The sequence below is a fragment of the Zootoca vivipara genome, chromosome Z (assembly GCF_963506605.1).
Source record: "Zootoca vivipara chromosome Z, rZooViv1.1, whole genome shotgun sequence".
Lineage (NCBI taxonomy): Eukaryota > Metazoa > Chordata > Lepidosauria > Squamata > Lacertidae > Zootoca > Zootoca vivipara.
Window position 1 is genome coordinate 32,014,674 of NC_083294.1, and position 144,179 is coordinate 32,158,852.

The following is a 144,179-nucleotide window of genomic DNA, read 5'->3' on the forward strand; positions in this document are numbered from 1 at the left end:
GTTCCTAAATATAGTATTTTAATATTTCGTGGGAAGCCACCCAGAGTGCCTGGGGAAACCCAGCCAGATGGGCGGGTTATAAATAATAAATTATTATTATTCCTCATACTGTATTAAAAACTGTTTTTATTATATGTTTTTCAATTATTTTGAGATGTATATAAGGGTGAGTCATAAATGTAATAAGAAGAATAAGAATATTATCATCATCTCTGAAAGGCCAAGCAATTTTTCCCCCATCTGAGAAAGTGATTAGCCACTCTGAAAATCAGAGCTCACAAGGAGTTCATTAGTCAGACTCGGAGCATCCAGATACCATCTAACATGGCTACAGGTGAGCGTGCTGAGATTAGCTCACCAGTTTCTCACTGAGACCACCCACAGTTAATGCAGAGAAAGTTCGGGACAGTCCTAGCTTCCTAACTCTCAGGAAGTTCTCTCAGTTATCTTTGTAAGAGCAATATGGGCATATGGCCGTAATAAAGTATTTGAGCATTTTATCTTCGTAAGAACCCCCAATGTGTTTTTTTAGTTCTACTGAAGAGTGTCCACATTCAGAGGTGGCTAATGTCTTACTAAAGCAGATAAGAAGAGATCAGCTTAATATAAAATGGTATTATAGAAGAGCTTTATTGATTTTGGCAGAACGAAAGGCCTGAGCCTATGCTGTTTATGCACAGCTCTGTATGCGCTTAGGAAGGATGTACAGAAGGAGATGCTATCTCTGCCTTGGAAACCCATTGGATGTAATGAACGTGATCCTTAATTTTCCAATGTGATCCTTCAAGTGGGACTTTGGACCAGGGTATTTTGCACAACATATTTTGCACATGCCATTTGATTTCTCATTGCTTCATTACTCAATGCCTCACCACTGAATGTGTGAAGGGAGCACAGTGAATTTTTTTTGGCATGAATACTGTAGATGTGTTACCTATAGGCAGTTCTTTCCCCCCTCTAGAAAAATAGTGTAGGTACTCATCATGAAGTTTTTACAGTAAGTGTCACACTTTTTAATCCAAAAAGAGGTGCTGGTACTGCATACCGCTGAGTACCCCCTGGGGAAAAAAGCACTGCCTAAGGTGTGGCTGTGTGTCCTACTTTATAGAGGAGAACCTTTCATTTTAAGGTATCTTCTATTTCAGTGGTGGGTAACCTTCAGCCTATGAGCTTAATTAGGCTTGTCAGACCTCCCATTTGACATGTGAAGCTGTTGTGACCAATTCACCTGACATCATCTGCAGGGCAGGTAAAGGTGGGGCTTGCATAAAAGAGCCCTTACAGGCATTCTTGATCAGATGATTGGAGGTGACCATAAAACACTTCCCAAACTCCAATTATCAGCTGAGCTTGATTGGCCAATGGGCTGACTCAGTATAAGGCAGTTTCCTATATTCCATTTGGGGTAGTTGTTGTTGTTTAGTCGTTTAGTCGTGTCCGACTCTTCGTGACCCCATGGACCATAGCACGCCAGGCACTCCTGTCTTGCACTGCCTCCCGCAGTTTGGTCAAACTCATGTTCGTAGCTTCGAGAACACTGTCCAACCATCTTGTCCTCTGTCATCCCCTTCTCCTAGTGCCCTCAATCTTTCCCAACATCAGGGTCTTTTCCAAGGATTCTTCTCTTCTCATGAGGTGGCCAAAGTATTGGAGCCTCAGCTTCACGACCTGTCCTTCCAGTGAGCACTCAGGGCTGATTTCCTTAAGAATGGATAGGTTTGATCTTCTTGCAGTCCATGGGACTCTCAAGAGTCTCCTCCAGCACCATAATTCAAAAGCATCAATTCTCCGGCGATCAGCCTTCTTTATGGTCCAGCTCTCACTTCCATACATCACTACTGGGAAAACCATAGCTTTAACTATACGGACCTTTGGGGTAGAGCTGTAGTTAAAATATTTCTATGGCAATTCTAATTTACCTTTTCTGTTTATTATACAAATCATAGTGCTTGGACACACACCATGTTAATTTTCTTTCATAACATAAAAATGCCGTAAAACATCCCAGACTTTCCTGGTAAACAAATCTCAGCAGGGATGGTGATGCACTGCTGCCCCACAAGTAAAGAAGAAATACTGTTTAATTATCCTCCATATAAAATCCAATAAAACATTCCATCTTTTCTTACTTTTCTGTACCAGGGATTAACAACAGCCTCTTTGTGAGGCAGAATCAGTATTCATGGCTTCTCTGTTTTGACTTTAATGGGAATTATAGTTCTTGGCAGATGAGAGAACTACTTCAAACATCATTGCTGATGTGACAGGTAGCTAATGCATTATTTGGTAAACACACAGCCCATTTAACCATTGCCTTAAGTAACCTTTAAAAAAGTGTGTGTATGAATACACACACACACAGGAATTAAGCATTTGTTTGGGTCTTTGCTTCTGTCACCATGAATCAAAATCCCTCTGTTTCCAAGTATGGTCCCTCAAGCTGCATTAAGTAATCCAAGAGTCGTTCCCTTTCTCAGTCTAATCTCCCTGCTTTGGGAGAGTTTAATAACTTGGTGGGTTGGAACTGGACAGAGGTAAAATTGGTCATGCTTCTTATAATTGTGGATGCTAATTAGTGTCATAGGCATTGCATTATTTAGCTGCCAAATCTCTTTTCTGGGTTAAGCTGTGCTTGAAAATTAGAAAATTGCAAAACAAAACTGAAAGGCATCCTCCTTGTTTCATTTCACTACCTCTCTTTCTACACTTGAAACAAAGTGTAAAGTTCATGGAGGGCAAGTTATGCATCAAATAGGATAAAACCTTTGAGCAATGGTAGGTGGCTGGGGTTGGGAATCTTTTTTATTCTGAGGGCTGCATTCCCTTCAGGGCAAGCCTCTGGGGTACATTTTACCTTTGTGCAGTAGGCTACAGTCTACACGTTCTCATTTAACCCTCTCTGTCCTCCTCCTCAATGGGCAAGTGGCCTCATCAGAGCTCAAGGTTTATGCAAAACACTTAGGTGCAAAGCAGGATAAGCAGACCCTCCAAGTGCCCCTTATTTTCCAGGGACAGTCCCAGATTTACAGAAGCTGTCCCAGTTTCTGATTTGATCATGGAATGTCCCACTTTTCCTTGGGATGTCCCTGTTTTCATCGGAGAAATTTTGGAGGATATGGAGTTATGTGACCCCCTAAATCAAAGAGATAAGTAACTATACAACCTTTAGAAGAAATCTGAAGGCAGCCCTGTATAGGGAAGGTTTTTTTTTAAGTGTTCAATGATATAGTATGTTTTTATATATGTTGGAAGTAGGGTTGCCAGACTCAATAGTGGACAGGACTTCTGTGCCTTTAATTGCCCTGCTCTCTCTTGAGTCTGGAAACCTTAAAGAGAAACCAGCAGACCCCTTTGCTTGGAAATTAAACAAAGGGTCTGCTGGTTTCTCTTTAAGGTTTCCAGGCTCAAAAGAGAGCTGGGCATAAAGGCACAGAAGTCCTGTCCACTATTGAGTCTGGCAACCCTAGTTGGAAGCCACCCAGAGTGGCTGCAGCAGTCCAGTGAGATGGGCAGGGTATAAATACTAAAATTATTGTTGTTGTTGTTGTTGTTATTATGGAATAGGACATCCCTATTTCCATTGGAGAAATGTTGGAGGGTATGGGGATGAGAATGTGGAGTGTGGCCTGGGAGAGGGGTGATGGTAGCTTGGGAATAGTTATGAAAGCCAGATAAAGAGGCATGGGAGACTACATTCAGTCCGTAGGCCTAAGGTTCCCAATCCAATATATGGAACGCATACCAAGCAATCCAGCTACCTGGCCAAAGACAAGACTCGGACTCATACAGACTTCCTTTTGTGCTTCATTTCTTGGCACAAGTCCATGCTTTAAAATTCTGTGTCTGAGCACTTTACCTACTTACCCTGGTGCTTTCTCTGTGAAAACCCCTCTTTACTGTTAATTTGGAGAATATGTCAATCCAATGAAAATCCAAATTGCCGTTTGTTCCAATTCAGCAGTAAAGAGTGGGTTTTCATGGGGAAAGCACTGGGGCTAAAATGATGATGATGATGATGATGATGATGATGATGATGATGATGGTGATATGCTTGGTCATAGTGCTCAAAAGTGTGAGTCTGTGCCTAGAAACAGTAGTGGAGGAAGGGGCAGTGGGGCGGTCCACCCTGGGTACCATCTCTGAGGGGGTGACAAGAAGGCACCCCCATGGGGGGGTTGCCCCGCTGCTGCCATTGTGCCGCTGCCACTGCATGCAGAGGAACCCTCCGCTACCGCTGCAGCCATGAGCAGAGGATTCCACTGCCGCCACGAGTGGAGGATCCCTCCGCCATTCGTACAGTGCATGCATGCCGCTGTACGTAGCGGTGGACATGCATGCACCATACGTAGCGGTGCACGTAGCACATGTGCCTCCGGGTGGTTTGTCCCACTCCGCTGCAGTCGCCGCCACTGCAGCCACAAGCAGAGGATCTTGCCGCCACTGCCGCCACTGCAGCCTCAAGCGGAGGATCCCGCCGGCACTGCCGCCGCTGCAGTTGCAAGTGGAGGATCCTGCATGATGCATGCACGGTGCTGCCATTCATAGCGGCGTACGGGCTGTACATAGTGGCATATGTGTATGCGCCATACATTGTGGCACTGTGCATGTGCCACTGGGTGACTTGCCCTGTCCCTGTGGGCAATTTGCCACGTCCCTCGACACCCTGCACCGGGTGCTGGAGAGCCTTCCTTCTCCTCTGCCTAGAAAGCACAGGGCAATATGTAAGTTTGGATAAGCCCTCTTATTGCAACCCACAAATCATCCCCTCCAATTTAGACCACAGTATGTGATATCAGAAAGCAGGTGTTCTGCAAAGTATTAATGGTCCAGATGGTTGCAAACCCAGCCACATGGTACAAAGGAAAAGCAAATGAAATCAGAGTTGCTAACTTATCTCTGGAATAGAATCAGCCAGAACTTGAGTCTAGGGAAAACCCATCCACCAAGTCATGCTAAGAAAAGGGACTCTCAGTTATAGCCTGAAGGTATGTAATGAAATTCTGCCACAGACACTAAGTGGACTTGACCTTCTAAAGCTGCAATCCTATGCCTGCTTATCTGGAGGTCAGCCCCTCTGAACTCAAAGGCATGCCTTTGGAGGCAGCCACTCTACTGGAGGAAGTTAAATATAAATTTTTTAAAATGTAGGAGCCTTTTATAATGCGCTTCTGTAGAACAGAAAGTGAAATTGCTCCATAAATATGGCATAAGAATCTCATCAAAGTTTGAGTGAAATTTTTGCTTTATATGACTACTGCAAAATGTTTTGTTTTTTTCTCTATGAGGAAACATGGAAAATGCAAAGCTACCACTATGCTGAATGATTCTGGAGTGGAAAGCTCTGCTTTCTCTAAGCTGCTTTGTTTGTTTTAATATATCTTTCGTATTCGATGGGTTCATGAATGGGTTGGAGGTAAGCCATTCCCTTCCCAACATACACTGACTTTCACAGCTGCCACACATGTATAATCAAATTGTTCAAATTCCTCTGAAGATGTTCAGTGCTTGCAGAACTCACCACCATCCAAGGGCACACTCATCTTAAGACACAACATTTCAGCTTGCTCAACAAGAGTTGGCTTTGAATTGAATTTGATGTGATTTGTGGGTGTTGGACCACTTGAGATGAGCTAATTCCATTCCACTGCTGTGACATAATGACAGCAAAACACAACATATTTTGGGTTGTTTCTCTTATAACTTATGAGCATTCCATTCATTTGAAATAACCAGATGTGTGCCAAACACTATGTTATTTTTCACTATTTCACATTGACTTTTCCCAATATATATTTTCTTTTTGCAGCTGGCTCTGTGTTGGCAATCAAGTAAAACTAATTCATCTCAAGAGCTACAATGCACAAGGTTCAGCTGCCAATGTTGATTGACCAAACACCAATATTCAAGGTTGTCCAACAAAGTATTGGCTGTGGATTCCAATGTATTGCTCCAGTACAGACAAATCAAGTCCACTCAATTTGTGATGCATGATTCCAACAAATTTCACCATACATTGAATAAGAATTTGTGCATTTGCAGTAGTTTATTATCAGCTGGCCCCCATAATACTGAAACTGAACGTTACACATCAAGTCAGAATTTTTGATTACAGAAAAAGTTGCCTAATTACATCAAGTATTGTTTTCTTTGAGCATTTCACCATACCCCTGTGTTATGGACTTCATCATTTGTACAGTGACAGCTGATATTTAATTGACTTTAGCTGTGATTAGCAAATCCCAATTGGAGCAGCTCCAAACGGCTATTACTGAAGAACTGTGGGTGGGGATATGTTTTGAAGTGATGGTAAACATTGTGACACATGAAGGGCACATCACATATTTTCAGAGGCACATTTGACTTTTTTTCTTGCCTTGGATTTCACAAGGATTGCTAAGGCAGGCATTTCTGCCTGTCAGTTGTAAAAGCAGAGGGTGAGGGGGTATGATAACTTTTGAAAGCCATATTAACCACATGGGGAATCCTATTTAAAATTATTTGTTCCCAAATTGGCCTGGAGATCTCATGGAGGATTAGGGAGTGAGGATGGAATAAGCCAGGTATTTTGGGGGGGGGGGCGGGGCAGCTTTTTGGCCTTGTAGCTCAGATTTTTGTCTCTTCTACAAGCCAACTTTGACAAGCTCACATGCCAATCATCATGTCAGGTAATTGATAGGGGAGTTCCACCACTCACCTGTCAAAGTTGGCCTGTGGAGATGGGGGAAGAAACTCTCCAATCGTACGCAAGCAGAACTGAAATCCCTGTACATCAATTGATAGGCAAAGAGTTCAATCCTGCTTTCTGCAGCCACATCTCTATCTGCCCCATACCTTGACACCACATATGACATCATATGGAGTGAGCATGGCTTGGGGGGAAACATCTGGTAGGTCAGGTGGTGGACCCCATTCAGCTTGTGAGCTGGAATATAATCTCAGTTGAGGTTTCTCTGTTCCCAGTTCGCCCAGTTTTAAGTACAGTTGGCTCCATTTCTGCAATAACAACTTTTAAAGAAAACTATCAGGATGTAAATTCATATTCATTCCGCACTGAATTTTGCAAGCAATTTCCCAAAGCAGATTGCCTTTGTATTTTGTATCGCGAATACATGTGTTTATGTGCTCAGTTTTCCCCAATTTTTTTTGGTAAGCTTATATTTGCTGGAGAACTGCATCATAAAATTAGAAGTATGAGTTTTGAAGGGTAGCTGTGTTTCAGTTAACACTTTGGTTTGGGGACTGTGAGTTAGCTCTGTTTGCATTAAAATATCAGCCAAACACATTTCTCTAATTTTCTCAGTTGTGGCTTGTGCTCAGGCACAAATCTGGGCTCTAATAAAGTTCTCAACCCCTGGTTTGTTTTGTTTTAGAGCAGAGTAAATAATATAATTTCATGGAATGTGAAGCCTCAAACCCTCTTCTGGTCCAGATGTACTGGGAAACTGAGGGTTCTTAGCAGCTTTCCTATATTCTGAAGTATCCTTTTAAGAACTCCAAATACTTTGGGATAGGTGAATGCCCACAGCATCCCTATAGGTCATGGTGCTTCTCCCAGTAAGCAAGGGTTTAAACATCAGGTTGGAGATCTGTAAGAAGCAACTGGACAACTGCAGATGAAAATTATGAGAAGGCAAAATAGCCTCTTCATAGCAAGTTGAAAATGAGAGCTTAAGGCCCAGGGAGCCTTCAAGAGCTACAACCTCTTGGTGAGTGAAATCCTTCCTTTCCCAAAGAGCCAGAGAACAATTTGCACCAACCCTTAACATCTTCCCAGGCTCTTTGTACTTGGTGGGATAAATTCTGTCCTTAGCAGGCAACCATTTGCCTGCATCCAGTGGTACAAAGTCCAGAGTTGAATCTGTAGCTGACAAAAGGGAACAAATCGGCAAGTTGCTGCATTGCAAAGCTGTGATTAGCTGCCATTAGAGAGAATAGAAAAAGGCATGAAAAGGACTCAGAGAAAGGGAAAGAAAAATTAAGCCAGAAACTGCAAAGATCAATGAACACAATCAGTGTTTTCTGCCAAGAAATTTATAAAAAAAAGACAGAAACTCAAGCTGCAGATAAGTGGCTGAAAATCCCTCACTCCCCCTCCCTGCTTTCACCAGCTCTTAATCTGCAACAAAGGCTAGGGACTAAATATCTGGGAGAATGGAGGACAAAACAGAAAAACAGTGCTGGCCGAAGAAATTTTGCTGCCTGAGAGAAAGGTCAAGATAGCACCCTGGAAGAGACAAATGGACTAGCAGCTAAACCTTTTCTCAACATGGGTGAAGGAACAGTGTCCTCCACTGCCCCTGAGTTCAATAGGCTACTTTAGGGGGGTATACAAGAGATTATGTAGCAACTCTGCCCTCCCACAGAGGAGGATGACCTGGAGGGCTCGGCAGGAAAAAAATTGTAAGGCACTCCTCTTCCTCTTCATTTGCTGCTTGACAGGTTCCTTCACTCTGCCCAGCGGTAGGTCCAGTCCTGTAGAACGTGCAAGACAGCAAGGGCCCAGTTTAGATTCCTGCCCTGGTTCAGTATCTTCCTCTGGTCATCTTTAATGACCAAGGTCATTTAAAAATAAATAAATAAATAAATAAATAAATAAATAAATAAATAAATAAATAGGTTGACTTGAGGAAAACCAGAAATACTGTTCAGAAATAAGAAGAGAAATGTAGCTTCAAGATGGCCTAGCAAACAAGACCCTTCAGCTGCAAAATTGTCATTAATAAATTTAGATGTCAAATTTAAAGGGGGGGCTTATGTAGTCTTCTGTGACATCTCTCATTGGGCTGTAGTTGAGGAGGGGCAAATGGGTTTGCCATCTCACCTCCAAATGTTGTAGGACTTCAGTTCCCATCAGCCTCAGCCAACATGGCCAATGCTCTAGGAATGATGGGATTTGGAGCTATAGGTTGAAGGGCTATGGGTTTGCTGCCCCTGCCTTAGAGATTTATTCATCTAACCCTTTTTCATTTGGTGACATGAGTTCCCCTGGCCATTGGCTAGCTAATGCTCCCTCCCCATAAATGTCCCGGGAACAGCATAAATCCAGGGCATTCTGGGTGAAAAATGGGAGCCAACATCACAAGAATGTCCTAGTATGATGCTGACTCTGGGATGTTAGGGGTGGGGTGGTTGGCTTATCATAGCATATACTGTAGTGTCAAAAACAAATGTAAAAAGGCAAAAAAAAACCCCACCATTTCTGTTAGCAGCATACAGCTCATCTACAGCATACAGCTCACCCTTTGAAACATTTGCTTGTGACAACTGCAAAAATTACTTCCTCATCTTTGCTGTTACCATATGTAAGGATATGCATGTAATTTCACAAAAGCCATAATCCTGACACCTAAAATAGAAATGGAAAGAGACCAGGAGCAAAGGGTAGTTTTAAGATGGGCAAAATGTACTGTCTAAGCCCTGTTCCATTTAGTTAATCCAGCTGCCATGTTTTCTGTTGACAATAATCACTGATGAACCATGCAATGATATCACATCATGAATCTTACATTGCTAAATGTTACAGGGAAAGAGGAGGAGGAAGAGACAAGCAGATAGTTTTCTTTGATGACAGCTATGTGTCAGCCATAACATCTACTACTGGCCTATCACGTTGCTCCTTGTCATCGTGCAGTTTTTGCCACTTGCTCCTCATTCTTGTTTTTCTCTGATACACTGCTGTCTTTGTAGAAAACCGGTCCAGAAATACAGATTTATTTTTGTATTCTGGTGAAAAATCTGGGGAAATTGGGGCAGGGGGAGGAAGAGATTATCACAAAGGGAACAAAGTGGAAGCATTTTGTTAGAGTCTGTTAAAGACTTACACACACAGTCATGCTTCCAGTGTAGGTCTATGTGGGTGTCAACTCCATACTGGCCTCCTGCCAGCAACCCATTAAAGATGAGCACAGAGAAAATTCCCAGCTGCCTTGGCTCCCCACGTAACATACAAAGGAAGGAGCCCCACCAACTGAAATGTGTGTCGTGGGAAGTTCTGACGTGTTAATGAAGTGTTTGGTTCCAAAGCCCTGTGTGGCTGGTGGCGGGACCTGAAATAACATCAGACCCTGATATTTTAATTAATTCTATTATGACGAGGCTGTCTCCGCTGTTCATGTCTAATTTCCTGCCTTTTGTGTTCCTGATTTGCTTCTAATTCATGTGCAGCTCCCCCTTGTCCCTTTCCTCTAATCGGATGATAGAATCACATTTTTGATCCAACTGCATCTTTTAATTTGTTCTCCCCTCTCTCTTTGCATGATATTTCTTGTGCATTTTTAACAGTTTGACTTCTGCTTATCTGAAGTGCCTTTTAGGGTGTTACATTTAACCCCACCCTTGTGAAATCATACCTAAGTCTGAAGTAGCACCTGGCATGGGGACTAAGATGGCCATTATTGGTTATTAATAGCAATACTACCTTCACTGTCTCAACAACTTTAGGTAGGTTGGTAGTGCTGGGGGAACTGGTGGTTGTATAAATTTGTGCAGTAAAGGAAAAGGTAAAAGGACCCCTGACCATTAAGGTCCAGTCGTGACCGACTCTGGGGTTGCGGCACTCATCTCACGTTATTGGCCGAGGGAGCTGGTGTACAGCTTCCAGGTCATGTGGCCAGCATGACAAAGCCACTTCTGGCGAACCAGAGCAGTGCATGGAAATGCCGTTTACCTTCCCACCAGAGAGATACCTATTTATCTACTTGCACTTTGACATGCTTTCGAACTGCTAGGTTGGCAGGAGCTGGGACTGAGCAACGGGAGCTCACCCCGTCGCAGGGATTCAAACCGCTGACCGTCTGATCAGCAAGCCCTAGGCTCTGTGGTTTAACCCACAGCGCCAACTGCGTCCCATAAATTTGTGCAGAAGAAATTGCAAAATGAATTTTGCAGAGTCAGGTTCAAAGATCTTGTGCTCGTTCACAAAACCCTAAGCAAGCCCCAAATACCTCAAGGACCGCCTGACACTACGTCTGGTGGTTTAGTTGGCTTCTGCTAGGGACTGAGCAGGTCCTGCCCTGTGGAACTCCCTGCCAGTAGAAGTTTGGCAGGAACCACCCTGGCCTTCTTTCAGGCGCCTTCTGAAAAACTGCACTGTTTAGCAGTCTAAACAATGTTATTTTTCAAAATAGGATTTTTCTTCAAACCAGCTGGTATATACTGATGTTTCATCGATGTTTTAAATTATGTTTTAGATAGATGGTAGATATAAATAGTTTTTATTGCATTTTACATGTTGTAAGCCACCTTGTATTTTATGGAAATGTGCATCATAAGTTTCTTCATGCACTTTATACTTCCCCAGTAGGTCAGTAGTGCTGGGGTCTACCTGGCAGATGACAGAAGCTGGGAATCATGCAATTCTCCCTCCACTATGCTAGACTGCCCTTACCTGTGGGAATGCTGGTTTCCCAAGAGAGGTCCTGAACCAGCTAGTCACTAGTGTCTTGCTATCTGCACCACTAGCTCTCTAGAACCACAGGAGGCCAAGCAGATTATGCCTTAAGGCAGAGGAGAGGAACAGTTCTCTGGACTGAGAACCACATTCCCATTTAGGTAACCTTCTGAGGCCACCTACCAGTTAGGCAGAGCCAGGGGAAAAGTAGACAGGACATTAAGTTAATTTATTCCTTTAGATAGGAGGCTTGTTTCTTCACAATCACCAATTCCTCTCTATCCTCCACCCAGGTGAGCAGAAGGCATTATCAGAGTTCTAGGTCCCGTTCTGGCCTGGCAAAAATACTAAAGGAGGATGCAAAGAAGGACTGGTGAGGGTGTGGGTTCTATTGAGAGTCCTAAGGGCCTAAGGTAACCCATCCCTGTCTTAGTTCCATCTGATTCTCCAAGCCAGCTGGGTTAAACCAGGCCCTCTCCAGCCCCTGAAGGCAAGACAGCTTATCTGTCTGGGCAACTTGCCTTGTTTGTGTAGGCTCTGCCTACTCCTCTGCTTGCATAATAATGTGCATGTGCTAATTAGAAAAGCCAATTAGAAATCATTGCTGTAATTTAAACTGAAATACATCTGACCATAAGGGACATAGGTGGTGCTGTGGTCTAAACCACTGAGCCTAGGGCTTGCCAATCAGAAGGTTGGTGGTTCGAATCCCCGCGATGGGGTGAGCTCCCATTGCTCGGTCCCAGCTCCTGCCAACCTAGCAGTTCAAAAGCAGGTCAAGTGCAAGTAGATAAATAGGTACTGCTCCGGCGGGAAGGTAAACGGCGCTTCCATGCGCTGCTCTGGTTGCCAGAAGCAGCTTAGTCATGCTGGCCACATGACCTGAAAGCTGTCTGTGGACAAACATCGGCTCCCTCAGCCTACAGAGCGAGATGAGCGTGCAACCCCAGAGTCGTCCGCGACTGGACCTAACGGTCAGGGGTACCTTTATATTGCTTTTCAGTGGCTTACAATGCAACTAAACTACAATTACTATTTTTTTTTTAAAAAAAGACTTTTAAACCAGAAGCCCAACTGAAATCTGAAAATATATAAAATACATATAAGAAAAATGAAACTTAAGGTAGTAGCATTTGATGTATCGTAAGCTGGACCAGTACAGAGGACATGCAGAGCAAAAATGGTTTTAAAACCCCAGACCAGGACTAGCACCAGCAATTTAAAGCCAAATTAAAAGTCTGTTTAAAGCAAGGGTTAGAATATTTGGCCCTCACAGGATCAGTTGTGTATTCTGTAGGAGGAAGTTATTCAAGACAAAGTCAGCACTGAGTAGGTCCTGTCAATTTTGCCCACCAATCTAATTGACCTTTATGGTGGGCCTGTGAGCACCCCTCAGTATATTTTATTCGTTCTGTTAATACCCCATCTTTCTTCCAAGGCACTCAAGGTGGCGTGGCATATATGGTTTTCCCCTATTTTATCCTGCGAAGTAGAATAGGCTGAGAGCAACTGACTGCCCTAGGATCACCCAGGACTCAGCTACATTGGTAAAGGAAAAAATGCTTTATATGCCTTATAACACTGTAACACCAGATAGCACTGTGGGGTCCCATTTTTCATCAATGGGATTTCCATTTATGAAGTTTACAACACATTTAACTGAATCACTTTTTTATTGTGTCTAGATCCATCCTCAGTTGGGATTTGCACTTGACTCTTCTCAGTCTTAACACTCTAACTTGTTCAACAGTGGCATGGCAAATAGAAGATCAATGGGATGAACTTTATCTATCACAGCATCTTCACACTGTGTTCTACCTGTTGAATTTCAGCCTGTAATGCTCCACTAAGAAAGAGGGAAATAATAACTGCAAGTTATGTTTCCTAATCCCTGAAACTGAGCAATATGTGAAGCTGGACAACAATGGAGTCCTAGATGACTACATAGGTGGATATTTTATGAGACTCAGTCCTGTAGTATATTAAAAATGAGGGTTGAGAGCTTCATATACAAAAGAATATAGAAATGCAAAATATTATTAGTATTAAAACCTTTCGGTTTTTCTCCCTCAAGGCATGTTTGCAGTTATAGGTTTTTCAATGAACATGAAGCTTTACCACCTGAAATAACATTTTTTTTAAAAAAAACACACACCCACATTTCCCCATCCATTTTCTAAAGAATGATAACCTTACCGGCTTCATTTTTTTTATTAGTATTATTCCTCCTAGCAATTTTTTTAAAAAAATCAATAAAAGTAACAGTGTCGTTACACCATTTTGTGAGATAAGTGAAGAAGAGATCGCTTCTGAATTTTCAAAGCACCTCCTAAATACCTTTGCTAGCTGTACTTATGAGATAAGCATACTGGAGCTAATGTTCTCAAAGGCTAAGACTGAAAATGCAAGGCAGTAATGGTGTGCCCCAGTCATTATGGGGCTTGTCACAGATGGGGTGTTGGCTACTCCCGAGTAAGCACTCCACACATCCTCTGGATTTTCATAGTTTTATTGTGCATGCTATATACAGTGGTGAGATGTCTCAAATCATGTCTGCTCTGCATGGGGCAGAAGCCCACAATGGCGTCTCGTGGGCTCTGACCCCCCTTTTAAGCCTGGGCATCCAAACGCCCCTCCTCCTTGCTCTATGGGTCCTCCGTGGTCCCAAACCAGGCTCCTGAGGTGCCGGTCTACCTCCTTTCCAGCCCCTGCTGAAGCTAGCTCCTCCCCTGCTTCCCTGCTACCAGCCTGGAGCTGAGCCACCAGGACTCTGCAGAGCCCTGGACCCGTCTTAACCCTTCCTGTTCCTGATTTAAACTCCCAGACTTGCTGCTGCTCTCCCATCTGATGGAAGTAAGCAGAGTGGGCTGCTCTCTGCAAGCCCTCTCTCTTACAGGGCTGTACCTCAATGCAGGGTGTACAAGGAACATTGTTCAAATGTCATGTCATCACGAATTCATAGGCTGGGGTAGAATTTAAGATGATCATTGTCTTGAGCGAAGGACTATCAACCTAAGCTTTGTTTTTGTTTTTTTTCTTACCAACTTCCAACATAGTGTATAATTGGGGGTTCTGCTACTGCGAAATAATGTACTGAAACTGGGGAGAAGGCATACCGGTTTTTGCATGGCTTGTGAACATTATTCAGACTATAAAGGAATGTCTTTCTTCACCCACATTTAGCTCTCAGTTACAATATGTTATAGGCTTTGTAGTGGCTCTATATCATTACTGTACTGCACTTCATGCACATGTGACTGTCCGCTATGTTTCCGTTGCATTTTGACTTTGTGTGCTTCTTTAATAATACATAAAGAGAAACCTGGAAGATTGGAGATTGGAGATAAGAAATGTGTCACCTGCAGGTCTTTGGCTGCTATGCAACAGTGAAAAACAAAGAGCCTCTCACCATAATGACAGCAATTTTGTGATCAGGGTTGAACCTGGCAGATAAGTTTGGAAGAAAAAAACAACATTTTCTTGAAGGATAGGTTACCCTTAAGTAAATGGAGCATCTACCATGTCAAAGGATGTCTTTGTCTTGAAGCAAACAACACTTCTGCCTGCAAACCACTTAAAATGGAGTCTCATGGTGAAATCTAGCTGGTCTGTTTGTTCTCTGAAGCCTTACATCCAATGCAGTGGAGCTGTGGGATGAAAGAACAGCTGGCAACAGCAGGCTCTGGAGCAGTTATCATATTTGCAGGCCCAGGCAAGGTGTGGGAGAAAGAGCCAGTGTTTGCTTAACAGGATCAACCTTTGATGCTCTGGCTTTATGGTGTTCCTTTTCATCTCGGGGGACTTTGGAGAGGTCATAAAAGAGACTGTGAGTGCCGGAGGTGCCAGTGAGGAAATTAAAAGGAGCTGAGCAGTGAGGGAAGGCATAAGCCATGACTGGGTCTGCTCAGGGTCAGATATACTTCCTGTGACTCTGTCACTGGTGGTTGTATTCATGCCATGAGTGCATGGCGTGTGTTTGATTAGGAGGCTTGACCTCAGCTGGTGTCACCTCTGACCTTTGCTAATACCTTGTTTTGCAGCAAAAGCAACAAGCACTCTGCTTTTCTTAGAGGTCCTGAGGGAGGACAATAAAAAAGGATCATTTAGGTCTTAAGCAAGCTGAAATAGAGGTATGCTTTGACAAACTTGGCAGTTAGATGCAGAGAGTGGCTGTGGAGACAATTATGTTCTTCCACTGTGTGAATGATTGTTGGGGAATTGAAGAAGTCTTTCTTTCTTTCTTTCTTTCTTTCTTTCTTTCTTTCTTTCTTTCTTTCTTTCTTTGAATCTGATTCATATATTTATTGTTCTGTGTTTGGCGGAGTAGGCTGTATGCTCGAGTCCCTTCTAATTCCAGGATCCAGCAGGGATTCAAATTGCTGAATCAGCCAGGTAAGGGCTATAATGCCCTTACTCCCATTAAGGTACGGGTTGTTAAGGTAACAAAGGAAGTGGCTCTTGTGCAGAGGGCAAATATCTGCTAGTTAGAAGGACAAAGCCCAGAGGTTTGTGAGCTTGAAGCTAGAAGCAGGCTGGGCAGAACTAGAAGCTAGAAGCTGCAGGCTGCAGTGCAAAGGCAGAGCTGTGCCTGATTCTTGCTGGGATCCAAGGCTGCGGCTATGAGAGAAACAAGACCTTCTTGGGGTGCTAATGTGGAATCGGAGTTGACCTTGGGTGAGAAACATTATTCAGTCACTTGATGGGTGTGACCAAAAACAGGTATGGTAACAAATGCAGTTGGTTAGAGCATAGTGCTGATAACACCAAAGTTGCAGGCTCAAACACCCTATAAGACAATTGCTTTCACATGGTGGTGGTGGGGGCTCAGCTAGGGTCTTGAAAATTACCATGATTGGCAAATATATATTTGTCTTTGTTGACAATTTAAGAAATGAGGTTATTCCAGTTTAAGAAACAAAGGAATTGAACACCAGTTCCCATCAGCCCCGGCCAGCATGACCAATGGTTTGGGGGTGATGAGATTTGCAGTTCAGCAATCTCTGAAGGCTGCAGGTTCCTCATCCCTGCTGTAAGAGCAGTGTTAGAAACTGAAATATAAATGCTTGGAGCTAATGGCACCTTAAACCTAGGTTATGTGTGCAACAACGGAATATCTAGGCGCACTTTTTATAACAAGAATACAAAGCTGAAAATGAATGAACTTCAGCTAAAATATTACGTTCATTTTTCACATGGTCTAGTCCTTCCCCTACCCACCACCCTAATATTCTTAAGAGGGCTTCTTCTCCAGTCTTCAGAGAGTGGCTGGAAGTGGGGAGGCAGAAAAAGGTCCTCCTTTCCTTCCACTCTGCAGTTTTCGACTGAAATCTTAGGCACAGTCCTGCACCCAGAGCTCAGAAACTGCTCGTCCTAATTAAATTTCCTGCTGTAAAATATGCCTAGAACAATCGGGGTTTCGAACACTGTGAAAGAGGACCACAATGCGTCAAGTTCAGTGCAACTATCATAAAATGAAGATCAAGTATCAACAAGCTAATATCAGCTTTTAAGAGCATGGAAGATATGGATATGGCTACGGTATGAGGTAGTCCTGAGACTTATTTAGTTTATTTTGACAGTTTTCTAGAATCAGATTCTAAACTCTGATTAACCAGTTCTGGGTTCCTGCTTATGCACACTGTTCAGGGCAATGGCTTCATTTGTTTACTATTTGTTTAGTTTTACACTTGTATCCTGCCTTTACTGCAAGAAGCTCAAGGTGGTATACAGGGTTCTCCCCCTTCTAAATTCCCCCCTCCCCTTACAACACCTTTGTTTACAAGATTACCCCGAGGGGCAGTGACTGGCCTAAAGGCACTCAGTGAGATTCATGCCCTACGCCAGGGGTCAGCAAACCTTTTCAGCAGGGGACTGGTCCCCTGTCCCTCAGACCTTGTGGGGCCGGGCTATATTTTGAAAAGAAACAATGAATTCCTATGCCCCACAAATAACCCAGAGATGCATTTTAAATAAAAGAACACATTCTACTCATGTAAAAACACGCTGATTCCCGGACCGTCCATGGGCCGAATTGAGAAGGCGATTGGGCTGGATCTAGCCCCCGGGCCTTAGATTGCCTACCCATGCCCTACACATTTAAAGCACTATCATGCTACTTAAACAGTCGCAGATTCCACCAAAGAATCCTGGGGATTATAGTTTGCTTAGGGAGCAGAGAGTTCTTGTTTTAGGAGACACCACAGAGCTACAGTTCTCAGAAGAGGGGTTGATAGATCCTCCTTGCATTTGTAGCTCTCCGGGGGGGAAGAATAGAGGTTTCTTAGCAACCCACAGCATCCTTAACAAATTAAAGTCCCCTAATTGCTGTCTTTTTTAGGCGGCAGAAAGCCATGAATGTTTAAAGTTGTATAAGGGCTCATTTTCGCTTCCGTTTGGTCCATGACTTCTAGGCACAGATCCGAGGGTTTTTTCTTTTGTGCCGGCACTTCTCCTGGGGAAACCTGTTGCTTGCTGCTGAATTGGAGTGAACATCAATAGCGTTTTTGAGGATTGATGTTTGCTCTGATTCAGTGGTAAACAGCAGGTTTTCTTGGGGAAAGTGGCAGGACAAAAGAAAACCTCTCGGACTTGTGCCTAGAAGTCAAACAGAAGAAACTGCAGGGCAAAGGGAAGTGTGGATGAGTTCTAATACTGCTTTAAATATAAAATGCTAATGGAGTCGTAGTTTTTCACTTGTTCTTGAACCTGGAAAAGAGTTACTATTTTGGAATAAGATCCCAACAGCTGTCATCTTGGTAACTATGAATAATTTTGCCAATTACTATTATTTTGTTTTGTTTTTTATGGGGGCGGTGGCAGCGTGTGGATTGATGCATTTGGAATTCTCTTTTTAATGGAACGGTTTATTTTAATTGCTAATTATTAATGCTTGATAAGAATGTTTTAACCATAGATTTAAATTAGGTTTAGACTACTAAAAAGTGTTGAATTTTTCATTTAATCCCCATATTCATTTTCTCCCTTGTTTTGTGCTAGAATAATAGTTACACGGGAACTCTTTTTTTCTTGTCATGAAAATCTTGAGCCTTGAACTATTGTTTTTGTAACTGGTTCCTTCCTTTTATTAGAACAAGCAGAAATAATGCCAATGATGACTCTCAGTCCACCCACACCTCCCTATCATTACCCCCCTCAAAAATAGCTATACTTGGTTGTCAGCAACCAGCCTCTACAACATTATTTTTCCCTATTCTACATTATTTTTCTAATAAATTAATGTCTTTTTTCCAGCAACTTCAGCATAGAATCATAGAGTTGGAAGAGACCACAAGGGCCATCCAGTCCAACCCCCTGCCAAGCAGGAAACACCATCAAAGCATTCTTGACATATGCCTGTCAAGCCTCTGCTTAAAGACCTCCAGAGAAGGAGACTCCACCACACTCCTTGGTAGCAAATTCCACTGCCGAACAGCTCTTACTGTCAGGAAGTTCTTCCTAATGTTTAGGTGGAATCTTCTTTCTTGAAGTTTGAATCCATTGCTCCGTGTCCGCTTCTCTGGAGCAGCAGAAAACAACCTTTCTCCCTCCTCCATATGACATCCTTTCATATATTTGAACATGGCTATTGAATCACCCCTTAACCTTCTCTTCTCCAGGCTAAACATACCCAGCTCCCTAAGCCGTTCCTCATAAGGCATCATTTCCAGGCCTTTGACCATTTTCGTTGTCCTCTTCTGGACACGTTCCAGATTGTCAGTATCCTTCTTGAACTGTGGTGCCCAGAACTGGACACAGTATTCCAGGTGAGGTCTGACCAGAGCAGAATACAGTGGCACTATTACTTCCCTTGATCTAGATGCTATACTCCTATTGACGCAGCCCAGAATTGCATTGGCTTTTTTAGCTGCTGCATCACACTGTTGACTCATGTCAACTTTGTGGTCTATCAAGACTCCTAGATCCTTTTCACATGTACTGCTCTCAAGCCAGGTGTCACCCATCCTGTATTTGTGCCTTTCAATTTTTTTTGCCCAAGTGTAGTACCTTACATTTCTCCTTGTTAAAATTCATCTTGTTTGCTTTGGCCCAGTTGTCTAATCTGTTAAGGTCATTTTGAAGTGTGATCCTGTCCTCTGGGGTATTAGCCACCCCTCCCAATTTGGTGTCATCTGCAAACTTGCTCAACCAAGCTGGTGCCAAATTCATTGTTTTCCTTTCCTTCCTTCCACATCACCGAGGCTGAGAGCAGGCTGCTGGACCTCCATACGCACTGCCCAGGCTTGCTTCCCAGAGAGGTCACTTAGGTGCTGCCAACACAGCGAGGGCAGCACAGGAGGCAGCAGTCGCAAGTTGCCAGTTTCTGCAGCCAAAGAGGTATTGTGATTTCCCAGTGGTTTGACTTCACCCCTGGAGGTGCACTCTGTTGTCTCTGGAGACAGATGGATGCCAACAGCAAATGCTTCAAACCTGTGGGCCTCCAAGGGACCTGTGGGCCTCCAAGTTGCTGTTGACCTCCAACCATCAGCACCAACCATCAAGATCAATCATCAGATGTGATGGAAGTTGTAGACCAACAATATTTGGTGGAGCTCACAGGTTCCTCATCCCTGCCTCAAATACTTGAACCACCCCATCCCACAGAACCCACTTCTACCAAGCATAGTCAAAGCATATTGGTCTCCTGTTGTTCTTCGCTTTGCTTTGTACCATCATGGCATGGAGTGCCAGTGTACTGATGTCATCCCACAGTTTGGTGTGCTATGCAGCTTTATGATTTGCAGTGCCATAAAAAGCTAAAAACTCAATCATGGCCTTCTATATATATTTGAAAAACCAAATAATTGATGGCAGTATCGGCTTGAGAAGTAGAATCAAAACTGCAAGTCAGCCCCCAAATAACATTATTTTTAAATTGCAAAAAGGCACCCTTCAAATTATATCACAGTAAGTGAGTTCAGCAAAACAGCAGCAACCACCACCACTAGCCATTCCTACCCCAGAATCAATGTTTGTGTTTGTGTACTTCTTGGAAGTGTCTCTCAGAACACTGTGTGCTGATTCCTGGATGGCTGTCTCTTCCTTGCTCTGCTTATGAGTTTCCCTGGGTGCTGTCCAAGGTTATAGCAGGGGTAGTTCGTGTGATTCATGAATTGCTGGACTACAATTCCTATCATCCCTGGCATTTGGGCATTTGGGCATGCTGGGTAGGGCTGATAGGAGTTCGAATCCCACTTCAACTAGAAGACTATAAGTCCCACATCTCTGTAACAGACAGATGGATACTAAGGATGGGGGCTTTTCAGTGATGACCCTACACCTTTGCAATTCTACCCCCAAGGAGGTATATCTAGCCCCATCTCTGAATATGTGTGTGTGTGTGTGTGCGCGCACACACACACACACACACATGAAAACATTTGATTGTGATCCATTTTAATTAATCTGTTGTGCTTGAAAGTTGTGACTGCTGCCAGTTTTAATGAGTGATTTTGAATGTTTGTGTTTCTAATGTTCTGGTGTGGCGATCCAGTTTTGTGTAGTGGTTGGAGTATTGGACTTGCCCACATGATACCCTGCATTTATTTTTATTTATTTATTGAATTCATATACCACCCATCTGTGGATCACTAAGCAGTTTACAGGATAAAAGCACCAAAATACATAAACCCCCATATGCTGTTAGATCACAATTCCCACCATCTCTGGCCATTGGGCACCAGATTGCAAGGGCACCATGCTGAGTATCCCTTGTATATAGCAACTTAGTCTGTACTTAAGGTTCCACTTCTGTGGTGCAAGTGTGGTGGAGTGAAAATTGCATCTTAGAAAATTGCGTCTTAGACAAAATTGCATCTTAGACAAAGATGAGGACATAATGCATGCCCTGACATGCTTCCAAAGAGTTTTTGGTTCTACTTCACTTCTAACTGAACTATTGCCTCCTCTTTACTCACTTGGTGGCCTTTTAAATGCCCTTCTCAATGCCCCCTCCTCACAGGTGCAGATAATACATTTCCATAAAGGCCAGCATGCCTACAGAGAGGTAGCAAGATTTCATAGGCTACTTAAAGAATGACTCTCTTCAATCACAATAAACCTTTTTACCTTTGCTACTTCTGGTGTTGAAGGAAAAGGTGTGTGTGTGTGTGTGTGTGTGAGAGAGAGAGAGAGAGAGAGAGAGAGAGAGAGAGAGAGAGAATTTGTTTGTTTTTCATGCAGCTATTTCTTTATCTTCATTAATTCTTTTTCCTCCACATTTGAAAACATCCCAGAGCGTCCCTTAAGATGTGGCAATCCCTTTGCTTGTCCTGACTCTCCTCTACCCCTGTGAAGAATTAGAATGAAATTAATAACAACAGGAAGATTAGAATAAACTTTCTCCTTTTTATTATTTCATGGTCAGGCTCCACTCCTAGAAAAATCCACACTTGGAGCAACTTCATAAATTGAAAATAAATACTGCCATCCTCTCTTCCTGAGACTGCCGACTTTGCAAATGGATTGCTCAAAATCGCAGTAAAGGGAAGAGATATTTTCTTCTGAGTCGCTCGACTGGAAATACAATTTTGAGCAAAGCAGAGCTGTATTTTCTTTCCTCTCTCTCTCTCTCTCTCTCTCTCTCTCTCTCTCTCCCCCCCCCCAATTTCTATTTCACTGAAGCTGATCAACACCTCTAGGGATGTAGCATTTTTTATTCCACTCCTTCCTTAGGCTTGATCCACTTTCTTTTTTCCTGTTTCTTTTCTTTTTTGCTAAAGTCCTGACAGGATCACACAGATAGGATCACACAGTCCATGGTTTTTCTTCCATCGTGGTGCAACTGGTAGGGTGAGATTAGACATTTTCATTTCTCATTTCATTTTCCCAGTCTTAAATTCAGTGTCCTATTAGTGCATCAGTTTGCTTTAAAAAAAGAGAGAGCTGCAACTAAAATTGCTATGCATTTTGTGTTCATTTCTTCCTGTTCCTGTTCTGTTGGTGTTGTTGCTCTTTTAAAAAATATTACCCACCCTTCCCCCTAATGTTCCAGGTCAGGCTACAACATTAAAACACAACACTGCACTACAGTTGGAGTTTCAAACAACTTACAATTACAGGAATAAGGTGGGTTCTAAAAATATACACCTCAAATGTAAAAAGGATTTATCTCCATAACTTTCCCTAGCAATTTTTCATAATGCAATACAATTTTATATGGTTTTTTTTCATTAATACACACTTTTTTTTAGTTCATTCAACCCCCCAATATGCATTTTTTTTGTATGCATTTTCGGGGCTGGAAAACTGCATTGCAAAATTCAAAGAAGTGCAAATTTTGACCGACAGCTGTTCTTTGGTTTGCAGAGTGTGAATTAGGTAGGTTCTCCTTCATATGCAAGAATGAACATCTCTGTCATTTGTAGTAGCCTATTCGTAATCTGTGGTGAGATGTTTCTCTCAGTATGGATTCATGGATGGGATGAAGGGCTTTGGAGTGTGGAAAGAAACACTTCTGAGCCATTTCTTATGGAAAAACTCTTTGGCTGTTCCTTGATATTCCCCTGAATATCCCCTTGGCATGAGGATGAATCCTTATATTTGCTTTGAATTTTGCTTGACATGAAAACTCAGGGTTTGTTCGTTTATAACTTCATTGCATTTCAATCCCAGTGGTCCAGGACAGTTTACAAGGTTCTCTCCTCCCATTTTATCTTCACATCTAGGGGTGGATGAATCTGCCAAAGTTGATTTATCACAATTTCTCATTTTTACAAACTAAAGTTCAGTTCTCTCCCCCCCCCATACATATATGTATCTCCTAACACACACACTTTTATGCACATGTTCCTTCATTGCTCATCAATAATTTGAACATGAGTGTCTCTAGACCTAGTCCAACTCCTTAGCACTACAGTAGCTCTAGATACATTTAACACCCCACCCCTCAAACAAAACAATCCCCATTCAACTTTTTGAAAACTGACTTCCCTTCCCTTTAAGTTCCACTAATGGGGAATTCTCCACTTTACGTGACCTAACACCCTAAGAGTTCCTACCAACTGTGCTCCCTTAAAGGGGCCTCCTTCAACCTGGTGCTCTCCAGATTTTGTTGGACTACAACTCCCATCATCCTTGACCACTGACTATGCTAGCTGGGACTTGAAGGGATTTGAAGCTCTCCTTTGAACTCTGAAATGCATTGTGGTTAATGTCAAGGGTGAGGGAGTCTGGTGGTTTCTTCTTGGTAGAAGCTCTATACATGGAAGCCTGTCCCATCTGAGAGTGAAAACAATTTTATTCATGTCCTCTGGAGTACTTCAACTGGTGCCTTGGCACTATTTGGACACTGCTGAGGTCGTTGTGTGAAAACAGAGTCTCTGTGAATTGTTCCCTTAGCAATCCATTATTCAAAGGGAAGGCTCCCTCCTGAAAAATTTCCAAGTTATTGCTGTTGAAGTCATTTTGGAAGCAGTAAATTTGCCACCAGGAAGAGTAATGGGGATTTTTAAAAGGGCTCCCTTGTTTGGTCAGGCTGTAGTACTTTTTTGCCACTAGCATCAGGTTGAAAAGTGCTGCATCTTATAGGTGTACCTTTCCTAACTTTTGCTAATGAAGCATCAGTGTGCAGTTCCGGGGCTGTTATCCTGTAATATCTCTCCCAGTTCCCTTACAGTAGGATGCCTGTTAGAATAGATGGGCAATTGAGTAAGCTTTGTTATTCACATAAGACCATAAGAAGATTCCTGCTGGATGAGACCAAAGGCCCATCTAGCCCAGTGTCCTGTTCCCACAGAAGCCAACCAAATGCCTATGGGAGGTCCACAACTAGGGCATGAGTGCCACAGCACTGTCCCTAGCAACTGGTAGGGGTCCCTCTGACCCTGGAGGCAGTGCGTAGTCACTATGGCTAGCAGCCATTGCTAGCCTGATTCTCTATGAATTTGTGGCTAACCCTGCATTCTGGTGGTCGCAAATTCCACACTTTAAATCTATTCCAGGGCTTCCCAGAGCAGGGCTTCCAGAAGTAATCATCACAAATTAAGAAGATGGCATAATAATATAAGAAGATCCATGTTTGATAAGGTTAAGTGCCCACCTAGCCAAGCTTCCTGTTGCCCATTGTCCAACAAAATGCCAACAAGAAACCCTCAAGCAGATCCTGCAGAAAACAGCAACTTTCCCCTCCCAGCAACTTGTAGTGAGAGACAGTAGAGGTTGAACATGACCATTGTGCCTAATTTGCCATTGATAGACAAATTCCTAAGCTGAGTGCAAGATATAAATGTACACTGGGGGGTCTTCTCCAGTCCTGCCAGCCCAAGTGCTGAACCATTAGGGAGCTATAAAAAGCCCAAAACTCCTGATCACCTTTTTTATCATTATTATAAATCAAGTCTTTGTATTTATAGTATTTGGCTTTTCCTTAACCGGCTGCTGTGCTTTAATACTGCTTTTGATGATTTATGTTCATTTTAAATGGTTTATTTTGTGATATTGTGTTATTATTTATAAGCTGTCTTGCTGATCACTTGGGAAAGTGAGAAAAAAAAGGAATGAATAGTTCAGTTTGTTTTCAATTTATGCCACTTTCCCATGAGTCCATTCTATCCTAGCTCTCCATTAATTTGCATATAATATATATATATACTAGTGTCATTCAGCCTGTTTAGAAAACGGGCGCTAGAGGATATGTGAGAGGAGCAGCGGGGCCGCGGCCTTCTCTCTCTCTGCGCTCTGCCGCGGGGTGCGCCAGGAACGCAAGTAAACAAACTCCGTTGAGCGTGCGAGGGGAAGGCGCAAGGGGAGGCGGAGTCCGGCACCTGGACCTAGCTGCCTCCCTCAGCCATGGTGCGCTTTGGCGCGGGCTTCGCCTACAACGATGACAGGGAAAGCCTGGCCGCCGGAGCCGCAGCAGCAGGAGCCGGAGCCGGGGGACTGGGAGGCTTCAGCGGGGGTGACCGGCTGGCCCGTCAGCAGGAGCGCCACTACCAGCTCAAACGGGAGGCGACAGGAAGGAGACATCCCGGGGTTTGGAGAAGCACTTGCGCAGCGCTTCTCCGAACCCCGGGACCTGTCATTGCTGGACGCACACACATGCGCACTCCCCCCCACCAACACTCAGTCCAGCCAGGAGCAGCAGTTGGCAGCCGCAGGCAAACGGTAGGTGGGGGGGAGCGCGTGTGTGTGTGTCCAGTCTCTGCTGTCCAATCCCTGTGTCCCTGGGGCACATGTGCATTAGCGCGGAAAACGGGACACAGGGAATCTGGACGCAGAGACACAGGGACTTTATTATATAGGATATATATATATATATATATATATATATATATATATATATATATATGCCATTTTAATGCATTTTCTCTCAAACCCTGGCAAAATTATGGTAGTAAACTTTGTACACCAGGGTAAAAGACCCATATTATAATTAGCTGTGATCTATCAGCAGGCTCAGAGTGGGTTGGTCTTGTTCTACCTCATTTACAATGATATGATAGCCATATGCTAGCCATATTCAAAACGTAATTGGAATCAGACAAAACACAAATGATAAAACATGGCAGCAAATGGAGTTATATATATATATATATATATATATATATATATATATATATATATATATTGAGAGAGAGAGCATTGAGTCTACCGTTTCAAATACATAATAAAAATATTTTTGAAACTGTGATAAATCTATTTTCAAAGGCAGATCTGAAAGTACAGAACATGTGGGCACCTAAATTAGTTCCTTCAAGCTCACCATTTATACCTTTTGTACTGCATCCACTTTTTTATATGACAGGGAAAGGACATGTTGTTCAGAAATGACCTTTATAGACTAATTGATATATTCAAAAATGGTTCACCTATATCAGCTGAACATTGGAATGCAAGGTGTAATTTGGCTTTATGTTCATCAAGTAGTGTATCAAACTCTGAAGTTAATGTGCATGCCATGAGACTTTTGAAATCTTTTGAAAAGTTGATTTTACATGCAAATGAATAAATAAGAAAACCTTAATCTCTACTCTATGAATCAATTAATTAGTTAAAAATTGGAGGATGCTACTCCGTGAAACAGCAATGGAAATCTGATCTAGGGTTAGATATTGTGGAGGTGGGTTGGAATAATATGTTAGCTAAAAATCCACTAAAATCAGTATCAGCTTGGATATGAGAAAATACACCAATGTCATTTGACACCATTACAGTGTACTTATATTAATAAAAAAATACTCCATCACTGTGCTGGAGAGGCTGCAATAGTTTAAGTACATGTGGTGGACATGTGAACATATTACGCCCTTCTGGCAGAGGGTGTTTACAGAAATAAACTATATTACAGGTTCAACATGTGGAATGTACCTCAAGTTTGGGATGGTTATTTATTTTTAAAGAAGGGCAATCTGACCTTTGTTACAAAGAACAATGGCCGCTTACCCCCTATCCAATGGTGAGTGGCGGTTGTGGCTTGCCATGGCACCTCAGCCACCCTCGCAGTCTTGCCATCTTATTGCAGCTGTTGCCACTCCCCCAGGCTGCCACGGAGCATTGTGGGCTTTGCCAGGCCCTCTGTTCAAATTCAGTCAGTCTGTGGCGGCCTGGGGGGGGTGGAGCTTGTGGAGATGACCTGAGTGTTACAGTCTTTGCTCAGGTCTGCTACCCAGGCATATATACTGGCCGGTGCTGCTCTCAGCAGCTCAGTTGGATGGGATTACTTTTCTTTTAGTTTCTGCACGCCTACTAGTGGCACAGAATTGGAAAGGATTGGAACATCTGTGTACCGGTATTTCTCGGTGGAAACAGAATCACAGAAATCATAGTTTTGTAGTGTTGGAAGGAATCCTGATGTTCATCTAGTCCAACCTCCTGAAATGCAGGAATATGCATCTGTCCTACATGGGGATCGAACTTGCAACCTTGGCATTGTCAGCACTATCCTCTAGCCAACTGAGCCACCCAGAATGTATAGTCTAATGCTGTATCTGAAAAATTAAAAAAGAGATTACATGTATTGAAAGATGTAGACAATTTTGTTGAAATATAGCATCCTTTTATATATTCTGCTGTTAATCCTGAAGAATGGCAACTGCTGAAATCACAGATTGAACTTTGACAAACTTAACTAGATTGATCTGTCCTGGAGGAGGAAGTGGGGGAGTTGGGATTTTGTTTTTGTCTTTCTTTCTTTCTTTCTTTCTTTCTTTCTTTCTTTCTTTCTTTCTTTCTTTCTTTTGTAATTGTTATATATTGAAAATCAATAAAACTATATTAAAAAACCTCTACAATTCTATTTCCTCCCAATACATGCATTTCAATTCATATTAGTCAAGAACTGTATTGCAAAATTCAAGGAACTTGTAAAACCCAAAGGATGGCTATCAGTTGAATCTAATTAAGATCTACTTAAGATCTACTGAAATTGATGCTCTTAAGTTAGTTAGGTGCATTAAGTTTGGGTCTACTTTGGGTAGGAATTGTATTGGAAACAAACTACAGTTCTGATCAACTTATCAGATCAGATAAGGAAATGCAAACCAATACAGCTATCATCTGGTTTTTGCACTTTCCTGTACCTGTGGTCTTCCAGATGTTGCTGGACTACAATTCCCATCATCACTGGTCATTGCCCAGGCTGACTGATGCTGATGAGAACTGGATTCCAACCACAGGGTCCCCATTCCTGTTTTATAAGCAGAAGCAGACCACTACCCCCAGAGCCAATTTGGTCAGTTTAAAGGGTCTCTTGTTAGAGAGTTATCTAGTTTTGAAAGCAGGAGAAAGCAAAACTGGTATTTTGGGTAACAAGGTAGCCAGGAGAGGAAAATAGGTTAAAATGAGTCATGCAGTTGACAAATAACAGAATAAAATAGCATCAAAAAGAATTATAACATGCTTCTAACTTGGCCTGGGGGACACACAACAATTTGGGGACAGTTCCTAATTTTCCTCTACCCCTCAACTTAGGTGCTAAATCACCTCATTCAAATAATATCAGTATAAAGAAGGCTGTGTTGTTGTTGTTGTTGTTGTTGTTTAGCTATAGAGGTTGTTTTTGTGATTTTTCTCCCAAACCCAGCTTGAATATTCAAATTGAATAAGCATTTCTTCAATTAAATATTATTAAAATTAGCTGCAGGTTTTTGTTTTTGGGGGGATTTTTTTTTTTTGGATCTGTGTGCAGTGCTCACTGTTAGACTATAATAGGATATACTGCTCACTGATGCTTTGAAGCCAAAATAATGTCTCAGGAACTCATTAAACATTAAATCCTATCAAAACTAGGGCCCTGTATGAAATTAATATAATTTGCAAATCATTACTCTCCCTCTCCACCCCAACAGAACTTGTATTTCTGATGCAGCTTGGAGAAAAAAACGAACCGTCGAAAACAAAAGAAGGAAGCCTTATTAATCACTGAAGCATTATAGAATGCTTCAGCATTCTATAAATGAAGCACAGTTTCATTTTGTTCCATTTTCAACTTCTGTACATAATCAAGGAGTTAAGGAAAAAAGTGATCAACTTTGCAAACTTTTGAGGATAAAAAGAAAGGGGTGGGTTGGAAGCAGGGGCATCACAATGGGGTGTGTGTGATGGGGCGGTTCGCCCCGGGTTCCACTCTGGGGGGGGGTGCCACTTGCTGCCCCCACCCCCGCGACTCCCAAGCCGAGCCTCCAGTCTCCCGGTGCGCCGAGCGAACATTTTACCGGCCGCGCCAAGCGGGTTTTCTACCTGGAGCTGGAGGCGTGCAGCTTTGGATTCGCCAGGTGGTGGTGATACCCCGCTTTGTAACATGCATGCACAGTGGGATGCTGTGCATGCGTCGTTACGTGGGGGGGTATCGCCCCCTGTGCCTCCAAAGCGGTGCGCCTCCAGCTACAAACTCCAGGCACGCGGCTTTGGAGGCGCGGGGGGGCAGTGATACCCCACCATGTGACAACGCATGCATCTTTACATAGCGGCACTGCCCCCCCCCATGTCCCGGGTGTCGCGGCGGCTTGCTACGCCGCTGGTTGGAAGCACCCTCAGAATGCACTTTTCTATTGGAAAAAGCTCTATGGGGTGAAAAGGAATAAAAATCTTCAGTTACTCAAACTTTTCCTGTTTGAATGAATGTGGGAGAAGCTTGCTGTGAAAGCTAGTGATTGGCTGGTACCTTTGTCATCACCAACATGCCCCCCCAAAAAAAATCTGCAGCTGTTCTGCAACTATTTCTAAAATGTCAGGATTTCTTTTTTATGTATAAGATGGGAAATGACTCTAAGAAGAAACCATGTTAGAAGCCACTGGGATCTGTGGTCAGTTAGGCATTGAACTGCAGGTTGTAGCTTCTGAGTGAAGATTCTGAACATAAGATGGGCCTATTGGATCAGACCAATGTTCCACTTAGTCCAGTGTCATGTTCTTACAGTGACCAATCAGATGCCTATGAGAACCCTGTAAGCTGAACATGAGTGAAACAGCAACTGCTATTCAGAGGCACATTGCCTCTGACAATTGAAATGAAACATAACCATTATGGCTAGTAGTTGTTAATAGCTTTGTCCTCCATGATTTGTCCAATCCACGTTTAAAGGCATCCAAGTTGGCCATCAGTGTTGTGTGAGAGGGAGCAAACCTTTTCTGTACCCACCTTCTATGCTATGCATAGTTTGACAAACTTCCATCAGGTTACCTCTCACTTGCCTTTCCTTTAAATGAAAACATCCCTGAAGGGACTCCACTCACCCATTTTTGCCACTGCATCCTTCTGGGCAGAAAGGGGGATAAGAAGGCTCCCTGTTCTACTTGAGCCTTACTTAAGCAATAACACTCCTGAGCTCTGCCATTTCCCTGTATCTATGGCTTTCCTATGGTCCCGACTTTGGGTTGATTCAGTCAGGCTTCCTGGTCTTTTGATCCATCCCAGCAGAGAAAGTTGCTCATCCTTCATTGGAGCTCTGTGTGGTGCTCCCATAACCAACCTGCTATGCTATACTCATCTTTGGAACCAAAACAGGACACCTCATATTTTCAACTCATGGAAGAGGTTGGGCGACGTATACTTTGCCCCCAGCCCTAACATATTTGCGCATGCGAGATCCACACCCAACCTTCCTGCATTGAGCAGGAAAATCTGAAAGGTGTTTCTGAACAAGTTTAGTTGAACCCACTTAGGTGTCTCCTTGCAACCAAGAACTCTCTGCATTACTAGAGTTCCTGAATGTTTGCAGGCTTCTTCACACATTCAGCCAAATGTACTTAGAAACCAATTTCAACCTGGAAAGACTGGGTATCAACTAGCACAACTGAGTCATTGTGAGTTGGACTAGGACCCAAACAGCTCTCTAGTTTTCTATAAGGAGTTGGGGTCCCCCAGCTTGTGTGCCTGAGCATTCAGTCACCCGGACCCCTGTCTTCTGCCTGAAGTGGCACGGTCCAGATTTCATGGCACCTGCTGTTTAGTCTTCAGTGACAATGGTAACTAGGGCAATGCTTCACGTGGTAGTGCACTGGGGTAGGGTCAATTTAAAATAGCTGAATAAAATGGATGCAAATGTCGGGGAATGGATTGAAGCAGAACATCAAAACATTGCTCTCCTTTTTTCTTTTTGGGAAAAAAGGCAGCAGTGAAAATGAAGTGATAAGAACACTTTCATCTGTTCTCAGATAGTTGATATGAATGTGTGCGTATATAGGCTCACACCACACATATAAGTTGTTGGTTAAACTGTGAATCTACAGAAGATTTTTAAAAACCCCACAGAATTAAAAGGAATACATCAGGAAGAAAGTCTAGGTTGTTGACACTGTATTATCAATGATCTACCTCCAGATCCAGCTTTTGGAACAAAGGGAAAAGTTTTGTAAGGTTTCATCCCACATGTTAACACTGCTAAATTAATTGGTTATTTTATAGGACATGTTCACTCACAGGTTTTCATAAAATATATATCACTGGACAAGTTTGACTTTAATGAAATACTGATTCTTTGTTACCTCTCCTTTGAGCTGGAGAAGAAGGAAGGAAAAGGCAATCAATACAGTCTGAAACAGACATTGCTCATTAAAATGCTAGACTGACAATACAGGCCAAGTCTATCACTTAGGAGACTGGCAAAGTGTGCTGGGAAATGGCACTTGCCTATTGTATTTCTTAAACACTTTTCTTGTATGCTGTAAACTTAGCAGGTGTCATTTCCTTTCCAGACATCATGGGTTTGATGGCAGGTAATGTGTTGAAGGGAGTGTGTTTGTGTGAATATGTGTATTACGATTTGCCTTAATTTTCTACTTTTCCTAATGTTAGAAACAAAACAACGCACCAGCCGGTTCTCATCCAGTGCAGGGAGTTGTCTCTGCAGAGCTCAGCTGTTATTTTTAATGTGGAATGTGGAATATTAAACTGTTTATCTTGTTATTGAAGCCATAAGGAGGCTCTTTCATGTCATCATTTCTATTTTATTTGGTTTTCGATGCCTTCATTAACTTTTCATAGGAAAGATCTGTAATTTACAGCTTCAAAGAACTTTCAAAACGTAAGTTTTAGGAACGACAAGTCAAATCACACGCACACAGAGCTATCTTGTTTTCTCTCCCCACCACCACATTTTCATCTTTTTATTTCCCTCCCTCTATCTTATAAGAGGAAAATCACAAGAGAGTTATCTGGAATAATACAAAAAGAACCTTTTTTTTTAAACCAAGCCTCCATCAGATCAATCTGAAGGTCAAAACAGGTTTGTCTGTGGATGGTGGTGATGGCATGGGGCTGTTGATGCATTTTTATTCTGTACATCCAAAGTATCAAATTCTGAATTAATTCCAGGCATTATGTTGTCCAGGGAGTGCCAACATTCTGAATATATTTATTGATACTGGAGCCATACCAACTATTTTGACATCCTAACTTTGTAAACAGGAGGGCTGGGGAGGGAGAACTGAAACCATCCTCACGGCAGGGTTTCTTTTTCTTTTATGTCTTGAGAAGTGGCCTTGTTTCAGAAGATTGACAGACCCAAAACAGAGCTAGTGAAATCAGCTGGACTTTGATGTGCTTCCTAGTTTTCCCCTCATTCTTCATTCTATTTCTTCCAAGGTAGAGACTGGAAGGTCTGCAGTTATCTGGTAGAGCTCACTATCAATAGGGTCAGGTTTTAAATGACTCAAGTATCATAAATTATCTTCAGGTTTCTGAAACCATACTTCTCATTCTACAGATGGTGGCTGGCTCGTTGATTGCAAATGACAAAGAGATCCAGAGAAGAAAAGACCACATGGATTTAATGGGCAAAATTAAGATTGGCGTGGGAGGATGCAAATATATTTCATGTGCTGATCATACTCAGTAGCATTCAAGATCTTCATGTATCCTGAGACCATGTGCCCAGGGTATAAATTGGGACCTCCAAGCTGTTAGAAAAGACACTTAAATAATGCAGTTGGAATTCAGAGAGAAAAGTAATCCTGATAAAATTTTACTGAGGAAACTGAACAATAACAGTATTTGAGGAGAAAGGTTTTGTCTTTATCATTCCAGGCCTTGTACATAGCAGGGATACATTCAAGCAAACATACAAGAGGAAAACTATCACTCAGCATTATACAGTCAATCAGGGCATGTGCTACCTCAGCAAATATCATGCCTCTCTGCCTGGTTATAACAACTCCACCCATCACCTTCTTGTCTAACACTGACAGAGTTAACTCAAGTCACAAAATGAATGAGTCCTGCTGTTGCACCTCCAGCACCAGCTACCTCTTTACCCTGCATGTGACCCTGAAATTGTTGTGGATGGAGGAGATGGCTTGATTCATGCCTTAACCGTGTCAGGCAAAAAAAGAGGATGCTACAGCATGTCTGTGGGCTCATTTAGATTACTTAAGCATCATGGGAAGTATATTTCCTCTGGTCAGCTGAATTCACAGTGTAGTAGGCTCCATAGATTTTGGCTGAATGGATCTTTCATCGTAAAGGATGCTAACTTTTGCCATTTATTTTTGACAGAGTTAGGAGAGGCACCCAGTGTACCATCTGGTCCAATTTTGTGTAATCATTTTTCAGTTTTAAACTTTTTTTCAGTAGACATTGTGTGCTTGCAGGTATTTCACTGAGCACTTGCCATCTTTACTCTAGTCTATTATGAACTATATAAGCTAAGGATTGACTTGAGCAGGTCCAGGATGCAGTGTATTATGAGAAAGGTTGGTACATTCTGGTTTGAAAGAGGCAGTGGTGCTAGTACTTCTTAAGAAATCCACTCTGGACTCTTGAATATTTGACAACTACCACCTAGTGGCAAATACCACCATTTTGGGCAAGGTGACCCAGCAGGTGGTGGTGTCACAACTTGTGTAGAATAGGGGTGGGGAACCTCTGGCCCTCCAGATGTTGTGGGACTATGGCTCCCATTACCCCTGGCCTTTCCGTCTGGGGCTGATGGGAATTGAAGGGTCACGGGTTCTTCATGTCTGATCTCAACCTATTTCACTTTGGGGTTGGGAACAGAATTGACCTTGGTTGCTGCCATGAGTGACTTTTTGGAAGAGAGACAAGGGGTCACTCTGCTACTTTTTTCTGGAACTGTCATTGGCTTTTGATACAATTGGCCATGGTATCTTCCTGGATTTCCAAGATGGGATGATGGTGGTTCCACTCTTGCCTGAGGATTAGTTCCAGAATGCAGTATTGATTGATTATTCCTCACCCCCTTGGTTCTCATTCTATGAGCTGCAAAATAGCCCAGTATCAGTTGCTATGAATCCATGGATGTCCCCCAAAGTTTGAGAGTGCATCTGGGATTCTTTCAGTGCTCCCCCCCCCATGTAGCTTCCACAGGGCTTAGGTTAAGTCCTGGCACTTTGGCCAGGCAGTATCTGGATATTGTGCACAATATGAAGGGGTTAATGGTGGGGTGATGAGTGTCACAAAGAGGGGAAAGTGCAGATCAAGAAGAGAGAGAAAAGTCAGAATCCTACAAGGTTCCCCCCCCACCTCCTTCTTTAATTGCTTCAAATTACAGAGGAAATGACAGATTTAAGGAGCAGCAATGTAATGAATGAGAAACGGGAGTTTTAAAAACTGCTGACCTAGATGCAGAGTTTCTGAATCCAAAGAATGTCATTAAGAAACTTTGTAACACTTAGATAACAGAGAACAGAATGGAAAGATCCAGACTTAGTCGTTTAATGTGAAAGTAAAAGTTTGGACAGAGACAGGTAACAAAAGAATGCTGAAGACATTTCTTAGGGAACTTTCAGTATAGAATATATTGATTGGTATTAGAGAAAAATAGGAAGCTGATTTATGCTAAGTTGGACTATTCATTGATCTGGGCTACTTCAACATCCACACCAAGGGCATCGACTTCAGGTCCTCCAAGGCAACCATGGGGCTGCTACCAATCCTATGCATGTGGCAGGGCACAGCCTGGATTTCATTTTCTCAACCAGGCAGAAAGAGGATGACCTATGAGTGGTGGGTATTAACAATAGCCCCTTGCCATGGAGGGATCACCACTTGTTGAGATTTGGCTTTAGACAGCTTTCCCCCACTGTAGAGGCAAGCACCTATTAGGATGATCTGCCCCAGAGACTGATGGCTTCCAGTAGGGGATTTTCTGTCTGATGTGGCTGGTGCTCCTGCTGCAGCCTTGGAAGATTTGTGGAATACACAGAAGACCCAGGGCTGTTGGCACAATCACTTCTGAGTGCTCTCTCCTGCCTGATAAGAGCCCAAGTGGCTCCTTGGTATACACCAGAGCCTAGAGCAACAAAGCAAACTGGGAGATGGCCTGCGAGAAAAACTTCAGAAGAATGCAATTGGACAGTGGTGAGTGCTTATTATCGAGCCTACTCAGTGGCTGTGAAGACGGCAAAGAAGACTAACTTTACTGCTTCCATTACATCCTCATTGTGCCTTCGAGCTGAACATTTCTGGGTAGTACAGGGACTTTTACAGGCTGTTCCAAAGGAGATGGTGGAACCAAGAGTAGCTTGCTGTGAGTTGTTTGCAAAGCATTTTGAGGATAAAATTGTTTGCATCCGCTGGGACCTTGACTCCACTCTTATAGTAGGTGAGTCCAGAGCACTGTGTAGTCCTGTTGTGTTGGATGAATTTCAACTAACAAGGCTTGAAGAAGTGGACAAGGTGCTTCATTTGGCCTGGGCAACCACCAGTAATCTTGCCCCTTGCCCTTCTTAGCTGATAAAAGCTAGGAAGCTGGCTGGGTCACATAACTTTTTAATGCCTCCTTGTGAGATGGCTGCTCCCTGCCTGCTTAAAGGAGGTGGTGGCGGGCTTTTCCTTTCAAAACCTTAATTGGATCTAGAAAATCTAAATAATTACTGACGAGTCACCAATGTTCCCTTCTTAGGCAAGGTTCTCAAGTGGGTAGTTGTGGGCCAGATCCAGACTCTCTTGGATGAAACAAAGTTTTCTAGATAGACACATACTGACATCCCTGTGCAGTGTTTCTGATCCCATTTGGATAATCACTTTCAGAGAGTTGTGTTTAGAGAGTATTGCTTGACTCCATGAAACATTCAGTGTGGTTTTTTTTTGCAGGGATTGGTGGTATGCTGCTTAGCATCTACAAGACGCCACTGGTGTTATGGAGTATGTTGTCGGCAATATGCTGTTGGCACACAGCTCAACTTTTCTCTGTCATCTGCAGGGGTGGCAGTGGGTGCGTTAGACTGATGCCTCCCTTAGTTATGGTCAAATGATCAGCAAATGATTCCCTGGATCAGACAGGTGGGGTGTGTCCTGTGCTGCATGAGGTTGGACTCCCTCTAAAGAAGTAGTTGCATTGCTTGTTGATATCTCTGGATTCTGATGCTCAAGTGGCTGCAGTGGCACAGCTTTGGCTGGAAGCGCAGCTGCACCACTTCTGGACAGGGATATCCCAGGTTCTGTTGTTTGTGCTCTGGTAACATCTAGGTTAGATTGTTGTTGTTTGTTGTTGTTGTTTAGTCATTTAGTCATGTCCGGCCCTTCGTGACCCCATGGACCACAGCATGCCAGGCACCCCTGTCTTGCACTGCCTCCCACAGTTTGGTCAAACTCATGTTCGTAGCTTCGAGAACACTGTCCAACCATCTAGTCCTCTGTCGTCCCCTTCTCCTAGTGCCCTCCATCTTTCCCAACATCAGGGTCTTTTCCAGGGAGTCTTCTCTTCTCATGAGGTGGCCAAAGTATTGGAGCCTCAGCTTCAGGATCTGTCCTTCCAGTGAGCACTCAGGGCTGATTTCCTTAAGAATCGATAGGTTTGATCTTCTTGCAGTCCATGGGACTAGGTTAGATTATTTTGATACATTATATCAAATTTACAGGAACTGTAACTGGAACATTGCATGGCAGCCAGACTGTTGACCAATGGCCAATTGTGGTATGACTTTCAGTTGTTGTTGTTGTTGCTGCTGTTGTTTCAATTTATGTACTGCCCTGTATCAGAAGATCCCATGGTGGTGTACAACATTAAAAACACATTACAGAACATCAGTGATAAAAACATTATAAAATGCATGTGGAGGGAGGCTTTGGTAGCATGTGATGCAGGATCAGGGCCAGCTCGCCCATTGGCTCTAGTGGCGCGGGACCCCTGGGCGCTGAGGGCTGCCCCAGCAAGTGGAGGAGCTGCGCGACGGCCTCCCTTTTCCCTCCTTTGAGTCTTGCACACCTGCCAGCCGCACTGCTCAGGGGAGAGCAGGGAACAGGGGCACTAGGACCCTGTTCTGCTCTGCAGCGCCAGGGTCATCCCTCACCCCGGCACCACGTTTCATTGGTAGAGGCGACACCACATGGCAGCAGCTCTACCAATGAAATGCAGCACCCTGTTGGTACATGGAAACGGCCGGGAGGCCTCCTGGCACTGCCCAGACACACCCGGGCCCTGTGGTCCACCCACGGAAGGGGGTAGGCCGCGTGGACCCAGCAAGCACCGGAGTCGCGGGAGACGGCCGGGAAGGCCCCGGCACGGCCTGGTCCCGCCCAGGCACCCCAGCCCGCTGGGAGAAGGGAGGAAGGCCGTGCAGCGCCCCCTCCCCCACTCAATCCGGCATCTCCAGCCCCATGGGAGACAGACAGGGCCATGAGAAGCCGCTGGCCGGCCTCCGGCAGAGCGTGGCCCTGCTGTGAAGTGTGGGGGCTGCCGTGGGGCTGCCGTGAGGCTCCCCCCGCTGCCCGGCACACTAGGCCCTGTGCCAGGGAGGCTCTCCCCGCTGGCTCCATGGCACGCCCATCTGGCACCTGCTGCCGCCGGGAGGGCTCCGGGAAGCCCCGAGGCCTTCCGGCACGAGCGCTTCCAGGGAAGGTAAGAGCTTTCCTTTTTCCTTTTTTAAAAAGGGGGTGGGGGTGGGGGGCGCCTGCGGGATCCCTGCACTAGGGCGCCCGATGAGCTTAAGATAGCCCTGTGCAGGATAAACATGATAATCATGGGGACAAGTATGATTGCCTCCTCTCCTCCTTCTGTGACACCAGTGGATGTGGTTGGGCTTCAGGTTGTGTCTCTCTGTGTGAATTAAGAAGACCAAAGAGGTTTCACAAAGCTGCTAAATGTTTTTTGTTTCAAAATGATTGCTGTCAGATATCTGGAGCCTTGCATGCCATTTGGACTAAGGAGAGGCATATTGTGAACTGCTAATTAAAATGTAACAGGGCTAGAGCCTCAGAAAGAAAGCAAAACCCTATAATTGTCGATGGTTTGTGGTCAGTCAAAACAGTTGGTAGGAAGAGACATAGCACTGGATATATTGGCTCAGGCGTCTATGGGCCACTTACAGTATGTGTTTGAAAATGTGTATGTCATGCAGGTCTGCTTGTCAGAGATCATGGCTGGATGAGGCTGAATGTTAAATACATAGTTGGTGGTAGTGATGGGTGGAGAAATGTGTTTCAGGTATAATGGCAAACTTTCCTAATTTGCACTTTTTGAAACAATACAGGAACACACCCACCCTTTCTCCAGTCAAGAAATGTGTACAAACATATACTAGGGTCAGTTGTGCATACAATTGGAGAACAGCCTTCATTAAAAGACACTCGAACTCAGGGTGCAAGGGAGAAACATGCTAAGAGGAAGGCATGCTTGGCAAATCCACACCATGATCAACTCCCTCCCAGAAACCAATGTCCCCACTGTGGAAGGACGTGTGAATCCAGTTTTGGCCTCCACAGTCACTTACAGATTCTTTGTTAAAACCATGTTCATGGAAGACAATCTTACTCAGCTATGAGTGATTGCCAAAGAAGAAGAAGAAAAGGCACATATTAATGAAAATAACAGACAAAAACACATTAGGGAAAATTGCTTTGCAAAATGTGTATATTAAAAATTGCATATAATATTGTATAGTAGGAAGAAAGCACACTAAAATGCTGGTAAATTGTTATGAGGACCTTTTTTAAAAACAACAACAACAATACTTGCCATTGGGGAGAACTGAAGATTGGAAAAATGAGAAAAGGAGAGCAACTGAAATGAACAGATTTCCCTTGCTGGTGACAAACATGAGTGTGCATTGTCATATTTCAGGGGTGAGGACAGGGTTCAACTGGTGTGTTGGATCCTGAGGTCTCCCTTGCATAGGCCTGTCAATCCACTGACATCACAGTGAAATCATATGATCCAAAGTAAAAATAAATAAATCCTTTGGGGTTCACATCTGCAGAGGAGGATCCTTTGAAAGGAGGAACAAGAGCACACGCAGAGCACACTCACAATTCTTCTCCATTTGGGCTGCAGATTTGAAGTTTCCCATGCCAGGTTTCCTCAAACTTGGCTCTCCAGATGTTTTGAGACTACAATTCCCATCATCCCCTGACCACTGTTCCTGCTAGCTAGGGATCATGGGAGCTGTGGGCCAAAAACATCTGGAGGGCCAAGTTTGAGGAAGCCTGCCCTATATAATGTGAGGCACAGGAAAGTTTGGGTGTGGCTTGGCAAAACAGCCTAGCAGGCCAGCCTCCAAGGCCTGGCAAAACTCCAAAGTAGTTATGCGATTCCAGGAGGATAATGGTGAGGTGCATATAATTTAGGACACTTACAGTGGTGTTATCCTCTTGGAACTGAGCAATTTATTTTGAGAGATAAACATTCCTGAAGTCCTCCCAGTTGTGAAAACTGCAAATAGGGCATTGGCATGTTTCTGAGATGGTATCATCTGAGGAAGATATTAGAAACAGGACCTTTGTGTAGTGATGACCCTCCTTCCCGTGAAATAAGACACAAGACACAGTGAATAGATTTTAAGTGGGTGAAAAGGCCACAACTTGATTGGTTACGGATGTTGAGCGGTATTGGCTTAGGCATTGGAACCTAACCGGCTATATCTCACTGCAACCCGTGTGTTGCAATCTGTGAGAAGTTAACCACCAGAAAGGAGCCCAGTGATGTACATCTACCGGAACTCCTCCTGTGGCCACCGTTGGGTCGTGCCTTACGGCCTGCCCACAACACCACCTCCGTGGGAATGCAGAAGTGGTTTATCCTGAAACCTGTCTGCTGCCTGTTGCAATACAATAATACCGTAGTTGTTGTTGTTCTATATGGTTCTTTGTAAATCTCGCTGAAATGTACACATTGCAATTATAGTTATGTTTTATACACTTTATTGCTAATGTCTTCTTGTTATCAATACTGTATTGTTGTTAAAGTCCTGTGTCTTTTCCTGAAAACTTTAGGGCAAACTGCTGCCTCACTTTTTGTGAAGTGAGCAGAAAGTCTTTTTTCCCTGCAACAGTAGCAGATATATATTTTTTCCTCTTTCTTCTAGCAGTGACCTAGATTACATGTCTTAGAGTTTTATAATGAAGAGACAAGAGGAGCTGCCTTTTTGTTTTAATGACGATAATAACCGTTAAAGTAGTGTAATTATATCTTCCATTTGTAAAACATGTTTCATCTGAAGATCTCTGGGAGCTTTGTCAAACTCTAATTAAGCCTTTTTAGATAGGTACATAGACTCTCACCAGAGAAACTGAGGCACAGACAAATGAAACAAATTGGGGAAGGAAGCAGAAAGCTAACCCTTGGACCAAATCCAAGCACTTCAACAGCTCATCTAATGATACAAAGTCCTCTCATCTGCCAATTACAATTACCTGGTTTCCCCATCAGATTGATTAGAGTTTTGATTCTGATAGCAGGTTTCATGAGAATGAAGGAACAACTCCCCACACTTGGCCAAATGGCAGACTGGGATAATAGCAGGTTGGTGAAGATGGCTCCCTTCTCAATCACTGCTGTGACTAGGCTGCCCTCAGTTTAGGATTCAGCTTAGCTAGGTCAGGGTCAGCTAACCTGTGGCCCCACTGAGTTGCTGGACTACAACTCCCATTGTCCCTGGTCATTGGCCATGTTGGTTGGGGCTGATGGGAGTTGGAACCCTTCAACATATGGAGGGCCCTACCCTTAGCCAACCTAGCAGTTCGAAAGCACGTCAAAATGCAAGTAGATAAATAGGAACCGCTACAGCGGGAAGGTAAACGGCGTTTCCATGTGCTGCTCTGGTTCACCAGAAACGGCTATGTCATGCTGGCCACATGACCTGGAAGCTATACGCCGGCTCCCTCGGCCAATAATGCGAGATGAGCGCCGCAACCCCAGAGTCGGTCACGACTGGACCTAATGGTCAGGGGTCCCTTTACCTTTACTTTACCCTTAGCCCAGGCAACCAGGGTGAACAGGAAATGTGTTACCAAGCTTACATGTTTCCAAACACACTAACATTCAAGTCTACTCACGTAATTTTGCCACTAAGGAGTTCAGCAGGCTGAAATGAATGCCTAGACCAGGCATCCCCAAACTGTGGCCCTCCAGATGTTTTGGCCTACAACTCCCATGATCCCTAGCTAATAGGACCAGTGGTCGGGGAAGATGGGAATCGTAGTTCAAAACATCTGGAGGGCCGAAGTTTGGGGATGCCTGGCCTAGACACACACTAGAGAAAGTTTGGGTGCCAATGGTAGAAAAAATAGTGGAATCTGGGAACCGGAGGCGTTAGCGAGAAATAGGAGGAGGGAAATGCAAATTCTTACCTGTTCCAAGAAATAAGTGTGTTTCCTGGGTTTCATGAACCCTCTCCAGGTATTGTGAATATGACTTAAGCCAATATGAAGGAGAGAGGGTAAACATGCTCTCATCCTTATCACTCTCACCTTCTGCATGTTCCCCAGTGGCTGTTCCCTCAGTGAGGAAGTCTCCTGGACTTATGGACACTCCCATGCATTTTGGAAGCCTCTGGGGTTTCAAAATGTGCAGGAGATCCCATGAGCACAGGATCTTGCTACAGACAGATATCACTGGGGGACATGCAGCAGATGGCAGCAGTGAGGATGAGGGTGCGGGGAAGCTACCATACTTGTGCACCTCCTCCCTCCCTTGGGGAAGGCAATCTCTTCTTTCTGGACAAATATAGGTGTGAGCACATTTTGGCAGCTGGGAAATAGATTCAGTGCAGAAGTGAATATTAGGAAACACCCACAATTCCTGTCCTTCCCAGACAGTGACATTTAACCATTCTCTTTGTCTCTTAATAATGAGAACTAGTTGTACACCTGAGGTTGCATGTCAAAGCCTCCCACTTTGCACAACCACTTGTAGAATGCATTAAGGGGCATAATTGAGGTGCCAGTCATATTGGGCACCTGGGCAACAGATGCTAATTGGCAATTGGCCTCAGCAAGAAATTCTTGATTACAAGCAGTTTATAATCACATTCAGTTGCCAGGATGGGAGCTGAAATTGGTTTGCCTAGTGCAGGCATCCCCAAACTGCGGCCCTCCAGATGTTTTGGCCTACAACTCCCATGATCCCTAGCTAACAGGACCAGTGGTCACGGATGATAGGAATTGTAGTCCAAAACATCTGGAGGGCCGAAGTTTGGGGATGCCTGGCCTAGTGTGACCAAACGTCGATTTCTGAAGAGCATCAGGTCTTTGTTTGCTTGTGAATTCTAGAACTTGATGTTCCTTTGGGACTAGGAAACCTGCCACTTCTGTGTGTTCTTGCTGCCTGCTCAGCCTATAAATGTGCAAACAAACAGATCGCTGCAAAGGTAATGCAAGCCTCCAGCCTTTTCCAATCCAAAGGAAACACAGCCGGGGGGGTTGAGTGGTATGGTGGTCAGTGGACTAGTGGGACTAGCCTCATCCCCTAAATGTCCCCCTGGCGCCTCCTTTCCAAAGCCTGGGAAGTTTCTACCTGACTTAGGGAGGGAGGCACAATAGTCACATGCACATCAGGATGTCATGACATCACACACATGCAACATGCCCCCCCCCAATCACCCTTGAACTGTTCCTCTGCAAAAAATTCCACTGCACGCCACCGTGGGAAGGGGACATGAACCTCCCTTTCCCTGTAATTTGTTACCTTTGGATGGATTCACATGTGTAAGAGTTGCAAACTAGGAATGTGGAACTAACTACTGTTTGCAAGAGATGGTAGTATATTTGAATACTTAAAGCGCATCTGAGCGAACAGTGGGGACAAGAGTGAAAGAGAGGGGAAGGGAAAGGTTAAGAAATTGAACAAACAGGGACCAGTAAGGAGTGGTCACAAATAACCTCAACCTGCAACCCTCCCCTCCCTGTTTATAACCCGGAGCTTCTGTTCCATTGACATTACTTTGCAGGAAGCTGGGCAGAGACTTGAAAAGGGTGAAAGGTCTGTATTTATCTTGGGATTTGGGATTGGAGAAAGGAGGATTTAAAGCTGCTATAGAAACATGCTTTGGAGAGTTGGAAAAGAAAGCAGATTGATAGGAAACCATCAAAGCGGTGAATAACAGAAGAGTGGACAGGGATCCCTGAGGGAGAGTTTTTACATTCTTTCAGATAGAGCAAGTCTCATATTTTTGGTTGCTATCCATGCCCCTAAGTCTCAAAAAACAAAGCAAGGTAAACGGACCCCTCTTTCTTGACCTCCCACCACAACCGGGACACAATATACCGTTGAAGGGTAATAGTTCAACAGAACAACTTGATGTGAAGCAGTGCTAAACTAGGCTGTAAAATTCAGAATAGTGGACTCTTGCTTAAGCAAACAAGATACTTCTTAACTTGCAGTGCCTTTGATGACGCAACAAAGCAGACTAAAGGAAACTGAATGTGCAAAAGCAAAGAGGAGCATATAACCCGGTATTGCTGCTGTGCCTATCACTATGTCTTATTTTCGGGGTATGGCTTATATTCCTTGCAAGCTTAAAAATCCTGCTATGGCTTATTTTATGACTACGTCTTAAAATAGGAGAAACAGGGTACAGTATAGGGAACATAAGCAATATGTCATCCATTTTCATGTCCCACGTGTCTCCATATCAGTTTGCCTAACATGGTGGATGTGCAAGAGGTGCCCAGAGGGGGTGGGTGGTTTGCTTATTGGGGGTTCCTCCCTTTTGATTCAAGGTGTGGCTTTTTTATTGGGGCTAGCATAATCTGCCTGTGTTCCTGCTTCAGTGGTTGCAGAATGCCTACTCAACCTATATATAACAGTGGGTGAGGCTGTATTGCTCCCCTGCCTCCCCAACAAAGAACATCCTTGCTGGTTACCAAGAGTGAGGAGGAGTGGGGCAAGGCATCAGGGGAGCTCAGCATAGGGTGGGCAGAGCATCAGGAGTACTGGATTGGCTCTGTAGTTGCATCTCAACCATACTCCCTGCTGCATTGTCCCTCTCCCACTTGGTACTGGCAGTGGCATTCGGTGTTGGGAAGAGAGCAATGCAGCCCCATATGTTTTTAAGTATGGATATCAGTACAAGGATAGCAAAAACATCCTTTGGCGCGAGTCTAAGGCATTGATATCTGCTGAACTCAGGACCACCTTCAGGTTTGAGGCAGTGTTTGGAGCATTTATCTTCATGGGAAAGAATTACTCAGTATGGCTTAGTGGTTAGAGTGTTAGACTTGGACCTGGAAGGCCAGGAGTCAAATCCAGACAGGGCCACTTACCACCTATCACCCTACATGACAGGGTTGTCATAAGGAAAAATGGGGGAGGGAGATAACCATGTCCATCACTTTGAAGTCTTTGGAGGAAAGGTGGGATATAAATGTAATCACAGATATAGAAAAAAAAAACAGAAGAGCTTGCGTATGTAGAGCTTTGCTTCATAGTCCTTGTCTGAACTTAACTGTCTATGCTTGGTACTGAGCCACCCAGGAGAGCTTAGATAAAAATCAGAGGCTATCCTTTGCTCATCTGCCTCTAAATCAATGCTCACCCTCATCCTCAATTATTGTGAGCAGACTCTCCAATTTTTTTGATGGATGGCTTAATAGACCTGCTACCCAATTCCCCGTCTATAGGTATTTCATAACAGCAAATTGATTTACATTCCCGCTAAAGTAACTGCTGATGAATTAGTAAGGCTTGGTTGCCGGTGTACAAGGGAAATTCAAGTGACATAAATGAGGAAGAGACAGAATGTAATGAACCAGCTTGATCTCCCCACCACCACCACAACCCTTACTCTCAGTGATACAATTAAGGCTATGCCAACTGATCACCCATTTGTTGTTCTGGGGACAAAGGAATGGGGGAGAAATGCTGTTCAGTTTTTGCATTTTGCATGTAAAACTACCTAAGTCATACCTTCCAGAATAACATGGAGACTGAAGCTCAGCTCTCCTTCAAAATTTATGATAGGTATGTTTTATAAGGGGGGGTGGGTATTATATCACAATGTGGAGAATTGAACTCAAGATTGGGGGAAAAATCAGAAACAGAAACTGAAATGGACAGATTCACCCATTTCTAGCTTGAATGTTTCATTCTTTCTGAATTCCAGTATGAGTCAACCTAACCCAGATTTGAGGATTGGAATGCAATTATCCTTCAGATTTGTGTTTTTTTTCGGTTTTCTGAATTTTGCAGTGCAGGTCTCAGCTAAAATGTACCAAAATGTGTATTTTAGTGTAACATATATCTAGAAACAATACTGCAGGAATGTACATTTTGTGAGAGAATATGATAAAAAATGGATTTAGATACAGTTTTCCATGCAAAATTGTTTTTAAACCCAGATTAAGGCAGAAGCGGGATGGAATTGATTTATGAGCACACCCAAAACTCACATGGATGAAAAATAGACTGATCTGCACCCATTCCCAGTAGCAGAACCTCTGATACATAGTTCAACAATAAAAATGACAACAACCCTTTGTTGCTAAGAAAGATAAATGCATTCTGGTCTATTAGCCTGAGAACTGTGAATCAGGCCAATTCACCTCAAATGTGGCCCAAATGAAATTCTTGAGCACCCTAGGCACTGTTCAGTACTGTACTACCTTTTCCTTCTCTTTAAAGAGTGGTCTTTCTCTTTATCAATTTATGAATATGTCTCTGAGAAGGAGATACATCCCTTGGATTGTGATGGGATTTCTAACTCTAGAAGAAGTTTGCATTAACTGTTGGGCATCAGAACCTAATTTGTACCAGGAGAAATGATGAAAGTGAGTGCAGTAACATTAACATCAATGACAACTGAGTAGTGGCATCTCAATCAAGAGTTTGATCAAAGCACTCTGTGATGCCTGATGAACCAGGTCTGATCAAGAAGCTCTCTGATGTGGGAGCTGAAGAGATATCCTCTCCTTTAACCATAATGGGGGTAGGGGTGGGGAAGAGAGAAAGAGCTCTAATCATAATAACTTGCTAGGAAGCCCCTTGATGACTCCTTTATCTTTTCCCCCCACTCTGCCTTCTTTGCTTTGAATCAAGGGCTTCATCATTGGGATGGACAGAGCCTTGTGCTCTGAGTATAGCCTAAAATAAGAACCTTCTTAATTTAAACACAAAACCTAGAAGAGGCTTCCCCAACCTCGGCCCTCCAGATGTTTTTGGCCTACAACTCCCATGATCCCTAGCTAGCAGGACCAGTGGTCAGGGATGATGGGAATTATAGTCTCAGAACATCTGGAGGGCTGAGGTTGAGGAAGCCTGACCTAGAAGGTCCCATGAGAATCTTGAAAATGTAATCCCTTTTGTGTATTTTTTATTATTATAAAAATTATAGTCCTCATTATTCAGGAGAAGAACCTACAAAATGACAGATAACTTCCATTTAATTATTCAGTATCCAAGAGGATTTCTGCCAGTTGTGGGGGGACCTGTTTTATCCTCACAAGAACCCTGAGGGGTGAGGAGGGAGGGAAAGAGAGAGAGAACGCTCGAGAGAGAGAGAGAGAGAGAGAGAGAGAGAGAGAGAGAGAGAGAGCTGGGGGATTATTTGAATCTGGATCTTTTGCTTATAATTTTATGCTTTTAACTACTATACCTTCCTGGCACCATAAACAAGACAATGCAGTACCAGGTAAATGTGATTTTTTTAAAAAGCTCCCTCGCAACTCTATTCTGTCTCTCCTCACCTACTATAGGGGCTGAGTTTGGACTTTGCTCAGAGATCTCCAAAGAGCTAGTTCTGCCTGCTTATAACACAGGCATGGCAAAAAGGGGGTTGTGGCCCTCCAGATGTTGTGAGAGTATAAGAGTGCTTTAAATGTATGGTTTGGAAGTGACCAACAATCATCCAAATGGGAAAGCCCTACTTCCCGAGAAGCAGACCCAGCAGACAAAAAAATGTACTGATTTAGAAGCTGATTTGTTGGGGTTCTTCCCCTGCCCCAGATCCCCTCTGCCAGCATCCTTGGGGACTGTACTACAGCAAACTGCATGGCACTGATTTTTTAAATATATGTATAAAAAATAGCAAGCCACCAACTCTCCAAAGACATGCTGTCACTGGCGAGTTTGTGTTTTGCCTGTGTGCTGGGGATGGAACAGTTGTCATTTCGTGCTCTACAACAAACCTTGTGATGGGAAAATGAAGGAACACATTTACCGTTTAAAATCTCAAGGGGAATTTAAGAAAGCAGAGAGTTGCTACAGGCAAGCCAGTGATGTTAAAAGGAAACACTCCCTTCCTTTTCTTGGTGAACCCATGCACTGTCCATTTAAATTTCCAAATGCTCAGATGATTTATCATCATCAAAAATGTCTTAGTCTGGCTGTGAATATTTTGCCCATCTGCATTTAAAACAGATGCTATATAAGAACTCATTGAATTAGAAGTCCTAATACTCAGGACTTAGGTAATGGTTAGAGATGGGGGATAAATAAACCAGAGAGCCTGGTTCACAAACCTACCTTATCTACCCCTCCCAAGCAAACACACAAAAAAACGCAGCTATCATTCAAAATACACACTACTCCAAATTCTGTGGTGTGGTTTTCCAACCAAAAAATGCATAGGTAAAGGGTAAAAAAATGCATAGGTAAAGGGACCCCTGACCATTAGGTCCAGTTATGACAGACTCTGGGGTTGTGGCACTCATCTCGCTTTATTGGCCGAGGGAGCCAGCGTACAGTTTCCAGGTTATGTGGCCAGCATGACTAAGCCACTTCTGGCAAACCAGAGCAGCGCACAGAAACACCGTTTACCTTCCCACTGTAGCGGTACCTATTTATCTACTTGCACTTTGCCATGCTTTCAAACTGCTAGGTTGGCAAGAGCTGGGACCAAGCAATGTGAGCTCACCCCGTCACGGGGATTCGAACTGCCGACCTTCTGATTGGCAAGCCCTAGGTTTAACCCACAGCACCACCCGCATCCCATAAAAATGCATATTTAAATGCGTATCTTGGGGAAAAGTGCCCACAAAAATGCATATATTAGTAAAATATACTATACAAAAACACATTGTATTCGGGGAAATTGCTTGCAAAGTTGTGCACAAAAAATGTACATTTTAAGGGAAATGGAGATGACAGAGAGTATGATTTTTTGTACAGGCTTTAAAATTTGAAACTGATGCAGAATTGATTGGAATAATGAGGAACTGAAATTGACAACTTTCTCCACTCCTAGTAATGGGCTACTTAACTCATTGAGAATAATCCAGCTGCACATAAGCAATCGTAAGTGCCTCTGATTTCACCTGGAGAGTTAAATGCTGAATGAATGGGTTATTAAAGTGGTGGATTGTACTGATGGAAAAAATGAAAGCTGAAAGATTCATGGTTTTCTGTCATCTGTGTATGAGCTGTTCACCTCTCAGGCATTAGGTGAAATGCTGAAATGAAATGGAATGTTCACAAACATTTTCATGCTTTGATAAGGGCAACCATGGAACATTAAAAACCAGTGGAATTTCTGCGAAGGTCAATTGTTTGGGATAAAAATCTAAGTCTGGTCTTTAATTAGTATCAATTGTGTTCTTCAGAAAGGTATGCCCATTGTCAGTGAGTCTGAGAGACCTGGGATCAGAATGCAAACCACAGGTACAGTCAGCACACATTTTTAAACAGAGGAATTGAAATATGCAAACATCTAACACCACCACAGAAATGGGACAGAACAGAATGAATAACACTGTTGCAATCTGTAAGCTAGGTTATGGATCAGTTTGCCCATATGGTTAAGAGTCAGCTATCTCATTTAATTCATAATGCATCATTTCTCACTGAACAAAGAAGTACTATTGTTCCTTAAATCATACATCTATTTTTTTCTGAAGCAACAAGATTCATTTTACTGAGGATGGGTGGGGGGCAGAGATGGTTTAATGCATATATTGCCCTGTCCTCACCCTTCATTCCTTAGAAGACTGGAATACTGGGCAGCATCAGCTGTGCCATGGAGGAGCATCTTTTCCCAATAGCTATAAAAGATGGACATAGCAAAGAAATGGCCATGCTCCATAGCTGTTGCTTCTGTATTAATTGTAACCAGTGTAGCAATGAACCTGGCTTGATTGATCATTTCCTGCCTTAGGAGAATGGCAGTTATATGCAATTGGGGAAGAGGGAGACTCTCCAAGTGGCAGAGCTGCCTGCACAAGCTCATGAAGAAAGAAGTGCCAACTCCCAGCTCACCTCTGTGTTGGCTTGGCACACCTTGTTGCAGCCTCAGAGCATCCTTGGCTGGCTTCCATCAGTACAGCTTGATTTGCCGGCTCTCTGTCCAGATGCTGTTTTGTGAGCAAAACATAATTCATAGGTGAGAAGGAGCGGGAGAGAAAAAATGTTAAAAGTCAAGAAGAAAGGGAAAGGGGGGAAATGATGCTGAAAGGAGAAGGAACAACAACAACAACAACAACAACAACAACAACAACAACAACAAAGCATGTATTCAATCTTTTGGGGCATATTCACAGAAGAAATGAAAAGGCATTTTTCTTCCTCTCAAAGCCCAAGCCTTTGTTTTGTATTCTTTGTAAAATGGTATCAAAAGCCTTCTTAATGTCAGGCTAAGCCAGCATAATTATGACCCACACAAGGCCAGCTCTACCGTTTGGGAGATTGAGGCTGCCACTTCGGTCTCTGTTATGTACTGAGCTGAATCCTAGCATAATAGGATCCAGAATGCAGCAGTCTGATTGGTCTGCAGGAGCCACCCAATCCAGCTCCAGGTGGAGGTGAATCAGGAGGTGAATCCTACAGGAGCAACCTGGAATTAGCCAATCACATGGGGCCCATTGTGTAAATAATGTATATATAGCAGACGTTTTGGGGAAAATTTCATTCACTGTTTTACAAGCTGCAATAAAGAGCATGAAATCACTACAGGACTCCGAGTATATTTCAGTCTCCTTCAAAGCCCCCTGGCCATTTCCCTTTGTTGGAAGCCAGAGAGGTCCAGTGGCCTCAAAACCAGCTTGCTGCCTTTAGCTTGGGGGTGGGTCATTTGGGCTTTTTACATGGGCAAAGAAGAACCGTAGAGCATCTGCTTTTCATGCAGAAGAAAAACTGTGAGGGAACCCTGCTTGGAATTCTACAGAGCCACAGCCAATCAGTGTAGACACTACCGTGCTGAATGGGTCAATGGTCTGACTTGGTATAAAACTGATGAACCATATAGCCACTAGGAAGCAAAATGTTTGGGGCTGGTCTTGGCCTCACAGCACTTATGCAGGCCCCCCAGCTATGGTATATATGGTAGCCTGCCCATTGCTTGACAACTTGACAGCTTTGTAGATCCTGTGGCGGGATAATGTATGCTTCCTCTCACCTCTTTGATGGAGGTGGCGCTCAGGGTTCTTTCTGGTAGTGAAAGAACCATTTTTATTGCATTTTTATTGCATCTTTTTTTTTTACAAGGTGCTCAAGGTGGAGTACATGGTTCTTCCCCCTCCTCATTTAATCTTGTGCAGTAGGTTGGGTTGAGAGGTAGTGGCTGGCTCAAGGTCACCCAAAGTGAGCTTCATGGTCAAATAAGATTTGGACCCTGGTCTCCCAGGTCCTTGACCAGCACTCCTTGACCAGCATTCCTTGTCCACCACACTACAATGGCAGATAGATGGTCTTCTTCTTGCAATGATGCAATGATGTTCTTCCTGAGAGGCAAGGGAACAGTGACTCTTGGCTCCTTAGCTGATGAAAGAGTCTGAACACAACCGGCAGTTGGATCCAGGTAGCAGGAACAAGGGGTAGGGGAGAAAACAAGTTCCCTGGAGCTGATCCTCCTCTGGCCTCCTTCCCTTTGGAAGGGCTGCAACTTAGTGGTAGAGCTTCTGAATTGCATGCAGAAGGTCCCAGGTTCAATCCCAGGTTGGGAATAGTCTTTGCCTGAAACCCTGGAGAGCTGCTGGCAATCATTGTGGACAATGCCTGAATCTGATGGACCATTGGCCTGACTTGGACCAGTTTAGACTGGTTTTAAACTGGTGTCTGGCATCAATAATGGACTGGATAAGGGTGAAGTAACTGAAACGAAGTCAGGCAAGACAGAAGTGCTTTTGGTCAATTGGGAGGCAGAACAAAGAATAGGGATTCAGCCTGTGCTGGGTGGGGCTGCACTCCACCTGAGGATGCAGGCTTACAGTTTGCGTGTGCTCCTGGGCTCAGCCCTGAGAATGGATGCCCAGGTCTCTGCAGTGGCTGGGAGTGCAATTGCACAGTTAAAGCTAGTGTTCCCAAATTTTGGAACTCCCTTCTTAAAGAAGCTAGACTGGCTCCCTCCTTGTTGTCCTTCTGCCAGCAGGTGAAGACCTTTTTATTCCAGCAGGAACTGACTGTTTTTAAAGAAAGGGCTAGTGCTGTGATGTTTTTATTATCTCTATTTTAAATATAAGGGTTTTTTAAATAAAAAAATCTATTAGTGTTTAATTGCTTTTAAAAATTATATTTTCTATGCTTTTAGAAGAAGAAGAAGAAGAAGAAGAAGAAGAAGAAGGCAGCTTCCTATATTTCTGGGAGACTGGGAGTTCAGCTTTTCATTAGACCTTGGTCTCACGGCCAGTGACAGAGGCCCTTCACTCTTCACACCTAGATAGGATAATAGAATAGTGGAGTTGGAATGGACCTCCAAGAGTCATCTAATCCAACCACCTGTAATGAAGGAAAAGATCAACATGAAAAACTAGGTGTGAATCAGTCTGTTCTGGTGAACCACCTATATTGTCATTTTGCTGGGAATTAACAATATCCGTAGCCAAGCACAGAACTCTTGAATCCCTTCTGCCCTTCTGCAGTGATAATGAAAACCAGTTTAGAATAATCACAATTGGACCAATCATTATCCTGCTTCCCACCAAGTTAAATGAAGGATTCATACAAAATATGCATCAAATTATTGCTGGATTTTTTTAATAAAAAGAACTTGGGAGCAGACAGGAGTGTTTTATTATAATGATCTTGTATTGACATAATGACAACGTTCTGCTAAGCGGTTAGGACTCCTATATTTCCCTCATGGCCTGCTAAAGCACTGAAAATTGAAATGTACATTTAAAAGAGTCAATCTTCGTTTGCCAGCACCAGTTAGAAGAAATTGACTGCATTTTATTTTATTTTTATTAAAAAGATGGTATCCGTGGTATCTCAAGGACAGAAGGCCAAGTTGAAAAGGAAGTCGTTATTCTAGAGGTTTACTGAAAGCTCCCGTGTGTGTGTGTGTGTGTGTGTGTGTGTGTGTGTGTGTGTGTGTGTGTAATCCCGGGATGCTTAGACAGTAGGAGGGATGGGGAAACTTGCTACCCTCCAGATGTTGTTGCACTCCAGCTCCTATCACCCCAACCAGCATGATCAGTGGTTGTGGTTGATGGGATTTGTAGTCCAAAACATCTGGGGGGTCCTTAAACCCACTTCTGATTTGGACTCACAACAACTGGATAAGCCAGGGTTTCCCTAACTTGGGACTCCGTCTGTCTTTGGAGTAAAACTCCAATCACCCCTAAGTAGCAGGAGCAGTCGTCAGGGTTGATGGGAATTGTAGTCCAAAAACAGCTGGAGACCTGAGTTTGGGAAACACTGGTGTAGCCAAAGGAGAGAGACAGAGAGACTTGCTGATGGCTACCCATTGAGTTTGAACTTCAGCTTGCACTATGTCTGGATGAAGCATTCTAGCTCAGGGATGGGGAACCTGTGGTCTGTGGGCCAAATTAGGCCCAACATGCCTCCTTACTCTGCACCACCCACCCTACGCCTGACATCTTGTATGGCACTGGATGCTGGGCAGATAAAGACTTGGCCAGAGCAAAGGGACTTGCATGGGACAATGCAAGCCTTAATAATCGGCTGGTTGCTGTACCTTGTATAGCATCATAAATGGAGCTAGCCCTTTCCATTGACTTCACTTGGGCTTATCCACACTGACCTTTTCCCCTGACTTTCAAGGCTTAAGACCATGATTTCCAAATCCATGTCTCAGCGTGGCCCCTGCACTGCTTTCCCCAAGAAAGCCCAATGTTCACCCCTGAATCAGAACAAATAGCAACTTGGGGTTTCCATGGATGGCGGTTTGCTCTGATTCAGTGGGTTTTCACAGGGAAAATGGTGTGGGGAGGGAAGTGGGGAAGTGGTCGGACCTGGACCTGGAAAGCTCAGACCTATGCCTAGAAATGCAGAACGATGTTAAGTGTGGACAAGCCCTTTGCCTCATACTAGGTTTTACTGCCTCCCTAGCACAGTAACTGCTATAAAAACTGAATAAGAACAAAGGAATAACTTGTTGGATCAGTTTAATGGCCCATCAAGTCCAGCACCTTGTTTTCACAGTGGTCAACCAGATAGCCCCAAAACACAACCTGGGTGCAGCCACAGTCTCCCATACCCACTCATATTCAGGGGAACATAGCCTCTGACTGTGCAGGTAGAACATAAGCCATTGTAGCTAGCAGCTAATAGTTAAACGCCTGAATGTCTCCTCTCTATATGCACTGACATGAGCTGCAAAATGCAGCTGATAAAATTGGTTCCCTTGCTTTTGCCTCCATGTCTGTGGATGCAGCAGAAATGACTCAAGAAAAAGTCAGGCTGGCACACAATGGAACAAAGGGGTGCCAGAGGAGGAGGAAATTGCCTTCTTGTATAAATGAAAGGAAAGTAGAAGTAATTGAAGAGTTTCACAAGAAGTCAAACTAAGTCTATTAGATAAACACCACAGACTGAACAAGACACAAGCTTTTTTGTTTTTTTGTTAAAAAAAAGAAAGTTGTAGAGAAAGACAAGCGTACTTAACCAGTTCCTGGACTTTATTGAGGAACTTGATTCATTACCAAATAACATGATATACCCAATTTGCTCTCTTAAGGAAAATAAGATTCTGTACAAGTAAACAGTGCAAACTGGCTGCTGGCCTTGGAGCTACAAGCCTCGAGGGCAGTGATTAAAGCCATCCACCTTCTAGCACACTAAACAGCCACAGGAACCAAAGACATAATGAATGCCTTCGCAACCTATTATCCAGTCCTACATTCAGCACGAGAGAGCCCTGGGGGCCAAAGCAAAGAGGTCGTGAGATTTTGCGAGTTTCAAGCAGGCCTAATCAAGTCGCCCCTCAAATGCAAGCTCAGGAAAATAATGATTTGTACAGGCAAGGTCTCAGGAAAAATCACAAATTTTTCCTCTACGAGTTGAAAAAGCAAAAGCAAAGCAGGAGAGAACATAATAAAGCCCCATTGGCCTAGTTTGTTTAGTTCTAAGGAGTACTGGAGGCAGGGGGAGAGGTGGAAATAAACTTTGGGGGAAATGTCATCGCTTCCGCGCTGTGTCATTGATTCTGCATGGGTCTATCAACCCCTTCTGGTACTGAGCTGCCCACACTCTATCCTGAACAGGTTTACATGGGAGTAAATCCCATAGAATTAAAATGCCAGTCACTTCCAATGAAAGTGCATTTTGCAGAAACAAAGAGGCAGTTGATACAAACTAAGGCCACAACCACGCAATACATTTAAAGCACTATTATACCTCTTTATGTATTCTAACTTCTCACAAATAATCCTGGGGACTGTGGTTTGCTAAAGGTGCTCAATTTTAGTTCTGTGATGGGCAACACCTTAACAAACAGCCGTTCCAAGGGGAGGAGTCATGAGGGTTAAAATTATGAGTGCTTGGAAGGTAGGGTGTGGATATGACCCAAGAGTGTGACCTGAAATACTGCTTTTGCTGCTATGCAATGTATTGCAGTGGGAGCAGATTGGGTCATAAGAACAGAGTAAGGCACCTTGATAGTAGAATGATGTTGGTTATTTCTTCCCTATGCAGTGCTTTTTTGCTATGGAGAAAAGGATGTCAGCTCACCTGCATTGCTGTTTCATTTGTGCAGCAGGAATAGTGAATAGTCAAGCCAGGTGGATTTGATTCTTGGGACAGGATTGAGGTTTGTAAATACAAAATTCTTTTTGTATTCACATCAAGCTAAGTGGCAGCTGGAATTCAGAATAATGCAGCTCAAATTTACTCCAGTGAATTTTCTTTAACTTCAGGCATGTTATTCCCAGTTTGCTCATTTATACTGGGGTTAGAGAGGGGCCAAAAGACATCAGCACCTTATTGCATCTTCTGATGAGGACATTTGGAGGCTATAAATATTTTAGTATCTTCTAGCGAATTGGGAATTCTCCTGCCCCTCACTTTCACCTTTTTTGGGTGGTTTGGGGAGAGAAGTTTTAATGTCTTTGGCAATGCCAAATTATGGTTCAATACAGCATGTTGTTGTGCAAATGAGGTTAGATCTAGGAAACGTATCTAACACTCTGGTCCTAAAACAAACTGAAACTCATTGATTTTGATGCAGAAATTTGTGACTACTTTATTTCTGTGGATGTCAGGCAGAGATAGAATACCAGTGGCCCTCCAGATGTTTTTGGGTGAATATGTCAATTTTGGTTTCTCTTCTTTTCTCACTTTTCCCCTCTTATATCTTACATTCTTAAGCTCAGTTCTGCACAAGTCCAATCAGTTTGCACTGTAAAAAAAAGTCCTCATGAAAATTCACCAGCATCTTACTGTAAATTTCTCCAAATATACACATATCTGTATGGAATAATGTGTGATATACACATTTTGGCAAAATCCTCTATGTTCTTTTAACTAATATTTGCACACACACACATTTCCATCTAGTATATGTGTTTTTGTACACATTACTTGGCTAGAGAATTAAACAGCAGAGAAGTGCAAACTTTGGAGGATATTGCATTTCACTTTGCACATTGTTTCAGAAAGTGCAAGTTAGATAAATTAACCTTTAAATGAAAACTGAATCAAATTTCCACTGCATCCCCAGTCTTGGACCTTGTTTTGTGGGTGAGCATATTTGGTGCAAGGGGCTTTATTTTGGTGCTACCAGATATAGTGATGACCTCCAGGTTGGATGGCTTTAAAGGGGGATTAGGCTGATTAATGGAGGATCTATCTATCATTGGCTACTTGTCAAGATTGCTATACACAACCATTGGGTTCTAAAGCACTATTCCTCTGAGTGTCAGCTGCTGGGGACCTAAAAAAAAAAAACTATGCCTGTTTCCTCCCTCCCTGCTCATGGGGTTCCTATAGACTTTTGGTTGGTCACTGGTAGATGGAACATTTGTCCAATCCAGTTGGACTTTTGGATGCATTGACAAGTCCAGATCACACGATTCTGCAGGACATGTGCTTTTCATGGGGCAGGATGAGAGTAACTTATCCGAGAGGTTTAATGATAACCAAGTATTGCATTGATTTTGTTGATTAATTAATAAGAAAAATGAGTGGACTCCATCAAATGGAATGTGTTGCTTAATCCAAATGTTACTTGTGCAGCTCAATATGGCACCCTCTTATTGGATCGTGCTACAGCAGCAGTGGACAACTTCTGCCCCATGGGTAAATCTGGGATCATCAAAGGCTCCAATTTGGCTCAGGTGGCCATTTGCCCCAAACCAAGCCCACTCGTCATCTGACATCACTGTTTAAGTGAAGTGATGGGCAGAACCTTCAGCTTCTGAAAAGGACTGGGTTGGGGTTGGGTTTGAAAAAAACAAAACAGGTCTGCTTTCTTTCATTCCATGTGCAGCAAAAGCAAGCTGACTATTTTTTCTTCGTGTCACCACATAGTGGTGAAGAAACAGGCACTTGTTTAGCAGCACTATCTGAAGCAGTGCCCCCCCCTCTTTAAAGAGTGCTGGAGTGATCTTTAAAGGGGGCTTTATGGCAGTCCCTGCATCCCCATGAACTTTAAAGGGCAGAGAGACGGCTGCAGCTCCAGCGATCTTTAAAGGGGGTGGGGGGAGAGACTGCTACAAAGAGCTCTGCAAACCGAGAGCATGGGGACTGGCTTAAAGCAAGTGCTCATTGAAGCACTGTCCCCACTTTAAAGATCACTCCAAAAATCTTTAAAGCAAGGGAAAGACTGCTGCAAAGAGTGCTGCAAAATGTGTCATAATGACATCATGTGATTGGCAGGGGAATCGCCTTGCCCACTTGTCAAATTTGGTCTGCGGGAGCCAATCGCTTCCTTATCTCTTTGCTAAAGCTTTAGAATTATAAAGTTGAATGGGACTTCAAATGCCATCTAAGGCACTGTTCTCCAGCATTGGAGCCCTAGATGCTGCTAGACTACAACTCCCATAATTCCCAGACGGCTTAGCCCATGGCTGGGAATTGTAGTTGAACAAAATCTGGGGACCCAAGTTTGGAGAACGCCGATTTTGTGTAATCTACTGCTGCTTCAGGAATACTTCTGTTACAGTATCCTTAATATGTGGGCATCCAGTCTCTGCTTAAAAACCTATAAGGAATGCAAGTCCACTGCCTTCTAAGGCACCAGTTCCAGAGGATGCCATTAGACAATTTCTGTTCAACTGCATAGCATGGCTTGAAGTACATTTTTCCAACTAAGTCTGGCTTGCCAACTGCGACACCTTTCGGACAGTGATGAATTGGTCAATGGTACGCCATGCTCTGGTACAATCTAGACTGGATTACTGCAGCGTCCAAATGCAATGGCCGAATTATAGGCTGGGGTTCCATCTAGAATTCATATAACTCATGCTTTAAGTCAGGAAAGAAAAAGAAAACTTTTGGATGTGGCGCTTTAAAGTGCAAGCAAGGGGCAGCGTAGAAAGCAAGGGGCAAACGTTAAGCATAGATGAGCCCCTAGACTGTTGGGTTAGAATAGGGGGTTCAAATCTCCACAGCCATACAACTCTGTTGCTGACTTTGAGTCAGTTCTTAACCTACCACTTAGCCTAACATACCTCACAGGGTTATTGTGAACATACAATTAACCAGGTATTGAACCATATATGCTGCCTTAAGCTCCATGGAGGTATATAAATGCAGTGCTATTTTTCTAGAAAAAGAGGTGCCGGAACTCACTATAAACTCCTCCCTTGTTCTCTTATAATGGCAATGGCGCCCACCAGAGAGATGCTGGAACTGAGTTCTGGGGAGTTCCAGGTGAAAAAAGCCCTGTAGAAATGTATAGGATAGTAACAACAACAACAACAACAACAGATCAGAATAAGAGAAAGCACAACATTGAATCCCAGCAGTTGGCCGCCAATTCAAATAAAATATTGGGGTGTGTGTGTGGTAAACCCAACCCTGCATAATCAATCACAAGACACATGCCATTTGAATGACAAGGCCCATCAACTTTAGAGGGGGTAGCTCCCTCAAATATTTTAGGGGGGGCGAAGGAACCTCAGCCCCCAGGAGTTGGCTCCTATGGCTGGCAGTACGAAGTGTCTGGACTGAGCAGACATGGTATAAATTCTAGGCCAAAGTAGATGAATCTGCTTATTGCAAGTACTTTAGATGAAAGCAGCAACACATATTGCAAAAATGTATTTTGCTTTCCTCCCCCCCCCACTACACATAGTCACCCATTACGCACACATGCACCCCACAAGGCTGATTAGTTGCAAGAGAGAAAGTATTTGCTAATGATACAGCTTAAAAGCAAAAACAAAAATTACAGCTTCCTGCTTCAAAAGGGCCCTCCTATGGTTCACTTTATGAGTTTTCAAAGAATATCTGACAGTTCTGTATCCATAATGTATCCATCCCTTGGCAAGCTTACAGTATGTGTGCGCTGTGTGCAGATATATTTCACTTCTCCACCACCAGCACCGCAGCCCACAACACACACAAAGCAACTTTCAAGCGAAGGCTGGCACACACCTGCCCTGGGAAATGGATGCTAACGAGTCAATTGGGACAAAAGGGCTTGAGGAAATCAAGATGGCCTGTTATTATTGTTATTATTGAATTAAAGTATTTCTATGCCACCTTTAAGAGTCAAACCCTCTCAAGACACCTTCCATGAAATGAAGAATATACAATGTATGATGTAAAACCATAGAAAGGCAGTGCGGTGTAGGGGTTTGAGTGTTAGACCATGACATGGAGGACCAGGCTTCAAACCCCCCATTTTGGCCATGTAACTCACTGGGTAAGTGAGCGTGCCACCCCCCGCCTGGTGAGCGGCTGCATGCACCCCCATTTCAGGTGCTGGTGAATGGCACTATGCCCCTGATGTACACCACCTTGAGAACTGGGGAGGAAAGCTGGGGTGCAAGTGCAATAATAAAGCATAAACAAGCAAATAGGGCAGGGGGAAATGAGCTGACTGTCTTAAGCAGCGGCTGATGGCAGAGCAGTTGTGATACCCCCTTGGCTATTTTCTAAGCTTCCCACTACAAGCATTCCCTTGTGTTGAAGGAAAGACCTGTGTATGCATACGTTGGTTAAAATTCAGTGGCGACTTCAGTTGGCGTCTGTATTTTATTTCTTTTTAAAAAAATTAGAAAGTGCTTGATATTTTAAAACTCTCCAAGTGATATCAATGTACAACATAAAAACAGTAAACAATATCATTGGGAAAAAATACAATACAAAACCAGAAAAACATTATCATAAAAGCAAATTAAAAACAGGAGTCAAGGGAATTCATGCAGACAAAAACAAGGGGCTAACCATATGGGCTGGGGAAAGCCTGTGCAAAAATATGTACATTTGTATGACATATGGCAGGAGGAAGGGAAATCTATACTTATAGGGGTAAATAGTGAAAATGTCCATATTTGTGTAGGGTTGCCATATGTCTGGAATTTCCCAAACATAGCTGGGATTCAGCCGTGGGAAACAGTGTCTGGGTGGGAAATCGCTTTAATGTTTTGGGAAACCTGGACATATGGCAACCCATGTCAGAAGTAGAGAGTTTGCCGAATTTCCTTAAGAAGAGCTCAAAAACTTTTGGGGGGGGGGCAAATGTTGGCATTTCACTGACTTTTGAGCATACACCTGTTTACACAAGAATTTTCTTGAACCCTTGACCCAATTGTCCTGCTTTAATTGCTGTGCTGTTTTTAATGGAATGGTGTAATGCTATATTTTATGGTAGATTTTAATTATAACATTTGTGCAACTTGTTTTTATACTTTGTTCAGAAGACCATTTTGGTAATAAGTGGTGTATAAATTATTATTATTTTTATAAAAATAATAACAATACTACCATAGAACATGTAAAGGTAAAGGTAAAGGGACCCCTGACCATTAGGTCCAGTCGTGACCGACTCTGGGGTTGCGCGCTCATCTTGCATTATTGGCCGAGGGAGCCGGCGTATAGCTTCCAGGTCATGTGGCCAGCATGACAAAGCCGCTTCTGGCAAACCAGAGCAGCACATGGAAACACCGCTTACCTTCCCGCTGTAGCGGTTCCTATTTATCTACTTGCATTTTTGATGTGCTTTTGAACTGCTAGGTTGGCAGGAGCTGGGACCAAGCAACGGGAGCTCACCCCGTCACAGGGATTCGAACCGCCGACCTTCTGATCAGCAAGTCCTAGGCTCAGTGGTTTAGCCCACTGCACCACCTGGGTCCTAGAACATGTACACCTCTATGAAAGTGCATGGCTAACTTTGTCCCAGACTGCATCCTTACTTGCTGAAGTTTTAATCTACCCTAAAGTTCCTTCTCTTCTTGACTGTTCTGCTGACGTCATTGCAGTACTCCCTGAACTATTATCTGCCCTCTGGCCAACCTTTTTATTTATGCTGTCGGCTTAATTCCTTGATATTCTCACATTCCCACTGCTACTTACTTATTTACATTGGCTGCTCATTTCCAAGCTGTTTTTTTCTGCCCCCTTCTTAGGCCTTGCCATCATTTTACTTGAGGGTGAGAATCCCCATGAAATCCACAGTGTGTTCTTTCTGCTCATGTCCTGACCTTTGACAACACTAGCTAATAATCTCAAGCATCAAGCATCACTTGTCTCCTTTTCACAGCACTGCTAGATTGAATTTTAGTGCACGGATAGCTATAATTTTTGGGGATAGGGGAGGCAGGAATCCACCTATACAGTGGTACCTCTACTTACGAATTTAATGCGTTCCAAACGCACATTTGTAAGTAGAAAAAAATTGTAAGTTGAATTCCATAGGAATGCATTGGGAGAAAAAATCCGTAAGTAGAAAAAATCCTATCTAAAAATTCTTAAGTAGAAAAAATCCTATCTAAACCGCATCCAAGGTGGCGGACGGAGCTCCATTCGTAAGTAGAAACATTCGTAAGTAGAGGTACCACTGTATATGTAAGCACTTAATTAAAACAAATGGTAATAGTATAGGGGAGGGTGGTGGATTAGAGTGAAGGAGGCAGTATGCCACCAACCTTAGTCTGCCCTCAGCCAGCCCCAGCCTGACTGCCGGCCTTCTTACTTACAGCCAATCCAGTGGGTGCCATTGCCTATCAGCTTCATCCTCTTCCTCAGCCTCAGGGTTGCCTCTTGTAGAACTTGGAAGGCAGGTGGATGGAGACAATACTATAATCATTTTGTTTTGCCTGCCATCAGCTCTGGCTCCACCTACTGTTGGCCTCCATGCCTTCTGCCCTTGCCATCTCAAATGGCACCAGTCACCACTGTAATAAGTGATGTCTCCTACTGTTGCTTGGAAAATGAAAAGCCTGAAAAAACCACCACTTGTGATTCCCACCCACCCCAATATGGGAACATCTCTCCAACCACACACACTTAAAAGGTGCACACTCTTTGGAGTAGGTTCCAGACTAATGATGCAAATCCTGATTTGGGTTTAGAAAAGGGCTTCCATTTCTGTACCACCAGTCAGTTCTCTTAACCTTCTACAAGCAAAACAAAAACATTACCTTTTTGAAGGGGGGGGGGCGGAGGAGTTGGTAGGACAGAGGCTGGCTCACGACTGCACTGGTAGATTGGTTGCTTGGCTTGTCTGCCTGCTCAGCCACCTCCCAGTAAATGATCAAGGGGTTGTATCAACTTCCCTCCCAGGAAAGGTTACAACATTGGGGCCTTTTCACTTAGAGAAAAGGGCGCATGATAGAGGGGGGCCAGGATTATGTATGGTGTGGAAGAAGTGGATCGGGAGACGTTTTCTCCTCTTGGTAACAGGGGTGCCAACTTGAATTAAATATTGTGGGGGCCCAGGTAAGCCATGCACCACATAATTGATCACATGACATGGTGAGCACACAGCATTTGAATGGGAATGGCCATCGACTTTGTGGGGGCCCAGGGGCCCGCAAATATTTTATGGTGGAGGCTGAAACCCCCACAGCTCCTAGGAGTTGGCTCCTATGTTTGCTCCTATGTTTGAAGGCTATGCTCTAACTCCAGTATCAGAAGCAGTATCCCCCAAAATACCTAGTGTGGGAATTGCACATGGAGAGAGTACTGTTGTACTTAGCACCTGCTTGTGGGCTTAAGCAGAAGCATCTGGTTGGCCACTGGAAAACAGGATGCTGGACCAGATGGGCTTTGGACTGATCTAACTGGGCTCTTCTTAATGATTTTAACACGTTGAATAGTTACATTAGAGCCCTTTCTTGCTGGTATCAAGGGGTCTGTAGGTTTCAAGCCACAGAGAAAACTAGAATTTCCTTGATCTAACATGAAATTATGCTTCTTAGCATGCTCAGAAGTATAACCTCAATGCTTTTTAGACTTAGACAGGCAGGTCAGCCAGCTTGACCCCACCCCCAAATTTGCATTATGTTTCATTTGCATTGAAATGAATGGTGTGCATTTTGTAATAATAATGTGATTAATTGCATAATTAATTATGTGAAATTCTACCACAGTAGATAGTGAGAAATGTGATATCGGTTTTTTCTTCTTCTGGAAGCTGAATTGCAGCAGAATGGAAACAGTGCTATATGCAATGAACAGTGGTCAGAATGGAAATCAATGCCTTCTTACATCCCTATCCATATCCCAGTCTTGCAACCCACATCACCTCTTTGTGCTCTGCAGCATGGTGTGAGAGCAGTTGCTGTGCAGGGGCTTGGCACATTCTTAATAACTCTGATTAAACAACTTGTTGGCACAATGCAGCCTCCTTTCTGTTCTTGCAGAGTTATTTGACTTAAATTGTCATCTCTTCAAGACCTTGATATGTTTGCTTTGCTGCAGGATAAAGAGAAGATGGGACCTTGTTTGCTTGCATCAAAAAGGAGCAAAGGGTTGGCAAGGGTTATTCTTTTAGCAAATGGCACAAAAGGAATGCTATGGGGGTTCAGAAGGAAGGAAGAAGACAGATCCCTGCCTGTAGCATTTTTTAAAAAAATCCTTCTGTCTTTGCAGCCTCCAATGAAGACTGAGCCAGGAATATAAAAAACGAACAGCTGCTAATGGACAGAGACATTCTAGTGCCTGAGGCCTGGTGCAATGAGTGCTTGGTTCAGTGTGTTCATATTTGCTATTTAAGGCTTCATGAAAACAGCCTCTTGATGGTGCCCTGAGATTGGCCTTTTGCCACAGCATGGTGCTGTGTGGGATGCAGGAGATGACATATCTTTAAAGTCTAAGCTGATCTAGGACCAAGAACTTAAAACACGGTGGTAGAGCTGATAGAACAGGATTGGAACTCCAGAGGAAGTGCTTTATCTAGCTTACAAGGCCACTACCTTCCTGAAGCTAAGCCAGTCTGGGTCTGGTCTGTGCATGGATGGGTGATCACCAGGAACCACAAACACACTATCTTGGATTGTATGGTAGAAGAAAGGCAGGAATCAATGGTAATAAGATAAAATGCAGAGTTTCGTTGGAAGTTGTCTTGACATTAGTTGTCTCTTACTGGTATGTACTGCAGTTAATTCTTAAAATTCCCTGCTGCTGCCCTAAGAATCCTTTAGTGGGTACAAAGACTAATTTTCTATGAGCATTTTCCTAAAATATAGAGTTCAAATTGTTTAATAGTTATTCATCTCCCCAGGAAACCATTAGAACTTTAGCTCTGTGAAGGAAGCTAGAAAGGAATGTGAGGGCAGGAGGCATGCCAGTTGAACAAAAATATAAATCACTTTTATGCCAGTTTATTTGTTAGGGAAAATATCCCCAGTATGTGCCCAGTGGATGAATATCAGCATATAGTGACTGATTCACTGAAATGGAACCCATATTTTATACTTGGTGATTATAGACACAGATCAGACTGCCATCCCCACCCTTTTTAAAGCAAGAGGGTTTATGAATTTGGCATGATATCTCGTATGGAGACTGATTTAAATGGTGATAACATTCACCATTATATAGAACCCATAAGCTGGTGCTCCTGAGTCAGGGGCTGAGAAAGTGCCATGGATGTAAATTACAAAATGGCTGCTCTGGGGATTGAACACAGCATAAAATGGCTCCCACATCTAAAAGAGCAGAAAAAGAGATAGGCCCACAAAATGGTACAACCATGCTGCATCTCTGGAAAACAAGGCACCTACATCAGCCATGCAGCAGCCCACATGTCCCACATGGCAGCCATTTTGCATTATGACATGGTCCAACCACGGCCATTTTGTGCCCACATTTTAAAAAGGTAAAACAAAACAAAAAAGTCCACTGGCCCTAAAATGTTGCTGACCCCTGCTGTAGCATCGGGGGACATCAAGTGGGAGTTACAGCAAATACCGGTAGGAAATTGCTACTATAAACAGGGGCGGGGGTTCTACTGTCTGAAAGGAATGTCTATGCATTTATGCATGTGCCAATCCATAATGCTGTTGTAAACCATGTATTTGTCTCTTTTATGTATTTTTTTTTGTATTTTTTAAAAAGTTAAGTATCAACTCTTCAGTTATAGCGTGGGCTGTAAATCTAAATGCATAAATAAAACAGGTGTTCACATGTGATTTCATACAACTGGGTTTCAAAAGTGTGGGGAATCCCAGCCATTCATTTTTATTAAAGTTGCATACACCCACATCGCCAATATTTTCAGCTCACGTTGCTGCAAATAGTGATGCTTCACACACTGGAGAAAATGATCCAATATTGTTGTTCCAGCAGTGATGAAAACAAAAGCTTCTGGTCATGGATGGATTGCGAACCATCAGTGATTTAAATTGCATACTAAAAGTTGCTTAGTTTTTTTTGTAGTTGCCAGCTGAATCACCCTCCATAATCTCCACTAAACTTTGGCTGAAGTAATGTTACATATTATTGAATTAAAACACCGAAAAACAAAAACAGAGAGACATAGTGGGAGCAGAAATAAACTATTAATACCATACAAATATATGGTAGATTGCATTATTAGAAAAGTTAACACAGAAACTGAATGAGACCAAGGTAAAAGTGATTAATTTGGTATGACTTTGTGGCTTATGTTAATAACCAAACTTTTAGCCATGCCCACAGCTTTTAAATGGTTGCACTTCATATGAATAATGTTTATACTTTCCTTCTCATTAGTGTATCTTCTTTATAGTGGACCCCTGCACTCTGCAAATGATGCTGATTAACAACAACAACACACTGCCTTTTACCCAGACCGGGAGTGAAGGTGGCTTACATGTATTAAAACAACACAGATACAATACAAAAAGCTAAAAACATATACAGGATCATTGTCATAAGGTCATTAAACTCTAATAGAATTAAAACAAGATCTGAAAACCAGATCTATTAAAACTTGCAGGTTTCTGCTTGTCATTGACAATCGGCATGAAAAAGTGAGAAGGGTTTCCATGATGACCCTGGTATTTTAGGGGCAGTTGGAGGTTATAAAATAGCACGGGAGTGGAAGTGTTGCTGCCAACACCATGGCTTTCTCCTTGCCACTTACCCTACCCCCAGTGCTGAATTTCCCTTCCCCTCCCACAATATCCCAAAAATAGGGGAGGGACCTTTGTATAGTCCTAGCTTCAAGAGTCTTGGTTGCTGATTTTGTTTCTTTGCCTCAATCTTCTCCAAAAAAGAAAACAATGCCCAACCTGAAGAATATGGAGCAGATGATTCAGCAGGGGAAACACAGCCCAGAACAAGTAAGGAGGTAGTACAAGAATACTTGGCTAGTTTAGATGTATTCAAGTCTCCAGGGCCAGATGAACTGCATCCAAGAGTATTAAAAGAAATGGCAGAGGTGATTTCAGAACCACTGGCAGTAATCTTCAAGAATTCCTGGAGAACAGGCAAAGTCCCAGCAGACTGGAGGAGGGCCAATGTCCCTATTTTCAAAAAGGGGAAAAAAGAGGACCCAAACAATTACCACCCAGTCAGCCTGACATCAATACCAGGAAAGATTCTAGAGCAGATCATTAAGCAAACGGTCTGTGAACACCTAGAAAGGAATGCTGTGATCACTAAAAGTCAGCATGAGTATCTGAAAAATAAGTCATGTCAGGCTAATCCGATCTCATTTTTTGACAGAATTACAAGCCTGGAAGATGAAAGGAATGCAGTGGATGTAGCCTATCTTGATTTCAGCAAGGCCTTTGACAAGGTGCCCCATGATATTCTTGTAAAGAAGCTGGTAAAATGTGGGCTAGACAATGCTACCATTCAGTGGATTTGTAACTGGCTGACTGACCAAACCCAAAGGGTGCTCATCAATGGCTCTCCTTCATCCTGGAGAGAAGTGACTAGTGGGGTGCCACAGGGTTCTGTCTTGGGCCCAGTCTTATTCAACATCTTTATCAATGACTTGGATGATGGGCTTGAGGGCATCCTGATCAAGTTTGCAGATGACACCAAATTGGGAGGGGTAGCTAATACCCCAGAGGACAGAATCACACTTCAAAATGACCTTCACAGATTAGACAACTGGGCCAAAGCAAACAAGATGAATTTTAACAAGGAGAAATATAACGTACAACACTTGGGCAAAAAGAAAAGAAAAGAAAGGCACAAATACAGGATGCGTGACACCTGGCTTGAGAGCAGCACATGTGAAAAGGATCTAATTGGTAGACCACAAACTTGACATGAGTCAACAGTGTGATGCAGCAGCTAAAAAAGCCAATGCAATTCTGGGCTGCATCAATAGGAGTATAGCATCTAGATCAAGGGAAGTAATAGTACCACTGTATTTTGCTCTGGTCAGACCTCACCTGGAGTACTGTGTCCAGTTCTGGGCACCACAGTTCAAGAAGGATACTGAAAAGCTGGAACGCGTCCAGAGGAGGGCAACCAAAATGGTCAAAGGCCTGGAAACGATGCCTTATGAGGAACAGCTTAGGGAGCTGGGCATGTTTAGCCTGGAGAAGAGAAGGTTAAGGGGTGATATGATAGCCATGTTCAAATATATAAAAAGGTGTCATATAGAGGAGGGAGAAAGGTTGTTTTCTGCTGCTCCAGAGAAGCGGACATGGAGCAATGGATTCAAACTACAAGAAAGAAGATTCCACCTAAACATTAGGGAGAACTTCCTGACAGTAAGAGCTGTTCGGCAGTGGAATTTGCTGCCAAGGAGTGTGGTTGAGTCTCCATCTTTGGAGGTCTTTAAGCAGAGGCTTGACAGCCATCTGTCAGGAATGCTTTGATGGTGTTTCCTGCTTGGCAGGAGGTTGGACTGGATGGCCCTTGTGGTCTCTTCCAACTCTATGATTCTATGACTATGTCAGACCAACACGGCTACCTACCTGTATCTACACTAACTAGCTAAGAGTTTCCCGTAGTTCTGCCTGCAGATGTTCAGAACTAAGCCTGGGAATGTTTTCATGTAAAGCAGTTGCTCTGCTACTGAGCTGTGGCTCTTCCTCTAAAGTAAAGTGAGATTCTAGTCCCCATGAATAAAAGGGTGGTTTAAATAGGAGCATAGGAATGTATGTTAGACAAAATCAAGCTATTGGTCCCTCCAGCTCAGTATTAGCTATACTGACTTGCTATAAGTCCCAACCCAACCTGGAAATGCCAGGGATTAACCCTGAGACCTGCTGATGTTCTGCCACTGAGTTATTGCCTCATGCCTTTTCTCACTTTATTTCAACTCCTGTCTCACACCGACAACAAGGAATGGATTTTTCAACTCACATTTCCTTAATTTAAAAGTGATGGTGGTAAAGCAAAATAACCCCCCTCTTATTCTTCTTCGAGCCAAACTTGGGGGGGGGTAGGGGTAGGGGGGGTAAGATATCAGAAATTGATCGGCTCTGTTTTATCCCAGCTGGTTTTAGTTCACCCACCTGCTGTTTGAGGGAATTCAAAAACTCTTGGGAAGACGAGAAACCCCTTCCAACTTTCTATTTGCCTGATACGCCAAGGGGCATTCAGTCACTTCGCACAAGTTCCTCCTCATCAGCCAGCATTCAGTAAGGATAACACCTGAAGACTTTTGGAACAGATTTATTGCCTGGAAAGATAATGCTTATTCCACATTGCCCCAAATACTTCCCAATTAGAAACCAGTTTTGAAATGATTAATAACAGTAATTAGTGGCTCAGGTCCAACACACCACAGATATAAGAGCTACAGTTACCATGGATAACTTGGTAACTCCATTCACATACCAAGTCAGGGCAGCAACAGTTCATTGGAAACTACCTCAAGCCAAGTCAGACCATTTGTCCATTGCTTTGTTTACATCCAGGATGGGAGAGCTGCAGCCCTCCAGATGTTGCTGGTCTCCTACACTCATCAACCCCAGTGAGGATGGTTGGTGTTTAGACACGATGGGAAAGCCACAGGTTCCTGGCCCAATCTGACTGCACAAGAAGAGGTTCTTCATATCACCTGCCGTACTACCTGACCCTTTTAACGCCAATTCACAGAGTTATAGTTGCTGGAGTGGTTGGTCAATCAGCCTTTCTTCTCAGGGAATTCTTTGACCTGAAGCCTTTTAAGGGGAAATAGAGGGTCTACTAACAACTCTCAGCACCCTTTACAAATGACAGTTCCCATGATTGTTTGGGAAAAGTCACGACAGTTTATAAAGTTATTTGATACTGCTTCAAATATACAATGCAGATTGGACGTTACATTATAATCTCCATAGGAATGGACCATCTATTTTGTTTTGTTTCCATTACTCATTAAAGCAGAGGTGTTGGGGGGGGGCGGAATTAGCCTGAGGGTCAACTTCTCTTCTAGATAACCTTTTGAGGACTACCTGCCAATAGCAGGTGAGGCCAGAAACAAAGCAGAGCCAGTGAGGGATGTGGCCTGAGGATAGTTCCAAAGAACATATAGAGATTCAGCATCTGGGCCTGAGGTCCCCCACCTCTGCATTAAAGCACTGAGCACAGTGATGGCACTAACTTATGCATGAATCTATAGCATTGTATCCTAATGTAGACTCATTGAAATCAATGGACCTATTCAGTCATGTTCAGTGATTTCAATGGGTCTGCTCTGAAAAGGACAAGCATTGGATGCAGCCTAATAAATAAATTTGCAGTTTTGCATGCAGTTTGAAATAAGGAACAACCCCCACCCCGTTAAATTCCTCTTAATAACCTCGCTTCTAAAGGGACATGAACTAATGTTTTACTCGAAAATGGTGAGCGGCTAGCCTAGGCTGAAAGGCTTACTTCCTCCATCCAGCTTATCTAGCCCATTCTAACACATCTGCAAATAATACCACCCCTCGCTCTCCCTGGTTTTGAATGCACTGTGACATGTGACTCTGGGTGATGTAATAGGAGGAGAAAAGCTGTGTGGCAACTTAAAGTGTTATTTTGAAAAACTGTGCCATTCCTGAGTTTGGCACAAAGGACAATGTTAACAACATATGAGTCTCCTGGAGAAAATGATCAGAATGACAGAAAGTTAAATTAAAAAATTAGACTGCCCTCCTTTAACCAGCTTGCCTGGACATCTAACATTATAGGATTATACTGAATATCCATTTATGAATGACAGTTAATGCTGCAAGAGAGACGCCCCCCTTGACTATAATCCCTGCATTGCTTTCAAATCTGCTTGTTTTGTTAAGATGCAATTAAAAAGCATTATTTCCTCCTTTAATGCCAATGTGCTGTCAAAGTAGCATGGATACAGAAAATAAGATTTCTTTACCAACCACAGACCTGGAAAGGTTAAAGCTAGAATCTCCTGTAAGTATATGTTTAATTCCAGATCAAGGGGTCAGTGCAGACAAATGCTCTCATGGAGAGTAGCTAGTAAAATGTATAGACACGGCACATAGCAACAACCAAATTGATTTTCTAATAAAAATGCAGGCAAGCATTACCATTTGGATACAGGGAGGGTATCACAAGTCTCAGAAGAGACTCTATGCTGCTTTTTTTGCACAGATCACTCAAGTATAGATTATCAGCTGCTTGAGCCATTGATAAGATGTCAGAAAACTTATTTGGAAATTTGATTATTTGAACATGTTCACACCTTTCCTGTGAAGCCTTTGGCACAATCTCTTCTTCATCCACTACTGAAACTAAGCATAAGTATGTGTGACTCAAATGAACATGTATTATTTAGCAGCTTCATCCCACATCCCTTGTCTCTCTTCTCTCTTGCCTCCTGCAAATAAAATTTTGGGTTGTAAGCTCTTTGAGGCAGTGACCTATTCTCTCAATTCTGTTGTATAATGAACACATGCTAATGGCTCGATTTCATAGCCACAGCTGATAGACGTCGGAATCAATCACACAATCATATGGTTCCTGATTTATTCCCACCCCTGGGGCTTTTCTGGCGAAGATAATAAGGAAAATGATAAACGGGGAGAGGTTAGATCCCTTCCCCCCAGCACTACACTTCTGATCCAATTTGTTCCTCTTACCACCTGTATTAAAAAGAAGGAGATCCTGCTCCTCTGTTGCATCTAGTTTGGCTTACAAGTTACTATATTTGTGACATTTCTATTACCTGCATGTTGCCAGGTTGAATGAAAGCATTGTGAAGTGCAATCCTATGTATGTCAGTTCAAGTCTCTCTGGTCCCAATGGGGCTTACTCCCAGGAAAGTGAGTAGAGGATTGCATCCTGACAGTGCAAGCCTATGAATTGTCTACACAGAAGTAAGACCAACTGAATTAAATGGGATTTACTCCTTCATAAGGGTGTGCTGGATTGTAGAACTATTGCACAATCATATTCATGTCTACTGAGAAGTTGCTAAGTTGCATTCAGTGGGTCTTATTCCTTGCCAAATGTGCATGAGACTGCAGCCTTAGTTGCCAAGCAGTTAAGCTGGGTTTTACCTCCACTGTATTAGATAGGAATGACAATTGTTGTCGTTGTTCCTATTCAGAACCCTTCTGTACCAAGGGTTGCCAGCTGAGTACGAAGAAAGGTTTCCATTCTCAATATGTGCTCCTGTTTGTCAAAGCACCAGGAGCATTGCCCCTGCACACAACCAAGGAGCAATGTGATTCTGCTGAGCTGTCCCTCACCATGGAGCCTTGGCCTCTTGTTGTGACACACCACACCCACTCATGTGAATGGAATTTAGTGCAACATACCCATCCAAAGGCCTTTCTAGTCCAGCATCCTCTTCTCACAGTGGCTAACCAGATGCCTATGGGAAAAGCACAAGCAGGACCCAAATACAACCATACTCTCCCCACTTTCCCTACCCAGCAACTGGCTTTCATAGGCTAGCAGTGGAGGAAGAATGTAACTATTGTGGCTAGTGGTGACCCTTGAAGTAAAGTTCCATTTATTTCTTCTTTAAAAACTTGCTTCTCTAACATTTATGCACTGGAGGGCAATGCCCCATATTGTATCAGAGAGGTTGCATCCACATTCTGTCTCCCAGGCTGCTTCACAGTTGGATGACCTGCTGAGCTTTCTTTTGTTCTTCACCATAGGTAGCTGGATCCATCCACTCTTTGTGTTTTTTTCTTCTCCTGGTGGATAGCACTTAGTGGTCTCTGCTGTGCCCAGAGTGTAAAAATACACCTCCTCCATAGTAACTTTTTTTTTGGCAGATTTGAAAACACAGTGACTTCAGTTCTTGTAGGGTGTGAAAAGAAAAGTCTTCAGGAATGTATTGGGGGGGGGCATTCCATTGTGTTGAGTGCAGGCTGAGCTGAAAGTGAAGACAATAAAAAAGGAGACATAATCAGGAGATGCAGTTGTTGCCTTCAACAGTCAAAGAAGAGTTCCTGCTCAAGACCCACTGAGAGATGGCAGTTTTTACTCTGTTTTATTCTGCGTAGTGTTGAAAAGATAGGATCGATAAGAACCACTGTGTAGTAACTGATGAAATGATTTACTTCGTTTTAAAAACAAACAAAACAAGAAACAGTGACATGTTTTTATTTTCTTTTTATTTATTCACACTTTTCTAGGCTATCCTTCTTCCTTACGGATGCCAGGGAAATCTACAATTGGCAGGAATACAAATAAACATGCCAAGTAAATGCAATATAATAAATAAATAAGGCATAAATATCAATAAAACAATTAGAGGCCAATTAAAAGAAAAACAGACCAGAGTTAAATAAACACCTTTCGAAAGGCCAAATTTAAAATGGCTGGGCAGTGTGTGTGTGTGTGTGTGTGTGTGTGTGTGTGTGTGTGTGTTTTGCCCTGACACCAAACTGATTGCAAAATTGGCACCAGACTTTTTTTTCTATAGGGAGGACTTTATAAAGGTGTGGGTGAGTGAGTACACCACCTTTCCCAAGCTCCTGGAGAAGACCTTTCTCTGAAGGACATGAGCAGGTTGATTTAGGGAGGGGTGTTCCCTTGTGTATTTGGAACCCAGACATCATCATCATATGAAATGGTATGTACATTGAGGAGGTGCTGCAGAGTTTGTGTTGAGAGACAGAAACCCAAAATTTCTAGGGCCCACAGACTGTCTTGCCAGACTGCTGCATGTGCTCTATATGAGGCTACCTTTGAAGGTGATTCAGAAACTGCAACTAATCCAGAATAAACTGGTGACTGGGAGTGGGCACTGTGGACCATATAACATTGGTCCTAAAGGATATTCACTGGCTCCCAGTATGTTTCCGGGCACAATTCAAAGTGTTGGTGCTGACCTTTAAAGCATTAAATGGCCACCGCCCGTTATACCTGAAGGAGCGTCTTCACCCCCATCGCTCAGCCCGGACACTGAGATCCTTCACCAAGGATCTTCTGCTGGTTCTCCTACTTCATTTTATTTATCTAATTGGTGGTGTCAAAGACAACAGTCGTGGCACTAAGGGAGAAGAGAGGAGGGAGGGCCGAGGTCCCATGGACTTACTGCAATATCTCCCCCCTTTTTTTCTTTACAGAGCATTTGACTGCAGGTAGGTAGCCGTGTTGGTCTGAGTCGAAGCAAAATAAAAAAATTCCTTCAGTAGCACCTTAAAGACCAACTAAGTTTATATTTTGGTATGAGCTTTCGTGTGCATGCACACTTCTTCAGATACCTGAAGAAGAAGTGTGCATGCACACGAAAGCTCATACCAAAATATAAACTTAGTTGGTCTTTAAGGTGCTACTGAAGGAATTTTTTTATTTTGCATTTGACTGCAATTACATATCTTCAGTGATCCACAGCCAGTTCTTACTCTCTGACAAGGGTGCCTGTCAGAACCACATATTTTTCAAGCACCCAGGTGTACTAAGCAATGTAATATTTAAAGAGACTGTTAATATCTCTTCTCATAAGAGCAAGGCACCTGTGAGAAAACTTTGCAGAACTGCAAAGTTTGCTTTTGTCTAAACCTAGCTGAAAACTCCTTGAAGTTCACAAGATATGTATTTCCCTTTAAATCTAACTTTAAAAGTTGAGTAGGTTTTTTCTTTCTTTCTGAAAAAAGGGAAGTTCTTTTCAGGAGGAGGGGCTGTAAGATTGGATTCACAAGAGAGAAGTGGGTGTTTGGATGAATTCTCTTGCTCATTTGCATATAGAAACCCCCAAAGCAGCAAAACTTTTCTGACAGCTTTTTTTCTTCAAAGAAGGAAAACAGCCAAGTTCTTATTTACCCAAGAGAACCCTTAACTACCAATTCTCAGTCACCCACAGGTGTCTGATTGAAATATTGATTAAGCTTTCTTTTTCAGCCTCCTGCCAATTTGGCAGGTGGAATCAACGTCATTTTTAAGAACAGAATGAAAGAAATTATTTGAGGGAAGGAGGGAGAAGCAGAGGGAGATCAGGATTTAGATATGTTAAAATTGACCCTTGGTTTAAATCAGCCCTCAACTCAATGCTCCACCACTTTTGCAGCCATGAATAGCGGGGGTGGTGGAAATGATTTTTTGCCTGGTTTTGGAGGGGAGGGAAGTAGCACCAACCCACCTCTAAATTTCAAAAATAAATTTCATTCACTTATCTGTATAACTGGGCAGCAGTTATCTTTTTATCAACCCCTGAATTGAGAGAAAGTGATATTCAGCTTTCAGTCAGTGTGCAATCCTATCTATGCACATTTATTGGGAGTAAGTCCTTTTGAACATGGTGGGACTTACTTCTAAGTAAGCATGCAAAGAATTGTGGTGAACATCTTTCTAGTAGGTAAAGGCAGTATAGGCTTAACCAAAGGGTAGCCAAAGCTTACCTTCCAAGTTCCGGACTGCAGAATTCGGGACCGGCAGCTGTGTGGCACCGGAAGTTGCGTCGACGTAACTTCCGGTGTCGCTTTGCCCTTCTATGGGCACCAGAAATGGCCACCGCCGGCTTCAAAAGTAGCTTCTACGCATGACCGGAAGTGCATCGACGCAACTTCCGGTGTCGGGTCGCCCATCTATGGGCACCAAAATGGCCGCCACCGCCACCGGAAGTCGCATCTACGCACTTCCGGTCATGCGTAGATGCGACTTTTGAAGCTGGCGGCAGCCATTTTTTGTGCCCATAGAAGGGCAAATCAGAAAGAAAGAAAAATGGCTGCTGGCAGGAGAAAATAATGGAGAAAAACGGGAGACGAAGTGATATGGGGGACCACCAGGAAAAGGTAAGTAAAAACGGGGGTTTCCCGGGGGAAACGGGAGACTTGGCAGCTATAAGCTGGCAGCTATCATCCCTGACCATTGACCATGCTGCTGAGGTGATAAGGACACCATTGTCAGGGCTGACGGGGCTTCCTCTCTTCACAACAATCACCAAAAGAGTCTCCTGATATTTTTATAGACTTTATTTACAGTATTTACAACAGGTCATTAGCACATAATAATCACCCATCAGAGTCACTCAGTTCAGATCTCTGCTGAGGCCTGCGCTTGCCCCTCCAGCAACCCCTAAAATGACGAAGTCTCGCCTTGCCATTCAGCCCTCCTCTTTCCTCCCCCCCCCCAATTCTGAGCTCAAGCTTAACCCTTGCTACTCCTGTGAACTTCCTAGCTCTCTAGCCTCTAGACCAGGGTCCCCCAAACTATGGCTCGGGGGCCAGATGCGGCCCGCAAGGCTCATTTGTGCGGCCCGCGATGACCCCCTCCACCTGCTGCTGCCGCCCGCTCTTACTGGCACAGTGCGGCGCAGTGTGGTGCGGCACGGCACGGCGCGGCTGCCCACTTCCGGGTCGGAAAAGCACTGGAAATAGCTTGCGTGCATGCGCAAGCATCATCTCCGGTGCACTTCCGGGTCGAAGGAGGCCCATGTGCATGTGCACAAGCTATTTCCGTCACTTTTCTGACCCAGAAGTGTGCCGGAAATAGTGTGTGCACATGCACACGGGCGCGCACTCCCACACGCTCCCCCGCCCTCCGGCCCGCTGCACGATTGGTGCTGCAGGCACCAGCCCAAAGCCAGGTAAGTTTGGGGACCCCTGCTCTAGACTTACTCCGACAGCTCTCCCCTCATTATCTCCCTCCCCGTAGGGCACAGTGTCCACTCCCCCCCCCCAAGGTTCCCCTCCGGGGAACTGGAAGCCAATGGCTCATCCCTGACAACCATGTTGGCTACCCCTAGCTTAATCTAACTTTAATGGTGTCATTCTTGTGGAGTGTGCACCTATATCTATATATCTCCAAGTGTTACTCTTATCCATCCCGTTTTGTGCCTGGGATATAAATTGACTGTCAAAATATAGACCAAAGCTGAAAAGTCTAGTGTTTTATGATGGACCCATGCTGTGATCGTAGCCAGGACTCAGAGGATCCAGATCAATTATAGACTAATGCATCCCACGCCTTAGGCTGAACAGGAAGAACAGAGGGAGTGGGGTGAAGAACCAAGGAGTTGTTTGGATGTATTCACCAAAGACTTTAAAAATATCTACTTTATATTTGCCTTTGAAAGTCTCAAGCTATGGTGACCAGCCTTAATGAGGGTCCCAGCACATTGGGGGCACAACACTAACATATGAACCTTAGAAATATGACCATTTCATTTTATGGTTTTAGTGACTTGGAGGGGTGTACTAAAATAGTTTCAGATGCTCTGATACAGATATAGGGAAGTTGTTGTTGGAATCCAACTTCCATCAACCCTGGGCATTATGGTCAGGGATGATGGGAATGGCAGTCTGATAGTATAAAGAGGCTCACACATTCCCCATACCATCTCTTCTAGATGGATTAATTCTGCTTTGGAAAAAAGACCAGATATTTCAGAAATCTGGGGAAATTTGGGTGTGGGGACTCTCAGAAGCATTCATAGCTATAGCTGGTGGGATTGATTGAGTATGATACATTGGAGAGCCTGACCTCCTCTGAGTCCTCTGAGCCTGACTCCCCAGCCAGATGGAAATGTGACTTATCTGAGAGTGATGAGGTGGAAAAGTAACAAAGTTCAGAGTCTTCAGCATGCACCCTTGGGCATTTGAAGAGATGAGAGAAAGGAGGAAATGAAGAAGAGGCCACAGCACAGTGGTAACATGTGTGCTTTCCTTGCAGAAGGCCCCAGGTTTAGACATCTAACATTAAAAAGATATTGAGTAGCAGTGCTGGAATAGACCTCTCTGAACAGCCAGGATGGACAAATGGCCCAACCCAATAAAATGCAGTTTCCTATATGGCTGAAATCCACCCTTCAGAAATGCAGCTATGAGTTTATACCTGCATTAGTCATGTGCTCTGCACCATTGACTTCCTGTTAAGTAATTGTTTAAAAGATTCCTCCAAGAAGGACTACCTCTGATCAGCTTGGTGTTTCTGTAATGGACATTCAGCTAGCAAATCATGTTTGTTTCAGCAAGCATAGGCTAACCAGTGTATGATGAAGCTCAAGATGGAACTTTCCCTAGGGGCTGGTTATTGGAATGCTTCCCACTAACATTCAGCTCTTATAACTTTTGCCCAATATCTGCTTCTAGCTGCTGTCAGATACAGGATACCAGGCAGGGCTGTAGGGCTGATTTGGTTTGGCAATTTGTTATGTCTTGGAGACATTTCCCAACAGGCCACTAAATGGCCGACAATTAAAGTGTTTGTATTATTGGGGAACGACACACTCTTTCTCCCCCTCCCTCCCTCCCTCCCTCTCCCTTGGATAGAGCAACTGATTGCCTAGCTGACCTGGTTGGAACCCCATAATCTCTAGAGAAACACAGATGTCTTATCCCTGTGCTAGCTGGTCCTTTTAAAGGGAAGTACCAGGGATCAAACTTGCCATCTTCTACATGCAAAATCTGTGCTATAGGACCGATCTATTGGTTCAATACATTCTGTTTTGTGATCAGTGGGATCCATTAGGACAAATAGAGCACTGCCTCACCAGTGGGACTTGATTCCCCAAGCCCACTTGCTCTGTCTTCTTACTTAAAATCAGTCTAGAGGATAGTGCTGCCTGTCAGCTTCCTCCTCCTTAGTCTCAGTGTTGCCCTTTGTAGAACTCAACAAAGAGAAGGATGAGGACAAAACTATAATTCTTTGGTTCTGCTTATCATTGGCTCTGGGTCTATGCAGTGCTATTTTTCTAGAAAAAGAGGTGCCAGAACTCACCGTGAACACCTCCTTGTTCTTTTAGAATGGCAATGGTGCCCATCTGAAAGGGGCCAGAACTGAGTTCCAGAGAGTTCCAGCCAAAATAAAGCCCTGGGGTCTACCTATTGTTCAGTTCCCTGCCTTCCATCCAGGGATGGCTGATCCATGAATTTTGGTTTCTTTCTGTTTTTCATTTTTCAAATCTTAAGTTAAGTTTCCCACATCTCCACATCAGTTTGTAATTTCATTCTTTTCTCTTTATAAACATTTTAGTGCAAATTTCTCCTAATATACACACATGTATGTTATGTTGCCTAAACTACACATTTTTGCAAAGAAATTTCTAAACAAATGCGTTTTTATGCACACTGTAATGTAAACATTTCTGTGCACATTTCTTTTTTGCCGAAGGTTACTCATTGTTCTGGCTTGTGCAGGATTAAGTAGGCGGACTCAGAGCTCATTTTCTGTTATAAACTTTGATGATAAGGACCGTACATAAGCAAGACAAGGGTGACTGGCACACAAAGTGCATGGCATGGCTTAGCAAGATGAGACACTGATCCAACACTTAATACACATCCTGGGGTCCCATTATTAAAAAGTGGGGTGTGCATATCCTTAGCACAGCAAGTGGGATGCATCTTTGATTTGAGCAAGGAAATGGGACTCTCCCTGGTAGGGTGGGCACAAGCTGAGTGTTTGCACCAAATGTGGTGTATCTCTCTCCTCAGCAACAGAGATGATAGCAGCAGCTTGGAGCTGGACTGGGTACCTGATTGTTTGATGGGGTGTATATGGAGTGCTAAGGGAGGGGTAGTTACTCTGGTGGGGGTCACGTTGTGTTCCTTCTGGAGTGATTTGTTCACCTTTGGTTCCCCACCCTGCACTCAGCTCTCACCTGTGGCTCCTCCCAGAAAATGGCTTCAGCTGGCTAAACCAGGTGAGGGTAGCCAGTGGGTCTCAAACCCTCAGCGAGTTAGGAGCTTCCTCTCCATGTGAATACAGGCTCTAGTGGAGTGGGCAGACGAGGCCAATAGTCCTACTCCTGCAACCAAGCTGGTGCCAAACATATTGCTTTCCTTTGGACCATATTTGTGAGGCTGAAAGGGGGAGATCTTGTGATTTGGGCAGTCCAGAGCCTCCCACCCTACACACTGCCCAGGCTTGTGCCCTGGGGAGGTCACTTTGGTTTTGCTAATGTAGTGGTTTGACTTCATTCCTGAAGGCACACTCCATTGTCTCTCGAGACAGACAGATGCCAACAATGGCAACTGATGGGGAGGGCTACAGCTCAATGGTGGTTTTATTACACCAGCCACTGACTGATAAATGGTCATCTGAAATATATATCATTGTCATTTCTGCCAATTCTACAAAGTGAATTTGATGTTCTTAGCCAGCAGTTATGTTATCTATATCTATCTATCTATCTATCTATCTATCTATCTATCTATCTATCTATCTATCTATCTATATCTTCTATCCATACAAAACAGTTGACAGTTTTAGCAATTCTGCAATGTGAATTAAAAGTTTCTAGTTTTCCAGAACAAGATCCCTTTCCAGCCACCCAGCTGATCTCACTTTCAAAGTATCAGCAAAGATTCAGGTGCTCTCTAACATCGGCAGGGGGAGAGGCTCATTACTTTGCTTAGCTGAGACTCCACTTTAATTAGTAACATCAGCATCCATTCCAGAACAAAAGGTGAAGGGCCGTTTGTTTAGTGGAGTCCCATTAGACTAGCTTCCCACTTCCTTATGCATTGCTTCAAATACTAAGTGATGGCCTTTATCTCCTATGTAACTCATTGCTCTGCATGGAGCCAGGCAACAGAGTGTGTTCATTCCTGCTGTGTTTAAGTGTAGTTTGGGATGGGAGTATCTTATGCTCAGCACACACACACACACCCAAACGCTTGCAGCATTGTGGGGTTTTATGCGTTGCTCAAGACCCATTTTGCTGACTCGAGTGAACGATATGAAGTGGCAATTTGTGACGGAGTTGGCAATTTAGATCCCGCCAACCCCAAAATATACGTTTAGCAGCCTGTCTAATATTGTAGTGCTTCTTGGCTACCATTGTGCAAAAACAAACAGAACATGTTTGAAAAGAGTTGTCTGATATTATAGGCTGTCTAGGAAAACCACCCACAGCCCTGGCACAGCAAGAGAGGTGTGTTTTGTAACTTTACCAATTTAAAGTCACATTTCTTTTCAAAGTGGGTAGGAGTCAATAACTTCCTACAGGTAAAAGGAGCTAATTGATTTTGCCGCCGTCGGTGATCTAAAGTAAGCAGTAGGTAGCTGATTGCTTACTAGCCCTACTTTGTACAGTGCATGAAGTTGAGTGCCTGGAAACTATAGATGAACGATTTGTCCCGCATCTTTTTAACACCTCTGTTAGCCTGTTACAGCAAATAACTTTCCGCTCAGGGGAAAAAAAAACAGAAGAAGAATCTCCCTCTCCCCAAGTCCTAACTATATCTACAGCAGGGTTCCATGAAAGCTGGGTGTATGGGCAGTAGGGTTCTGAACCCCACTGCCAAGCTCAATTATTTTGTGTGAATATAATCCAACTTCTCATGAAAAGTTACATCTCTGACCTGTGGAACTTATGTAAACTGAACAACATTGCCTATATTTATTTTGAATATTCTGGTTTTTTTGCTATCACTGTAGGCAAGCATATTGATCTGCAGAGCTACACAATCATACTTCTTGAACTGGTTTCTGCAATGTCTCAACTGCAGTGTGGAACTGTGGGTATTTTCCTTAGCTTTTCAAGCCCTGTTTTTGAAGTCTATAATGTCCAGAACAGTGGTTCCCATTTTTTTTTCAGGCCACTGCCCCTTCAGTTCCAATAACTCATCCCCAGTGCACCTTACCCTACCATATTGTCAGGAGTATGGGCAGGAGTCAGGCTCTGAGGCCTGTAGTGCTTTGCAGGACTGGGGCCTGCCTCAGCTTGTGCTGGGGAAGCAAGGCGTGGCCACACAGGTGAAGACCTCAGCTTGTGCTGGAGAGGCAAGGAGTAGTCACCCAGGTGAGGCCACTTGAGATCTCACTGCACCTGGTGGCAGGAGCTGGGAGGGATAAAAGCCCAGCATTTCCCTTCAGCTTTTTGCCACAGCAACGCTATCCCTGCCTGGTTGCATCTGGCCTCTTGATCCTTGCTCCGTGGACCCTTGCCCTGCCGATGCCTTGATTCTTGCTCCGTGGACCCTTGCCTTGCCGACGCCTTGATTCTTGCTCCGTGGACCCTTGCCTTGCCGACGCCTTGATCCTCAACCCTTGTACCTTCGCCGTGCTTTTTGTTCCTTGGGCCTTCGCCTTGCTCCTTGCTCCTTGGACCTTCGCCTTGCCGATGCCTTGCTACTTGACTCCCAGACCTATCCCTGCCTGGTTGCATCTGGCCTCTTGATCCTTGCTCCGTGGACCCTTGCCTTGCCGACGCCTTGATTCTTGCTCCGTGGACCCTTGCCTTGTCGATGCCTTGATTCTTGCTCCGTGGACCCTTGCCTTGCCGACGCCTTGATTCTTGCTCCATGGACCCTTGCCTTGCCGACGCCTTGATCCTCGACCCTTGTACCTTCGCCGTGCTTCTTGTTCCTTGAACCTTTGCCGTGCTTCTTGTTCCTTGAGCCTTCGCCGTGCTTCTTGTTCCTTGAGCCTTCGCCTTGCTCCTTGCTCCTTGGGCCTTCGCCTTGCTCCTTGCTCCTTGGACCTTCGCCTTGCTGACGCCTTGCTACTTGACTCCCAGACCTTCGCCTCTGCCTTGCTCCTTGACCCTGCGACTGCCTGCTGCTGGACCCTCAGCCCTGCACCTGTTCCTGCTTCTACACCACCATCTTGCCCCTGATCCTGACGCCCGCCGACCGGACCGTGACACATATAATAAAATTCAACACAGTAACAATTAATTGCACATTTACTCAAACATATTAATTCAACAAAACTGATGAATTTGATCCAGTGATGCCAGCTTTTTAAAGTCTGATAGGTAATTATACCTCCACCCTCCCTGCAGCCCCTTCATCCCTTAGCACTTCACTAGGTATTCCTACTATCCCCAGGAAGTGGTAAGGCCCCCTTTGGGAACCCACTGCCTAAAAGCTTTTTTAAAAAGAAAGAAAGAAAGAAAGAGAAAGAAAACAATGTATTGAATTTTCAGGATACTGAACTCAACTTATTGTACCAGATTCTGACCTAGTGATGCATAATTCTTATTTGAGGTGCTGAAATTTGTAATAATAACCTGGTTCAGAACATGAATTTGCCCAGCTATATAATACATAGCTGTCAACTTTTCCCTTTTCTCGCGAGGAATCCTATTCGGAATAAGGGAATTTCCCTTTAAAAAGGGGGGGGGTTACAGCTATGATGTAATAATGCCTGGAAGTATTATAAATCAAATATATTTACCCTAAAAAGTTATTCAGAATGTCAAACAAGATATTGTACATGTGCCAAATGTGCTTCTACCTCTTAATTGAAGGCAAAGTGATGAGGCAGGATGATATTGCAGGTTGCAAAGGAACATAGAGGGGGAGGGGGGGTGAGGTTTTTTTTTTTTTTAGAGTTGCCTGAGAAGGTTGTAAATTGGGATAGGGAAGAAATTAGGTTTGATTCCCAGTTACCTAATTTGCACTTGCCAAAACAATACACAAACTGAAACATAACCAACCTTCAAAATGGCACTTCAATGAGTTTTGCTAACTTTTTTTTACAAAAATGAATTATATAGGGGGAAATGCAATATATAGGCAAAATCACATACAAACAAATGTGTATTTTAGGAGAAACACACACACACACACACACACACACACACACACATGCTGATGAATAATCATGAGGAGGGTTTGTTTTTGTTTTTAATTGATTGAAGCATGGCAAACTGAACTTAAGATGAGAAGAAGATGCAGATATACTGAAATCAATTGACTACCAGTCCACTAAGAATATTGTGAACTGGGGAGAGGGGAGTTCACATGAGGAAACAAATAATATGAATTGTTTGAGTGGATGAACCCAAGGCCATGTAGGGTTTTTTTTAAATGGCTAGCTAGAGGTTCCTGGAATGTCCCTACATGAAATGGAGTCACTTGCTAGCCACCTTAGCTTGCTTCCAGGTATGGTGTTGCTCAAAAAGCTAACCTGGGAAATCTGAGATTGTGGAGCTAGAGCCTAGGAATTAGCAAGGCCAAATGCCACCTCTTCATTCAGTCAATGCATTCATTGGCTGCAGGTGTTCAGACCTAGGAAAAAGAGGAAGCACTGAGTAGACTGTTGAGGCACCAAGCTCTGTGTTGTCTATACTACTGGGGTAGGGAAATATTTTGGAGGGCTGCATTCAACTTTGATCAAGCTTCTAAGGACTGCATGCCAGCAGTCGGTGTGGCAACTCCACAGGCATTCTCTCTCTCTCTCTCTCTCTCTCTCTCTCTCTCTCTCTCTCTCTCTCTCTCTCTCTCTCTCTCTCTCTCTCTCTCTCTCATGCACCCTCACCCCAGCTGATCTGTGCATATCATTTGAAGATAGAGGTCACTGTCCATTCTTGTTCTTGAGACGATTGATCCTGATGGGCAGGATTTTCATTCTCATCATGACAGTGGGCTAGGCAGAGAGGTATAAACTCTATAGCCACTGGTGGAGGAAGAGAAGTGCACAGGGGGTGCACCGGCCCCCCCGGCAGTGTGATCCCAGTAGGGTGCCATCATGGCTGCGCTCCCCGCATGCTGGGTGCCACACCCCTGCAGGCGGCATGCCCCGCCCTGGGACGCGTGCCAGCCCTGCCCCTGTCTGCTCTCCACCCCCCCAGTGCTGGAGCATGAAGCTCTGCCACTGTCTATAGCATGAATAGGGATCTTTTGGTTCTCCAGATCATGCTGAACTCCCATTGTAAGCAATGTCCAGTGTTGACGTGTGTTGTAGTTCAGGAACATCTGGAAGACCAAATAGTTTCCTACAGATAATGACTGGCAGCACACTCCTGGTTTCAAACAGAGGTCCATTTCATCACCTCCTACCTGATTATTTTAACTGGAGATGCCAAGGATTGAACTTGTGACTTTTGCATGCAAAGCAGACACTCTACCACTAAGCCACAGAAATCATTTGCCATTTTCCCCCACCCCCAAACTGTTGAATACGAAGCCCATTGGAAAAACAAAGAAAAACATTGCAAACAAATAGAATGAAATGGCTTGTATATTTGCATATGCACTTGTTCCCTCTCTAAATAAAGAGCATTGGTAATTGACTCAAGAACTGGTCATTAAAATGCAAAAAAGAGAAGAAGAAAAAGGAAAAGTGCCTACTCATTGGTCTTTTGATTTCCCCCCCAGTGCAGTTGAGCTGACAACACAAAACTTTCATCGAAGAGGAGAAGCAGTGGCGGTGGAAGCAATAGTAGCAAGCTCATCCTCTCCTGGACTTTAAAGGGGCTCCCACTTCGCATCACAAGGGACCATACCAAATTCACTGCCACTGTCTGTGAAAAATGAATGGGAATAAAAAAGGATGGGGGTCCAGTTCTTGCAGTTTTGAGAGAGGATCTGAAGGTTCTGACTAAATTTTCACAGATGAAAATAGGACCATATTTATGTGCTTGCGATGTGTCTAAATTTGCTCCCTCCCATTTGCAGATTGCCAAAGGTGGATTCTGACAATATCTGGAGTGCAGGATATTAGCCTACCCCATGCAATAGGTGGTATTCTGCCAACTGTCCCAGGCAGCTTGCTTTCTGTTAGACTCTAAATGTATCTGGAGTACAAGGGAAACCTACAGATTATTAATTCACCTTCAGCCCAATTAAGTCTTCCCTTCTTGAAAGAAGATTTATTTTATTTCCCCAGGAAAACAAATGTTTGTTCTTGCCTCCTTATCTTTCAATCTCTCTTTCCCCACCCCATCTTCATTTTAAAGATTTGGGGAGAAAGAGAATGAAGGGGAAGCAATATATATCTTTGCAAGAAAATATATGAACACTCTTTCAGAGGTGTGGCTAGCAAGCTGAGCCTCATCACAGACCAAATTGGCTTTCCATATTGATCTTGCAGACAGAAACAAATGGAACAGCGGCCTCCTCTGTCACTGAGTGAAGGGAAGGCAGGTGACTTTGAACCAATTTGAGCTGTCTTGCTGCTCTAAATACGAGTCTGCCAGAACTGGGGATCAAATGCACACCACTCCAAAGGCTGCCGCTTGATGATTGGGTAGTTAAAATACCCACCCTCCCTGCTTTATTGGCAAGTGCCAATCTTGTTCTGGAAAAATGACAGCATTCCTGATGTTATGAAACCCCACACTGTTGTCATGCTGTTGGAGGCTGTATTGTTTACAGGCTGTTCTGACAGCAACTATTTTAAAGTAGGAATAAAATGGCTACTCTCTGAGGCTTGCAATATGTTTACCACCTCGCTCACCTCCTTACTATCCTCTCTGCTCAGGAAGAGAGCTTTGGTAAGGTAAGGGAAAACAAAGGTGTGCTAAACACAGGACATTGTGTTACTTGCTGCCAGCCTAATAATCTGTGCCACCCTAGTATTGCTTTTCTCCTTTGTGTTAACTCAAGGACAACGAATATCCGTTTTCCGTGTACTTTACAGTATAATATATAGTTTGATGAAAAAATGCAGTATTCTAAAAAACAAGTGCCATATTCCCTTGGAGAAGCTTTCTGGAGGAGGGGCATGTGCTGGTGATGGGTGGGGTCAGAGTTAAAAGTGGGCTAAAGGGGAAGGAGGCTGCATTCCAGTCACGCATGTCAGAGGGTCACACACCCACACCCATATTTTCCTTCCAGAATGATTGGTTTTATCAATCAGGCAAACACTCTGAAGGAAGGTGCTGAGCAGGGCTGGTGAGGCATGTGGACTAAGGTGATGGGTGGCTTAGGGAGAGTCCAGAGAGGTCTGGAGGGCTGCATTTGGCCCCTGTACCTGAGGTTCCATAGTAAAGGTAAAGGTACCCCTGACCATTAGGTCCAGTCGTGGATGACTGCAAGCTACCCCTTAGGTAAAAGGTAAAGGATCCCCCGAACGGTCAAATCCAGTCAAAGGTGACTATGGGGTTGTGGCGCTCATCTCGCTTTCAGGCCGAAGGAGCCGACGTTTGTCCACAGACAGCTTCCAGGTCATGTGGCCAGCATGGCTAAGCCACTTCTGATGAACCAGAGCACTGCACGGAAATGCTGTTTACCTTCCCACTGGAGTGGTACCTATTTACCTACTTGCACTTTGACATGCTTTTGAACTGCTAGGTGGGCAGGAGCTGGGACCGAGCAACAGGAGCTCACCCCGTCTCGGGGATTTGAACTGCCGACTTTCTAATTGGCAAGACCAAGAGGCCCAGTAGTTTAGACCACAGCGCCACCCGCATCCTGAGGTTTCATAGCCCTGCCCTAAAACAAGAATTTGCATCAATCGATCAATTCCAGCACAACTATTATATAGAGTTGTTTGGTGAAGACACACACACACACACACTGAGAGAGAGAGATACTCAAGTGCTCTCTCTCTCTCTCTCTCTCTCTCTCTCTCACACACACACACACACACACACACACACACACACACACACTATTACAGCGTTTCTCAACCACTGTTCCGTGGCACACTAGTGTGCCGCGAGACGCTGGCTGGTGTGCCGCGACGTGCCGCGACGAGAAAGGCGATTTGCATTGTCACGTGCCTGGCGGCCGCCAATAATAGACACTGACCTGCCGGAAAGCAATATTTGGGAAGTGTTTCTTACAGTCATAATTATAATACAGGGCGGCACAGAGTTAATTTTTTTAACCTTTTTAATGGTGGTGTGCCTCGTGATTTTTTTCACAGAACAAGTGTGCCATGGCCCATAAAAGGTTGAGAAACACTGCACTATTAGACACTGAAATTCTTTATGTGCCCCCTCTGAGAGGATATGAAGGGTAGCAATATGGCCTTCCCAGCAATGACTCCCTGCTTGTGGAATGCTGTCCTTAGGGACGCTCACCTGCTGCTTTTATTATCTACTTTTAGGTATCAGGCAAAATGTCTCTTTTTACCCAGGCTTTTGGTCCTTAATTTGGAAGGTTTAATGCATACTGTATTTATCACCTCTTCATTGCCTTTTTTTTTAGAGGAGTGGGTTGTGCTTTTTGTACATGTTTGTATGTGTTTTTACACTTTTATTTGGTTCTGGTTTTGTTATTTGATATTTATATTTGCACTATATCATATGTTGCTTTTGGTTAGTATTTGTTAAAAAAAGTGACTAAAATGCAAGCAACTATTGCTGCTGAAATACCCATTGGTATGTAGTCTCCTGAGATGTAGAAAGGAAGACAGAGGAAATTTATCACCCCAAAAGAGGTAATATATCACCCTAAAACAATGACCACTATTTACATATAAATCATTACATACTAATGTATATGTATAGGTGCAAATTTTGAAATAATTGCTGTAATTTAAATAGAAATACAATACATCTCACTGTAGTCAGGTGAGCCATAATATATTTCTATTGATATTACAGCAATGATTTCAAAATGTGTACTGTACCTATATAAATAAGCAAACCCAACCTCAATCTCTCTTCATACTGGTCTGCCGACATAGCTACCGTATGAATGGGCAGAATAAGTCAAAGTCCAGTTTCAAGATAAATAACTATAACAGGGGTTGAAGTTAAGGATCTCTGATAATTCTGAAACCTTGAGCATCACACCTTAAGGCAGCCATCTCATATTTGCCTAATGGTAGGGTCAGCTCTGAACTCACCCAACCCTTTATCTTCTAGCGGTTTAGACTAGACCATCTGTTTGTTTTTGAATGGAGAAAGAGAGACTAAAAAGAAAAGGAGGGAACCCTAGCTCTTGATCCTCAGGGGCTCTGAAGTGTGCAGACTTTGCTGCATTTTAGAAGTGTGTTCCTAACAGGTTGCATAGGCCGGCACTGGGAGCAGCCACAGAGGAGGTGACCTAAGAAACCCAAATGGAAAAAGGACTCATTTGTGAAGTGAACTCTTTGATAAGGGGATTTGTGGGAGTCCCAGGCAACAACAGCTGCATTTTAAGCAATCAAGGGCAAAGCGGAGGTTTTGCAGGACAAAATTAAGTGGCTAGGTGAGCAAAATAAACTCCTGATACCCAAACCACCTGCATAACATTGTGCTTTCTTTTCCCCATGGGGGCATAGCTGCTTCCTTGTCCCTTTATTCCATGTTTCCAGTCCACCTGTTCCCCCCGTATCTCTCTTTATTTTCCTTCCCAACACTTAACTTTTGCAATGGGGCCTGTGCTCACATGAATGAAAGCCAAAAGCATGTGGCCCTTTCAAAGGGGTTGTTTGTTAGCAAATGCCTTATTTGTAGCAAATGGATAGACTACAGTACTCTCATCTTTGAATCAGAAATTGCAAACAGCACCTGCAAATACCAGATTAATCCTCTTATGGAGGATTCTACATGCATTTGTGTTGTGTGCATGTGTGTGTGTTTGAATACATTTTTAATGTTTCATTTGGGCTGATTTTTTTTTATATTAAAAAAATCACCTCCTTTCATGTTTTCCCTTCCCCTGTTACACATCAAATTGAAGGGCTGTGGCTCAGTGATACAGCATCTGCCCATACCCTCCAATATTTCTCCGATGAAAATAGGGACATCCCATTCCATAATGATAATTTTACTATTTATACTCCACACAGCTTATTAGGTTGCCCCATCCATTCTGGGCAGCTTCCAACTTATATTAAAATGTAATAAAACATTAAACATTAAGAAAAACTTCCCTATACAGGATTGCCTTCAGACATCTCGGGGGTCGGAAAACTCCAAACCCCCTAACATTTCTCCAATGAAAATAGAGACATCCTACAGGGCATTCTGGGATCAAATCAGAAACTGGGACAGCTTCTCTAAATCAGGGACATTCCTGGAAAATAGGGACACTTGGAGGGTCTTTCTGCCTTGTATCCAGAAGGTCCCAGATTTAATCCCCGGTATCTCCAGGTAGGGATGGGAGAGAGACTCTGCCTGAAAACATAGAGAGCTGCTGCATAGTGTAAACCACTTGCATTCAACTGCGGGTGGCTTGTTGGGGGGGGGGGACCCAGTGGATTTAAGCATGATTCAGAGCATTATCACCATGCAAATATATGGTAAAAGATTAAGAAATGGGTCCCCAATTGCATGTTTGGATTAAAAGTTGGTCCTGAGTCTGAACAGGTCAAAGGTGCCTGGTGTAGACAAAAGTAAGGTAAATGGACAAATGGGCCAGACTCAATGTGAGGCCATTTTCTATTACAAAAATACCTTTGTATACCATATTTATAATGTGGCATTGATTCTAATGCACTCCTCAATTTTCAGAACCTTGAAACCAAAGTGATATTTGCTGGTGAATGTGAATGTGCCATTGAATCTAATGTGCATCTTAATTTTTGCAACATAATTTGGCCTAAAGTGAGCATTAGATTTGAGTAAATAGGGTATTACGGTCCAGTACTAATCTATCAAGAAGACAGGAGATCTTCTTAGTGATTAAGAAAATTCTATGTGGTCAGTAAAAGAAGGAAGTTCCAGCCAAGTAAATTGCGAGCAAAACGGCGGTTGATAGACCACGATGTTTATTGTTGCGCAACAGGTTCCCACATGGAGCAAGAACCCCGAGCATGGGGTGACATCAGCTTTCAAAACTCCCCCCTTCACCCAGAATACATTCCGAGTAGCATCATCGATACATCACTGACATGTCAGTAGTATGTCACAAATGGGGGAAGAGTATCAAAAGGTTACACAAGTTCAACAGTTGGTCACTCTATCAGATACATCTCTCGACACCTCTTAAGTACCCACCACCCAAAGAACTATCTTTCCCTGAGCTGTCAAACTGAAAGAATACATTCAGAATACATATTTGTAACATTGTAGCAACTTTAGGCAATCAAAACTAGAATGGATACATTTTGTACACTTAGTCCATTGTCTGAGCAGCTGGAGGGCAACCGTGCAAGGCTTAGCTGAGCTATGGGTTTGCAGGCAATTTCAGCTGTCTGCGGATTCTGTCCGACAGAGGACGCTGTTCAGTAACCTCCATTAGCTAGCTGTCAAAAGAAGAAGAAGAAGAAGAAGAAGAGTTTGGATTTGATACCCCGCTTTATCACTACCCGAAGGAGTCTCAAAGCGGCTAACAATCTCCTTTCCCCTCCTCCCCCACAACAGACACCCTGTGAGGTGAGTGGGGCTGAGAGACTTCAGAGAAGTGTGACTAGCCCAAGATCACCCAGCAGCTGCATGTGGAGGAGCGGAAACTCGAACCCGGTTCCCCAGATTAGGAGTCTACCGCTCTTACCCACTACACCACACTGGCACTACACCACACACCATAGGTTTCCTGATTGATGAGCTACAGTCATTCATAAATCCCATTCATAAAATGCAGTTCATAAAGTCCGTTCATAAGATACAGAGTACACAGAGACAGGGTTTCCCTATATTTATAAAGATGTGTGTGTCATGCTTGTGTGACTGAAGGGAGAGGGTTTGGGGCTCATCGTCCCAGGGGATAATGACAGATGGTACCCTCCCCCCGTAATTTCCGTAACATTAGGAAATAACAAGTAATTCTGGGCCCTGCTAAACACCATATTAAATGCACTTAACCCCCCCTCCCAAATTATATCAATACAGAGGTGACAATCAGTGGGATCAGATTGGGTGTGGAGAGAGAATGTAACCCCCCCCCCCCCGCTTTGCTGCATTGCAAAAGAAAATCTCTGTTGCATGTGCTTTGGGCCAGGGTGGGTAACCTTTTTGGCCAACAACTCCCATAATCTCTGACCACTGACCATAACCACTGACCTCTGACCACAGACTTCTGACCACTGACCTGTGACCATGCTAATTTGCGCTGATGGGAGTTGGATTCTAACAACACCTGAAGGGCCACAGAATCTCTACCCCTAGCTTTGAGGGGAAATCTCCCAATGATGTCAATGTGTGTGAGAGATTTCCATCCAATGGAAATACCATTTCCATGGATGGACCTTTTTGGAGGAGCAATGATGTGTGTGGCAATGGGAGAAAATGATGAAATCTGCTCCACTCCTAATTTGGCTACCAAATTACCAAATTTGCTGACTGTGGATCCAGCAAATATTCTCTGCCCCCTCTTCAGTTGGAATGCTCCTTGCCTTCCAGAAAAATTCCTGGAGTTTTTAGCTAAAAAGGTTGGGATGTTCCTCTCTGTTTGAGAGAGTGAATAAAACATGCCACTATGCTTGATAAACAGCTTGTTGTTTGAACTTCTTTGCCTGGGTCTGATTTCCAGCATGACACATCTGATCTTTGTTGAGCAATCACACACAAATGGGTATTGGAGTCTTTGTTTATAGATGGAAACAGGTGTTAACAGAAGGGTTTACAGAGGCTGATTAAGGAAAGGCTTTAGATCTGTGGCTCTCCATGTTTGTTCAAGATAGCTCGTCTCCTTACAGACCAAAACTTTTGAGGTCTGCACTCAAGCATGTGAGAAAGGGCAGCTGTGATTTATTTTTCTCAGAGTCCCCAAGGTTGCATAGCCCTCATTTCTCTCTTCTTCTTTTTGCCCTCCCCATGTTGCAGATTGTCCTCCTGCCCCAGCCTCAGAAGGCTTTCTGTGCAACTTGATGGTTTTGCCTCTGGACCACAGAAAGGACTCCAGTGGTGCCCTGATTTTCTAATGGAAAAAGTTTCAGAGGTGTAAAAAATGTTGTGAATAAGCCACATCCTGCTCAGGGTGCCCAAGGCTCTTCTCCTGATGCCTCATGGGCAGATGCTGGTCTGTGAGCAATTAATAAAGGACAACTTTTTAGAAGGTGCCAGGTACTGGGTAATACCTGTGTATACACCCATCATGAACAAGGTTTGTGGATAGAGGGAGCATCCTACTAGGAGATGCTTGGGCCCAAGACTGCTTTGCCAGCTGTCCTTACCTGCCTTTGGGTTGTCACCTTTCAGTATTAACTCTCCATTTATATAGAACTCCCCACCCAGGTTCTATCATTATAATCAGACAGTGGTGCAGTTGCATTTTCTGTATTTTAACAGCCTTTCAATGTTTTGTTGATGTTTTCTTCCACATCACCACCCCCTTTAAAAATAAATAAATAAATAAATAAATAAATAAATATCATGAATAAAGCATTAAAGGCAATGGTAACTCTGGTATCATTGAAAAGGTTGGAAAGTGGACTTTGCATAAAAACATTGAGAGCATCTCATTTTTACTTATTGCTTTCTCTGCCAGCAGGGAGGTATCTAGGATTCCATAGAGATGACTTCCCTTTGTGGATTTTGCTGACAACTCCAGAGAATGTTTTCTTTACAAAGACCCCTTGGTTTCCCTTTTGAAGAACTTCATTGTCATTCCAAGCTTGAGAGAACAACAACAACAACAATGAAAGCCAAGTCCTCTTCACAGATTTTTTTTGTTTAAAAAAGCCTTTCCCAGCCAGGTAGTCTCCAGATGTTTTTGGCTATAATTCCCAGTATGGCCAGTAGTAAAGGCTGATGGGAGAACTTTGGGGTACTTATACAAAATGAAAACATTGGCCCATCTCTTCCTAACATTGACATTCAGTGACTCCAGAGGTTCTGGTTCTGGTCTTTCCTTAGCTTTACCTTGATATGTCAGGAATTTAACCTGGAGCCTTTTCCATGCAAAACCATTGCCCAGCCACTGAGCCTTTCCCCAGCTTGATGGGAGTTAAGTCCAATAATATCTGGAGGGCACCAGGTTAGTCTCCCTCATTTGCCCTTTTTTTAAAAAAAATCACCTGCTTCATAGGGTATGTATTAGGATATAATGTGACAGACATGTAAATTTGTGAAGGATTTCTGGGAGATGATATATAATGAAATGGGAAAAAATGTTTAAGAAAACTTTTATTTTTTTAAAAAAACCCAGAAACCTTCTCGTTAAGAATATTTGGAATGGAGGTCTCCACAGATCAAAATAATTTATTTCTCTATGCAACTATGGCAGCCTCAACTGTATATGCTCAGAAATGGAAAGAGAGAACAGTAGCAACAAAGGAAGAGAGGGAGGTGAAATTAATGGAATATGTAGAATTAGCAAATTTAACTAGTACAATAAGAGATCAGGAAGATGGAGTATTCAAATAAGAGTAGAAAATGTTTGCAGAATATCTGAAGACTTGTGTTAAACAGGTTAAAACGACACCAGCACTAATGTAAATTCAACAGTTTAAAGTACTGAAGATATACAATGGTGCCTCGCTAGACGAATTTAATTCGTTCCACGGGTATTTTCTTATAAGGAAAAATTCGTCTAGCGAATCCCATAGGAATGCATTGATTTTTGGGGGATTTTTTTTTGTCCATAGGAATGCATTAATTGAATTTCAATGCATTCCTATGGGAAACCGCGATTCGCTAGACGAATTTTTCATAAAACGAATTCGTCTAGCGAGGCAACCTCTGCTCGAAAAATCCTTTCGTTAAGCGAAAATTTCGTTAAGCAGGGCATTCGTTAAGCGAGGCACCACTGTAAGGGTAAGGAAGAAATATGAACGTATGGAGAAATTAAAATATGTAGTTTTAATGGATAAATAAATGGAACCATGGATGGCAGCGAAGGGAAGTCAAAGATTGAATGTACTGTTATATTTAATGAAATGTGATGGCAGCGTAATGGAGTGTGTGTGTGTGATATGTATATATGATGTGTGATATGTATATATGATATGTAGGCTCCTGATAAATGCTTTCCTAAAAGTAACCCAGAAATGAAGCCATTTCCAATGTTTAACAACAACAACTATTCAATATTGAATAGAAAACTGATAAGCAGACTGCTAAACTAAGTGTCCATTTGGCTGATCCAAGAGGGATCTTTTTAATTAAAAACACTGAAACAGGAGTGGAACATTGGTGCAGGGTGGGGGGCAGTGGCACTAGGAGGCCTGTACTTATAATTAAAGTACCCCAGAACTGTTCAGTGAGGCCAAGTGGCCAAAAAACAAACAAAACCTTCTCCGAAAATACAAAGACCTGGATATAACATAGCAAATGACAGCAGCAAAGTAAGAACAATAATAAGTAAGTAATAAAATAGAGGTGGGAGTAACATGGCTTTAATTTCCTGGCATCCCCCCAAAATGGATTATACTCAGTGCAAGATCAAGACATTGGATCAAGTTCATGACGCGCCTTTAACTGAATTAGAGCATTGGGTTCTTCTAGTTCAGATGCTTTCCAACTGAGCGATGTCCCTTTCCCTACTCTTAGGAACATAGGAAGAGGTCTTAGACAAAGTTAGATTATTTTTCCACATGTCCAAGTATTTCCTTCTCTAACTAGCAGCTGACCTTCATGTTCTTTGCCTATCACATGCTACTTGACCCTTTTTATCATGGTAAAGGTAAAGGTAAAGGGACCCCTGACCATTAGGTCCAGTCGTGACCGACTCTGGAGTTGCAGCGCTCATCTCGTGTTATTGGCCGAGGGAGCTGGCATACAGCTTCCATGTCATGTGGCCAGTATGACAAAGCCGCTTCTGGCAAACCAGAGCAGCGCATGCAAACACCATTTACCTTCCCGCTGTAGTGGTACCTATTTATCTACTTGCACCTTGATGTGCTTCCGAACTGCTAGGTTGGCAGGAGCTGGGACCGAGCAACAGGAGCTCACCCCGTCATGGGGATTCGAACTGCCAACCTTCTGATCAGCAAGCCCTAGGCTCTGTGGTTTAACCCGCAGTGCCACCCGTATCCCACATGAGATGCGTGCAAAGTATGAACTCTGTCTCAGTGCTAAGGGCATCCCTGTGGTTATGCATGTGGAATGGAGGACCACCTGTGGCGGCCTGGTCCCTGAAGGGGTATGGGTACTAAATTAAATAAATGAAGTCCAAGTTTTGCAGAAGCTTCTACAGTTCTTGATAGTCTGGGATGAAATCTGGTTTGGGGTTCTTCATCTTCTTATGTTAGAAGGGAAGATTCTGCATATGACTGTGTAAAACTGAGGATTTTGAAGGAGATTGGTGTTTTGGTTTGTGTACAGTCATACCTCCATTTACGACCACAATTGATTCCAGGGAGCCAGTCGCTCCCTGAGTTCGTTGCTCCCTGAGGCATGCTTCTGCGCATGCGTGAAGCACCAATAGAACACTTCTGCATGCGCATGCGCGAGCTGCGCAGATCGCTTCTGCACATCCGAGTGCTGCGGAACCCGGATGTAAACACTTCCGGGTCCGCGGTGGTCAGAAACCAAAGCGGTCGCAAACGGAGGTGGTCGCAAACTGAGGTTTGACTGTATTTGTTTGAGAAGTGCAGATTCAATGTTTTAAAGTGCTCTGAAGCAGTTCCTAGCAGCTTTATACAAGAAACCAAAAAGGAAAAGGAAAACAGTCCTTGAACTGCCTCATAAGTAGAATTGTCAAACCAACACTCAGAAAGAGTTGTGTATCTTAAGACAAAGCAGTAGATCTATGTACCTTTCTGAGTACTGGTTTGAGGGGTATGAACCAGGGGAGTTCACTGTAAATTGGAGTGTATGTGAATGAAATCCTCTCTAGTGGGGGAGAAATACAATTCAGTTCCCATTCAAACATGATCCAACTAATCAACACTTTCTGAAACAACATACCACCCAGGGCCGGAGCATCCATAAAGGTGAGCTAGGCAACCGCCTAGAGCGCCGTCATGGAGGGGGCGCTGCCAGCCTGCCCCCTGCCCGCCGCTCGCCGCTCGCCGCTTTCCCTCCTGCTGCTGGCTGCTGGCTGCAGAGGCGCTTCCCTGCAATGCCCTGCAGCTGGCGCAGGGCTGCACCGCATGACGGGGAGGCGGGGGAACCTGAGCGCGCACACGCCCAGCACAGCAGCGATGGCGCCATCCGTCCAGCCGAGCGCCATGAGCCCAGCGGGGGCGAGTGGGCTTCTGCGCTCTCCAGCCATCCAGCCAGGCAGCAGGGCCGGCTCTAGGAGAGCTCAGCGCCCTCCCGCCTATGGAGGGGACGCCGAGAGCTCCCCAGCGGCAGCCGCAGTGAGCGAGCAGCAGCGGTACTGGCGGCAAGCGCCCGCAGCCGAAGCCTTCAGCTATGGGCGCTGCCACCGCCGCCCGTTCGCCCGCTCACTCGCTGAGGAGCTCACAGCGTTCCCTCCATAGGCGGGAGGAGCGTGAGCCAAAAGGAGAGCTCAGCGCCCTCCCGCCTATGGAGGGGATGCTGAGAGCCCCCCAGCAGTGGGTGCAGTGAGTGAGCGGTGGCAGCGCCCGCAGCTGAAGCCTTCAGCTATGGGCGCTGTTGCTGCCGCCGCTCGCTCACTCGCTGCCGCTGCCGCTGAGGAGCTCAAAGCGTCCCCTCCACAGGCGGGAGGGCGCCGAGCTCCCCCCTTGGCCCGCGCTCCTCTCACCAATGGAGGGGACGCAGGGGCATCAGCGGTGTTGTGTATGTGTCATGACACATGCGGCATGACGCATGCGCCTGGGGGCGCCAGAAGCTGTTTTTGCCTAGGGCGCAAAAAGCCCTAGCACTGGCCCTAATACCACCATCCTTCAAAATTTGCCCTTCTCCAAATTTTGCAATGCAGTTCTACAGCCAAGTAATGTATGGGAAAATGCATGAAGTATAGCAAAGTGTATATAAAAGCTGGATTACATTGTTGGAAAAATAACATACAAAATTAATTCACAGAAATGTGTATATCAGGGGAAAATTGCATTAAAATGAAATTCAACAAGGACTTAACCACCCAATCCTGCAAAACTGGAAGTGGGGAAAACAGAATTTAAGACTGGAAAAATGAGAAACTGAGAGAAAACAAAAATGATGGATTCACCTACCACTGCCCATCCCTTCCGTTGTTTTTCATTCTTTCTTGAACAAGTGCTTGAAAACTGACTGCTTGGTCAGTCTTTGTGCCTATCCATGCTTACCTTTTGCCCTGCTCTTTCCAGGCACAGACTCACACATAAAAGCTCCATTTACAGGTAGGTAGCCGTGTTGGTCTGGATCGAAGTAAAATAAAAAAAAATTCCTTCAGTAGCACCTTAAAGACCAACTAAGTTTTTATTGCCTACAGACAGCCACCCAATCTTAAACAACTCCTCACCCACAATAATACAACCACCAGACTTAACATGGACACTGGTACCAGAGCCTGCAATAAACCCAGATGCCAACTTTGCTGCCACATACACCCAGACAACACCATTACTGGCCCCAACAACATCCAACATACCATCTCAGGACTATTTAATTGCTCATCTTCTAACATTGTGTATGCCATCAAATGCCAACAGTGCCCTTCAGCTCTCTATATTGGACAAACAGGCCAAACCCTACGCCAAAGGATAAATGGACATAAATCTGACATCAGGAACCAGAAGACAGAAAAACCAGTAGGAGAACACTTCAATCTCCCAGGACATTCTATACAAGATCTCAAAGTAGCTGTCTTACTACAAAAGAATTTCAGAAATAGACTGGAAAGAGAAGTTGCTGAATTGCAACTTATCACCAAGCTCAAAACCATGGAGGGACCTGGTTTGAACAGAGATATCGGATTCTTATCTCATTATACATGATAAGCGATCTTCAGCCATCTCAACCCTTGCTTTTTCATGCAAAACCATTTGCAGTCGTTTGCGGTTATCAACAGCTATCAGTCAGTCAATCACCCATTTCCACCACCCTTCTGAGTGATCCCCCCTCCCCATCCCCACCCCTCCCCACCCCTTCTCTACATAAGTGCCTGGAAACTTCCATTTCACTGTATCTGAAGAAGTGTGCATGCACACGAAAGCTCATATAAAAACTTAGTTGGTCTTTAAGGTGCTACTGAAGGAATTTTTTTTATAAAAGCTCCATGTCTGAGTGTTGGTGTTGAGCTTTCCCTGTGAAAACCTGCTATTTAGCACTCAACCAGAGCAATCATCCATTTGGTTTTTCCATGGATTATTTGAGGTTTTCCCAGGGAAGGCTCTGGGGCAAAATAAAAGGGTGCTCAGACATAGAGCTTTGAAGCACAGACCATAATTAGAAAGAGGGGTGGCAAGGTAAGTGTGGATAAATACTTTAATGGAATTCACATTTCAAGAGTTTACACACTCTCTCCAAAGCAAGTCATTTGTGCTGGGACCATGACATTGGTAACAGTGGGTTGTTGTTGTTGTTGTTGTTGTTGTTGTTGTTGTTGTTGTTTGTGTAAGGTCAGCATCATACTTGCTGCATCAATTTCTCTAATTCACAGTCATCTTACTATCTTATTTAGCATCGTAAGGTTTAAGGAATCCATTTGCTCCTCGCCTCACTGGGCCTTTCTGGTACTTGGTAGCATCTCCAGGGACTCTTTAGCCAGGCCAAGGAAAGCACAGCAGAATTGCAAATCTCACTTGACTCGGTCACAGTGGAGCTTGCATCAGGGAATAGAAAGAGCAGCCTGGGTGGACCTGCAGGGCTAATGGGCTTAGTGACTAGTACCTTTTGGGAGGGGAGGCAATCCAGGGGAGACTGGAAAGAATGCAGGCTGGGGTGGTGGAGAAACGAAGTTGCATAGTTCTGGTTCACCTGTTCCCTGAGGCATTGTGCTTTTAAGATTATAAAGGACAAGCTAGCTTAATTTTTCTTTTTCTTTTTTTAAGGAAAACTAAAACTAAGTTCCATCTATAAAGTTTTTTTTGTAAATGCACAAAAGGAAAAACTGGCTTGCAACACTTCCAGTCTGTATCCCTATGATTGCCTTTCATTCTTTCCATCTCCCCACCCTTTGTGCTCTTTTTTGTATTCCTTTAAATTGCAATGTTTCTTTTGTTTAATAAAGCAATTTGTCACTGAATTGAGATGAAGCTTTTCTGACCTTTTTTCATGCACAACAGGCACGTACAAGAGTCCAAATACAATCCTCCCTCCCCCCCCTCTCTTTTTTAAAAATCCACAATGAATCTATGCATCTTCTTTTCTGAAGCAAACAAAATAAACAAAGAAACCCACAAGTGTTTAACAATAGTTTTCTTCAAAACATGACACAAACCTTCACTTTAATGGCAATGTCACCAACAGAACACACAAACCCCTAAAGTCATTTCTTTAATCTAATTTCCAGTGACATTAACAAGAGCTGAACCTCCGACCTGCAGGTGGTTTAATGATGTTACTAAGCAACAGTGCTTTTTATATATCATGCTGACTCTTTGGGGTTAATTTTGCATTTGGTAGGCATGTTGCACAAGGTAGGGTGGTTTTTTTTGTTTTTGTTTTTTTTAAAATTGTGTCTTCAAGTTCTTTGTCTTTTGTGGCTCTGGAAGGCAAAAAAGGTACCTGCAATAGCTGCTTAGTGTTCCATTATTTGTTGTTGCCAGGGCTTGTACACATTTCATGATCACTTTATAGAAGTGCAGGGTAGTCCTTTAGGAAATCAAAATCTGGATACACTGGTTAATGAAGGGTGGGAAATCACTCATAAAATAGGGATGGGAAATGTCTCTCCCCCCCCCCCAATGTTGCTTGACAACAGCTCCCATCATCCCTTGTCATTAGCCGTGCTGGTTGGGAACCACTGGCCGCCATGCTGATGGGAGCTGGAGTACCGTCCCCACCCAAAAGAACTGAGAGGATAACATCCACCTCACCCCTATCTTAAACTCCCGACCATGAATTACCAAAAAATAACGGCCCATTTATGCCTTGACTGATCTCCTGAAAGGGGGGCTATCATACAAAAACAATAGTATCAGGCAGTTTCCCTGCCTCCTGTAATTTAAGCATTGCTGCCCCTTCTCTCTTTACAACCTACCATTTATGGTTGTGAGTGGTCAAAACCCCTCAGCAGGCAGCATCACCATGCTGCCTCACACTGCTAATTCAAGATAGGCTTAGCAGAGCAGGATAGTCTTTCAGGGAAGTCTTACAGAAGCCTCCTTCATGTGAGTGACATATGAAGAGGCTTGAGAATACATAGACATAACTTGGTCCTGGAACCTTGAGCATGCAAGCTTCTCTACTTCAGAGACTGATGGTGAGTGTAGATGGCAGGGCCCAGCAGGAGCTAGGCAACCCCTTTCTACCAACTGTATGTGAAGGGAAGACCACCTGCTCACTGTTTCCAAAGGTGACCTCAGTGAGGTGCAGAGTGAGCATCTTGGTGGCACTCATAGCTAGGGATGGGGCAGAAATTCCATTCAGTTTGCATGGAAAGGCAAACTTACCCATTTTGCACATTTCAGAAACAAGATCTGAAATGAAACACAGCCTCCTTTTGCAATTCACACTTATTCTCCAGCCAGGTCATCTGCACAAATGGGTGATATGTACCTATATTTGTGAAAATAATATTAAACATGTACATTAGGCAAAATTGCATTAAAATATGTATTTTAGAAGAACACACTAAAAAGCTGGTGAATTTTCATGAAAACATTTTTTTAAAAAAATCACAAAGTGATGTAGAAATGTAAACAGCTGAACTGAATTGGGGAAAAATGAGAAACTGAGATAAACTACAAGAGCGAGCAAGATAGAGAGAGAGTCTAGTATTATAGTTCTGCGTCTTACAGCAGTATTAATGTGCATTGTTATTAATGTTATGCAGTGCTTTTTTCCTTAAAAAAAATGTTTAGGGGTACTCTCATTTTCCTACTCATATTGAAATACTGCCCCTCAATGAGGCCAAACTTAGATTCACAAAATGTTTAGGGGTATGCGTACCCCTGCATGCCCTCAGAAAAAAAAGCACTGATGCTATCAATTGTAATTGTCAGTTGTTATAAAATGATGTCTGTTGACTGCAAATCAAGAAAGTAAATGAGAAAAATGAAAACTGAGAGATTCACGTATCCCTACCCATAGCTCCTCTCCCCATTGTGAAGTCCAAAGGTGGAGTGTGGTTAATTACTGCAGCTTTTAAAAACAAAATCACAAAAGTAGACAAGTAAGTACATTATTGGAGCTCAACATGCCAAAAAGAAATATTGTAATCAATTTTTACCCCCATCTCTGGAGAAGACGACTGAATAAATTTACTTGGTCCAGAATGTGCCTTGTTTTGGCAATATATCAAATGATTGCAGCCCATCAGTCTGAATCAATTAGAAATTACTCGCTGGTCAAATTGCATCGCAAAAGCTCTGATTTGTTAGCACTCCCTTCAATCTTCAAAGACTGAAAGCCAAAAAGTAATAATATGACAGGGATACCAAAATGTTTCTTTTATTGAGATGGATTGAAACCTATTTGCTACAATATTTGCTTTTAATAATTTAATTTTTCAACACTGCCAAGCAAGAGCTATAAATATTTGATTATGGAGCTTTTCCGGTTGATGGTACCATATTTTTCCGTGTATAAGACACCCCCATGTATAAGACGCCCCCTATTTGGGGGGACTCCAAATTAAGAAAACACCCCCTCAGCACTATCCATGTATAAGACGAGCCCCAATTTCAATTTTAAGCCTAATTTTTTGGTTTAAAAACCTAGTCTTATACATGGAAAAATACGGTATGTTCGTTTGCGTGTGTTGACTTTCCTCAAAACCTAGAGAACTTTCTTATATATTCCTATATTGAATAATTCCATTAGACTATGGAACCATATTCACCCTCAGTTTGTTTTCTTTCATTCCCTCTCACCAAATAATCATGTTACTTTACAATTCGGTTTCTGTTGATAGTCATTTTGGGTACCATTTTGTACCAGAAAATACTTATTGGCTCATTAGATTATTTATGGTCAATTTAAGTTATATATATTCACTTTCTGGGGAAAAAAATCCAGCTCCCCCCCCCATAAAGGTAGAGGACCCTAACAGTTAAGTCCAGTCATGAACGACTCCGGGGTTGCAGCACTCATCTCGCTTTATTGGCCGAGGAAGCCGATGTTTGTCCGCAGTTTTTCCGGGTCATGTGGCCAGCATGACTAAGCCACTTCTGGCAAAACCAGAGCAGCGCACGGAAACACCATTTACCTTCCCACCGGAGCGGTACTTTTTTTATCTACTTGCACTTTAATGCTAGGTTGGCAGGAGCTGGGACTGAGCAACGGGAGCTCACCCCGTCATGGGGATTTGAACCACTGACCTTCCGATTGGCAAGCCCAAGAGGCTCAGTGGCTTACACCACAGTGCCACCCGTCTCTCTCTCCCACCCATACATATATACATATTATAATTATCCCTAACTAATACATCTGCATCTGCTCTCCATCCCTCTATGATTTCCCATTAACTCCTAGTCATGCTGTATATCACTGTCAACCAGGTTGATTTCAGTTATAACAAGAACGGACGACCTTTGGGCTTTCAGATGTTGTTGGATGACAACTCGCATAATCTCTAACTATTGTGTGGGGTTTAAGGGAGCTGAAGTTCTGCGACATCTGGAGGGCCACAGATGTGATGGAATGGCCTCCCTGGACTTTACCAGCCTTCACACAACGCTTCCCAACATGCCTCCACTGTCCCCCACTGTCACTGCTGATGCTCCATGGCATGCCGCCACCACGCAACCTTGGTAAGGTTTTTGGGGGGCAGCAGAGCAGCAGTGGCAGGGCATTTGCCTCAAGTGGCAAATCAGGATGTGCCACCTCTGTGGATGTGTCTACATATAAGTCCCCAATCACTCCTTTACAAGCAGTGCTAATGGTGTCTGGTGGGTGGATTAGCCCGCATGTCACAAGTTGCCCAAGGTTTGTGTAGGGTAATTTACGATCCAGCTCACTAGCTGGATTCAGTTCCCTACTCTAGTTCTAAATACATAGGTTTGTGTTATTCTACTCAAAGTAGACCCACTGAAATTAATGGACATGACTAAACTTAGCTCCATCCATTCCAGTAGATCTACACTGAGTAGAATTAACATTGGATGCAACCCAAAACGTATACCGTATGTGAGTGTAACTTGGCGAAATGGCCGCCAATGAATTGTGCAGATTGGTCCAACTAAAAATGAACAATGTGGGGAGTGGAACGTGGCTACTTTAGTAAATGTCAGGGCTTAAGATGCCTCATGTGTGAAGAGTATAAAAGATGATGAGTAGTAAATTGGATATATTAATATCTTTTAAATGCTAGTAAACAGATGGCAAATGTTCAAACAATTCAGGTAAAAAATGAAGCATTATTAATGACTGAGGGGCATTGGAAGCAAGCAGGAAATGGAACAAAAAAGATTTCATTAGAATTGGAGCTTTATGCACGCCAAGAGCAAAAAAAAGTATATGCAATCCCTGGTAAGTGCTTGGATTTGTTGCTAGCAAATCCCTCAGAGTGAAGCTCACTTCAAAAGACGCATCTTTAGCATTTCTCTGCACCGTCGGAAGCCAAACCGAAAGGTCATTCTCTTTCTTTCTCCCTATGTTCCTCTACATACTGTTGATGCCTCCCTGCTCCCATCCCTTTTGTAGTTGACTTAGATTTTCCCAAACCTCAGAATTGCTAAGTTAAAAATGGGTAAATTGATCAGGATCGACGAATCAAGAAAGAAAGGAAGACAGCCGTGAAATAAGTAAATATATAATATTTTGTTCATCTCCTGTGGATAGGACTGCTGATTACTTTCCTGTCTTACCATATCCACTGTATACTGCAGCAAGCAAGCCTGCATAGTGTGTTGGAAGTATAGGTTTTCATTTGCATCCCTCTAGCAAGAGATGGGAAATCTGCAGCCCTCCAGAATTTGTTAGGATTCCAGCTCCCATCATCTCTAGCCATTGGCTATGCTACCTGGTGCTGATGTGTTCCCAGCATCTGGAGCATCATGTGCTCCCAACTCTTGCTCTAATCCCCCAACTGATGCTGTTCTCAGCTAAAGAATGCATGTTCCCTTTCATCATGTTAAGCAACGTTTTTCCACATACCACTATCCTATTCCTTCGCCTTTTTCTTACATGCGTGGATTTACATCCTTGCCAGTTATATTTACTGCCTCCTGTCTTCCTTTTCCTAGGAGTTGTGGTAGGGAACTTCTCTGTTGTTTCAATAACCATGGTCATTCTCCTAGGACAATTTCCCAGAAGGTGGAAAAAGCAACAAGGGGATCATCTATCTTGAACTGGTCCTAACCAACAGGGAGGAACTGACTGACAAAGTGAAAGAACTGGGAACCTTGGGAGGAAGTGGCCATGCCCTCTTGGGTTTCATGATTCAGAGGCAAAGGAAAGCTGAGTGTAGTCAGACATGCACCCTTGACTGATTTCAAGAAGCTTAAGGAACTACTGAATGAAGTCGCATGGTCAGAAATACTCAGAAGGGAGTCCAAGATGGATGGGAGTTTCTTAAAGGTGAAATATTTTCTCATTAATGATCATGTTCATGCTTTCCCTCAACATATCTTCATAAACTGGAAGTATACACACCACTGCTCTTTGCTAGTTTTTGAAGAAAATGGGTAATTGATGTGATATTGATTTTATACTGTGTGAGGATTTCACTGCTGTCATTATGAATACCAATACACAGCAGCTCCTGCTACATTTATGCGAGTTTTTGGAGAAGAACCTTCAGTCCAAGATTTGATGAGTTGCTTCATAGAGCCACTGAAATATGGATACCACCAAAATTCCACTTTAAGTGAAGAAGATTTGTCTTCAAAAGGACTCTTTTGTGCTTGACTCCATCCTCCTTAATTTGAGGGTTTATGAGTTCCTCTAATGAGCAGAAGAGCTCACGAATCCTAGAATCACCTATAAATGCATGAGACAGATTTTTGTTTCATTCTACTTATATCTATTCATCACACAGCTGTGAGTGCAATACTTTCTCCCCAAGAAATCTTCCATGGGGCATAAGGTTCTTGCAACTACCACCACCCCCTTTTTCTGGACACCCCTTTCTTACCTTGGTAGATGGCATGACAGGTGGTGAGCAGCACAATAGCACCCAACACCAAATTGCAGGCACTCTTCACGCAGATGAACTAAGTTCTGTCAAAAATTAAAAGATAGATCTGGTGTCATAATTAAATCACTAGGCCTGCTATCTTGAATCTGTTTTCTCCTCCCCTCCCAGTTTTATTTATAGCCCACTCTTCATTTAATATTTTTATTCCCAGAGTTACAAAAGGGTAAAGCAATAAAAATAAACAGAAATAGAGAATATATGGGGGGAATACAAAATCATCTTCAAAATTACAGAATCATGTCAAACAAAAAAGTAGCAATTCTTTCATAGGGTAAACAAGCAAAACTACAATAACACAAATAAATATTTCTAATTTAACCAAATACCTAGGTAAAAACAAACACACAAAAATGTAAACAGGTATCCTAGAAACATTTCCCACATATGGAGGGCCACTCCATCCCTCTCTGCCTCTCACATGAAGAGAACCTCACTCTCTGCCATGAGACTCTCACACTGTGGCTTCTGAGTAACTTAATGCCTCCCTCACACATACTCTGCAACCTAGGCTCTTACCCTGACTGGTATGAACAGTTCTAGTTACAGGTAGGTAGCCGTGTTGGTCTGAGTCGAAGCAAAATAAAAAAATTCCTTCAGTAGCACCTTAAAGACCAACTAAGTTTATATTTTGGTATGAGCTTTCGTGTGCATGCACACTTCTTCAGATACACTAGAAACAGAAGTGTCAGACCCTATATATATACAGAGGGTGGTGGGGGTGGGTGGGAATGGGAGATGGGCTGATACCACTCCCATCAGCCCATCTCCCATTCCCACCCACCCCCACCACCCTCTGTATATATATAGGGTCTGACACTTCTGTTTCTAGTGTATCTGAAGAAGTGTGCATGCACACGAAAGCTCATACCAAAATATAAACTTAGTTGGTCTTTAAGGTGCTACTGAATGAATTTTGGTATGAACAGTGGTAGTCCTTGGGGTCTCAAATTTCAGTGGAGCCTTGTTTGGTGCCCCTGAGGCTCTACACCCAGTGTGACCAAACCAGTCGCACTTCCCTAAATCCACCTCTGCTATGAATTGCTGGCCAGCAAACAACAGCAACCTAATACACAGTAACAACAGAGCAAAACAACAACAAAAAACCACCCCCACACAAAATAAAAGCAGGGTGGCAATAAGCCGCAGTTTTTTGTTTCTCTCCCCTCCGAAGTCCAGAGGCAATTAATTCATGGGCCTCAAGTTCATTAGGATTGCTAGGTAGAAACATGCAGCTGGATATGCTGGTGTTTCCCCAACTCTCTACTCCTTACTAGCTGACACAAACCACGTTCAGGGTCCTCCAGAGTCTTGTGTCTCCATTGCTAAGCAAGTCAATCAATGGTTTAGGTTAAGGATCTGTCTGTCAAAGCATGGATAGGCTGGCCCTGATTTCCCTGAAGCAGAATTGCTAAGGAGTCCATAGCAGGTTTTACCAAACACCCAGCAGATACAGACATAGAAGTTGGGGAGTTTTAATTAGTACCCGGCAGTCATGAGGCCAGGCATGTAACGTTCAATAAAGCATCTCATTTTTATCTTGGTAATGATCCTTAGAATATTAATGGAAGGCCTTCAGAAGTCCTATCCCAGACGGAAAGGTAGATGTGCATTGACTCTTTACTGCCTCTAGGTACAGATTGGTTATAGAAATCTTAACAACCTCTTGCACTGTGATTCAGTCTCTTCAGGAAGAAAACCCTCTGATGTGCAAACATGTGTATTTTTCATGCATTAATGCAATCAACAGCAGGTAGATTTCAGAGGATTATTTCCAATCAGTTGAGAAGAGATTTTCTTTTGTAGGCTTGATGAAAAATTGCTAATGTGTTGCTACAGTATTTTTATTCAAGGTGAAAATTTGACTTTAATCAGTTTCAAGGCAATGCAAAGACTCTACTATCACTCTCTTTTAATAATGCCAAAGAAAATAGTTTGCACTAAATCTAACATAATGAACACAGCATGTTCTTAGAGAATGGAGTGTTCTAGGCTTAAGTCCTCCTTTTTAATCCATAATTCCTTTGGAACTATGTATTTCCATATGAATACCAGAAGAGGTTTAAGATTAATGTTATTTTAATGAATAATAAAACTATTGATGGTGATCTACCCCAAAGATATTTTTAAAGTGACATTTGGGTGGGTAGAGAATTGGATAAACATGTTCTGGAATTCTGTAGAACATCCACATTGTAAGCATTGGGATATTTTATTTTTTTAAAAAAACCCCAAAACAAAACGTGTTGAATAGATCATGGGAACCACTGTTCAAAATACTTAAGAAAGTTTTGAAGGCGATTTCTCAAGTCATATCTCCCAGAATCCAGGTAAGAACATAAGAAAATGCTAAACTGGGCCAATGGCCCAATTAGTCCAGCATTCTGTTCTCACAGTGGCCAACCAGAGGTCTGTGGGAACCCTGCATGTGAGGACCTGCACAGCAGCTCTCTCATCTCCTGTGGTTTCCAGCAACTGGAATTCAGAAATATTACTGTGGAGGAAGAGCAAAGTCTTCGTGGCCAGTAGCCATTTATTGTTTTATTCTTCATAAGGATAAGGTAAAAAGCCTAGCTTAAGGGGAGCACTTATGCATTGCCAAAAAGATGAAATGCATTACTACAAAAGAGGATACAGATTTGCATAACATTTGCAATGTGTATGTAGAGGTGCCAGTTTTGAACTAATGACTAGACTTTAAATGAAAATGCAGTGCATCTCACCATAGTGAAGAAGACTGATAAGGTGCTGTTGATGGGCAACTTCAATACTTTCCGTCTCCTTTCTTATGGTTCTTTCTCTTCAAACAGTACAGCTCTTCCAATAGAGGGCTGTAAAGTTAGTAGGACACATGGCAGTCCTGAACGAACCTCCTGTAGTTTCTGCTGCAAGACAATATGGTTCTTCCCCAGTTATTGTGGACTACAACGCCATCATCTCTGAATGCTGGCATTGCAGAAGGGACTTGTGGTTCACAGCATGTGGAGGGCACCATGTTGGCTATCACTGCCTTATAGAATGAGCTGTGTTTCTCAATAGCAAGAAAGCCTCCTGCCTGCTTCTATTCTGCAAGATTCTGTCTCTGTCCCTTCTGGCCTCTACTCTTTTGGGACAAGCCTCTCTGAGAGACTGGCGGTTCAGTATCCACTACCACCCCATTCACCCTGCTTTTCATCTGGCAAAATCAAAACAGGAAAAAGGTTCAGCTGCAGTAATGCCACAACATCATCCTAAAAGCAACTAATGCCTCACATTCATACAAGCTATTAAGGACAGTCCTTCAGGGATTCTTGGGAGGAAAAAGTCAGAAATTCTTTGTGAGAGAAGTCTCCAAAAATGCCATCACCCCCGTTGTCACTGTGAAAATAATGCACACAGCTTCCCTGACAACTGTAAACACAGCTGTGCAATTTATTATTTCAAAAGATTCCAGAACAGAGTTAACCAGCCTTTTCTCTTTTTCCACCTCCACTGGAACCAACATTATAAAGTGCACCAATACAATGTTTCAGCTTGGCTGCACATTCCCTTGTGTGTAATCATTTCAGAGATAATTTGGCTGGGATCTTAAAGTCTAGGAAAAAAATTGATCAGAGTTAATCAAGGAACAAATACTCTGGGCCATAACAAGGTATTCTTCTCCCTTGTCCGTTCTTCCTTTCTTTACTTACATTTCATAAAACTGATACCCATTCAAAATGTCAGCCAATATCCAATGAAGAAAGGCTACTACTACAACTTGATCAAAAGTATGCCTTTTTTGCACTTCTGTGCAAAAAAATAAATAAATGGTGGTGGGGTGGAGGAGAAAGAATCATTTCCCTCCAAAGATACTTAATTTATTTCCAGCTGTTTTGAATGTGGCAGTAAGTGGGGAAAGCAGGGGGACATACTCTGAGCAGAGTGATGCAGTAAGTGTCTGTTCTGTTACTTCCGCAGCCTTGTGCCCTCTAAACATTTCTGGACAGCCAACTCCCATCAGCTCCAGCCAACATGACCAATGGTGATGGAAGATGAAAGCCGGAGTCCTAACAACATTTAGGAGAAAAACTGCAGCTGGTCAGACATCTACCTTGTATGCAGATGGTCCCAGGTTCAATCCCCAATAAAGTGAGTCACTCCTGCCTGAAATATTGGAGAGCTGCTCCCACATTACTGAGCTAGGTGGACCAATGATCTGATTGAGCATAAGGCAGCTTTCCATGTTCCTACCATTTTGAGGGCACAAAATCGGGAAGGTTAAATAGGACCCAAACCAACATGTTCAAATTACAATAAAGGGGATTTGACTAAACATGAGTAAAAAGTTCATATGCTGTATAATAGTGGAACAGACTGTGTCAGATGGTGACAGATGCTCCTTCATTAGATTTTTTCAGCAGAGGCTGGATATCCACTAACTGGGATGCCGCAGCAGTGAGTTACCTGCATTAGCAAGGGTGTGGACCAGATGGCTATGGACTATGGTCCTATGACCTCGATTTCCAGTTCCCTGCACTTGTTCAGTAACCTAAATATTTCTGAAAAGATTCACTGTCTCACAGCCTAATCTACCTCACAGGGCTGATGTGAGGATAAAACAGGGAGTGAGAGAATGAGGCATGCCATCTTTAGCACCTTGGATGAAAGGTGGGAGATATAAACGTAAAAAGGAATGCAATGCAACAGTGAACATTCTAGTAGAACTAGAACATGTTTTTAGGTATAATCACTCCCTGCTCATCTCTCGCATGCTTATGTGCATGTCCACATGCATGCACACACACACACACACATACCTGGTAGGCTTGCTCAGAGTTGGAGAGGAGAGACAGATGGGGAAAGGATTTGTTGTCTGAATGTCACAGCGAAGCACTTTGAAACACTGAATAGAGCCTTTTCAACACCCATCTAAAAACAAAAGGTTGGGGGAGCACATTGGACATTTTCACAGAGAAGGAATTCCACAGCTGTGGTGCCATTACTTGAGAAGGCCCCATCTCTGGCACCAGGTAACTGAAAATTGGCTAACAGTGAACCACAGAGCAGGATATGTGATGCTGTTCTTAGGCCTTAGGCAGGTTCTTATGTGGAATTACTTCTACTTTCCATAATAGTAAAACGTTCAGCTGGGATAGTCCACATCCCAGATGTTGTTGGACTCCTATGAATCCAAGCCAGAATGGCAAATCATCAGTGATGATAGTAGCTGTAGTTCAACAACATATGGAGGGCACCACTAGAATGGCTTCCCCTACCTTAAAGCCTTCAAGGACATGTAAAATAACACAGAGGGCAATATGAGATAAAGGTAAAGGGACCCCTGACCATTAGGTCCAGTCGTGACCGACTCTGGGGTTGTGGTGCTCACCTCGCTTTATTGGCTGAGGGAGCCGGCATACAGCTTCCAGATCATGTGGCCAGCATGACAAAGCCGCTTCTGGCGAACCAGAGCAGCACACGGAAACACCGTTTACCTTCCCGCTGTAGTGGTACCTATTTATCTACTTGCACTTTGACGTGCTTTCAGACTGCTAGGTTCTCAGGAGCTGGGACAGAGCAACGGGAGCTCACCCCGTCGCGGGGATTCGAACCACCGACCTTCTGATTGGCAAGTCCTAGGCTCTGTGGTTTAACCCACAGGCAATATGAGAGAAGGATACAATTTGCAGTAACTGAGAACCCCAAACACCACATTTTGTACAAAGCAGAAGCAGAAGGTGTCTTACTCTCAGCTGTAGTTTTCATTTTTATTTTTAAATATAGAGCACACATAAACGCAGAAACAAGTTATAATGGCTATAGAAATTGCAAATATATCCCCCTTTCTCCACGCCTATGCTGACAAATGTAAGAGAAACACTGTTCTGTTTGAAACAGTCATTCCACACCCAAGCAGCTTTTCCAAAGCCTGTTAGATTCTTTGCCATTCCCTGACCGAGCACTTCAGAACGACAGCATTCCATGTTGCTACATCCACCCTCTGCTGTTTTTGCTCTGACGTTTCACCTCCATTCTTTCCCTCATCAGCTCTTTCATGAACATGCTGTGTTTTGCTGTGTCAGCATTGTAAACTTTGGCATCAGCATTTAACCATCAGCTGTTATACCATCTGGCACGTGGAACATCAGTGCAACAACACAGCTTTTTAACCTGCAGCACCCCTGCCATCTTGCCTCCTTTTCTCCACCCCTCCCTTCTTCCTACTTCCCTCAGGGGAATCACTTACCCCTCCCTTCTCTCCAAGGGAGCAAACCCTAAAATAAAAAAATGCAAACATATATATACACTCTGTGGTGTGTGTGTGTGTGTGTGTGTGTGTGTGTGTGTGTGTATGTGTATGAGAATGAAGAGATCTTCACTGGGGAAAACCATGCAAACTTTCCAGTTTTCCTTGATTTTACTAATTCTAATGTTCTATTCTTCCAGTAGGCTATTTGCATGCATGCATGCACGAGCGCACACACACACACCACCTGATCTGGTTGCTGTAAGGAACCTAGCTGAGAGAGGACTGAAGTTGGTGGGGCAGTTATCCATTCACCCTAATGGGTCAGCCTCATATATATCAGCCCAACATTCCCTGCACTGGAAGAGAAATGTGTCTTCATCTAAGAAATCACCTTCCTGACCCCCTCCAATGGAAGGTTGCTGAAGCTTCCTTGAATACCTAGGAATGGAAGGCTGTTGATGTTTACATATGTATCTATATAAGCTTTCTCCCCAACCTGGTGCTGCCCAGGTTTTTTTGGACTGCAACTCCCACCAGCCCTAGCTGGCATGGCCAGGGATGATTGGAGGCCCCAGATAGTAGTAAGTTCAAAGTGGCCTTAGAAACATGACCACTACTTATTTATTTACTGCTCTTCAGCACAACAATTGCAGGGGAAAATACAAAAAAAATAAGGATGGAGTTATAATTCCACAGCCATGGAGCCAACACCAAAAAGACTCTTCCATGCTTCCTCACATTGCACACCTCATTCAGAATTGCTATGAATACCAGCACCACACGTACAAAGGGAGAAAGAGTTATTGAGTTCATTTTAATGAGAACTGGGGGGAAAGTAATGCAAATTAATAATTAATGTTACTTAAAAGATGCAAAAGATTTAAAAGGCCATTGTGCCTGTTAGTTAGACTAATACTGTTGGCAAGTGTTAAGGAATAAGAATTTCTCCCTATCCTTGTGAAACTCTGTGCTTTAAAGACCCATCTGTTTAGAACTGCTATTTAAAATGGTTTGGTCATGTTGTTGTTGCATATTAACACTAATTTCCCCCCACGTTTTATTTGATTTTATTGTTATTAAGCTGGGCTGAATGCTGATATTTCTGGTTTTTATTGGTATTTTATAATTAATTTAAATTGCAGGTTAATGAAAATTTATGGTTAAATGGGATTACTCTGCTGCTATGCCAGGGCCTTTCCACAAATTTCTAATAACTTTTCTTCCTTTCCCAAAGAAAGTTCTGATTTTAGTTCTCATTTTCAAGGCATTGCACTTAAAAAACAAAAACACTGGGCTCAGGGTTGAGCTTACCTTAATGCAAGATGGCTGAGGGTGCCAGATATATGTTTTCGTTTCCATTGAGCATTTCTCTCCAGCAGTCTGAAGCTTCCCCAACTACCTGCACTTCTGGAAAAAAAGCCTCATGGGAGGAGTCGTCTCATGGGCTCCAAAAGGCATGCAGGAAGCCAGAAAGGATAGTTAGTGAATGACTGAAGTTAGTGCACTTGCTGATTTTGTTATTAAGGGAAGTCATTCCTTTTATCCTTAATTTTTTTCCTCTGCACTTGTTTGTTTGTTTGTTTTTTATAAAAACAAACTTTATTTTATATCACAACAAAATACAATCAATCAAGATCAGCAACAAAATAAAAACAAATTACAAGCATAACAATGTTGCAATTGTCTTATTTTCCCACCCACCCCCCCTCCCGCTTCCACCCCCTCCCCAGCGACTTCGCAACCTGGCCTGAACTTATCCCCTTTATCTTCCTTTTTATTCTAATATACATACCTTATTTCAATATTTACAATAAATTCATATCAGTCTTCTCATCTATCAAATTTCTTAACTCAAACTCTCTTATCCTGCTACAATTAGCACATCATATTTCTAAAAAGAGAGAGAGAAAAATAGAACCTTTAAACAATGGAGGTAGGCCTTGAATTATCTACCTTGGTTTGGATATAATCTATAAATGCTTTCCAATTATTTTTTGAAACATTCTCTTTCGTTCCTTTAACTTCTTCATGTTTTGTGGCCAGAATATAATAATTATAGAGTTTCTTTTGCCAATCTTCTTTTGTTGGGACGGAAGCAGTTTTCCAATTTTTTGCAATTAACACTCTTGCGGCAGTTACAGCATAGCTTATACAGCATCTATCTCTGGGATTGACATCTTCGGGCACCATTCCTAACAGGAGCAGTTTGGGGCACTTCTTAATTGGATATCTCAAGATTTTCTTTAATTCCTTGTAAATTATTTCCCAGAAAGCCTTAATTGGTTTGCAACTCCACCACATATGTATGTGGGTTCCAATTTCCTGATTACATCTCCAACAGGTGTTACTCGATTCTGGGTAAATTTGTTTGTTTGTTTTTAAGTAGAAAGACAACTATTTTTTAAAAAAATAAATGAACAGCTGTCAAGTACACAGTCACCAGCCTCTTTGACTACCCAGACGTACAAGAAAAAAGCATCATGGCAGTTTTGGGACGTATGAGAATGCTGCAGAATGGAGGCAACCTGACACAGAATTTGTGGAATAAAAGAAAGAAAACTCACAAACCCCATCAGCCTCCTAAAATGTGAGGCACAGTAAAACTCCTGCAGTTTGAGAATTTAACAGAAATCTCCCCACCTTTTTTCATTAATTGATGGAGAATAGTAAAACATTGGGACCCCCCCCCCCTAATCTTCTGTGTTCTTATATGCTGGAAGCTGCCATGGTAATCTGGTTTTCATCTCTTCTGACTTTTTTTTTTAAAAAAAGTATAAATGTCATATTAATGTCCTTTAAAATGTGTTTGTGAAAGATGTGGTTATTGGCTTGTTTTGCTTTTGTTTTTACCATGTATTCTCAGTTTTTATTTTGTGTCTTTATGCTGCAAACCACCTTCAGATGAAGAGCGGTATACAAATTTCTAGGTAGATAGATGATAGATAGGAGAGAGAGAGAGAGAGAAAGAGAAAGTGATGATATAGATAGACGATAGATTTAAGCCTGACCATCCATGACCAACATTTTATGGGAGTTCTTCAGCTGGAGGAAATGTCAACAGTATATCATGTTATCTCTGCTTGAAACATATGATCAAGCTGGATCATAGTAATTTGATGACTTCCTGGAGAGCATTCACCGCTACCTATGGCATGCTGAAATTTCTGTTACTGCTGGATTCCCACCCACCCCCAAGTCTGTATTTCAAATCAGCCTTTTAATTTTCATTCTGGGAGCTCTAGAAATAGATCTTAAATATCTCAGATGAGATTGTATTTTGGAACCTGAAATAAGATGGTGTATTTTTTGGAGGTGAGCACTGATCTGACTGCTGTCTTGTGTCCTCCCCCCCCCCCCCCCCGGAATTGCACTAAAAATGTGTATTTTGGCATCAAAATTCAACTTGAGCATCCAAAATTTGACATTTCAGAAATTCTGCTGTAATGTTTCTTGTCAGCCTTTCAGGACACTCTGGGAGTTTGGATGCAAGATTAAGTGGGGGTCATGACTGGAAGCATACAATTGTTGCCCAAAGGGAATTCTCCAGCAGTAAATGTTTGAAACAGTTAGCGTAGAAACTGTCGTGGTCATCAGAGAATCCTGGAGGTCAGGGTAAATCTGAGAGCAGCATTAATGTGCTATGGACTGCCATGGAAGCTCTCAACATGTATACTATTATTGTGACACGGAGGTCATTATTTCCGTGAATCATCCATTTCTCTAAGCACCTTGAAGAGAGCTTGGGGAGCATAAAAACAGCATTTGATCTGCTTCATCATATTAATTTTTAAAACTAGTCCCTTCCTTTTTGTACAACCCCCTAACAATAGCTTTCTGAGGGGGCAGGGGGAAATATGCAGAATGGGAACAATGTAAATTTAAATCTTGGAAGGCTCAGCTTTGGGCGAATTTCTTTGAGCGTATCCACCCCACAATGTCATTCTGTTAGGGTTTAGCCAAGGTCTCCATCTCCATTCCTTTATCAACCCATGGAATTACCCATTGCTGCATTTGACTCATTCTGAATTCCATTTAGAAAGGGGATGCAGTCATTCCTTCAGCTCAAGGGGCCACTTTCCCTCACAGATGGCCTTCTAAAAACAGGCTGCCAGGGGCGGCAGCGAGGCAAAGCCAAAAGTGGACAGTGCAGAACAAAAGGTGGGCTGAGCAATAGGTTGCATTCCAGCCCACACCAAAGCCAGAGCTTCCTATGCTCACACCCTACATATATCTTCATCTTCTATTGAGATGAGCAAGAGGAATGATCAAGGATTCATTCCAACCAGGCAAAAGCATTGATAGCACAGAGCAATACAGTGATGGACATGGACTAGGGAGAAGGGATGTGGCCTGGAGAGAAGCCTGGAAGCTGGATAGAGAGACCTGGAGGACCACATTCAGCATGCAGGCTGCAGCCTCCCCACACATGAGCTCCTGCTGATAGTAATATTAATAATAATATTTCAGTTTCTTACCTGCTCTTCACCATAAGGTCTCAGGGTGGTCTATGATTCAATATTAGAAGCAGTTTAAAACAAATAAGGTGGTTCCTGAAAATGTCTATCTCAGGTGTCAAAGGCCACAATACAGAGGTGTGTCTTCGGCATGCTAGAAGAATTCCTAGCATTAATTTTAGAACTTGAACATGCTTCTTAATCAACTTAATTTCACTCATTTGCATCTTCCTATTCACCTCTGTGCTACACATGCAGATCTACACATTTATAAAACAATGTAAAAAGGAGGAGAATTCTTTGATGCAATCATAAATATTGCACCACAAGTTTTTTTTGTAGCATTTTTTTCTTGATGTACAGCAGATTTCCTGCACACTAGTAAAATGCCAGACAAAAGAATCTCAACCCTAATCATATCCAGACTGAGAAGAGGTGAGATGCCACCCTGCTTCTTTTTAGGGAGACCTAAAACCATTCTGGCATGCCTGGTGTGCTCTGGTCCATGGGGTCACAAAGAGTCGGACACGACTAAATGACTAAACAACAACAAAAACCACTCTGCTTCTTTTCAGTGAATAGAGTTGCAGTTCTCAAACTACATGCATTGCTCAGTGCAGCTTTGAATCCCATAACTGGTGCCCTCCCCTTTAGTAAATGGGGATAGCAACCTTCCCTAGTCCCCACAGCACCCCCATAAACACCTGGAAATGTTGTGGTGTCGTGGCATTCAATTATTCCCATGTGGCATTTTGTGCAACACTACAAAGGAAATGCTCCTGGGCTGCTGAGGTTAGCCAAGCCATACTCAGATTCACCCATACCCTCGCCCCCCCCCCCACATCTTGAGCAATGACATACTGATACATAAAATCACATTTAAATTGCTTTTGTGTGGTGCTTTATCAGTGCACATGAGTGGAGACGTGCACTGATGAACAGCACAAAATGAACTTTGAGCTCATGCAGGGGTAGCCAATGTGGTGTCCTCCAGGTGTCATTAGACTGAAACTGCCATCAGCCCCAGCTAGAAATGGTCAGGGATGATGAATGTTGTAGTCCAATTACATCTAACGACACCACGTTGACTGCACCTGCAGTAATGGATTTGATCACATCATGATTGACAAAGCACTGCAAAAAAATAAAATACAATGCAGACTTGCACATTGGTAATCCATTGTATTCCCAGAGATGCAGCCATTGATGTTCACTCCAAAGGACCTCACATTGCACCAAGTCAGCTTACCAACATGGGCAACATGCCTGGTGAAGGACTGTTGCAATGTGATGGAACTACAGGATCTGGAGCAGAAGGCTATATTTTAAGGCACAGCATCTATCGGAAAGGGGTCTGAGCCCATTCATCTGCTTCCTAGACTCTGTCCAGGGTCCTGAAAAACATGCTTCCAATTAGCCTCCCCTCTGCAACTGAAACCTTCCTATGCCTTTCCTATCTGTCCTCTCCTTTCCATGACAGAACACTTGCCAGACTCCCCATGACCTACTCAAGGGTTCAGCTTCCCCAGGACTAGACAACAATTCAGAAATTTAAAATAGCAACGGAACAATGGAAGAAATAAAAATCACTGTTTCCTCTTTGGAAATGAGACCAGGTAATTTTGAAATTATAATATCCAAGGAGAAATTCAGTGAAAATATGGGGATAGACCTAATTTGAAACCCATACTTCCTACATTCAAGTCAACATGCCAAGCACTGTACTAGGATGCATCCCCTTCCAGCTGCCTTTCTGCCTTACAGCCTTTAAATTACTGCTACTGCTATTACACACAGAGAGCTGTTTGTCACACACCTTCTATGGCAGCCTACTGAGTTTCTGGATCAGAAAAAATGCTGCAGTTCCATTCTGTCCAACACTGTGTTTTCCAGGCAAGAAGCTTTCTGATTTGGGGCTATTAATCATTCTACCCTTGTAAATTGTAGACAAGTTTCTTGCAAAGTTGGAAGTAACACTTCCAGCTGTAACACCATTAAACTGAATCCCTGGTAGCTATAACAGGAATTCATGATCTCCAGCTTAAGAGGTACCTCAAAATATATAAGTGTGCCTCGAAGAACTGCAAAGCTGAGCTTTGATTTTATTCTGTGCAAGGTGATGAAGGCAACATTTGACGCCTGAAAGGATAAAGGAAAAAGCTGAAACTATTGTACTGACGTGACAAATGTTAGTTGTGTCCAGCTCTGTTTTCTTGTTTGTAGCTCAATTTGATTTTTGGTCAAGTCTCAGGAATAACCTGTGTATAGCTGCAAATAAGCCTGTGTGTTAACATTATCATTAAAGGATAAAGAAAATAACAGTGGAGTATTTTTCACAGCAGGAGGAACTGTGGATTTAATTATACAATTCACATTTTGCAGCTCAATTCATGCAAAGTGTTTATCCACAGGCAATCGCCTCCCACCAGTTGACTGACTTCTCCACCTGTACTTTGGTGCTGCCTAGAGAATTTTGCACTTAAACATGCTCATCGACAGTTTAAAGACTGACATTTTAACGCTTGTGTGAATTTTGCACCAATATTTCACAAATGAAGAGACATGTTAACATTATTCAGATTCTTCCCAATACAGTAACTTTAAGTTCCTGCTGGTTATAAAAAGACTCTATTCCTCAGCAAACCTGTTGTTGTTACTGTTATTAATTAAGTAATCACCTCCCACATAGTCATGTGCCTCAAGAAAATGTGCAAAATGTAATAAAAACAGCAAAAAAAAAATAATCCAGATAAAATAGCACAGAAAACAACAGCAAATGAATCAAAAGACAATACAATGAGACACCCATGGCAGAGAGCAGCTGGGAAAGTGTGTTGAAACCAAAATGTATCCAGTTGTTTCTAGAAATTGCAGGTGTTGGATGCCCATCATACCTCTACAGGATACAGGAATGGTGTTGTGGCCATACTAGAGGCCTTTGGGTGGGCTGGGGACTTCTGCCACCTGAAGCAGCAGTTTCATTCTTCCTAATGGCTGGGCCACTTGCCTCTGATGATCAGGAGATATTGTTATAACTGATAACAATTCTAGCCATGGGATGAATATGTCTAAACACCAATAAACATTGAAGGGCTATTCATGCCTTTCTTGTGCAGCACATGAAAGGTGAGGGGTTGGAGCAGGGTTGAGGAATGCACTGACATGAGGAGTGGGACTTGCACATGAAACTCTGCCCCCATACACACCTTAGCATTTGGGTGTTCAGGCAAATGCCTTAACATTCCCATGGTTAATAGCTATTCTAATTGCTAGATATGTTACAACATTTCAGCCTTCTTCAGGAGCCTATAAATGTCAATTAGTGGATTAGCTGCTCTAGAGCAGAATCAAATCCAGGTTTGCCTAAATCAGGAGTTATGTTCTTGAAATACAAATCGTCTCCATCTCCTCCTCCTCCCCTCCTCTGCATTCATCTCAATAAAAAAATTATAATATGAAGAAACGAAAGCAGAAACAGGCCTAATAGGAACATTAATATGACGTGATATTATGGCTCCATCTGCACTAAATGTTTAAATCAATATCTTTAAGCGTTCATGGCTTTCATCAAGCTACCTTAGGAAGTGTAATTTAAGGGTGCTGAGAGTTGTTAGGAGGCCCCTGTTGTTTTATAATTAATAACTATATTTACTAGTTGCTTTTTTCCAAAAATGAAATACAAAGTGACATAGAAATCAAAATTAAAAACAAGGATAAAGTAGCCCGAAATACACCAATAATAGATGCAAAACCAGGTCCAATCCTATGTCCCTCAATTCCCCTACAATTCCGAGAGTTTCCTAGGAAGATGGATTGATTGTTAAAAACCACTCTGGAAATTGTAGCTCTTTGAGGGAAGATGGGTCTCCAGTGCTTTTAACAAACTACGCTTTCCAGGATTCTTTTCAGGAACCCAAAAGTGAGCGAAGTGTGGCTATACCATTACAAATGTGGAAGCAGTCCAGGTCTGCCACAATCACAAACAAATTCCAAACCACTTCCTGACCAGGTTCCTTCTTCTTTCTTCCTTGTTCTGGCATAGTCTCCACTGTGAGGCAGTATGATGAACATACGGTACATGTTTACCTTTATGTGAAGCATTTAGATGCAAATGGGATGAGCCATGGGGCACAAAACAGAGTTAATAACCATATTCACTGCATTCTATATTTTACTGTATAGAAAGTGTGGTAAATCCCCACCATTTTTGTGAAGGGGGGGAGAGAAGGGGGATCCTTTATTGCACCCCAATTTTCTTCCTCAATCTTCCATAAAATTTCCGAAGACAACCTTGTGGTCCAGCGTTTCCACTAGAGAGATGGGAAGAAAATGACACTTTGAAATTAAAGGGAACAATTACACTCCTTTATTTTTTCCAGTTAAAGAGTTCAGCTGTAGTCAAACACGTAGGCTTTTGGAAGAAAGCAACAGATTATGTGTGAAGGTTACCTCCAGAGAGGTGCGAATTTCACAGCAGCAGTAAAAATGTTAGCCACAAAGGGGGGTGGCGAGAGAAAAGAAAACCCCAGAGCTGTGATTTGGAACGGTGATGAATGCTTACTCTCTTTCTGATAGAATGCTCTAGCTTCTGTTTGATGGGGATAATGGTGCCACTTTGGAAAGAGATCCTGAGCATTATTTAAAGATAGAAATAAACAATTTGATAGTGTTTTAACTTACGTACGGCAACGCTTGTTTTTCTTTTTTTCTATGAACAGAAAGGAGTAAGCTGGTTACCATGGTAATTCCTGCCTTACCTTTTAAGACAAAGGATAGCTCTGAGCTATAAAATTAAGTCCCCTACAACCTTTCATTTCTCATACTTAACAAAGACTTCTTTCTCATCCTTCACCCCCCCCACCCCCTTGCATTAAACCATCCCTAGGACTGCTAGCCTCACATAATCCAGCTTCGAAATCAATTTTGATTGCAAATTTGACCTATAGTTATTTTAATAACACATTCCCTGACTTAATGCAAAAAAGATGAACCCCCATACTATATGGGACAACATGCCCCTTTGGTCAAACCAGTGGTTTGTGGTTACTTCTTGCTTAAAAAAAGAAAGAAAGAACATTGGCACAGGAGGTAGATGACACTGCTTTTGTAGCTTATTCTCATTTAATTGCATTGTCCAGAGATATGTATTTCATCTATTAAGATTATGGCTTCTCTTTCCTCATTAGGATTTTTCACAAAGTATGTTATTAAAGTCTATTTCTGAATCCTTGCATTGTGTTTCGTTATGAATATATATTTTTTATTCTGTTACCATGTGAACAAGGAAACACATATAACAGCAGCTCATAATCTCCTGAATGTCAACTGATGGATATTCTTTGCTTCATAACTGTGCGGCATGACTCATGGGAATATTTGAAAAGTTAGAGACCTGTTTAGATCTAAAATTAATAAGGGAAAGAAGCAAGGAAAGTGGTGTACTCAGGGAAACTTTGATCTCCTCTGAAAGGATGCTCTCTTGGAGCACCACTACTTTTTTAAAAGGGGGGGCAAAGTAGGGTTTTGGACTGTGCACCAGGTATTTAGCTGGCAGAAACTGGCGAAACTTCCAATTATATCTGGCATGGGCCTCAATAGTTATTTCTTTATTGCATTAGCCATAGCCCCATCAACATGAAAGCAACCCCCTACCCCCAACCTCCCCCCAAAATCATTGCAAAAATGCCAAATTAAGACATGCAGCGACAGGGGTGCTGACTTGCCCCCCCACATTGAGGGGGCCTGGCCATGTGACATGATCACCCTTGCTCTTCCCAGCCCCCACCTGGCTCCTCAGCACTGGGGGGTACACTCTCCTGCCCCAAAATATGGGGTGCTGAAACCCTTTCTGCCAACTATACCCCATGCCCCTCTGTAGCAATGACATCAAAATATTGAATATACCAGAAAAATCAAAAAGTTAAACTAAAAGGTTTTTTTAAAAAAATTGCTGTAGTTGTTACTTATTATCCGCCCATCTGTCTAAGGTCCCAGGGTAGGTCACAACAATTTAAAATACATTTAAAACAGTTTAAAGCAGATTGCAATAAAAGTAACAGGGTGGGTCCCCAAACCACACATCTCAAGCATCAAAGGCAAGGGTAAAGTTTATGTACATAGGAAACCAAGCAAGATCATCTAGCAGAGTGTTCTTGACATTGACTGGGAGCAGCTCTCTAAGACTTTAGACAGGATTCTCTCCCTCGAGATGTTGGGGGGTTGAGCCTGGGACCTTCTGCATGCAAAGTGGATTGAGATATGGTGCTTCCCTTGGAGGCAGTAGGTGATGGCAAATACTCTCCACCTGACACCCTGTCATCCAATCAGAGTGGCAATCAGTAGTCATGATTGGGACAGTGTCCTCCTCCATACTCGAGGCTTAGGTGGCAAGGAAACATAAGAACATAACTTAGGAAGAACACTCTGTGATCGGGTCTGCTTCCCATCTGGTCCAGCACCCTGTTCTCACAGTGGCTCACCAGATACCTATGGGAAGCCCAAAAGCAGGGTCTGAGTACAACAGAAGCGCTCTCCCTACTTGTGATTCCAAGCAACTGGTATTCAGAAGCATACTGCTCCTAGCAGTGGAAGAAGAACATAGCTATCAGGCTGCCCCAGATGCCCCTCCCTCACAATGTATCCTATCATCTGTTGTCCAAGGAGCCCACCTCACTCTGCCTAATGATAGGGCTGGCCCTGGAAGTTTTGCAGAACTTGCAACTTTTAATGGAGTTTCCAATTGCAAGGAGAGAACCTGCACACATAAAACTTACTTGTGAAGAGGCTTGGGTGAACTGACAAAAGTTGGAAGCAGGGGCAATGTTCAGAATTGGAACACCTGAAAAGGGGTTGCAGAATGAATATATACAAGGTACATAGAATGCCTTAATCCCTTTTACGGGACCCCCCCCCTCCTAATTCTAGTCATCTGTAGCAACAGCAAGATGTTGGCGCAGAATGTGAAAGATGACAATGATAAAGTAAACTTGAATGTATTTAAAATAAATCATAACTCATAGACATTTAATCATAGGAAGAAGATAAATCCTAAGAATGGCAAAAGCATAATAAAACAGAAGAATGCAAGGGGAAGGGTCATAGCTTAGTGGTAGAGCATCCACTTTGCATGCAGAAGGTCCAAGGTCCAATTGTTAATTTCTATACTGCTTATCATATTAAAAGTCTCTCTAAGAAGTGTAGAGAAAACGGAAGCAACAACAGACAACTTAAACAAAAATATTACAAAAACACAGTTACATATTATAAAGTTCCATTAATACATTACTAATATATATAAAAAACCAATTTCAATTCATTTCCCCTCCAACACACCTCTGGGTCCCAGCCTCTGGGTTCTCACCAGAGTCTAAATAAACTCTCAGCTCACCCTCAAAAGTTTCACAATGAAAGAAGTTCATTCCAATCTTTCACTCTAGTCTTGCTTTTTATGGGCAGGTGCAAGATAGACGATACTTTCCCCAGGCTGCCCACAGCTGTTTCCAATTCAGCGGCACAGTAGGTTTGTCAGTGGTGGACTTTGGTAATCTTTCATAATCAGGCGCCCTGTGCAAGACCCAAATTTGATGCCCCCAAATGGATCTTCTCAATTTTGCATCCCCTCAGCTTGGTGCCCTGTGTGGGGGAACCACCTGCATCACCCTAAATTTGGCACTGGTTTTGTTGAGTTCCCCCAGGAGTCCAAAGGACGGGAAAAGGACCCACCTCCACTCTCAGCTCTTTCTTCAATCCCTAGCAACTCCTGGTATGGCTGAGAATGTTACCAGTCTGACACCCTGGAGAGCCAACCCTGGAGAGTCCGTGTTGAGAATTCTAAAATAGATGGAGCAATGGTCTGATTCAGTATAAACCAGATTTCTACATTTCATATGGCTCCCCACCCACCAAAAAAAGTTCTGTTTCACTGCCTGCCATTGCTGCATGCTCTCCCTCAACTGTTCATCCCATGGTTACAAGTTTCAACTGTGGCCTTTGTCTAGAGAATGTCTCTGTGCTTTCCAGGGGCCACATGCCTGTGCTGGGTGAAGCCAGAGGCAAAGGTGGGCAGATCAACAGGTGTGGATCTTACGCTCTAGCCCAGGCATGTCAAACCTGCGGCCCTCCAGATGTTTTGGACTACAATTCCCATCTTCCCCAACCACTGGTCCTGCTAGCTAGGGATCATGGGAGTTGTAGGCCAAAACATCTGGAGGGCCGCAGGTTTGACATGCCTGCTCTAGCCACACAAAAGTCAAAGGTTTCTTCTACTCACACCCACACCCCATTCCATCTGGGTAAGGAAGAGGCATTATTATAATTCAAGGGTTGTGACCCAGGCATTGCCTGGATAGAGAAGTTTGGAGGGCCACAATGGCCCCTGAGCCTACAGATTCCAACTTCTCTCTAAGCATATATTAGAGAGACTGCTTTCTAGTGGGAAAATAGAATAATTTCAGGGTTGGACCAGGTAGGCTGAGCCTACCTACCACTTTAGAATAGTTCCCAACCTTTCCATTGTTTTTTGTCGGTGCAATATCCCAGTGACTAGGAGATGGAGACACTGGTAGCATCCATATAAGAAAACATTTATCTTTTTCACCTACTTCTGTGCTTTCTATTGTGCCTCCTTTTGCTGTTCTTCCTTGCTGCTTTGGGCTGTGTTACCTACCACTACCACCAGAGCTCAGTGAGTTTTGGAGCCTCTTTTGCTAGGAGAATGTTTTGGACATTTGGCACCTCACTGTATTCAGCTGTTTGTTTCGGTCTCTTTTGTTACAATATTTATTACAGGTAGTTTGGAAGAATCCAGGAATTGCTCACATATAAACATGAACAGATCTTGGGAACTGTTTACAGGTTTTGCCAAACATGATTGTTTTGTCAAGTTTTGGTGTGCATTTTGCAGCTTAATTATCTGTTACTTACTTTCTATGTAGCAGGAAGCCTCAATATAGTGAGTAATATTCTGATTATTTGTTAAAATAAGCGTCTGGTAGATACACCCCTGCCAACACATTTATATATATATATATATATACCAAGGATAAAAAGAAAGCTTTTAAATTTAAATTCCAGCTTTGAAGCTATTGCTCTTCCTGTGCTTTGAATTGGAAAATCAGATCCAGCTATAGGGTTATATCCAAGTCATTGCACAAGTAGAAGAACTTATTCAAGTGTAACAGAACTTCCACCCCTCTCCTCTTTCCATGCACCCAACCAAATCTGCTCTGGGGTTTTCACCAACCCTCAAGGGTGTATGTGGCAGCACTGGGTGGGGGAGAGGTGGGGGGGTTTCAATTGTGCTTGTGGAAGTTGTTCCACCTGCAGCTTTAGAAAGCAGGCACTTACCTGGTTAAACTGACCAAGCCTTAAAAATCCTGCCAATTGCCTTCACATTTGGGGACTTTGCTAATTATTGATAATGATAACTTGGTAATGTGATTCAAATCTTGTATGTGAGAGTGTGTGTGGTGAAATTAAACAATTCCATTATCTACTAAGTGATAATATGTCAGAGTTAAAGTGGGACACTATTGCCAATTGCATTGCATTATTACCATAGGTGAACGATTAAGTCCACTTAATGAGCAGGCTAGTCTTGATTACACCTGACTCAAATCCCAATTAAACTCCTTAGATGAGAATTGGAGAGGAGCAGAGAATGCAGTGATTCACTTGTAGCCTGTCTGATCAAAGAGAGAGGAAATAAACAGCTCTAAACTCTTTTCCTAAGAGCTGTTAAACTCATGGAGTTAGACTGATGCCTCCAACAAGAACAATTATGGCAAGAACTGCTTGGGTGAGAGAAATCTTTGGAGGTAAATTTGTACCAGACAATAAAGTTCTTGGATGGTCTCAGCATGTGTACGTGTATGCAGGCAGGCAGACATGAAGTTCAAAATGTGGTTAAGTAAAAGAAAGAGAGCATAAGATAGAAAATAAATGAAATGCACCCAAATCTTGTTTGCAGGCTTCCCATAGGCATCTGGTGGGCTACTCTGAGAATAGGTGCTGGCAAGGTGGCCTATTGGTCTGGTCCTGCAGAGCTCTTATTACATTTCTTATAACATAAGGCCTTAGCTTATTCAGCCAAAGGAGGGTATTGTTTTGGTTGTTACTATGGTGTGTAATTTTATGCTTTTGTATTGTGAACAGCCCTGTGATCCTTGGAAGGAGGGTGGCGTAGAAATTAAATTAATAAATAATGCTTATTTACAGATTTTACCAGCTGCATTTTGTGGATTAGATAACAAATGGCTCATTTCCACTGGACAGCAGCAATCGAGGAGAAGAAGGATAAATCCATTTTCCTGTCACTATTGCTATGTGATGGGTATGCAGTGGGCCTAGACTGCATCGTGAAAGTGTTGTGAGTTGTTATTCAATAAAATTTGCATTTCTGGAACATCAGGCTTTCATGCAGCTGTTCAGGGCACAGGGGCACTGCAGGGGAAAAGGAAATATAGTAATGAACATGAAGTTGGTTAAGAAATGGATTTGCCAAAGAAGACTTTTATTGTGCGTCACCGTCCCCAAATTCCTGAGCCTGAACATGCATTTATTTATTACATTTAGAGTCCATCTTTCTTCCATGGAGCTCAAGGTAGCATGTATGGTTACCACACTATCTATTTTAATTCCCCAAACAACCCTATGGGGTAAGTTATGCTGAGAGATGGGTGATCTCTCACCAAGGTCATCCAGTGTCACGTGTTCAGGTTGGGATTTGAATTATGATCCCCAGACCCCAGTCTAGCACTCTAGAAACTACTGCAATACAGTGACTCCCCTCTGTCCAGTGGTGGAGCGTAAGCTAAAGGTGCCCAGGGCCAGGTGCCTCACATGCCACAGCCTCTCTCCCCACCCCAGGTCAGGCTTGACCTGGGAAGGGAGCTATGGTTGGACATGATAAAACTGCTTCGGCAACTTCCTCATGCACCACAGGCCAGGAGAGTGTTGACGCCCACTCTCCTCTCTCCTCTCCCTGGTTCAGGTTTGATCTGAGAGTAGAGCTGCATCTGGCAGTGTTGGGCCATCATGCGATGAAGCTGTCTCTGCAGCTCCCTTGTGCGTCAGAGCCAAGCTGAGATGAGGGAGCTTGTTGTGAGGGCGCCTGGCCATGCCCTCTCATAAGAAGTGCCCGGGTCACAGCCCCCACTCCCCGCTAGACCACTGCCTATGTCCCAAGGTCCTACCCGAAGGGTGCCACTGCAGCTGACGAAGAGTAGATGGGCAAGAGCAGATGGGTATAAGCAGAATAGGAAGGGCGTATGAGAGGTGTGTTAGTAGATGAAATGGGCTGGAAAGTCAAACTCCTGAACTAGGAAACATGCTGACTGCAACATCAATGCATGTATCACAGCAATAACATACCATGGATAGAATCTTCACATTCTCTTGCACCCAGTTCCCTCCACCGCCACCTCTTTCAGTTCTGGCTGACCCACCAGCTAAAGCTCCTTTTCAACAAGAGATGACATGGCCCCAGCACCCTCTGGTAACTTCCAGATTGAAATATTGTCCCATTTTGAAGATGAGCCAGAAACCTGAACTGGTTCAAAATGTAGCAGCCAGATTACTGGCTCGAGTTCCCTATTTTACTCATATAAAGGTAAAGGAACTGCTAGGTTGGCTAGAGATTTTACTCATATAGTCCTCTGTTAAAATCAGCTGCATTAGTTGCCAGCTTCTTTCTGAGTAACCACTGCAAGGGGATGACACACGTTAGTTTCACTTCCCTCCAACATCTGGTGTGTGTGGCTTGGAGTAGGGCATTCTTCATGGCAGCTTCTAGGTTGTGGAATTCCCTCCCCACAGGACCCACCCTATTCCCCTTATTGTAATTTGATTTAACCTTTTAATATTGCACCCCTCACTCCTGCTGGTGAAGGGTGAGGAATAATAGCCATATTCTTTCACACCTTTTTTCTTGTAAAAATCCACATTTTGGGGTGCTTTGTTTCGAACCCAAACTGCAGGATTCTGAGAAGTGCACAATCCGAGTTTTAACTGCACTCTGATCAGCATATTGGTCCTGGAATGCTGAATTAAGATGAGGACCAAATTTAGTTAGCTCCTGTCTCTAGTTTTGACATTCACAACCCTTTATGATGTGGGCATCATGTTCCTCCAAGGCAGTTTTATCCTGTATCAACCTGCTTGGGAAAGAAGATCTCCCACTGAGGTCCTCTTCTCTGAAATTAAGTAGGTGGTAACAAAGGAGATAACTTTTATTTCCTCAGCGGTGCCCTGACTGTGGATTTCTCTCTCCAGGGAAGTTTAGTTGGCAGCGACACTATTGTATGTTAGGCATCAGGTTCAGATGTTTTTATTCTCTCTGGCATTTTAAATTATTTTAAATGAAAGGGAGCTATATTTTACACACTGAAAATGAGTTATCTATTCTGCAGATTTGGGAAAGTGTTTTCAATAGGGTTTTTGTACTACTAGATAAAAAAAAGAATTCTGTGACTTTATTTTATTATAAGTTATTATTGTGAACCATCCTTGCATCCTACAAATACTCCAAAAATGGGTGGCTAGAGAGGGAGGGGTTGCCAGTGAGGATAAAGGGCAAGGGTTTCTGGGGATGTTTTATTTGGAGGGCAGAAACAGAGTGTTCTCATTCTGTTTATTTGCAGATATTATTTTCCTGTATTTAATTGATGATGAAGTGTGTCTGTGGCAAAAGTCAATAAAATTTCAGTAACGAAAGCATAAGGACTAGAAGCTTCAATTTTGTTGAGGATTGTGACTTGGAGTCATATATAAAGACTCAAAAGAGAAAGGTGATGTGGTCATCATAGCTGCAGGGGAGCAAGATGACTACAGTTCTTGAGTCTTTTCTTTTCCTCTTCTTCCCATCTTTACCAGGCTTCATCTTGCAGAGTTAAAGAAGTATTTGTATGCCCTCACAGCTTGAGATAGAATTTGCTGTCTGCTTATCTTAGAGGTTTGGCACCTCACAGCAACGCTGCTGACGAAGGAATCCTGGAGTAGATCCAAAAATCAATCAACTTTCACTTTTTTTTAAAGAGGGGGGTGTTTCTACAGCAAGTTTCTGTACAAAATAATATTTTTCTTTCAGAAGAAGAATCCTTTCTAACTCTACAATGAGACAAATGTACATTAAAAATTCGCGGTTTGCTGCAAACTCCTTTATGCACTGAACCAAAGCCAGCTTTGACTCAAGATAACTGTAGGAGGAATGACTTTGCTGAAAATCTTAAGGCATTAAGTGGAAGTCTTAAATGGGAGGAAAACTTTTGTTTGAACTGAAGTCCACAGCCTTACCGAGAGCGCATAACTATGTGGAAATATTTGGAGTCATGATAACAGGCTGCATGGTTTTGTACCAGTGCTGCGGTCTTAATTCACAACTGCGCTAATAAGAGTCTAAACCAAGGTGTGAAATGTGTTATCTGAATACTATGATGCAATTTCAGGCTAAACCACTGGAGTATTCTGTTTTTTTTTTTTTTGCTGGAACATACGCAGCAAAGCTACCACCTACTATGCTTCCTGCTATGAAGTTTTGTAGGAAACATTTGGTTCCGTGGGCTCAGTGGAAGGCATTTGTGGAGGCCCAAGCCCTGGCTCTAGCTCCAGACTGTGGCTCTCAATCATTCCTGACAAGAGACATGCTTCCTGCTCCAGCAGCTGACTTAAGAGAACTGGGGTAGATATCAGGGGTTGGATACACATGCAGTTGACTTATACAATGAGTAACCATTGTGGTGCCTTCCAGTTGTTGTTGGACTGCAACTCCCATCACCCATGACAACTGGCTATGCTGGCCAGGGCTGATGGGAGTTGCGGTTCAACAACATTGCCATTTAACAACCCCTGCTGAGACTGACCCATAGGTCTATCTCTCCCAGTGCTGTCTATGCTTAATGACAACAGCTCTCCAAGGATTCAGACTGGGACATTTTAAGCCTTCCTGCTTGAGATCCTTTTAGATGGTGATGCAGAGAACTAGAGCTGGGCCTCCTGTGAGTATGAAGCTCTCTTGTTAGTAGAAAAGCTACTGTACTTTTTGCACAGTAAAAGCCCACTAAAATGATAATGTTTCTCCCCTCCGTCCCAGTGAACTATGCCACTAGTGCAGAAAAGGACTGTATGGCTCATGCTCATGTGATGAGCATCTTGTGATGAGCATGGCCATAGGGACAGCTAGAGCATCACCTGTGCAAATGAACTTAATACCTGGGCAGAGTTATGCAGGAGTAGGTTGTCCTCAAAGCAACCTGGTCCTAGACCCAGTGAAGCCCACATTTCTCATTATTCATGACCACTGTCCATCCTGCCTGGGGCTGATGGGAGCTGGAGTCCACATGTGTCCTAGACTCTTCGGGGCTTTAAAGGCCAAATCTAGCTATTTAAATTTAGCTCTATATTCCCACTTGATATCGCTGGGAAACTGTGTACACCTTTTCTAGGCAGAAGCAGAGTTTCTTTGGAGGTTTATTCGTACATTCCACATTCCAGCCTAGTGCTTGAAATTGTACCTAAGGAGGACTGGAAAAGGGGAGACAGATTCCATATGATGAATGGGCAAAGAGAGGAACAGAAGTACTTCAGCACTGCCCAGGAGGAAATAAAAGAGAATGTAGCAGACAGCAGGGAGTTGGGGTTGAAGGTGTCACTTCTAAAAAACAACCGATGATGGATATGGTGGAGCTTGGTGAAAGTAATGGCAAAGTGACAGGGAAGCATATGACTAATGACCATGAAAAATCACTTTTCGGGAATGAAACGCAACACTTCGGGACCCTACAAAAATGCAGTTTGCATCTGAGGGTGATAGGAAAAAGTATGTGAAAAGGAGGATACACAGTTGTTTTGGGGGGATAATCTTCAAAGTTCAGAGTAGGGCTGATCCCAACCTTCCAGCAGTATTCAGAATGTTTGGTGGATGTGGGCGTGGGAGAGAGAGACCTGGCACTGTTCTTTGGGGTGGCAAACTGGAGCAAGCAAAATACTTTTCAAAAATCAGGTGGGGTCAGTGATGTTAAGAACGTAATAAGAACTCTGCTGTCTCAGGCCAAAGACCATTCTAGTCCAACATCCCTTTTCACAGTGGCCAGCCAAGAACCCATGGAAAGCTCACAAGCATGATTCAAGTGCAACATTACTCTCCCATTTGTGATTCTCACCAATTAGTATTCAGAGAAACACCATCCTCACTGAATGGACATGGGAAATAAGCTTCCATGAGCAGTTCCTGAATATTGACCATTTTAAATGACCCAATCACGTGAATGGGGATTGATGCTATGGGTGTTTCCTGCAGAAAGACTGCATTACTTTCCAGTGTGGTGCTAGTTTGACTTTTTTGGAACCAACACAATCATCTCTGAAAAATGTGTTTGGGTCATTTAAAAGCTACTCCAACTTTGCAGGAGTCTCTTAAAAAATGATTCCCACATAGTTAATATAATCTCTCTCTCTCTCTTTCTCTCTTTCTCTCTCTCTCTCTCTCTCTCTCTCTCTCTCTCTCTCTCTCTCTCTCTCTCTCTCTCTCACACACACACACACACACACATGCAATAGGGCTTATGTCAATGGTTGTGTCTTAATTTCATCTCTGTCCCTCTGATTTCAAGGAGGCAGGAGAGAATTAGTCTCCTTTCTGTGTGTTTTGCAGAATTAAGCCGTGAAGACCCATTGCCAGCTGAAATATATGAAACTTAGCACCTAGCAGAGAAATTAATTCTCTGCCGGATAGACAGGGAAATCCTTTTACAGTATTATATCAATGTCTCTCTTCTTCTTGTAGGCTGCCAGTTCAGGTTTCCAGCAACACAATGGCCATAGCTGTGAAATTTTCATGAGATTTGCCAAGCAAATTGGAATGATAAATGACATGGCAGTAGCACTCTTTTGCTTGGCTAGTAAATCCAAAAGTCACACTGATTCTCCCATGTCCCACCCCCTTCGAGTATGGTAAGATGGTAACCTTGACTTTTTAGCTGCATGTCTTTCTTTTTTCTTCGTCTTAGATCATTTTCATCTTTCATAGAGCTGGCAAGCTTTACGGGTAAGTGAGCATAGAAATGTTCCAGGCTGTATTATGAGGAATAGCTGAGAGGTATGACAAGGGGGTGAGGTGGGGGGGGAGAGTAGGTATTAAGGGGATCGTAGAGAGATTATAAGGGAGGGAGGGAAAGTATTATACTGAGAGAAACAGGCAGGGTAAAAAATAGTTGCTGAGTACTGAGAGCACATTCACAAGCAAAAGACAACATGTTTTGAGGAAGCTAATCCAGGTAAGGGTCTATCCTGCTTCCAGGGACCCATGGATGTAGAAAAAAGCATGTTTTGCTCCTGAAGTCTCCAGAAACAGGTCTTCAAAAGCATACAGCCTCTGACAGTGGGATGTATAAACCTCAGAGACTGTGGAAATGAACATGCGAACTTTGGAATGTTTTTGTGTGGCCATCAGATCCACTGTGAAAGTGAGTGGGAGGGGACTTTTGCCAACTTTCATGTGAGAAAAGTGAAATGTATTGGTTTTCAAGTCAGAAGTCTTACCATTGTGAAAGGAGGCAGCTGAGGTTCTTGTTTCTTTCTGGGATAGGGGGGCAGAGGGAGGAAGAAGTTCCTCTTGGGTATAAGATTGGTAGAGGCCAAAGGTGTGCTTTTCATGGTTCTACTGCTCTCAGAAACCTGGTAGACGATGGTTGAAATGAGGTCATTCCCTATAGCTGCTCCTGACATGTGGAACTCCCTCCCCATTGAGCTGCATCAAGCATTCTAGTTAACCCTGGTCTTTGACACTTAAGATTTGTATGGTTTTTATTGGGCCACCTCTGTCACTCGATATACATTCTTTGGTTTGTTTGCAATTGTCTTGTTGGATCTTAATGTTCTATGGTTATGTGGTTGAAGGGTGGGTAAGAAATGTCTTTAAAAAAATAAGGAGTAGCTTTTGTATTGATTCAAGTGGCAGCATTGCAGCCAGCTATCTTTCTCCCACCCACCACCCACAATCTACCCTGAGAATGGCACTATTGCATGGTGTTTCATTTACACTGGGCCATCAGTATGCAATTGGAACATTGCTAGCCACAGATTGCAGCTATAGCACCTCTTCAAATGATTACAGTTTTTAGGGGGTTAAAAAGGCATGTATCTATACAGTCCCTGCAAGTTAATAGGTGTTGCCCTCTTCCGAAGTACAGTGCCAGGCTTTTTTTTTCCTCCCAGCCCTTTTTGCCTAATCCTGACCTCCTGAACTTGTATACAAACAAACAAACAAATCCCGTGGGTGCTTCAATGCATCTCTAAAATGAAGCAATATATTTCTCTCTCTGAGGTAGAATGTTTGGTCTCATGTCTTGAAGTGACACTGGGTTAAAATAAAACAGGGCATCAAATAATACTTTTGCTTACAGTCTATGTTTTTTATACCAGGAGAGGAACAATTCTTAGTTCAGAGCACGAGCCAGCTTTTTTTTTTTGTTACATATTAAAATTGCACAGACAAATTTGTAGCAAACAACAATCAACTCACAGAACAATGATTAGCAAACACTCTTGATTGGTTATCATATCCTTAAGCAAGAAATGTACACATCCTGTGATGATAAAAAAATCTTTAAATTAAACTACAAAGCAAAAGTTGAGAGAAACATCTTTCTTAACAGTCCTAATTAACCCTCTAAATAGCAAGACGTAAAGTCAGCAGTTTTTCAAGAAAGTGTCATAGTTTCTCATCTACCATCTCCAGATAGGATCGTCACTTAGAGGTAGCCAATGTTGTGCCTTCCAGATCAGAAAGGGGGAATAGGTCAACTTCAGTTTCTGATTTCTCCAGTCTTTAGTTTTCCACATTTCTATTGTGCTCAGGTTCTTCTTTCAGGCTTTCTTAGAGGCATCTGGTTGGCCACTGTGAAAACAGGATGCTGGACCAGGCGGGTCACTGGTCTGATCTGGTAAGGCAAGTCTAATGTCCTCATGAAAAAATTTTCAGCAAATGAATTTCTCCTAATAGTCACATTTGTAAAAGAAACTTTCCCCCCACAATTAAATGTATTTTCGTATGTTATTTTCACTAAACATATGCAGTTTTATGCATGCTTTACCCCCAGTATATGCATTTTGGCTGAAGAACTGCCCTACAAAATTCAGCAAAGTGCAGATTTTGAAGGATGGCTATGTTTTGGATTATGCATTGTTTTGTGAAGTGCAAAGGAGGAAAGTTCCTTTGTAAATGTGAGCTGAAGCAAGTTTCTCCCCATACCCCATAAGACAGTTTCTCTAAGCATACACTTGGCTTCTCCAATGATACAACATTTCTTTTTCTCAGCCCATTTATTGCAGTCATCCAGTGAATGCTGTACCTCTGCCCTCAATCTTGCCCAAGTCACACTACAAGTTTGGGCTGCTATAGAAATCCACATCTCTCACCCAACACATGTACATCATATGAGTCAGATGGAAGCAGCTTCCCAGCATCTTAAAGGGCTCAGAAACCCCTCCAACATCTATTGTTCAAATAACACAAGTGTAGCATCTCATTGAAGGCAATCAGGGAAATGGTAATTAACACAGCAGGCCTGAAAGCCGAAGCACGTTCTCTAGAGGGCCAGGGTAGAGGAAAGGAAACAGACTGCTTTGAAGAGCTGCACGGTGAGGGAGAGAGCTTTCTTTTTTTAAATGGTGATGTACTTTTTGCCACTTTACTCCTCCTCTTCTTTGTTATTTTTTGGGGGGGAGGGAACTTCTCCTTCCATGCATACCACTACTGCCCCTTTGCCCACCCTCTCTTTTGCTCAGTCACTCTTCAAATCCACCTTAATTCAAAACCCCTTCCCCTTTTTTCTTATAATTTCCTAGGAACTTTTGTTCCCCTAATCCATTCTCACACAATAATAGAAGAAGAGCTCTTCCAGATCAGACTACAGGTGCACCTACTGGGGCCAGGAGGATGGCTGTTTACGCATTGCCAGAAAAGTGAAATGCCACCCCCTCCCCATAAAAAAAGAACAAAAGAGGACAAGTACTAATTTGCAGTATAGTTCCAAATTTAGAGATAATGACTATAATTTAAATAGAAGTACAATACATCTCACTGTAGTGGAGAAGACGGTGACTCTGTCTGCTGTTCAGGTGCACACTCAGGAATCCAGAACCTCAGGCCCAAAGGATGTGATGTGGCAGGGCTGTCTTAAGCATATCCGGCGCCGTGGTGCCAAGCTCCCTCTGGCACCCCCTCATTTCCCAGAGGTTTTTTTAGAGAGGATGACGCTGCCAGCGGGGCTGGAGGAGGTGGGCAGCGGCTGGAGGGTGGCTCCTCCGGCAGGAAAGAGTTGGAGGCTAGATGTGGCACCTCCCGGCTCAGCTGGACACTTCATGCCGTGGTGGCCACGGCAGACGGAGGCTTTGCGCACGGCACTGCTTCATCACAGCATGGCGGAGGCGGGTGATGGTGGTGAGCTGATGCTAGGAGGTGTCGCTCCAGCTTCAGCCTCTTCCCTGGTGCCCTCCAGAGCTTGGCGCCCCGCCCCCCGAGTCTCTATAGGTAAGACGCCCCCGGTGATATAGTGTTTGCAGCCCTGTGCCAACTTCAACTCCATCCTCAGTCCCATGGCATGGTCTCGGGCTCTGTCGCCCATCAGGAGATGCTGCAGCTTCTCCCATCAGCCACAGGATTGCAATTTGCCCATCTGCAATTTTGGCTCAATCACAGGTGTGTGTGAGGGCGTGGCCATAGGCAGGGGCAGGCCTGAGGCACTCCTGGAGCTTTCACTTAGGTCTGTTTCCAGGGGATAAAAGCCAGGCTGGTCTTTACCCAAGGCTGCAGTTGGCAGGAAAGTAATAATAATAATAATAATAATAATAATAATAATAATAATAATAATTGTAAATGACTTCATGATATCATAATTTAATTGGGCAGGATGGGGAACCTGCTGCCTTCCAGAAGTTGCTGAACTACAACTCGCACCATCACTGTCTATTGGCCATGCTGTCTGGGCATGATGGGAGCTGCAGTTCAACAGGTTCCCCATCCCTTGACTTGAATACAGTGGAGTACTGTATTCTTCACCAATCACACTCTGCAGGAAGATAGGAGAGGCCAGGGGCTGCACCCTCTAGTCGGCTTTGACAAAACACATTTCATTTCAGTTTATTTTCAGCTGAGAGGCTCTCTCCCCCACCCCACCCCAAATGCAGCATTTTATTTTTATTTTTAAATGATGCCACTGAGCCATCAATAGGGGAAGTTAAGAATTTGACCCCATTAATGGTTGGAGCGGGGGTGGGGGTGGGGTGGTGCAGGGAAGAAGTTTAATACTGTGATTGAACAGAGGATACTACAGTCATCCTGTTTATTGGATATTAAGTTTCTACAGGGTTCAGGAGAGGAAATCCAAGAAGAAACTGCAAGGCATTTAACTGAGTGGTGATGGTATTTGACACCTGCAGCATTTTTTCATTAGAACCTGACCTCTTTTTTTGGATTGCCATTATTGTTAACATCAGGGCTCCTGACCAAGATGGCAGCCCTGTTGTGTTTTCATTTTGTACTTGTTTCTATCAACAAAGTCCCTTCTGATTTCTCAAGGCTCCAATAAACTTCCATGTGAAGAACCAACTGCTTTCAAAGAGGTAGCGAGTCTTCAAATTGGTGTCTAATATTTTCTCTCTTTGGGTCCACTTCTTTTGACTTTGTTCTCGAAAACATCTTGTTTGCTTTTGTTTGTTTCAAACCTTTATCTACCTCTCAGTGTCCAAACTGTATCTAAGACGATTACAAAACAAAAAGCAGAAAGTACTATATACTACAGTATATACTATATACCAATGAACTGTGAAATGGGGAAAAAAGACGATGATCCTCTCCCTCTTCAGCCTCCCTCTTGCCAAGGCACATCCTGACTTGCAATATGCAGCACTCTCTTCGCTAAGAATCATGGGCTTGAAGAGAGTCAACTAAAAGCGGCCACAGCTCCCTCCATTGCAACAGCAACATGATTTCCCATACCAGACCTGCCACATGCTGTGTACGGTTCGCTTTGTCTGGTATAATGCTGCTTTTTTTAGGCAAGGTTATCTCTCCGAGGTCAGACCAGATTCTTTATCGCATCTCCTCCCAGCCATTTTCCTTAATCAGTGAGCACAGCCCATCCTGCACCCACTATTCACGCAATATTTTTCGTTTCATTTATGTGACTGCTCTTCCCCCATCTGTGTCTTGCTCCCTGGTCTGTCTGTTTGGGGAGAGTGGTGGGCCAATTTCGAAGGAGCAAACCTTAGTCACATTTAGAATTAAATTTTCCATTTATTGAAATTTTTTCATTTCAGTTCTATTCTCTCCCCCCCATGCCCCCACCCTCTTTCTCTCCCTCCCCCAAACTTAATTTGGTTAATAAAAGGAGGCATGCCAAAAGAATTAAATAGCACTGAAAAGTTTGCCAGAAACTCAGATGTTTATGTGTTTGTTATTCCATGCACAGAGAGCGTTGGCGCGATTCTCAGCTTAGTCGGATGCATATATTCAGTGCCAAAATGAATTTAGAGGCAGTGCTTAGAGTTGAGACTGAATGGCACAAACTCGGAAGCTGCCTCCATTAAACGAAACCCTGCTGATGTAAGTGCATCACTGCCGCTACATTGTGAAAAGCACTCAGGCAGGTGTGCTGCAATGTGGGTGGGGTGGGGGGGGGGGGAAGAGAGGGAATGTGCCTTACAGTGATACAGCCATGCTTTATGAAATATTGAAAGGAAATTCCACTCATTTGAGGTATGTGTTGCCTTGTTTCATTTTGCCTATCATGGAAGTACTTCACTGTCATTCCACCAGGAACAATTTGGAGCCCCAGGACATTTGGAGTACAGCCTTTTAGCCTCCTGACCTCCCAGATCCGCTACAGAGTAGTCTTATGCTACCTGATTGCTTAATGGTAGGAAAGGTTGCACTGTTTCCATGGGTGATGTTAAATCGATGGGAAATTGCCCCAGGCACAGTGCTTAAGGTAATTCCTTTGGGCCAGGTGGTTCTCTATGGAGATTATTTGCAAAGGGTTGTGCTGTTGCTGTTTTTACAGCCTCTTCTTGGAAAACATGCTTAATGTACGGGGTCACCTGTATGCCCTCCAGTACCTCTTCAATGAATAGCTCAATAAATAGCCCCTTCAAAAAATCCACAGTGCTCAGTTCCAGTTTACATTGGCCCAGCCTCTCCTGTTTTGAACATGTTGCTGGATGCCAGAAATGGATGCCCATTCTCTCACATTTTCTGGGTAAAGGAGAGGACAAAGAGCTTCCATTTATGAACAAATAGAACAGTGGCTGATGTAGGTACCTCCCCCCCCCAATTGATTTGGGGGGCTCACTGCTGGATGATTTTGTGGGTTTCTTTCTTTTTCTACTCTTTGAGATGTGGCAGTTGTTTTCTATGTAGCCACGCACCCAAAGAGTTGGCTCCTGTGAAACTTTCTAAAAATTCCAAATGTGCCCACTAGCCCAAAAAGATTGGTGACCCCATGAAATTCCATTGCAAAACCCATCATTTTATTTGGAGCTTTTTCCATCTTCTCACAGGCTGGCATTAGCCTGCTGGGATATCTGCTAAAATGCTCTGTCTTTTTTTTACTGACTGTGTCCAAATCTCCTGGACATTCGATCATCTGCAGTGGTGCAATGTGTAGCTTTTATCATTTCTACCTGCGTGAAAACTGATGCTGCTGTTTAAGCATAAATATCATTGTTGCTGTGGAAAAAATAAACAATATTTACACTGTATTTAAATCTGTGTGTTTGGGTATGCGTGTAAGTTTTATTAGTCTTCCTAAGTATATAGTATTCTTTAGTGGAAATACTTGTAACATTCTGAAGGTTGGGGGGGGGATGCTGCAAACCATGTGCATTAATTGTGGGTCGAATTGTGAACTAAACTGGAATGGAATTAGTTCCTGTTTGGAGGGGGTAAATGAACTGAAACTGATTCCTTTTGGGGGGGTGAGTGGGAGCTGGGTTAAATCCCTTTTTAAAGCAAACTTTCCGAGCACTGAAGCTTGTCACCTGAACTTGAAATTCTTTCTGTCAAGTCTTTATATTTCCATCCTAGGAAAACGGTCACACATGCCCCCAACAAAACCCACACCTGTGAAGAACACATTCCAATTTCCTAGAAAGCTTTGACCCGTTTCCACATTTTTATAAATGCTAAAGGAATACTTTAAAACAAAGCAAACCTGCATAAGTTTTTTTATGCACAAAACACAATGCTTAATGATATAATGAGGCTTCATTATTACACTATTTACTCAGTGTGATTACAAATGCACAAAGATCCTTGTCACTTTGCAAATTTTCATCAAATGACACTTATAGTATTTGTGCTGTTATTTTATATTATTTCTTCTATTACTTGTTCAGAAACACTTAAACAAAAACACACCTGCAGTCTTTGGGGAGCATGTTGAGCACTACAGATATTACCACCTTGCATTTAGCAGAAGAGCTATATCTTTGACAGGCAGAAGTTCAACAGGTGAAATGTACTTCCTTCACTGCATCTCTGTGCTGGTTAAATCATCACCTGCTTAAACCCATAACTTTAAAACTCAAGACCTGCTGCCATGCAGGTGGGGGAGAGAAAGAAACACACATGGAATCCTTACATTGAACTACAATAATGGTATTATAGTAGATTAGTACCTTGGTGGACAAAAAATTTGAACGACACTGGTGGTTCCAGGTTCTTCTTCAAAAGCTGTTATTTTTTTTTCTCATGATGCCCACACATTTCACAATTGTCTTTGCATTCACTGGTTCTCATGGCTTTAAAATGGGATTAAACACTAGAGGAGTGGTCGGTGTTTGAATTTTCTTAGCTGTTGGGGGAGTATGAAATGTGCTGCTGGTCTCTATGCTATTCCTCCATTGGTCTCATTGGGCACAGAGACAGGTAGAACTGGAAGTCAAGTTGCAGGTGGACAACAAGATGCTTGAAGCCTTGTTTCTAATGGTGGTAGAATGGGCAAAGTGTGGGAGCATCAGAGGCAGGTCCTGGGTTTGGTGAAGCAGGACACAATGAGGTAACAGAACAGTGACTGTGAGCACTTGCTGAGGCAATATGTTTGCAAGGTCAGCATGTGAGGCCCAGTGGGAGCTGACCAGGGTCCTGGTTTGCCTTGCCCCGCCTTACTCCACCTCAGACATGAACTAGAAAAGTATCTGATATTCATTACTTCTTTCCCTGCAGGCCCTAGTCCCAGCAGAACAGGGTAGCAAGTTTATATAACATAGCCGAACAGATGTATGTAAAATATTTAACAGACATCAGCAGGAACCTGTGTTTTGTACCCATTATTCTTGTTCCTCCGCTTCCACGTTTCAGTCCAAGGATGAAACCATGACCTTATCCTTCAGCCAAGAACTGTGCCATCTCTTTTCTGTTCCAATTCAGCATGACTTTGACTTAAGTAATTTATTCATCTGAGGCTGCGTCACAAGGTATTTGCTAGCTGTTAATTTTAGTCTGACTCTCCATTAGCTTTGCAAGTTTCTATAAACATGAAACAAAAAGGAAGAGGAGTGTCAGGGAGGGTCGTTGTTGCTGCGAATGAACACTAAGCTTGCTGCAAATTAATTTTTCAAGCTCCATGGCAGCTTTGTAGAAACACAGGAAGTTCTGACTCTCAAAGAGAAGTCTGGCTCAGTGCTGTGAGTAATGGAGATCAAAGGCAGGTAAAGCAGGTCCGGGCCACCAATTTAGATTGAAAGATGCACACAAGTGTACATTTGGATGTATATCTGATTTATATCCACAGCTCCTGACCCTGCAAGAGAGATGTTCATGGAAGTCTAATTCCACAAGTGGATTCCAGGGTGGGAAATTGGATGGGGTCAATGGCTGAATCTTGACCTCCTTGAACTCTCCTGGTCCATTTTGACAGGTTTGTTCCAATAGAGCAGCCTTGGATTCTCGAAGCTTCTGCACAACTAGTTAGTAGAGGTCTTTAAATGTTATTTAAGTTTCCAGTTATCTAAATTCCTAACTTTTCCAACTTTACATTCTGTTCTCTGTATTTCTGCACTCTGCGGATTAATTTTTTTTAAAAAAAGAATACTCGTGAAAATTCTCCAGCATGTTAGCATTCATTTCTCCAAACAACCACATTTGTGTGCAGTTTATCAAACATACAAATAAGTGAAAGCACTTTCCCTCTAATATAATACATTTTGTTTGATATTCTTACTAACACATGCATTTATACACACACCATACCCACTGCTTGGCTGGAGCAGTTACAAAATTCAGGAAATTGTGAATTTCATAGGAAACTGTGTTTCAGTTTGTGTATTGTTTCAGGAAGTCCTAATTTGGTATTAATCCCTTTGAATGTAACCAAATGAAATCTCCCCATCCCCTCCACTGAGCCATGACCCCTCCCTAAGAGGCCACAATGGGTAATGAAAACTGCAATTCCCTCTCTCAAAATAATTAGTCTTTATTTGAGGAAACCCCACCTCTCAGCTTGTCAGCAATTGACATTTTAATGCCACCAAGAAATTCTAGAAGAGTAAAGATGCAAAGCTACATCAACTGGAAAATACAATAGGAGAATCAGCCTTAGTTTCTATGTGCGAGCCTCTCTCACACATAAACAACTGACTTTGTTTTCTGATAGCTTTCTTTCAACTTGATAATACAGAAATCCAACATGACTCATATAAAAAGCTGTGAAGAGGATTTGGGATTAGTTATCGTTGAGGAAAGAATTGTGTAAAAATTCTGCAGGTGACAAAAGTTACCGGTGAGAGAAGCTTGTGCCTATTTTGTCTTCAGAGCACATACGCAGGATCTTATATCCACACCAGTAAATACGTCTCAGAAGAAAGCCACTCTTGTTTACCAAAGAAAAAGCAGGGGGAAAGGAGCCTCTATTCTGATGGAGTTTTTCCTTCCTCAAATATTGCAGTAGCCATAATGAGAGCACCTGGAGTGCCTTTGCTCAAATGGCAGAAGTCATTGTTTCAGAAGAAATATAGAGGTAGAAATATAGTTTGGGGTTCAAGTGGAAGTTGTGATGCACAGTGGCTAAAACACAGAAACTTTAGAAGCTGCCTCGTACTGCGTCAGGCTAGCAATGTTCACTATCACCTACGCCAACTAAGCACTTTAGATAGGAGATAAAACCTGGATTGAATCTGGAGCCTTTTGCATGCAATTCAGGTGCTCTGCCACTGAACCACAGCCCTTCTTCACTCCACAGGAAAAATGGTGGCTTGAACTGTCTCTAGTTCAATTCTTGCCTCAGGTTTAGGACTGTGGTTCTAGTGGTTCCAGAGCATCAGCTCTGCACAGGAAATGTCCCAGGTTCAATCCCTGAGATGTTCAAGTAGGGCTGGGAATGAGACCTATTTGAAATGCTTGAGAGCTGCTGTCACTTGGTGTAGATAATTCTGAGCTAGAGGAACCAGTGGCTTGACTCAAAATAAGGCACCCTCCTGCGTTGCTGTGACACGAATATACAAGGAGCCTTTAGGCATGCAAATGTTACTCAGCTTCACCCCTTCCTGCAACATGGAGAATAATGACACACGGGCTGAAATGTAGACAGATGTCAGAAGCAGTGGCGCTGTCAGTTGTGAGAGGAACTTGGACAAGGTACCCTCTGAAGATCCCTGAACCACCATGACATCTTCTGTCACTCTGGATACTCTGCATACACCTTCATTTTCCCATACTTGAAATCAGGGGTGCCCCCCCCAGGACATGTCACATGATGTCACGTGGCATGTCCTGCCCAGTGGGACATATGGGGGAGGAGGTGGAGTGTGGCACTGGCCTCTGTGCCCGGCCTTCTTCTTCCCATGGTATGTGCTGGGGGGGGCATGCAGAGGGCGAACTTCACCCTCACTCACCCCAGCTCCCTTTGGCTCCTGGGTGGGGGCTGGGGTGCAGAGAGGGCACCCGGGGTGTCAAGAGATACTGGCCCTCTCAATATGGGGGGTTTTGAGCCCCTTGATTCAAAATATTGAGGTGGCTGGAGCCCCTAGCACCCCCTATACCCAGTCTATGTGACAGCAAGCCCACTGGGATTCTCCATTGGAATTTCACTATGGAGTTCTGCTGGGAACTCCATAGTGAAGGCAATGCCTATCATTGTTAAACACACCACTGTCAAACACCTGATTGGCACTTACAGCAAACTTTCTGGGATACTGTATATATATGAGACACACCCTATTCTCTTGACTGTAATTTGCTTCCACTGATTTCAATACTGCATTTTTAAATTGTTGTAACCTGCCCTTGTTCCTTATGGTAAAGGTGTGGATAAAACAACAATACAGCTTACATTTGCCCAAAGTGGAATCAGCTGTGCTAAAGAGACCCCCTGTAGGTGGGCAGAGACACCTCTGCAGCACTGTCAAGATAATAAAATACTCTATCAAATTTCTCCCATATTTTAGTGGATAGACAAAGACTGGATGGTTTATTTGTTGCCATTGTCAATGTCAATAAAAACATAGTAATAAGCTCAATATAACAGCAATTACTGGGCATAAATTGGGGTGACATTTCCTCAGAAATGTCACAGGGATTTTGAGATGGCAGGGTGAACACAGAGGCATCACACATACCCTGAAAGTGCCAGAACACTTCTAAGGAGTTGCTGTCATTGACTGTGTCTATGCTCAGAAGACTGAAGCATCTTCCTATGGGCCTTGACATTGCAGATGGTAATGGCTTCTATGGAGGTTTGCTGGGATACAGCTGCATCAGTGATCACAGAACCTCTCAGAGCACTTGAGTCCATGTGTACTTCAGGTAAGTGCAAATATTGCTTTGTAGTGATTCAGTTATGAATGCTAATCTGGAAAGCTGCACCATTTTGAGAACTCTTTTTTTTGTACAAAATCAAAATTAGAATGAGGGAGGGCTGATTGTTGAAATGTTTCTTGGAGAATCTTGAAAGCTTACACAAAATCCCAGAGCCAATTTCTCAGTTTTGTTTTAAGCAGATGTTAGATATTGAAAACCACAGTTTGCCTACCTAGCTCTATCATGCTTGGGTGTGGATTTTATTTTGTTACATTAAAACACTGTGCCAAAACATAGGTTCAGTGGTAGAGCACTTGCCTTGCATGCAAAAGCTCCTGGGTTCTGTCCCCAAGATCTCCAGGTAGGAATTGAAAGACCTGTGAGAATAGAATAGAAAAAATAGAGCTATACGGACAATAGTCTGGCTCAGTATAAGTGTTCCCTGTGGTTTTACTATGGAGATTCTACCATTCAGAAACAAACAAACAAGTGAGCAAACAAGCAATTATGCATTTATAACATCTGACTACACCTCCACCTTTCCCCTAAGAAACTTGAGGTGGTCCAACCCTCATTTTATCCTCGCAACTAACCATTTGAGGTAGGTTCTGTTAATAGATGGTGACTGTCACACAGAGAGTTTCATGAATGAGTTTGGGATTTGAACTCCTGGACAATCATTCTGGCTATGATACAACACATTACAAATGCAGAAGAGGAAAGGGGGAATTTCCAAAGTCAAAAGAGCTTTACAATAATATGAAATTGATTATTCTTTTGGCACAGGGGACATGGTAGCGCAGCTACCACTTGGGGCACAGCATCATAGCACCCTCATTAGGAATGGGCACATTGTATTTGTTTACTTGCATCCTGTCCATCTGTGCTCTTTTTGAATCTTATTCCCCTAAAGTATCCCCCCCTCCCTTGATGCTTTCGGCATTGTTTGCTTTGTCAGTGCATGTTCTCATCTCTTTCCTTTCTCCGAGAGTGAACCATTGCCGCTGTGCTGGCACAATGCCTGCCTTTATTATCACTGAAGAATTGTGCACAACTGCAGCTCCAGCTTACATAATTATCATGAAATAACCCATGTTATTTTACCAGCAGCAACATAGTAACTTCAAGGTAAATCTGTCAGAGGCAACGGTAATTACACAGTAACTCATTTTAATGCATTTGCATTACAAGCTGATAATGTCACTGATAACTTGTCTCACCAACTGTATGTAGGCCCAGGGAATCTATACAACTTGCATGCAGAACATATGATTTGAAGGGCCACAAAAGACACTTTCCTTAAGACA